Here is a 144179-nt window from a genome sequence, read left to right on the forward strand (position 1 = left end):
CAGTGGTTCTCAACCTTCCTAGTGCTGTAGCCCTTTAATAGAGTTCCTCATGTTGTGGTGACACCCAACCATGAAATTATTCCATTGCTACTTCATAACTGAAAGTTACTGTTATGAATCATAGTATCTGCAAATATCTGTGTCTTCTGATCATCTTAAGCAAAGGGGTCACTACCCACAGATTGAGAACCTCTGATCTAGTGTGTCTATGTCTAGAACATTGATGAGAAAGTCCCTTTGCTTTTTCGCATAGTTTTCCCATACTTTTACCTAATTATTAGTCCATCTATGTTAACATGAATCTCTTATGTTGCAAAATTATAGTGTATCTGAGCCTTCGCTTTACTTCCAGTAATATGATGCACCTTCAAGCTGGACCAATATTACGAAGACCAGTGGTGTAGATATCCTAACTCTTTTGAATTCTGTAACTTGCCTAGTGACACACAGTGAACCAGGGGCAGAGATTTATTTCCCTCATTCATAGGAGTTTTTGCTCCCTTTGTTCTATTAATGTCCTGGAAACGTTTCTCTGTGTTGGCTGCAGGGGTCACACATGGGCTACATCTCATCTTCTACATTCCCAGCATTATTTTAGCTTAGACATTTGACTTCGGGTAGTTAAGCTTCAATTTCCTCTCCTCTCCTGCAAAATTGGGGTATCAGCAGCACCTGACTTGTAGAATAAACCCAAGGATTAAATGGTGAGTGCTCATGCATGTGCTTGCACACACACACATACACATGCGCACACACATGCATAGGTTTTTTTGCAAATGACATAGTCATCTATGAAGAATAGTATAACACACTAACAAAACAAAAAATCCTTATGGAACTGACAGGACAAATTATTAATATACAGCAATCAATTACTTTGTTTTATACTAGCAATGGCTAATTACAATGCAAAATGAGCAAATGAGGTTTTAGAGAGATGGCTCGGTGGTTAAGAGTGTTGGCTGCTCTTGCAGAGGACCTACTGCAGTTCCCAGAACCCATATAATGTGGCTAACAACTCCCTGTTACTCAAGTTCTAGGGGATCTGACATCCTCTTCTGGCCTCTACTGGCACCTGCTCCCACTTGCGGCCCTCATAAGTAAAATAAACTATTTTTAAATTAAAATGAATATCTTTTCTATCAGAGGCACAGTTAAAAGGCTTAGCTACAAATCTAACAAAATGTGAGGGATATTTATGCAGAAAACTAAAATTCTGATGAAAAATTAAGAGATGATCCATATGCATGGAGAGATGACTGGGTTCATGGACTGAAAGACACAGGATTGTTGAGAGCTTGCTTCTCGCCATCTTCCCTGGTAGCCTCAGTGCAGTTCCTACTGGAATCCCAACTACTCTGTGTATTGACTGACTGATTCTCAAATTAACATAGAAAGGCAAAGGCCTGAAATGGCAATGTCCTGAAGAAGCACAAAACTGGAACACTTAGACTGTGCCTGTGACTTCAAGACTTGCTATAAAGTGACGGAAAGCAGGATATTGTGAAATTGGTACAAGACTAGACAAACTGCCCATTGTGGTGGCACACATAGGTAGGATTTGCTGAAGGAGGAGGATGCAGGAAGATCTTGAGTTTGAAGCCAGCCTTGGCTACACACTAAAACAAAAGAGCAGACAAACCAGTAGAGCAGAAAATTCTCAGAAATGAACATAAACAAATTTAGGCAGCTAGTCTTTGGCAAAGAGCAAAGCCAATTTAATGGAGAAAGAATATTTTTTTTAACAATGGTGCGGAAACTATTGGATCTCTACAAGAAAATGAACCTGAACTTGGTTGGCATGGTGACTCTTGCTTGTGATGTCAGCACTTGGGAGGTGAAGGAAGGCAAAACAATTGAGAAGTCATGTTTGGCCACTCTGGGCTATGAGTTCATCTCAGAAAACTAAATACACAAAAAGCTGCAACAACAAAAATCTGGACAAAACCTCTTTATCTTTCATGCAATGTCTAGTTTCTGAGAGGAGGGAGAGTCAGGGCATGAGCCATGTGTGGTACTGTAGGAGAGGTGGAGGGGGTGCTGGGCAGCTCAGTGGATGAGCATCCTTTGAGAATTGTCTGCTCTCAGACAGATATGGCCTTGATGGTAAAAAGATTCTAGGTATGACTGTACGCCTGCTTTCTCATTACAGAGTATGAAAAGCTAATAATAAACCATCGCTGTCCTTTCAGGAATGAATTTTTCAAAGGAAGCAGTGAAGGTTTCTTCAAGATGAGAAAAAAATTCCTCAGCCCCCTCTGCTGGCCATACTGGAGAATAACAGGTAAGGAAATGACGAGAATGTACTCTTTGTGAGAAATATTTTTTAAAATTTCTTTTTTATTACTTTATAAATAATACCAATCCAAATTCCCACTTCCTCCCCTCCTCCCACTTCCCTCCCGCTCCTCCACAACCCAACCCAACCCTCCCTCCCACCCCTCCAGTCCTAAGAGACAGCAAGGCACCCTGCCCTGTGGGAAGTCCAAGGCCCTCCCCCGTACATCCAGGCTTAGGAAGGTATGCATCCAAAGAGAATAGGATCCCAAAAAGCCAGTACATGCAGTAGAGACAAATCCCAGTGCCATTATCTGCCTCTCAGTCTGCCCCAATTGTCAGCCACATTCAGAGGGTCCAGTTTGATCCCATGCTCGTTCAGTCCCAGTCCAATTGGCTTTGGTGATCTCCCATTAGATCAGGCACACTGTCTCAGTGCATGGACAAACATCTTGTGGTCCTGACTTCCTTGCTCATATTCTCCTTCTTTCCACTCTTCAACTGGACCTTGGGAGCTCAGTCCAGTGCTCCGATGTGGGTCTCTGTCTCTATCTCCATCTGTCGTCGGACAAAGGTTCTATGGTGATATTCAAGATAGTCATCAGTCTGACTATGGGACAAGGTCAATTCAGGCACCCTCTCCTCCACTGTCCAGGGTCCTAGCTGGGGTCATCCCCGTGAACTCCTGGGAACCCCTCCACAGCCAAGCCTCTTGCCAACCCCAAAATGGCTCCCTCAATTAAGATTTCTTCCTTGCTCCCACATCCGTCTTTCCTCCATCTCAACCATCCCATTCCCCCAAACTCTCCCCTCTCTCTCCCCCTCTCCCCTTCCCCCCACCCCCATGCTCTCATCCATTGCTGATGGGAATGCAAACTTACGCAACCACTTTGGAAATCAGTGTGGCGGTTTCTCAGAAAATTGGGAGTCAACCTACCTCAGGATCCAGCAATACCACTCTTGGGAATATACCCAAGAGATGGCTTTGGTGATCTCCCACCAAAGCCAATCATACTACAAAAGCATTTGTTCAACTATGTTCATAGCAGCATTATTTGTAATAGCCAGAACCTGGAAACAACCTAGATGCCCCTCAATGAAAGAATGGATAAAAAAAATGTGGCAGTCTACACATTAGAGTACTACTCAGCAGTAAAAAACAAGGACTTCTTGAATTTTGCATGCAAATGGATGGAAGTAGAAAACACTATCCTGAGTGAGATAACTCAGACCCAAAAATATGAATATGGTATGTACTCACTCATTAGTGGATTCTAGCTATAAACAAAGGACAATGAGCCTGTAGTTTGTGATCCTAGAGAAGCTAAGTAATAAGGTGAACCCGAGAAAAACATATATAGATCCTCCTGGAAATTGGAAGCAGACGAGAATGTACTCTTGAAAATATGCATATGCTCCTAGGGGCAATGAGCTCAGATAGCCACATGTCTTCACATGCTATTGCACATAGAACATACACTAAGACATGCACAGGCACACGTTAACCATAAATTATGTCTACATTAGCACAAGGTAGTTGAGAGTGCCTGCCCAGGCCTTACACAGACCAGTTATGTGTATTGCATTTAGTGTTTTATAATCCTATGCAGATTAATTTTTGTTTTTAAATATTATTTCATTTTTTTCTCATTTTAATTTTTTTGAGACAGGGTCTCACTGTGCAGCCCTGGCTGTCCTGGAACTGACTATATAAACCAAGCTGGCCTTTCTGAACCTCAAAGAGATTCTCCTGCCTCTGTCTTTTCTTAAAGCCATGTACCACCTGGAATGTTTACTATTTTATATAATTTGAATGTTACTATTTTAAAATGTATGCTTATAAGGACATAGACATATGTGTATATGGATGTCTATATTATCATAATGTATGAAAAGAGCCTAATTAATACATATTAGGCACACAGCAAATGGAAGCCATTATACTCCTATTATCATTGTTGCTCTACCAAATTCAGAGTTCTAGCTTAGTTACATATGATTGGGGAGTATTAGCAAATGTTACTTGCTGTTTACACTATTCTAGCAACTATTCTTTAGGCTTCCTACATATTTCCTGTTCTAATCCTCAGACCTCTATGAAGTAGGACCTATTATTTTGCAGGTGAGTAAAATAAGTCTCTGAAGGGAGGGGTATGGTACTTATCCATGGTCATACAACTAGGAATTGGAGGAACTTGGAAACACAGTCTGGTTATAGGGTGATTTTAAACGGTGCACTACTTCTGCCATATGGATTGGATTAAATGACATGTTTTTTGCAAAATATTTAGTATAATAGTATTCATACCATAAACACACAACAAGAACCTACTCAAATTTCCACCATGTCACTTGCTACATACATGCATGTATTACATACCTATCTATGGGTACATATATGAAGAGCTAGTTTGATACCAGATATACATACCTACATCCTCATATATAGATTATCCTACCAATTCCATTCAGTACCATTTATTGAGTGCATATCATATTATGTTACTGGGGTTTTTCTAGGCAGTATGGAGTTGAAATTTTCTAGTTTTGTGGATCTCACTTTATAGTAAGTGAGAAGATAATATGTTTAAAAACACACATGTAATTGGTTTGATACGAATATGTTCATGACAAGGTACAGACAGGAAATTTAAGGATGAAATTCTAGATAAATAGTTGACATTTTGAGTAAGAGTGACCAAGGAAGTTCCAATTAAGTGGATCTTTTAAAATATTATTATTAAAGGGGTAGAAATGTGAGGCATACAGTTGCTTATGTCAAGATATTCCTGGGCTGAGAAGACAATGAGGTCAGTTGCCCTAGGGCAGAACGATGCTTTGCATATTGAAGCAACAGTAAGGAAGCCAGCGTGTCTGGAAGGCAGCTATCTGAACAGAGAGAGTGGTGATGGCCAGCAATGTATAGGTCTTTTTAGTTACTATTAAAGACTTGCACTTTTGCTCCAAGGCAAAGAATCATGGTAGGATAATGAGCAGAAGAATGGCCTAATTTATGTTATAAAAGTATTGCATTAGAGCTGGGGAGCTAGCTCAGTTGGTAAAGTGCATGTCAAGTAAGCATAAGGACTTGAGTTCAACACTGGAATACATTTAACAAGCTGGACATGGGGGTGTAAGCACTGGGGAGGCAGAAACAGGTAGATCCCTGTGGCTCACTGGCAGTAAACCCAAAACAGTTGGTAAGTTCCAGATTAGTGAGAGCTCTCATCTCAGGAAAAAAAAACATGTGCATGGCACCCTAAGAAATTGCCTAGGTTTGTCCTATGGCTTCCACATGCACCATCCCCCATATATGCATTCATAAGCACATATACCCTCTCACATATGTACCTACATATATACGTGCTGATATGCACATGAACACACACACACACACACACACACACACACACACGGTTATTCTGCAAGAATTTTGTAATATGAAGAGGCCTGCTTGTTTGTGTTTTCTGTCTTCCCACCAGGTCCCCCAGCTGTTTAGCCCCAAAGAAAATCACACATAGGTCTCCATGAATTATAAGCTGATTGGCTCATTAGCTCTAGCCTCTCACTGGCTAACTCTCACATTTTGATTAACCCATTTTTCTGATCTATGTTAGCCATGTGGATCAGTACCTTTTTTCAGTGGGGCAGATCACATCCTGCTGCTTAGGTGGTCTAGGCAGGAGTGGGAGGAATCAACTTCCTCCTTCCCAGAATTCTCCTGTTCTCATTACATCATTTCTACTTCCTGTCTGGTTTTCCTGCCTATATTTCCTGCCTGGTCAGTTAGCGCTTATTTATAACATGATTGACAGAATACAGACAATTCTCCCACACCGATTTTGAAGACAAGGACAAATTAAAGGTAAAGAAAGGGAGATTCTGGATATAGTTTGATAGTAGAGCTAATAGGATTTGCTGGACTAGAATTTTGAGTAAAGAGAAGAGCTCTAGTAATTCTAGGAGAGTCAGATTAAGCAATGGTAAGTATGGTATTTCTTTATCAGATGTATTGTTTCTTGAGACAAGATCTCTCATTATAGAGGAGTTGGTTTGTGATTGGAGATACTAGGGGATTGGGTTTTGAATATGTTAAGTATAAGATGCCAAATAGATGTCCACATGGAGACACAAATATATAGGTGCACCTGCATGCCTGTAGTTTACAGAAGAGATCTTACCTGAAGATAAAAAAATCATTGCAAATTATTGGAAACTAAAAGATGTTTAGAGGCATAAAACGTGGTAAGATTACCGAGGAAGTATAAATAAGAAGAACAGCTTCAAGGGCTAAGCCTTGTGACACAGTAAGTTATCAAAAGATGAGAAGCAACAGACAAGAAAGATGAAAAGGAATGGTCGGCCACTTAGGAAATCAGGATGGTGAGGTAGAAACCAATGTCATTATGATGCTCACCTTCCTAGACCTGGATGGAGTGGGGAGGACCTTGGACTTTCCACAGGGCCGGGAACCCTGACCGCTCTTCGGACTGCAGAGAGAGGGGAAGAGGAGTGGGGGGAGGGGGAGGGAAATGGGAGGCTGGGAGGAGGCGGAATTTTTTTTTTCAATAAAAAAAAAAGAATGACCAGCTATGCCACATGTCCCTGATAGTCCACGTGATATCTGAGAATGACTATATCCAAAACTGTGAGAAGAACAATTTATAATAGAATTGTGAACCAGAAAGCTTGATTAAAATGGGTTTATGAAGGAGTTAGAAACAGCAAAAATAGATGTGCTGGTACATGCCTATAATCTTAGCATTTGGGGAAGCTGAGGCAAAAGAATCACCACAAATTCAAGGCCAATCTGGGCTACATAGTGAGTTACAGGCAAGTCTTAGCTACAGAATCAGACTTTGTTTCAAAAATCAAAGAAAAATGAAGTAATAACAACAAAAATACATAGAAAAACTTAAAACCTCCTGGGTTTTGCTGTGAAGGAGGGCATCAAATAGAGCAAAAGGTGAAGGGCAAGGAGAGAGAGAGAGAGAGAGAGAGAGAGAGAGAGAGAGAGAGAGAGAGAGAGAGAGAGAGAAAGAGGAGAATTCTAGTAGGCACTGGCCTATGCCCTCACTTGTGATGATTTGCTTTTAAAGATTTATTTATTTATTATGTATACAGTGTTCTACCTACCTACATGCATGCAGGCCTGAAGAGAGCACCAGATCTTACTACAGATGCTTGTGAGCCACCATATGGTTGCTGAGAATTGAACTCAAGACCCTTGGAAGAGCAGCCAGTGCTCTTAATCACTGAGCCCTCTCTCCTGCCTGATAATTTACTTTTAAAATGGAGATAAATCCTGGTGTACTTGATGGTTGAAATGGTCTTCTGGATCCCCTAGACCAGAGCTGACTGATAGTGCTGAAGACAGATGTAAGAACTTCTCATAGCTATCTTGGGATAGGTGGAAGGAGTGTGATTTTACACACAGGAAAAGATTGATCTCAGCTTTCCATCTATAATCCAAGAAAAGAGCATCAACGGGAAAAAAGCTAAAACGTTCTTAAAGAGACAAAGTCATATGCCGAGTATAGGAGTAGTTGCTGGAGATTGGAAGGAGAAGAAAGTGTGAAATGTTCTTCAAGGAGTGTCAGAATAAATGGGCTCTGAGACTATAGTGCAATTCTAGGGTAAGATTAATAGCCCTGGGGTGGGAATTGGTACCTAAAGATGCAAAGTTGAAAACAGTGTGTATTCCTTCAGATCATTCATGCACACAAGTGCAGATGCAGATGAGACAGAGAGCTGCATTTACCAGGAAAAAATTGCTTAGATGCCTTAAGAGATTCGAATGAGTGGCAAAAGTAGTTGAAGATGGATAAGGAGAGGTAGGTAAACAGGGAAAATGTGTTAAGAGCAATAGAATGATGGTCCAGTGGTTTGAAGGGCTGACTACTTGATTTATAAAGTAAATTAGTACATTATCACGTTAGGGTGGGATGGTTTGAATAATTAGGAATTTGAGATATGAAAAAAGGACAGATATTGTTCACGACAAAGCCTGGGTGTAGCTGATCAGAAAGGATCATATGATCTCTGCAACACAAAAGCATTCTCAAGTGTCATGGTGCTATCATTGGCCATTCTGTGAACATGGTTATGTGGGCTGTAGAGCACACAGCCCTTTCCCTCTCAGAACTTGTGCTGTCCCTGTGACTAATTTTGACCAAAAGAAAGAGGCCAATGCAACTGTTGTGTAAAATTTTGAATATTGATCTGGAGGCCTGGTATTTTCTGGTTTGCTTTTCATGATATTCTGTCATTTATGTCACATTAGAGGCAAACCAGAAACAAAACCAAACAACCCCTATTGAGAGCGAAATGGAATCACAGTCCCAGCTTGTCCACCACAAGAGGCATGGCTATACTGGGGGTATGCAAGCAGAGGAGCTGCTGAGCTGGTCAGGGATGCAGGAATAACACATTGCTTCCTTGTTTGAAGCTGTTGAGTTTCGGGGTAGTTTGTTATGTAGAAACATTCACCAGTGACTGAGACCATAGGAGGGTATGATAAAGTGCAGGATTGAAATCTTCAAAACGTGAATGGGAGTACCAGTATGGTCTAACAAAGTGAGATTCTAACCAAGAGATTGTAATGTAGCTGGGTATTGTTGTTTTAATTTATGTGTATGTGTGTGTTTATGTGAGTGTATATAACATTTATGTGTGGGTGTCAGTTAAGACCAGAAAAGGGTATTGGATCCCCTGAGCTGAAGTTATAGAAAGTTGTGAGTCACTCAGCCTAAACTGAGATCTTCTGTAGGATCAGCAAGTGTTCTTGACCACCAAGATACCTCTTTCATTCCTAGTTGGGTATTTTTAAGTTATAATTATGCACAGAAAACTTAACAATGTACATTTAACCCAGTTTAGTGGTGAGTTCTTTGGCCTTTTCCAGCTTGGCAGTGCGAGTCACACATTAGGACCCAGGATATTGCTGCCCCAGTGGCAGAGGACTTCATCATATCTGTCAGCCATTGTAGTTGGTCCTAATAACTTCCACCGGCTCATCCAGAGCACCCTTGTCTTCCGAGTTAACCTGTGTGAAAACAGCAGTGGTGCACGTCTTCCTGTGGACCAGCCGCCCCTTGATGATGCAGTAGGGGCCACCCATCTTTCGACACAGGGCAGGCAGGAAGACCACCAGCTTAGTGTGGGTCTACATCATGGGCAGTCACCACCAGCTGAGCCTTCTAGTTCTCCACCAATGTGGTGGCTGTATTGACCCCTGTTCAAAGGACCATTGGTCTCTTAGTTGGGATGTCCCCTTTGCAGCACAACAGCTTTCTTCTTAGCACAGGCCAACAGCTTTGCTTCTTCTGATTTGTCTCTGGCCTGCAGTGGTGGGCAAGCTTCAGCATCTGAGTAGCTGTTTCTGGTTCAGGGCCTTGGTGAAGTGATTAATCCCAGGAGGTAATTTGAGCTACTTTGCCCTTTACCGCTGCAGCCTAATGTAGCAGGGCCATTTGACAAAGCATTTGATTTATTTTGGATGGGATGTCCCATCCAATGCAAAGTTCTTAGGCCTTTTCTTAAAAAGAGGATTCACCACCGTTTGGCCTCCTGTTTCTTCATGACAATGGAGGCTGGGGCCACCTTCTTTCTCTTGGTCTTCTTTCCTTTGGGCATGTTTTTTGGCTGCAGGAGAGAACAGGTTTTTTGGTTTGGTTTGGTTTTGGTTTTGGTTTTTTTGAGACAGGGTTTTGCTGTAGCTTTGGAGCCTGTCCTGGGACTAGCTCTTGTAGATCAGGCTGGTCTCGAACTCACAGAGATCCACCTGCCTCTGCCTCCCGAGTGCTGGGATTAAAGGCATGTGCCACCAATGCCCAGCTAGAGAGCAGGTATCTATTTATAAGCATATACAAAAATGTATAAACTCCATATAAATTTGATTCCTCCAAACAGATATGTATATTGTTATTACACATAGATATGTACTATAGTTCTACACAGATATGAAGCAAGCAGAGTCACATAAAATGTGTAAAAATACACTTTAATATACATACTTGCACAGTACTATATAAGTACTATTGAACTCAAATTACAAATATATCAACATTCACATACGCATATGTGACACAGAAATGTTCAAAAGCACATGCATACATGTATGTAAATGCACAAACACATAACCACATAGATGAATACTGACTACACAGGTATACAGCTTCACATAGAGACATAGAGATAATATATTTACATACACTCCGACCCACACTGATGTTCAGAGACTTGGACTAATTAAAATATGCACATGTACCTCAACACACAGTACACTTAGCTTCACCTGTACATGATAATAGAATGTTTTACATATGTTCCTAAACACAGAATACGTTACAGTTTTTTTCCACACATTCAGCAGAACAGGAAAACATGTGTACATAAATATGGGCACCAAAACATTTCTGGTCACGTATAAATACATTTGAGCATGGACACATGGACCTTCACACATTTGAAAGGAAACACGTATATCTAATCCCAAGTATATATAAGTCTTGTAGTACTAAGGCAATTGAGATGCCTTTGGCATATGTATTTTCCTTCCTTTTCCAGTCCTTTCCTTTCTTTTCCTTTCCTTTCCTTGTCTTTTTTTCTTTTCCTCCTGTGTGGTGGAGTGACACTATTAGGAGGTGTGGCCTTGTTGAAGTGGGTGTGGCCTTGTGGAAGAAGTGTGTCACTGTGGAGTCAGGCTTTGAGGTCTCATATATGCTCAAGCCACACCCAGTGTCTCAGACCATTTTGTGTTGCCTGAGCAAGATGCAGCACTCTTAACTTCCTCTCTAGCACCTTGTCTGGCTGCACATTATTCTGTTGCACCAAGATGATAATGGGTTAAACCTCTGAAAACGTAACCTACCCCAATTAAATGTTTTTCCTTTTGCCATGATCAGGCTGGAGAGATGACTCAGAGATTAAGGGCACTGGTTGCTCTTCCAGAGGTCCTGAGTTCAATTCCCAGCAACCACATGGTGGCTCACAACCATCTATAATGACCTCTTCTGGCATGTAGGCATACATGCAGGCAGAACACTGAATACATAATTAATAGCTCACAGCAATAGAAATCATAGCTGCACTGCGGATGGAATCTAGCTAGGATCTTATAGCTTCAAGAGACACAGTCTACCACTGAGCCATATTCCTGTGCTTTGGTTATATTTTAAAGTTAGTTTAGATTTGTGTTCTGCTTGTGTTTATCAGCCTGGTGGGATTGGAGACTTCCATAGCAGCCACTGGGCTCCTGCTTCACAGAGGGTGGAACAAGCTAGAGTTGCAATGCAAACAGGTGACTAAATTTATAAAATTATAGTGAGAAATGGGGATAGACAAGCACTGTTTTCTGTGCTTGTTGTAGCATACCTACCGGGTTTTAGGATGTCTGATACAATCTACTTCAAATCCCAGTTCTGCTTTTTACCTGTGTCACCTTATGTAAATCACTTCATCTCTCTGAGTCTCAGTTTCCTCATTTGGAATACTGATAGTCATAGCAAATACATCAAAGGGTTAGTTTAAGTATTGGTGGAATGAATACTCATGAAACACAATGGTATATGTCATATAATGAGCTATTGATATGAGATGTTGTTGCCAATGTTTTAGTTGGTATATGACATATAATGAGCTATCAATATTAGATGTTGTCTCTGGTAATGTTTTAGTTAAAGACTCCCTCAGCCAGAAAGCCCTGGATTTCCACCATTAGCTCAACCTGTTACAGTCTCAGTTGAAGAGATGGCAATGTGATATAAGTCAGGGAGACTTTAGATTTAGGGGATTAAGAGACAGTATATAGAGCAGGGCTCAGAACATTCAAGATGAGGGGAGTGCTTTTAGGAAAAGGCACATATATATGTGTGATGTGTCATCAGGAAACAGAAGCCCTTAAACAAAAAATCCCCTACCAAAGCCCTGTCCCAAAGGCTAGCTAGTTAGCTTGCAATGGATTCTCTTCGTAAGAATGTTATGCAAGGTAAACCTGGAAGGGGACCATTGTCACTGTCTTAGTGTTCTTGCCCAGAGTTCTGAGGGATTCTATTTAAAGAAACATTGAAAAATGAAGAAAATATGTCATAAGGGGACAGTTCAGTTTATTTACACAAAATGATGCATCTGCATAATTAGCATTTATATAAAAAACAAAATGAAAGAGGGAGAGGCAATTTTCTTTAAGTGTATGGTGTCTTGTGGGTTGACCACACGTTAGTGGATGGCAGCACAAATTGGACTAAGTGGGTGATAAAAATAAAGAGTAAATGAATTTCTAAGCAGATGGGGAGTGGAGGGTGGATCTGGAGGAATTGGGGAGAGGACTGGGATGTAAACATGCTCAAAATGCATGCATGTATGAAGTAATCAAAGAATTAACAAAAATCTTATATTGAAATATATGAAATGATCAGTGCCAAATAATTTTCCCAGTTGCTTCCTTGAGTTAGTATCCTAAAGGTATCATCTGGTTTCTAACAGGATAGATTGGGTTTACTAACTGGTAAACACCAGTGGAAAAATAAAGCATATTTTCTATGCCTGGCTTTTTTTACTCCAAGATGTGAGGACCTTCTTTTTGGCTGCATATGCCAATAGCTTGTTATTTTGATTGTTGTACAGTACTCTGGTTGTGTGAATTTTTCATACTTTATCCATTTGAGTAAGTGCCAGTTTGGGGCCACTAGGAATATATCCTATGTGTGTTCTAGCACATTGCTGTGTTATAAGGAAGTAGGGTCACTTGAAAATGATGTGCTCATTTGAAAATAATCTTGTTATTTAAAATCTAGTTATAATCTAGTTTTGATCTTCAATGTTCGCCTAAAGCTTACATTTTAAAAGGTTTGACCCCTATCAAATATTGTTATAGGGACTGATACAAATGTTAAGAAATGGGACCTAGTTGGAGGAAGTAGGGCACTGGAGATATGATGCCTGTCCCTAGTCTGTCTGTCTCTCTTCTCTTCATCTACTCTTTTTTTCTAAGTTTCTATGGAGTGAGAAGGTCTCCCACAACAGACACCCTTCTGGTATGATATCCAATATTATCTTAGGACCAAAACAATGGAGCCATGTAATCATGGACTGAAATCTTTAAAATTATGGGTCAAAATAAATAACATAGCCTCATATAAAAAAAAAAACCTTAACTGGAGAGATGGCTTATCAGTTAAAAGTATGCATTAATCTTCCAAAAGGACATGAGTTCAATTTCTAGCACCCACACTAGGCAGCTCACAACTGCCTGTCACTCCAGTTCCAGGAGACTGACCCCTCTGGTCTTTGTAGGTTCCCATGCACATGTCACTACGTATGATTAAAAGTAAAATGAATTTTTTAAAAAGAGGTAACATTATGAAACCCATTGTTAAATATAATTAATATAAATTGACAAAAATCATTGAAGTAGAAAAATAAGCAAATAAATAAAAGAGGAACTACCTTGCCTCTTTATGTATTGCAAGGAAAACAAAAGAAGCCAGCTGTAGTGCTACAAAAATAAAAGCCACAAATAATTTGATTAGAAAGTGAATGCATTATTTTCTTTCCTTGTTGCTTGATAAAATACCTTTTAAGAACAATTTAAGGGAGAAAAGTTTTATTTCTGCACACAGTTCAAGGTACACTCCATTATTCTTGGAAAATGAAGGCTTCGGTGCCTTGAAGCAGGTGGTCAAATCACACCCATAACCAGAACAGAGAATAATGAATGCATCCCCCCTGCCTCTCAGCCCCCTTTCTTCACTTATACAGTCCAGGATCCTAGTCAGGGAACAATGCCACCCACAGTGGAAGGGTCGTCATACATCAATTAAAGTAATCAAGATAATCCCCCATAGGCATTCTCAAAGGCTTGTTATCCCAAGTGATTCTAGATTCTGTGAAGTTGATAATTAACACTAACCATCACAGTAGGGAAAAGACCTGAACAGGTAATTTTCCATCGCTATAAAAGTTGCCAACAGGCAAATGAAAAGATGCTCAATGTTACTAATTATCAGGGAAATGCATGTGAAAACCACATTGAGTTATTACTTCACACCTGTTTGTATAGCTATTATCAAAAAGTAAAAAGATATAAAGTGTTGATGAATGTGGAGAAAAGAGAAAACTTGCACCACTGATGGTGGAATTATAAACTAGTGTTGTTATTATGGAAATGAGTTTGGAGAGTTGTAATGTGGTGATTTTCTCATTGCTGTGACAACATACCTGCCAAGAAGTGACTTAAAGGAAGAGTGGTGTATTTGATCTTATGGTTTAGAAGATCTGATATATCATGGTGAGGCAGCATGGCAGAAGGCACCCTTCAAGGCACTGGGAACTTGTGGTTTGGCTTATTTATATCCAGGTGTATCAGAAGACACAGATAAAAGGGCCAAGCTACACAACCTTCAAATTTTGTCCTCCCAACAACTCACAATAATTCACTTTTTCCAGTTAGGTCAAAACTCCCAAAGGTTCCACAGCCTCCCAGAACACTGCCACTGGCCAGGATCAAGCATTCAAACACATGAGCCTTTGGGAGACATTCCATATACAGCTATAATACTCAAAAATTTGAAAATGAACTGGCAATGCTATCACTGGATATATGTCCAAAGGGGGTGAAATACCAAAGAAATGTCATGTCTATTATAGCTCTATTCACAAGAACGGATGAGGCTTGCCAAATGGCTTATTTTTCAGAGTCCCTATCTCCACTGAGGTCTTGATTCCTTAAGGTTTAAGTTAAACAACTATTGAGTTGTTCTAGTTTCTTTCTCCTTAACGAGTAGTGAGGAATTTTTGTCCAAATGTATCCAAAATGATGGAACAAATGGCAGTTGCCATTCCCACAGTCAAATCTTTAGTAGAGTTCCTTGTTGATGCCTTTGCATGTTATTTGTGTTTATATTAAAATAAATTTATTATCTGTTCATACTATACAAGGATGTTATGGACACCCATATTTCTGCTATGTTCAAGACTGTGTGAAGACAGTGTCCTGATAGTACCACAGAGTAAGGAGACTGATGTGGACTGGGCTTCTACCTTCATCACTTCCCACCTGTGAAACCTTGATTCTCTGTGAACCTCATTTATCTCATATGTGAAAATTCTCTTGCTTTCCTGTGTGGGTCAAGATGCTTCATACTTATGAGCTACTTTGTGAGTCATTCTCTTCTCCTGCATTTTGGAATAACTCCTACAAGTTCAAAGCCCTACATAGTGATATAATTGAGTACTCTATAACATTTCTTCTGACCTTTGCTTCAGGTGAGTCCATCTTACACCACAGTGCCAGAATTCTGTACCAATCTCTATTTAACATTTATCCATTTTGTTGTCACAGGTCTGTCTTTCCCACTAGACTCTGAACTCTGAGCAAAAGCCTGATATTTTTAATATTTGTATTATCAATGCCTGGCTCAGAGATGACTCAGACCTCAATAGAAGTGTGCTAAGCATCATTATCGATCATGTTGATAATCACTTTCTCTCCTTGTTGACATTTGTGATATTCATAGTCCAAACCACACATTGTATCACAATTTTGGCACTAAGCCATATTCCTCCTGGTGCTGATGACTCTCAAATTGTTTCATACTTGTAACTATGGGATACCCCAAATGATTAGGTTACATAAAAGCAGGACATTCCTGGATCTATTTCTTATTCTGTGGGATGCTTGGACCTATAATAAGTTTTCAACCACCAGAGTTTGATTGTGAAATGGCACTGTGCTATTGGGATGCCATCATTTCAATGCCTTTGTCTTGACATCAATTTGTCAGGAAAAAATAGGAAACCAAGCTGTGGTGGAAATGATCTCTGCTAGGCTAGGGGATTCTCTCTTCTCCTCAGCTGCTTGCAATGGATTCATGAACACCAGCAAAATTGGACTTGCTGGATATTTGGACTTTTGCCCAATGTTGATTCTACTTTGTGGGCATTAACATCTTGATTATACAAGCAATTATTCCCAACATTGTGGGGTTCAATATGACCAGGAAGATATTAGAATATGTAGTAACCGTTTTTGGCGCGTAGCATCGCCCAGCGCAGCCTATCTGGGCGCTGGGTCCGAGTACCCGGGGCTCCCGGGCGGGCAGCAGTTCCTTTGTTTCTGTGGCCTGCCTGCACCAAGCGGGGTAGGCGCTTTGTCTGCGGGCTGCCCAACCAGCACGGAGGCCTGATCTTTCGGCGCCAGGAGACCCAGCATTGGGGTGAGTTTCTGGCCCACGGCGCCAGCCTGGGACGGGGAGCTCGGGGGTTTCTTGGCCCCCTGTCCTGCTTGGGCTCTCTGCTGCCTCTTTCTTCCTGGCCCACCCAGCTTCCGTCCAGACCCCTCCCCACTTCGCCCCCACTGCCCTCGTTTGGCGCGTAGCATCGCCCAGCGCAGCCTATCTGGGCGCTGGGTCCGAGTACCCGGGGCTCCCGGGCGGGCAGCAGTTCCTTTGTTTCTGTGGCCTGCCTGCACCAAGCGGGGTAGGCGCTTTGTCTGCGGGCTGCCCAACCAGCACGGAGGCCTGATCTTTCGGCGCCAGGAGACCCAGCATTGGGGTGAGTTTCTGGCCCACGGCGCCAGCCTGGGACGGGGAGCTCGGGGGTTTCTTGGCCCCCTGTCCTGCTTGGGCTCTCTGCTGCCTCTTTCTTCCTGGCCCACCCAGCTTCCGTCCAGACCCCTCCCCACTTCGCCCCCACTGCCCTCGTTTGGCGCGTAGCATCGCCCAGCGCAGCCTATCTGGGCGCTGGGTCCGAGTACCCGGGGCTCCCGGGCGGGCAGCAGTTCCTTTGTTTCTGTGGCCTGCCTGCACCAAGCGGGGTAGGCGCTTTGTCTGCGGGCTGCCCAACCAGCACGGAGGCCTGATCTTTCGGCGCCAGGAGACCCAGCATTGGGGTGAGTTTCTGGCCCACGGCGCCAGCCTGGGACGGGGAGCTCGGGGGTTTCTTGGCCCCCTGTCCTGCTTGGGCTCTCTGCTGCCTCTTTCTTCCTGGCCCACCCAGCTTCCGTCCAGACCCCTCCCCACTTCGCCCCCACTGCCCTCTTTTGGCGCGTAGCATCGCCCAGCGCAGCCTATCTGGGCGCTGGGTCCCAGTACCCGGGGCTCCCGGGCGGGCAGCAGTTCCTTTGTTTCTGTGGCCTGCCTGCACCAAGCGGGGTAGGCGCTTTGTCTGCGGGCTGCCCAACCAGCACGGAGGCCTGATCTTTCGGCGCCAGGAGACCCAGCATTGGGGTGAGTTTCTGGCCCACGGCGCCAGCCTGGGACGGGGAGCTCGGGGGTTTCTTAGCCCCCTGTCCTGCTTGGGCTCTCTGCAGGGCCTCTACTCCCCGGGTGCTGCCTCTTTCTTCCTGGCCCACCCAGCTTCCGTCCAGAGCCCTCCCCACTTCGCCCCCACTGCCCTCTTTTGGCGCGTGGCATCGCCCAGCCCAGCCTATCTGGGCGCTGAGTCCGAGTAGCCGGGGCTCCCGGGGGGCAGCAGTTCCTTTGTTTCTGTGGCCTGCCTGCACCAAGCGGGGTAGGCGCTTTGTCTGCGAGCTGCCCAACCAGCACGGAGGCCTGATCTTTCGGCGCCAGGAGACCCAGCATTGGGGAGTCCCAGCATTGGGAGAGCCAACATTGGGGAGAGACAGCGTTTGGTAGGCAAGGAGACCTAATCCGGTAAAAGAAGATCCATAGGGAGCATTTGGAAGAAGAGATGGGCCGACGTCAAGGCAAGAATTCGCCCAACAAGCTGAAAAGCAACATGAAGCTACCAGAAACAAGCGACCTCACAACGGGAGGACAAGAACCCCTTAATCAAGAGGAAGGAGAAAAGATTGACTTCATGAAAGTGATTGACACCCTTAAACAGCATGTAAAAAACGCCCTTATAGAAATGGATGAGAAATATAACAGAAAGTTTGAAGAATTGAATAAATCAGTGAATGATACCCTAGAAAACCAAGGAAAAACAATCAAACAGATAATGGAAACAGTTCAAGACCTGAAAACTGAAATGGAGGCAAAGAAGAAAACACAAACAGAGGGCCGTCTGGACATGGAAAATCTAGGTAAACGAATAGAGACTACAGAAACAAGCATAACCAGCAGAATACAAGAGATAGAAGAAAGACTCTCGGATTCTGAAGATACCATAGAGAAAATAAACACACTGATCAAAGAAAACAGCAAGTCCAACAAACTCTCATCACAAAACATTCAGGAAATATGGGACACAATAAAAAGACCAAACCTAAGAATAATAGGAGTAGAAGAAGGAGAAGAAGGGCAGCTCAATGGTCCAGAAAATCTATTTAATAAAATTATAGAAGAAAACTTTCCCAACCTAAGGAAAGATTTTCCTATGAAGGTGCAAGAAGCATACAGAACACCGAATAGGCTGGATCAAAAAAAAACATCCCCTCGCCATATAATTATCAAAACACAAAGCATACAAAATAAGGAAAGAATATTAAGAGCTGCAAAGGAAAAAGGCCAAATTACTTATAAAGGTAAACCTATCAGACTTACACCTGACTTCTCCATGGAAACCATGAAAGCCAGAAGGTCCTGGTTAGATGTACTGCAGAAACTGAGAGACCATGGGTGCAAGCCCAGATTACTATACCCAGCCAAGCTTTCATTCACTATAAATGGAGAAAATAAAATTTTCCAGGATAAAAACAAATTTAAACAATACGCAGCCACAAATCCAGCCTTACAGAAAGTAATTGAAGGAAAATCACTAACCAAGGAGTCCAACAATGACCACAATACCTCAGACATCTAGAGACCCTTCACCAACACAAAACAAAGAAGGGAAACTCACAAACTCTACGACTAAAAAAAAAATGACCGGCGTTAACAACCACTGGTCATTAATATCACTTAATGTCAATGGACTCAACTCACCTATAAAAAGGCACAGGCTAAGAGATTGGATACGAAAACAGGATCCAACATTCTGCTGTTTACAAGAAACACACCTCAACCACAAAGACAGGCACCTACTCAGAGTAAAGGGCTGGGAAAAGGCCTATCAAGCAAATGGTCCTAAGAAACAGGCAGGTGTGGCCATACTAATCTCTAACAAAGTTGACTTTAAACTTAAATCAATCAGAAGAGATGGAGAGGGGCATTTTATACTCATAACAGGAACAGTTCATCAGGATGAAGTCTCAATCCTGAACATCTATGCCCCTAATATAAAAGCACCCACGTACATAAAAGAAACATTGCTAAAATTCAAGGCAGCCATCAAACCGCACACACTAATAGTAGGAGACTTCAACACTCCTCTCTCACCAATGGACAGGTCAATCAGACAGGAACCTAACAGAGAAATAAGAGAATTAGTGGAGGTAATGAATCAAATGGACTTAACAGACATCTATAGAACATTCCATCCAAATAGGAAAGAATATACCTTCTTCTCTGCAGCTCATGGAACCTTCTCGAAAATCGACCACATAGTCGGTAACAAAGCAAACATCCACAGTTACAAAAAAATATTAGTAACCACCTGTGTCTTATCAGATCACCATGGATTAAAGTTAGAATTCAACAATAATGCTACCCCCAGAAAGCATACAAAGTCATGGAAACTGAACAGTCAACTATTGAACCATAGCTGGATTAAGGAAGAAATAAAGAAAGAAATTAAAGTCTTCCTGGAATTCAATGAAAATAAAGAAACAACATACTCAAACTTATGGGACACTATGAAAGCAGTCCTAAGAGGAAAGTTCATAGCACTAAGTGCCCACTTAAAGAAAACAGAGAAAGCTCACATTGGAGACTTAACAGCCCACCTGAAAGCTTTAGAAAAAAAAGAAGCAGACTCACCTAGGAGGAGTAGAAGACTGGAAATAATCAAAATGAGGGCTGAAATCAACAAAATAGAAACACAGAAAACAATACAAAAAATCAATGAAACAAAAAGCTGGTTCCTGGAGAAAATCAACAAGATTGACAAACCACTATCCAAGCTAATCAAACGGCAGAGAGAGAATTTGCAAATTAATAAGATCAGAAATGAAAAGGGGGACATAACCACAGACACAGAGGAAATTCAGAGAATCATTAGATCTTACTACAAAAGCCTATATGCCACAAAATTGGAAAATGTAAAGGAAATGGATACTTTTTTAGATAAATATCATATACCAAAGTTAAATCAGGACCTGGTGAACAATCTAAATAGACCTGTTAGTCGCGAAGAATTAGAAGAGGTTATCAAAAACCTCCCTACCAAAAAAAGCCCAGGACCAGATGGTTTCAATGCGGAATTCTACCAGATCTTCCAAGAAGATCTAATACCTATACTCCTTAATGTATTCCACAAGATAGAAACAGAAGGGTCATTACCAAACTCCTTTTATGAAGCCACAATTACTCTGATACCAAAACCACTCAAAGACTCAACCAGGAAAGAGAACTACAGGCCAATCTCACTCATGAATATCGATGCAAAAATCCTCAACAAAATACTGGCAAATCGAATCCAAGAACACATCCGAAAAATTATCCATTATGATCAAGTAGGCTTCATTCCTGAGATGCAGGGCTGGTTCAACATACGAAAATCTATCAATGTAATCCAGCATATAAATAAACTGAAAGAAAAAAACCATATGATCATTTCATTAGATGCTGAAAAAGCATTTGACAAAATTCAACATCCATTTATGTTAAAAGTCTTGGAGAGATTAGGGATACAAGGGTCATACCTAAATATAATAAAAGCTATATACAGCAAGCCGACAGCTAACATCAAATTAAACGGAGAGAAACTCAAAGCCATCCCACTTAACTCAGGAACACGACAAGGCTGTCCACTCTCCCCATACCTCTTCAATATAGTGCTTGAAGTTCTAGCAATAGCAATAAGACAACATAATGGAATCAAGGGGATTCGAATTGGAAAGGAAGAAGTTAAACTTTCGTTATTTGCAGATGATATGATAGTGTACATAAGCGACCCCAAAAACTCCACCAAAGAACTCCTACAGCTGATAAACAGCTTTAGTAATGTGGCAGGATACAAGATCAACTCCAAAAAATCAGTCGCCCTCTTATACACAAAGGATATGGAAGCAGAGAGGGAAATCAGAGAAGCTTCACCATTCACAATAGCCAAAAACAGCATAAAATATCTTGGGGTACATCTAACCAAGGAAGTGAAAGATCTATTTGACAAGAACTTTAAGGCATTGAAGAAAGAAATTGAAGAGGATACCAAAAAATGGATGGACCTCCCTTGCTCTTGGATTGGGAGGATCAACATAGTAAAAATGGCAATTCTACCAAAGGCTATTTATAGATTCAATGCAATCCCCATCAAGATCCCATCAAAATTCTTCACAGATCTGGAGAGGACAATAATCAACTTTATATGGAAAAACAAAAAACCCAGGATAGCCAAAACAATCCTATACAATAAAGGATCTTCTGGAGGCATTACCATCCCTGACTTCAAACTCTATTACAGAGCTACAGTAATGAAAACAGTGTGGTACTGGCATAAAAACAGAGAAGTCGACCAATGGAATCGTATAGAAGACCCGAATTTTATCCCACAAACCTATGAACACCTGATTTTCGATAAAGGAGCTAAAAGTATAAAATGGAAGAAAGAAAGCATCTTCAACAAATGGTGCTGGCACAACTGGATGTCATCTTGTAGAAGAATGAAAATAGACCCTTATCTATCACCGTGCACAAAACTCAAGTCCAAATGGATTAAAGACCTCAATATCAGCCCGAACACACTGAACCTGATAGAAGAGAAAGTGGGAAGTACCCTACAGGAGCTGGGCACAGGAGATCGCTTCCTATGTATAACCCCAGAAGCACAGACATTAAGGGCAACACTGAATAAATGGGACCTACTTAAACTGAGAAGCTTCTGTAAAGCAAAGGACATAGTCAATAAGACACAAAGGCAACCTACTGATTGGGAGAAGATCTTCACCAACCCCACAACAGACAAAGGTCTGATCTCCAAAATATATAGAGAACTCAAGAAACTAGACTTTAAAATGCTAATTAACCCAATTAAAAAATGGGGCACTGAACTGAACAGAGAATTCTCAGCAGAGGAAGTTCAAATGGCCAAAAGACACTTAAAGTCGTGCTCAACTTCCTTAGCAATCAGGGAAATGCAAATCAAAACAACTTTGAGATATCATCTTACACCTGTCAGAATGGCTAAAGTCAAAAACACCAAGGATAACCTTTGCTGGAGAGGCTGTGGAGGAACGGGTACCCTCATCCATTGCTGGTGGGAATGCCATCTTGTGCAACCACTGTGGAAGTCAGTGTTTCGGTTTCTCAGGAAATTCGGGATCAACTTACCCCTGGACCCAGCAATACCACTCCTGGGGATATACCCAAGAGATGCTCTATCATATGACAAAAGCATTTGTTCAACTATGTTCATAGCAGTATTATTTGTAATAGCCAGAACCTGGAAACAACCTAGATGCCCTTCAATGGAAGAATGGATGAAGAAAGTATGGAATATATACACGCTAGAGTACTACGCTGCGGTAAAAAACAATGACTTCTCGAATTTTGCAGGCAAATGGATGGAAATAGAAAACACTATCCTGAGTGAGGTGTCCCAGACCCAAAAAGATGAACATGGGATGTACTCGCTCATAATTGGTTTCTAGCCATAAATTAGGGCCACGGAGTCTACAATAGGTGAACCTAAAGAAGCTAAGTAAGAAGGTGAACCCAAGGAAAAACATATAGTTATCCTCTTGGCTAAGGGAAGTAGACCCAATTGCCGGGGAGAAAATTGGGATTTTGGGGGTGGGGTGGGATGGGGGTAAGGGGAGATGGGGAGAGAAAAGGTAGAAGGGAAGGAGGGGGGACTTGGGGAATCAGGAGAATTGGGATAAAGGAAAGGTGGATAGGGGAGCACGGAACCACAATTCTTAGTTAAGGGAACCACTTTAGGGTGAGCAAGAGATTTGACCCTAGAGGGGCTCCCAAGTGCCCAACATGAGGTTCCCAGTTAGTTCCTTGGGTAGCTGAGGATTGGGAACCTGAAATGACCCTGTCCGAGAGCAATACTGACGAATATCTTGCATATCATCATAGAACCTTCATCTGGTGATGGATGGAGACAGAGACAGAGACCCACACTGGAGCACCGGACTGAGCTCCCAAGGTCCCAATGAGGAGCAGAAGGAGGGAGAACATGAGCAAAGAAGTCGGGACCACGAGGCGTGCACCCACCCACTGAGACAGTGGAGCTGATCTACTGGGAGCTCACCAAGGCCAGCTGGACTGTGACTGAAAAAGCATGGGATAAAGCCAGACTCTCTGAACATGGCGAACAATGAGGGCTGATGAGACGCCAAGGACAATGGCACGGGGTTTTGATCCTGCTTAATGTGCTGGCTTTGTGGAAGCCTAGCCAGTTTGGATGTTCACCTTCCTAGATATGGACGGAGGGGGGAGGACCTAGGACTTGCCACAGGGCAGGGAACCTGGACTGCTCGGTGGACTGGAGAGGGAGGGGGAGAGGAGTGGGGGGAGGGGTAGAAGGGTGGGAGGAGGGGGAGAGGGGTGGGAGGAGGGGGAGGGAGATGGGAGGCTGGGAGGAGGTGGAAACTTGTTTTTTGTTTATGTTTTTTTTTCTTCTTTTCTTAATAAAAAAATTATTAAAAAAAAAAAAAAAGCAAAAAAAAAAAAAAAGAATATGTAGTAACCCATCAAGAGGCCAGTCCATAGAGCTGTTGGGAGATTTAAGCATGTAGTGAGTGAGAAGTTTTATAAATTATTGAAACCGAGAATCAAAAAGTATTCTGAATATTTATGCATTTGTAAATATTTATAGATCTTTAAAAGATAGAGTCTGTCATTATCAGTTTCTGTGCTGTTTATTTTCACTATCCATTGTGACCCTACAGGAGCCTGTGCTCACAGAAGTAATGCTGTGGTATGTTCAGCTGGATCTCCATAGACGGGAGCTAGAATGTCTTGTGTGGCAATGCTCTGAGCTCCCAAGAGCAAAGAATGAAGGGCAGCCTAGTTTGATAACAAATTAACACACTACCAACATCTGTTGAAGCCAAAGACAATGCTATCTTGAGGAATTAACCTTCTGAACTACTGAATCATTTCCCCTCGGTGGAGTGCAAGGTGGAAAACAAGAGCCATTTTGTCGGAGGTTCCTCAGGGAGACATGGTAAGCTGTAGTTTACAGCAAAAAAAAAAAAAAAAAAAAAAAACTGCATGAAAATCCTGGCTCAGATTTATACATTTTTAAATATAGAATATGTCTGTGTGAGAAATAGGCAGACAGTAAATTCAAATACACTTTTGCTGATACTTCGCAGCTTTCAGCATGTATTCCCCTCCAGAATAAACAATACATGGATGTGGCATTTTCCACATTCATGCCTAAATAAATGTTTTCCCCTTCTTTTAAAAAGACAGACGGGATAAGGAAAAGTAGCAACAGTATTAAGATGCAGGTCACATCTACACTAATAGAATAAAACCAACGTTTGGTTGCAAGTCCTATAAATCATGATAAATGAATTAATATCTAATTGGATGAACTGTGTGAAGCTGTATCAGATGAAGAGAGAGGGAGTGAGAATGAGAATGGAAAAATCTAATGAAATTTCTGCTACATTGTGACCCTACAATCTCATGAAAAGACTTTGCAAGCCCAGTTATATTTCTTATAATAAAGACCGGCAGAAACTTATGTTATTACGTACCTTAAGCTTTATGTTAAATTACATTATTTGAAATCCAGCTTTACCCTTTTACATTTTAGTGCATTCTTTTTGCAATAAGATTTCATTGCACAAGCTAGCCTAGAACTCACTACTTCACCCAGGCTGACCTTCGAATACATGATCTTCATGCCTCAGCCTCCAAAATGGCAGGATTACAAGTATTCTCTGGTACATTTTCTCTATGTATTATATGTATGTGTGCACATATGTGTATATGTGTGTGCAAGTCAAAGGTTGATTTCAGCTGTCTTAATCTTTCTCTACTCAGTTCCTAATGCTTAATTGGCAACTACATCACCAACTGAGTCATCTCTTTAGGCCCTGGCACATTCTTTGTTCGCTTTTAGTGGCATTTATTTTTTTTTCTTTTTTTTTTATTTTATTGAGAAAAGGAAAAAAAATGTTTCAGCCTCCTCCCAGCCTCCCATTTCCCTCCCCCTCCTCCCACCCTTCTTCTCCTCCCCCCACTCCTCTCCCCCTCCCTCTCCAGTCCAAAGAGCAGTCAAGGTTCCCTGCCTTGTGGAAAGTCCAAGGTCCTCCCCCCTCCATCCATGTCTAGGAAGGTGAACATCCAAACTGGATAGGCTCCCATAAAGCCAGAACATGAAGTAGGATCAAAACCCCATGCCATTGGCCTTGGCTTCTCATCAGCCCTCATTGTTCGCCATGTTCAGAGAGTCCAGTTTTATCCCATGCTTTTTCAGTCATAGTCCAGCTGGCATTGGTGAGCTCCGAATAGATCAGCCCCAATGTCTCAGTAGGTGGGTGCACCCCTCGTGGTCCTGACTTCCTTGCTCATCTTCTCCCTCCTTCTGCTCCTCATTGGGACCTTGGGAGCTCAGTCCAGTGCTCCAGTGTGGGCCTCTGTCTCTATCTCCATCCATCACCAGATGAAGGTTCTATGGTGACATGCAAGAAATTCGTCAGTATGACTATAGGATAGGGTCATTTCAGGTTCCCTATCCTCAGCTGCCCAAGGAACTAACTGGGGACATCGCCTAGGTTCCAGTCTCTTGCCAACACTAAGGTGGCTCCCTTAACTAAGAATTGTGCTTCCGTGCTCCCCTATCCAACCTTCCTTTATCCCAATCATCCTGTTTCCCCAAGTTCCCCCCATCCTCCCCTTCTCACTTTTCTCTCCCCATCTCCCCTTACCTCCATCGCACCCCACCCCCAAGATCCCAATTTTCTCCCCGGCAATTTTGTCTACTCCCCATATCCAAGAGGATAACTATATGTTTTTCCTTGGGTTCACCTTCTTATTTAGCTTCTTTAGGTTCACCAATTGTAGACTCCGTGACCCTTATTTATTGCTAGAAACCAAATATGACTGAGTACATCCCCTGTTCATCTTTTTAGGTCTGGGTTACCACACTCAGGATAGTGCTTTCTATTTCCATCCATTTGCATGCAAAATTCGAGAAGTCATTGTTTTTTACCGCAGCGTAGTACTCTAATGTGTAGATATTCCACACTTTCTTCATCCATTCTTCCATTGAAGGACATCTAGGTTGTTTCCAGGTCCTGGCTATTACAAATAATACTGCTATGAACATATTTGAACAAATGCGTTTGTCATATGATAGGGCATCTCTTGGGTATATTCCCAAGAGTGGTATTGCTGGGTCTAGGGATAGGTTGATCCCGAATTTCCTGAGAAACCGAAACACTGATTTCCAAAATGGTTGCACAAGATTGCATTCCCACCAGCAATGGATGAGAGTTCCCCTTCCTCCACGGCCTCTCCAGCAAAGGCTATCATTGAAGATTTTATTTTAGCCATTCTGACAGGTATAAGATGATATCTCAAAGTTGTTTTGATTTGCATTTCCCTGATTGCTAAGAGGTTGAGCATGACATTAAGTGTCTTTTGGCCATTTGAACTTCTTCTGTTGAGAATTCTCTGTTCAGTTCAGTGCCCCAATTTTTAACTGGGTTAATTAGCATTTTAAAGTCTAGTTTCTTGAGTTCTCTATATATTTTGGAGATCAGACCTTTGTCAGTTGCGGGGTTGGTGAAGATCTTCTCCCAGTCAGTAGGTTGCCTTTTTGTCTTAGTGACAGTGTCCTTTGCTTTACAGAAGCTTCTCAGTTTTAGTAGGTCCCATTTATTCAATGTTGCCCTTAATGTCTGTGCTGTTGGGGTTATACCTAGGAAGCGATCTCCTGTGCTCATCTGTTGTAGGGTATTTCCCACTTTCTCTTCTATCAGGTTCAATGGGTTCGGACTGATATTGAGGTCTTTAATCCATTTGAACTTGAGTTTTGTACATGGTGATAGATATGGGTCTATTTTCATTCTTCTACAGGTTGACATCCAGTTGTGCCAGCACCATTTGTTGAAGATGCTTTCTTTCTTCCATTGTATACTTTTAGCTCCTTTATCGAAAATGAGGTGTTCATAGGTTTGTGGGTTAAAATCCGGGTCTTCTATACGATTCCATTGGTCGACTTCTCTGTTTTTATGCCAGTACCACACTGTTTTCATTACTGTAGCTCTGTAATAGAGTTTGAAGTCAGGGATGGTAATGCTTGCAGAAGATCCTTTATTGTATAGGATTGTTTTGGCTATCCTGGGTTTTTTTTGTTTTTCCATATAAAGTTGATTATTGTCTTTTCAAGATCTGTGAAGAATTTTGATGGGACCTTGATGGGGATTGAATTGAATCTATAAATTGCCTTTGGTAAAATTGCTATTTTTACTATGTTGATCCTCCCAATCCAAGAGCAGGGGAGGCCCTTCCATTTTCTGGTATCCTCTTCAATTTCTTTTTTCAATACCTTAAAGTTCTTGTCAAATAGATACTTCACTTCCTTGGTTAGAGTTACCCCAAGATATTTTATGCTGTTTGTGGCTATCGTGAAAGGTGAAGCTTCTCTGATTTCCCTCTCTGCTTCTATATCCTTTGTGTATAAGAGGGCGACTGATTTCTTGGAGTTGATCTTGTATCCTGCCACATTGCTAAAGCTATTTATCAGCTGTAAAAGTTCTTTGGTGGAGTTTTGGGGGTCGCTTATGTACACTATCATATCATCTGCAAATAACGAAAGTTTCACTTCTTCCTTTCCAATTCGAATCCCCTTGATCCCATTATGTTGTCTTATTGCTATTGCTAGAACTTCAAGCACTATATTGAAGAGGTATGGCGAGAGTGGACAGCCTTGTCGTGTTCCTGAGTTTAGTGGGATAGCTTTGAGTTTCTCTCCATTTAATTTGATGTCAGCTGTCGACTTGCTGTATATAGCTTTTATTATATTTAGGTATGACCCTTGTATCCCTAATCTCTCCAAGACTTTTATCATAAAGGGATGTTGAATTTTGTCAAATGCTTTTTCAGCATCTAATGAAATGATCATATGGGTTTTTTTCTTTCAGTTTATTTATATGATGGATTACATTGATAGATTTTCGTATGTTGAACCAGCCCTGCATTTCTGGGATGAAGCCTACTTGATCATAATGGATAATTTTTCTAATGTGTTCTTTGATACGGTTTGCCAGTATTTTGTTGAGGATTTTTGCATCGATATTCATGAGTGAGATTGGCCTGTAATTCTTTCTTGGTTAAGTCTTTATGCGGTTTTGGTATCAGAGTGACTGTAGCTTCATAAAAGGAATTTGGCAATGACTCTTCTCTTTCTATATTGTGAAATACATTAAGGAGTATAGGTATTAGGTCTTCTTGGAAGTTCTGGTAGAATCCGCATTGAAACCATCTGGTCCTGGGCTTTTTTTGGTAGGGAGGTTTCAGCTTCTAATTCTTCACGACTAACAGGTCAATTTAGATTGTTCACCTGGTCCTGGTTTAACTTTGGTATATGGTATTTATCTAAAAAAGTGTCCATTTCTTTTACATTTTCCAGTTTTGTGGCATACAGGCTTTTGTAGTAAGATCTAACGATTCTCTGAATTTCCTCTGTGTCTGTGGTTATGTCCCCCTTTTCATTTCTGATCCTATTGATTTGCATATTCTCTCTCTGCCGTTTGATTAGTTTGGATAGGGGTTTGTCAATCTTGTTGATTTTCTCCAGGAACCAGCTTTTTCTTTTATTGATTCTTTGGATTGTTTTCTGTGTTTCTATTTTGTTGATTTCAGCCCTCAGTTTGATTATTTCCAGTCTTCTACTCCTCCTAGGTAAGTCTGCTTCTTTTTTTTCTAGAGCTTTCAGGTGGGCTGTTAAGTCTCCAATGTGTGCTTTTTCAGTTTTCTTTAAGTGGGCACTTAGTGCGATGAACTTTCCTCTTAGGACTGCTTTCATAGTGTCCCATAAGTTTGAGTAGGTTGTTTCTTTATTTTCATTGAATTCAAGGAAGACTTTAATTTCTTTCTTTATTTCTTCCTTGATCCAGGTGTGGTTCAGTAGTTGACTGTTCAGTTTCCATGAGTTTGTAGGCTTTCTGGGGGTAGCATTGTTGTTGAATACTAACTTTAATCCATGGTGATCTGATAAGACACAGGAGGTTACACATATTTTTTTGTAACTGTGGAAGTTTGCTTTGTTACCAAGTATGTGGTCAATTTTCGAGAAGGTTCCATGAGCTGCAGAGAAGAAGGTATATCTTTCCTATTTGGGTGGAATTTTCTATAGATGTCTGTTAAGTCCATTTGATTCATTACCTCCATTAAATCTCTTATTTCTCTGTTAGGTTTCCGTCTGATTGACCTATCCATTGGTTAGAGAGGAGTATTGAAGTCTCCTACTATTAGTGTGTGAGGTTTGATGGCAGCCTTGAGTTTTAGTAATGTTTCTTTTACGTACGTGGGTGCTTTTATATTAGGGGCATAGATATTCAGGATTGAGACTTCATCCTGATGAATTGTTCCTGTTATGAGTATAAAATGTGCCTCTCCATCTCTTCTGATTGATTTAAGTTTGAAGTCAACTTTGTTAGAAATTAGTATGGCCATACCTGCTTGTTTCTTAGGTCCATTTGCTTGATAAACCTGTTCCCAGCCCTTTACTCTGAGTAGGTGCCTGTCTTTGTGGTTGAGGTGTGTTTCTTGTAAACAGCAGAATGTTGGATCCTGTTTTCGTATCCAATCTCTTAGCCTGTGACTTTTTATAGGTGAGTTGAGTCCATTGACATTAAGTGATATTAATGACCAGTGGTTGTTAACTCTGGTCACTTTTTTAGTAGTAGAGTTTGTATGTTTCCCTTCTTTGGTTTGTGCTGGTGAAGGGTCTCTAGATGTTTGAGTTGTTGTGGTCATTGTTGGACTCCTTGGCTTGTGATTTTCCTTCTATTACTTTCTGTGAGGCTGGATTTGTGGCTACGTATTGTTTAAATTTGTTTTTATCCTGGAAAATTTTGTTTTCTCCATTTATAGTGAACGAAAGCTTGGCTGGGTATAGTAGTCTGGACTTGCATCCATGGTCTCTTAGTTTCTGCAGTACATCTATCCAGGACCTTCTGGCTTTCATTGTTTCCATAGAGAAATCAGGTGTAAGTCTGATAGGTTTACCTTTATAAGTAACTTGGCCTTTTTCCTTTGCAGCTCTTAATACTCTTTCTTTATTCTGTATGTTTTGTGTTTTGATTATTATAAGGCGAGGATATGTTTTTTTTTTTGGTCCAGTCTATTCGGTGTTCTGTATGCTTCTTGAACCTTCAAAGGAATATCTTTCTTTAGGTTGGGAAAGTTCTCTTCTATAATTTTATTAAATATATTTTCTGGACCGTTGAGCTTTACTTCTTCTCCTTCTTCTATCCCAATTATTCTTAGGTTTGATCTTTTTATTGTGTCCCAGATTTCCTGAATGTTTTGTGATGAGAATTTGTTGGTTTTGCTGTTTTCTTTGATCAGTGTGTTTATTTTCTCTATGGTATCTTCAGTGTCTGAAATTCTTTCTTCTATCTCTTGTAATCTGTTGGTAGTACTTGTCTCTGTAGTTCCTGTTCGTTTACCCAGATTTTCCATCTCCATCCTTCCTTCGGTTTGTGTTTTCTTCATTACTTCCATTTCATTCTTCAAGTCTTGAACCGCTTCCCTTACCTGTTTGATTGCTTTTTCTTGTTTCTCTTGGTTTTCTTGGGTATCTTTGAGCGCTTTATTCATTTCCTCTACTTTTTTGTTTGTGATCTCTAATTGTTTATGGCAGTTTTTCACCTCCTATTTAAGGTCTTCTATTATTTTCATATAATTCACTTTTGAGTCGATTTCTTCTAATTCTTCTAGAGTAGGGTGTACAATTCTTCTTGTTTCGGGATCCCTGGAATCTGGTGATGTTATGTTGCCTTTCAGGTTGTTGGAGGTATTCTTGCATTGGTGCCTTCCCATCTCTTCCTTCAAATGGAGCCAGGAGAGGCCTGGTGTCTTGGTCCAGTCTTTGCTGTGACTGACTCTCTGGGTGTATCTCTTCAGCGTAGAAGCAGGAACCTTCCTGTCCAGATGGAACTTCTCAGCACTTAAACATAGACGCCTGGTAGTCCAATGACCCACATACAAAAGGGAGAGCTTGGGGGCAGGGCGGGGTCGGGACACCCTGCTGCAAAAGCTGAAGGTGCCCAGGCTCCCTTATAGGGTTCCTTGCTGCCTGCCCGGTAGGCAGGCACTCACCGCTCTGGGCGGGTAGCCTTAGTGTAGGAGCTTAAAACTGTTTTTGAGCACTGGTCCTAGCATACAGCAGGGCAGGGTTGGGGGGGGGGGGGTGCTGGAGGGCTGGGTTGTGCAGAAGAAAGACAGCCCTGCAGAAGGAGCTGGGGGAGAGGGGTTTGTTTTCTCTTCCAGGACAGTCCGGTCCTGGATAGCACACACTCACCCGTCCAGATGGAAGTCCTCAGCACCTAAACATGGACGCCTGGTAGTCCAATGACCCACGGACAAAAGGGAGAACTTGGGGGGCAGGGCGGGGACGAGTAGAACACAGGACACCCTGCTGCCAAAGCTGGAGGTGCGTGTGCTCCCTTTCGGGGGTCCCTGAGGCTTGCCCGGTAAGCAGGCACTCACCGCTCTGGGTGGGCAGCCCCAGTGTAGGAGCAGAAAACTGTTCCCAAGCAAAGGACCCAGCAGAAAACGCAGGCTTGGGGGGGGGGGGGGGTCGTGTGCAAGAAAGACAGCCCTGCAGAAGAAGCTGGGGGAGGGGGGACTGTGCTCTCTTCCGGGACAATCCGCCCCTGGATAGCTCACACTCACCCGTCCAGATGGAACTCCACAGCACCTAAGCAGGGCCGCCGGGTAGCCCAATGATCGGCGACAAAAGGAAAAATGGGGCAGGCAGGGGGAGATCCAGGAGAGCACAGGCACCCCTGGAGCACAAGCTGAAGGTGCCCAGGCTCCCTTATAGGGGTCCTTGAGGCCTGCCCGGTAGGCAGGCACTCACCGCTCTGGGTGGGTAGCCTTAGTGTAGGAGCTTAAAACTGTTTTTGAGCACTGGTCCTAGCATACAGCAGGACAGGGTTGGGGGGGGGGGGGGTGCTGGAGGGCTGGGTTGTGCAGAAGAAAGACAGCCCTGCAGAAGGAGCTGGGGGAGGGGGGTTTGTGCTCTCTTCCGGGACAGTCAGCCCCTGGATAGCACACACTCACCCGTCCAGATGGAAGTCCTCAGCACCTAAACATGGACGCCTGGTATTCCAATGACCCGCGGACAAAAGGCAGTGGCATTTATTTTTATTTTATGTGTATGAATGATTACCTGCATATGTGTGTATGTACTGTGTGTGTGCCCGGTGTCTGTGGAGCCCAGAAGAGGGTGCCAGATCCCCTAATACTGGAGTTGTAAGCTGCCATGTGGATGCTGGTCTCCTGCAAGAGCAGCAAGTGCCCTGAACAGCTGAGCCACCTCTCTAGTCTTCCTACTGTATTTTGAATTAAAGGAACTCATCCTTAATATACATGAGAATTTTATTCCATATTGGCCTTATATGATTTAGGCTAAAATGATCTTTGTTGTTAGATCAGTATCTTGATCATGGACATTTTAATTTACAACACTTATGTAGTACTCACTATGTGGTATTTTAAAAGAAAAATGCATACTATATAGTGACTGACACCTGAAATCACAATACAAATTTTCCTCTTTTTGATGGTTCAGGGCATATGAACTATATAACATGGCATATATAAAGTATGTGTAACTATGCACATACGTAAATTATTTATACAGTAATAAAATGTCTCTAGATTAACTAACGGAAGTGAGGCTAAGTTGAACATCAGTGTTGTGACTTAGTCTCTTCCCTAGAATTGCTTACGTGTGTAATAATGTGGGCAGCTCAAGGAATGGGCACCTCTATGAGCTGGCTTTCTAATGCTTATATAGTATATCTAGGTAAATGGTATGGTACTTTTGAGTCAGTGCTATTTGTAGTCTGAATGAAGCAGAGCACACTGTGAAATCCCACCCTTTGTATCCCTTAAATGCACCACTTTACTGATTTGGACAAAGAGTTCCAATTCTGATCCCTCAAACATATCGGGGTAGGAGATTATAATGGTGGAAAATCTCGAGGGGTCTCAAACATAACAGGAATTTAATGAGTAGGTGAATGAGATAAAACTGGGGTAAAGCAGGATGCTTCTGCTCAGTAGTTTTGCTTGTATGGTACATAAAACATGGGGGTCCCAAAAATCTTCCAGAGAGGTTGCATTTTACAGGAACAGTACTATGATATTTCCCTTTTCACCGTGCTGATATCTCCGCTGAAGGTACAAAAGCAATCGTGGACAGTGCTGCTGCCTTGTCAGCATAAAACAGACAGTAGCGCCAATCTGATCTAGCAGTCATCATGTTCTTTCCTGCCAGCGCTCACAGACAAAAGGGGGTGGTTCTTATAAGAATGTCTTTGATTAGGTAGTAAAAATATTAATTTTATTGAATCTCAACCCTTAAGTACTTGCGCATAAATCACCTCCGCACACTGAAGTGTGAGGGTTGCCTTGAGAAAAAGTAATTTTGCCATTATTTGAATTGTATGCTGAACTAGCCACTTCTTTTCATGGAAAAGCTCTCCCCCCACTCCCATCCCCTCTTACTAACTAAAAGGACAACTGACAGACTATGGTAATTTAGATGTGGGCACTTGACAAACGTTTTCTCCAGTTTGAGTAAACGTTGAGCCTGTCACTTCAAGGAAAACAGCTGACAAGTATTTGGTGCCCATTATGGAATTTGAATTTTTGAGGTAAATTGGGGGTTTAGAAAATGTGGGTCTACCCATGTGACAGTCTCCTAACACTTGCGGATTTTCCTGATGCATCCAGACACAAATACCGTTAACAAATATGATACATAAAAACTATAGCTAAAAGGGTAAATCTTTGGAAGGATTTTACAACCCAGAATGAATATATTTTTAAAATTACCTTATTGAGCTGTCCATAGCATACACCACATTGATTTGAAGTATGAATCTTAAATTTTAAAGTATATTCATATATACATGCAGTAATAATCAGAGTAAAAAAGAAATCCTGGTGCGCCTTCCCTTGCCTTTGCATCCTGCTCTCCCAGTCCATAGCCCTTATTAACTGTAGTCTGGCTATGTATCTATAGATCACCCTTTCACAGAATTTATGTGAATGAAAGGGCTTCTGCCACATGTGCTATTCCTAACAGATTTCAAGCTCTATCGGTTTCTTAAAGGCCATCCATGCTATATAGCATGTACCAATACTTCATTGCTTTCATAGCGAAATTGTATTTCATTATATTAGTATTCCTGATTTTGTATTATCTTTCCAACCAGTGACAGATTATGGCTGGTACTTTGTATACCAAGGTTTTTCATCTAACTAACCTGACATTGTACATGTGTTATTAGGCCTGTGATGATTTATTATATGGACTATGTACATGTTTTTCTTACAATTATTCCATAAATAATACAGTATAAGTATTCATATATCGTTTACTTTGTAGGAGGTATTAGAAAAAATATACAAACAATGTAAAGAATGTAGTAGGATATGCCAATAGCTTTCCATTAAAAAAGACACTTTACAAAAAAGACACTATATATATATATCTATATATTCTCATTTTATTTTTATTTTTTAATAAGACAGTATTTTCCTCTATATTCCAGGTTTGCCTTGAACTTGCAAGTATCCTGTTTCAGCCTTCTGAGTGTAAGAATTATAGGAATGTATAGCACATCAGGCTTGTTTTCTTAACTTTCTTAAAAGGAAAATTACTGATTTTCAGAAAAAAATATGACACGTGAACATTCAATAGGGTTAATATTTGGGGAAAATTCAATATATTTCAAATTTCCTGGCTTTAACTTTTATATAGTACACAGAAGTGTATCCTATACGAAAATAATCAATAATCATGAGTGTTAATAAATCCAGAGACTTAAATTTTAAGGATTGATACCTGAGTCCAGTGTTTCCCAGAGGGTTACCTAGACCACTGTCACTGTCACCACCACCAGCACTACCTAGAACAAGTTAACAACATCAATTTTCAGGCTCTACTCCAAAGCTCTTGAATAATTGTGTGCCTGGGCCTTAGCATGCTCTGTTTTGAAAAGCTTATTTATTTCAATTTTTAAAAATATAATTATACAATTTTTCGCTTCAACACCTTCTGTGTTCCTCCTCTTGTTCCCTCTCAAATTAATGGTTTCTTTTCCATTAATCATTACTGTTGCATATACATACACATAAGTACACCTTGCTGAGTCTGTTTAGTGTTGTTCGTATGTGTTTGATTTCAGAGCCCATCACTTGGTACTGGATAACCAATTAGGGAGTTCATATCTGGGGAAGTTTACTTCTCCCGTTCTCAGCATTCCTTTGTTGCCCATAGTTCTTTGTTTCAGGGTAGGTTCACACGAGACCTATTGGTGGTGTTCTTGTTCAGCTTTTGCTTCAACAGCCATATTTTTGATACGTCATGGAAGAAGAGTCTTTGTCAATTCTAGGAGACACATCTCACAGAAGATTTTCTGGTTCCCTGACTAATAAAATCTTTTGGTCCCCTTTTCTATGATGTTCCCTGAGTCTTAAGTGCAGGAGTTGTAGTGTAGATGTATCTGTTGTGGCTGAGAGCATCCCACAGTCTCTGCATTTTGATTGATTGTGGTTTCCTGCTATTGTTGCCTAAAGTATAAAACTGTTTCTCTCAGTTTATTTTATTTTTTTTCTGAACCAGGATCTAATGTAACAAAAGCTGTTCTCAAACTCATTGTGTAGCCAGGATGACCTTTGACTCTTGACCTAATTGCCTATACCTCTGTAAGTACTGGCATTATAGGCATATACAACCATACCATCATACCATTTGCTGAGTAAAACTATTAAATATGTAAGATGCTTAGCATTGTATGGCCTATTCATTTCATTCTGGGTTCTACACGTTGTTCTAGAAAGTATAGTGCCAATCCAGAGGTGCATTAGTTCAGCCTTTAGTTGTCTTTCTTGTTCTTTGGTGGCTTTTTTCTCTTTACTGATTTCTCTCTCCATCCCCCTTCTCTCCTTCTCTCTCTCTCCTCTCTCCTCTCTCCTCTCCTCTTCTCTCTCTCTCTCTCTCTCTCTCTCTCTCTCTCTCTCTCTCTCTCTGTCTCTCTCTGTCTCTCTCTCTGTCTCTGTCTCTCTCTCTCTCTCTCTCTCTCTCTCTCTGTGTGTGTGTGTGTGTGCTTTATATCTCATTGTCCATCTATGCAAGCAAGGACTCTTTGCTGATCTATCAAATCACATTGTTCTCTTAACTAGAACTCTTCAGTGCTTTCCCAGTGCTTACGGAACAAAGCCCTGCCCGTTTGCATGGTTTGTTTTGAGGTGAAAGCATTTTCTTCCCTGGTACTTCTTCATTTAGCCTAGATGCCCTGGTTGAACTGAGTGGTTTTAGAATATCTTTCACATTGTGTTCCCATAGTGGTTTTCCTGTCCCTGTTAAAGTACCTACTATGTTCACTATACTATTCTTCTTTAAATGTTTATTTTTATTTTTTATTTATATAGTGTGTGTGAGAGAAAGAAATGTGTCTCTATGTGTGGTGTGTGTGTGTGTGTGTGTGTGTGTGTGTGTGTGTGTGGTATGTGTGTGTGTGTGTAGGTGGAGTTTTCCTTCACACTCACCAGTCCCCAAATAACTGACACACAGACGTAATATTAATTATAAATGCTCAGTTGATAGCTTAGACTTGTTACTAGCTAACTCTTACAACTTAAATTAACTCATATTTCTTATCTACCCTCTGCCACATGACCGTACCTTCTTTCAACACAGGACATTCATCTTGCTTCTTTCTGCATCTCTCATGTCTCCCCTGACTCTGTCTTTCTTCTCAGCATTCTCTCTGCTCCCCAAATCTTGCCTAGCTATTGGCCAATCAGCTTTTTATTAGCAATGAAAGCAATACATATTTATAGTGTACAAAGATTGTTTCACAGGGTGTGTGTGTGTATGTGTGTGTGTATGTGTGTGTGTGTGTGCTCATGAGGCTAGAGGAGGGCACTGTGGCCATTGGAGCTCTGATACCCTGATGCTAGAGGTATAAGCAGTTGTGAGCAGTCATAGTACAACAATGCATTAATCTCTTTGCACACCTGGCTGTCCAAATAGATTAGATTTTTTTTTTTGATTTTTCGAGACAGGGTTTCTCCGTAGCTTTTGGTTCCTGTCCTGGAACTAGCTCTTGTAGACCAGGCTGGCCTCGAACTCACAGAGATCCGCCTGCCTCTGCCTCCCGAGTGCTGGGATTAAAGGCGTGCGCCACCACCGCCCGGCTAGATTAGATTTTTTTTAAAAAATGAAACAAACCCTCCCTAGGTTCCCTGACTAGTCTAAACTTGGTGTATCAGGCCAGGCTCTCCTTGGACTCCTACCTCCTACCACAGCCTTCCAACTGAAGGATTCCAGGTATGTTTCAGATTGTAAGATTTTTAAGGACAGTTACTATACTAGTCACATCTATATTTCTGGCATCATATGTGGTTAAATTCATTTTGTTTTTGTTTTGTTTGGGATAACGTCTCAGATTTGTAAACCCAGACTGGCCTCAAACTTATTATGTAGCCCAGGCTTGCCTTAAATTCATTGTATAGACCAGCTAACTTCAAATTCAAAACAAAACAACAAAAAGAATTTAAATCAAAAGGAACCTGAAGGAGCTGCTAGTTATTTACTAATTATTACAGTCCACAAACATTCTAGATTATTCTCTCGCTCTCGCTCTCTCTCTTTTTTACTTCCATACAGAGCTCCAGTGGGTCCAGGGCCCTGTTATGTCTGTCTTACACACACACACACACACACACACAGAGAGAGAGAGAGAGAGAGAGAGAGAGAGAGAGAGAGAGAGAGAGAGAGAGAAAGAGAGAGAACAAAGAAAAAAAAACAAATGTGGAGTCTGTGTTGGCCAGCTATTCCTGAGTATGTGACCTGCCTTATGTGTTTGCTATATCCCATGACTGATGTGGGAGTCCCCTCTGTGTGAAGTGATAACAATTAATGAATAAAGAAACTCCTTTGGGCCTGTTGATAGGACAGAACCTAGGTAGGCAGGGGAAAACTAAATAGAATATTGGGAGAAAGAAGGGCACAGTCAGGAGAAGGGCAGAGTCATGAAATGCCATGGATCCACCACCAGAGGTAGACGTGCTGAAATTTTGCTGATAGGCCTCATCTCATGATGATATACAGATTAATAGAAATGGGTTAAATTAAGATGTAAGAGTTAGCTAAGAAGAAGCTAGAGCTAATGGGCTAAGCAGTGATTTAATGAATACAGTTTCTGTTTGATTATTTTGGTTCTGGGCAGCCAGGACAAACAAGTGGCCTCCTCCTCCTCCACATGACACTTCATTGAAGAAAACTGATGTTTCCTCTTCCAGAAGCTATTAATTACAAAAAGGTACTTGGTTAGGGGGTGGGACTTTGGGTCTACCCCTTCTCTGTGCTAGAATTTTGGCTGGTTAGAATCTGCAGATCTTGTGCCTATTGTCACAGTCTTTGTGACTTCATAATGTGCATCAGCCTGGATATGACTGGAGAATTCTGTTTCCTTGAACTCATCTACCACCTCATTCTACCTCTTCTACCACATAGATCTCTGTGCCTTGAGGGGAAGCATGTGATAAAATCTTTCCATTTAAGGCTAAGTACTCAAAAGTCTCTCATGATCTGCACATTGTACAGTTGTGTGTCTCTTTGTTAATTACCATCTACTACAAGAAAGTTTCTCTGATGAGAATTTAGTGATGTACTCATCTATGGGTTTATCAATATGTCACCAGGAGTTACTCTATTACTATTCTCATTTAACAGAATAATTGTAGTAGATTTTCTCTTAGGGTCTATGACCTATCTAGTCTCAGGTTCTGGGCTTTATTCATTCACAGAGTCATGTATAGTTTCAGTCTCATGGAGTAGGCCTTAAATTCAATAAAAAATATGGTTGCTTATATTCACAACATTTGTGTCACTATTGCACCAGTGGTTATTTCTTGCATGAAGGACACTATTATAGTTCACGAGGTTTGTTTTTGGGTGAGGTTAATGATTGCTTTTCTCCTCTGGTAGCATGTGTAGTACTTCCAGCACTATGAATAATAGTATGAATGAAACTTCTAATTGAGCACCAACTTAATTTCTTCATCTTCAATGATGTAAGCATGTAGTGTCTTCAGCAATAAGATCTCGTCATCAGATTGTGGTGGGTAACTAATATCATGTCTCTGGGATCCCTTTGGCTAATGACTCAAAAAGGTGAAACCCATTCCTGGTGCTGAGAGTTTTATTTGGTAGCCTATAAGGTTGGGCTGGTTTTCTCTCCATACATGATAACTCCATTTAAATCCTATTTATATATTATGTAATTTAGGCAGTTTTGTAGACTCCCATATGGCTTTTCAAAGGATATTTACTGTTAGTTATTGAAAAGTTTCTGCACCCTAATAAGCCTCTCTACCAACACAATAATCCAAATCAGACCAAATCAAACCTAATTAGAAAAAGTCCAGGTTTGATGGATACCAACGCTCCCAGATGGTTTTCCAGCTCCCCAGAGAGAAGCCTGGGAAGGAAGACTGGAAAACCATGTGTTTGTTCTCGGGGGGGGCAGTTTAAACTCCCCATGGGAGTGGTATTGAGCCTCTCTTGGAAGGAATCATCATTTGATGGGCTTTCTCGAGAGCAGAATCTGAATTGAGGCAACTGCCAGGGGAGGGCGCTTGGGATGGAACTTCCACCCAAACAGTTATTCCTCCCTGTATTCTACTCTGCTCTTTCATCTCCAGTCCCATCCAATCCTCCTATTCTTATTTCCCCTATATTCTATGTCACCTTCCATAGACATTCCCCCCTCCCCTAGTGCCTTTCCTGCTACGTATCTGTAGACAGAAGTTCCTGTCCTACCCAGTCCTGCAGCCATTCAGTCCCAAAGAAACACACAGAGGATTGTATTAATTATAAATTGTTTGACCTATTGCTCAGGCTTATTACTAACTAGCTCTTATGACTTAAATTCACCCTTAATTCTTGTCTATGTTTAGCGACATGGCTTGGTACATTTTCTTCGTGAGGCATTTTCATCTTGCTTCCTCTGTGTCTGGCTGGTGACTGCATCTCTTCCTTTCTTCTTCCCAGATTTCTTTTAGTATATTTGTCCTGCCTATCATTCCTGCCTGGCTACTGGCAAATCAGCATTTTGTTAAACCAGCAGAGTGACAAATCTTTACAGTGTTCAAAAATATTATCCTAGAGCACCTACCCTCTGTGCATATTCTGAATAAAACACAGACATATGTAGAGTTTAAAAGCTAACATTCACATATAAGAGAAACATACAAAAATATTTGTCTTTTGTGGGGTCAGGAATACCTCACTTAGGATTATTTTTTTTCTAGTTCGGTCCATTTATCTATCTGTAAATTTTATAATTTCTTAACATGTAAATAATATTCCATTATATGAATATGCCACATTTTCATTATGAAGTCATCAGTTGATGGACATCTAGGCCATTTCTAGTTCTGGCTATTATGAATACAGCATCAGGGAGCATGGATGAACAGGTATGGAGATTGGCTTTATGTAGTTTTGAGTTTGACTTCAAATGGGCTTTATAGTCCAATTCTGCTGTGGCTTTGGCTTATGAGGCTGTGATCAGTAATTTTGACACAGCATGTGACATGCCAGATTCTGAGTGGCCCACTTTTCTTTGTAGGTCTTCCAATAGTATATATTTGGTAAGCCAGGCAGGTGCATTGCAAAGAGAATATATGAGGTGCCCTCTGTGGTTAGTCCACTGATCTTATCAGCAATGTACATCTTGAAAGAGTTTAGCATCTCATCATCTTTGGTCATTAGTTTTGTTTTATGTTTGTTTGTTTGTTTGGTTGGTTCTTGTCAACTTGACCCAAGCTATGGCCACCTGCAAAGAGGGAACCTAAAATAAGAAAATGCGTCCTTCTGATTGCATATAGGCAAGTCCATGGGGACACTGTCTTGATTAATGATTGATGTGGGTGACCCATATGACTGGGGACAGTGCCACCCCCTGGAAAGGTGCTCCGGAGTTGTATAAAAAAGCAAGCAAAGAAAGCTATGGGGAGCAAGCAAGTAAGTACTATTTTTCAATGGACTCTACATCAGGTCCTGCCTCCAGGTTTCTGCTCTGAGTTCCTGCCTTGACTTCCCCGAGTGATGGACTATAACTTGTAAGCCAGATATACTATTTAGTCCCCAAGTTACTTTTGGTTATAGTCTGTCACAACAATAGAAACCTAACTAGGACATGAGTAACGTGCATGCTGAAAGCAACCTGCGCTGAGATTGCTGGTAGGGGCTGTGCCTGCAATAGTTATGTTATTTCTACATATTATTGATAATAAACTATCTAAGAGTGGACTTTAGGCTTGTCCTACCTATGTTGGCCATCAGCTGGCTTTATGGTGGGTTGTTGTTTCCTCTATTCTTTAGGTTGAATTATCTCCCATGATTTGCATGGAAGTAGGTCACATCTAAAGTAAGGTGCGATTTCTCTCCCTTAGGCTGGGAGTGTAGCTCAGCAGCAAGACACGCACCCTACATCCTCAAAATACCTCCTGGTGAGGAAAAGCAAACCATAGTAACAGCGTGACCACAGAAAGAAAACAAGAAAAAGAAATACAGCATCATTCAATTGAAAATAACTAGAACACCAGTAATAACAGCAAAGAAAGGGGCTAATACAATGTGGAATAAACTTAAAAAAATGAGTAAAGGTAAAAATTATTAGTAATAAACATGGAAGGCAACAAAGAAAAGGGGAAACCATGAGTAACAAAAGAGATTAAAATGTTTCAAGAACGAAAAATAATTAAAGTTAGAAAAAGAAAGAAAAATATGTCACCCGAGTCAGTTTATTTGGGTCAGAGAAACATCTGCTTGGTTTCTCTTTTATTGGACTCTGTCACATATGAGGGCCTCAGAAGGTTGCAGGTGAGGCTTGTTGCAATTCTCAGCTAGCTTCCCACCATGTCTATGAAGGGTAGTGTGTGTGCTAGGCACACTTGCTCCAATGGTCCTCACACTGTAAACACAGGTATACACCTGAATTGAAACTGTGGTTAGGCACAGGATATCCAGGGGCATGTGGGCTAGGCAGGTGTTTATTTACTGCAGAGGCTCTCTATCTGCGCACCAAAGAGCAGACGCCCAAGCTACATGTACCCCTAAATGACTCTCAGAGAACAAAGGAAGAAAATAGGGTATGGCGATCTGGCAAATTGTTAGCCTTGGGTCTTAGTGCTCTCAGACTCTGCATGGCGATAAAGCACACTTAATGACTGCTTCCACACCTTAATCATTGAGTCACTGCTCCTGACCATTGTGCCTGTCCCTACTCATTCTCTCCTCTGCCTAAACTTCTCAGTGTGTCCTTGTCCAGCCTCCTCTCCCTCTTTATGTCTCGTGACTTTTACCCACTCAGTTGTTTCATCATGGTACCCCCAAGATCTCTGATTTGTGATTCGGTTCCTTGTTTCTAGGGCCTCAAAAATAGTTTCATCTGAAATGATAGGCCCTTTCTCAAGATGGCTAGTCCCTATTGGAATAAATGGATTTCTTCTCCAGTGCTGGCCTGCCAAGCAGGAGGAGTCAGTGTCATACCAAATCCATCCACTGGATTTCAGGTTTGTGGGAACAGTGGGTTTCTGCTGTAGCTGGAGCTGCTGGTCTGCCGTTTTTATCCAGGTTGCCTTAATGTTCCCGTTTACCAGGTGTTTGGGGGATTGGGCTTGGCTGTTCTTGTTGTTTTAAGACAAGGTATCATTTGACCCAGGTGACTGAGGAAGTGGGTCAGGCCAAGGATATCCTTGAACTCCTGAGCCTCTTGCTTTCTACTTCTGGAATGCTGAGATTTCAGTCCTGTGTGTTACCACCTAGGTTTATAAAATTCTAGGAATTGAACCCAGAGCCGCTGACATACTAAGATGTAACAATTGACTGAGCTGTATCCTCAGCCCCAGGTTTGGTTTTAACAGCTTAGAGGACCCTTTCTATAGGCCCCTGGAAAGGCGGTTTTACCCGGTGGATTTAATACTGAGCAAGAGGCCTGGAGTCCCTCCTGCCTTTGTCACTAACGAGGCTTATGATGAAGGCAAGTCACTTCATCGCCTTGGTTCTGCCTTTCTTCAGTCATAAAATGGACATAATTAGGCCTGTGCTGCTTAATTGGCAAGGTTCCTATTTAGATAACGTATTTGTTCTCTTCAAACCGAGCACAGTGCCTTCCCTGTAGTACAAGCACCAATCATTCTTAGGGAATGAATAAATGGAAGTGTTTTGGACATGAGAAAGTATTCTATGAATGTAAGCTATGAATAATAATAAATTCAAAAGCCTGCTCCTCCTGTCGCTTGTCCTTAATAGTAACTTGATTCATACTGGTTCCTTACAGAAAGGACCAAACCACCTTGATAGACCTTTGTTTTCAAATGTAAGAAAAAGGACAACTTTCAGTGACCAGTCATGTCTACAAGATATCAAAAGCGGCAGCTAATTTGGTCGATTCATTGAAAAAGCAAAGGCAACAATATCAGGCATTGTGCATCAAAGGAAGCTAAGTGGCTCAGAGCCTTTTTACATTGCAGCTCACTGGCTTGGTGCTATGTACACACAGCTATCCTTTCACTTTTAACAAAATGGCTTCTTTTCAGTTTTGAAATGGCAGCCACGTGGGAGCCCCTGGTTGCTGTAGAAAAGACAGGGAGAAGCCCAGCTGGTTGATAGCCACTGGGCTCCTTGAGCCCTCCTCTTTGCCTTAGCTGCTGTTGGGAGGCAGGAGTCTTAGGGTTTTTTAGTTCTTCTTTCGAATTAGTGCCCACAGACTCTACAGCTATGAACATGCAATTAGTCTTTGTTTGTGCACAAAAGGGAGCTTGACCCTTGCCCGTCTTTGATTGGCATGTACAACTCTTATAGCTACTTACCTAAGGCCCTCTCTGAGGAGTGCAGCGTCTTGTTCCTGCACCTGCCTTCAGCTTTTCTCTTTTGTGACTTGCTCCACATAATATTCGGACCAACTCGCAGCAAGATTGCAGGGAGGAAGGCGTCATGCAGGCACAGTAAGATTTCCTGTTTTTTTTTTCAGGGAGGTGGGGGGGGGATGAGTGGGAAGGAGGGAGGGAAGGAGGTTTAAATCTATAATCTGAGTTTGGGGTAATTGCTGAGCCCCAAAACACTTAGCAGGAGCCCAAAGAACTATTTTTTTCTTAATAAACTAACACTTTGCTTGCTTTCAAAAGCAGACCTCCCCTGTCATGGAAAACAAGCTGAAAGCACAAAGCTTTACGGCTCTTTCCCACCTCACCTGCTTTCTCACCAGCACAGAAACTTGCTAGTTTTTTGAAAGACAATAGTCTTGAAAGACATGCAATTATTATAGTCAGAATTTTTTTTTCTCTTAACGATGCTTTCTGAGAAGAGCATTTGCTAACAGCCTGAATGAGTTAAATACTATGGTGGTAGACTGGGTTTTTGAAGAAATGTTTTTGAGGAGCTCATTTTGTTTTTGAAGCACCCTCTTTTTCAGTTAGTTATACCTAAAATGCATTATGTTATATACTGAAATAGCATCCCTCACAAATACCCAGATCTGCAAAGAACAAGTAATTATTCAAAATAACAACCGCTTCCCTTTTAGAAATACCCATTTAGGTTTAAGCATGTTACTGGTTACTTTATACATTTTGTTTCCTCTTTGTCTAAATGTAGTCTTTCACGTTGTGGTTTGTTACCTGTTTAATTCATGGGAAAAACAGGTGTTCAGAGACTCAAAGGACTTAGCCCTGTCTGTTCAGTTGCTGACAGGTAGAAGAAGTAAATAAAAACTGGTCTTTCTGTTTGCTCTCTCATGGTACTGAGACTTTAATTTTTGAATATGCACATTGCAATTTATATAGTCAAGAGTTTTTGTCCTTCAATGAAATAATCTCGGGAGCAATGATGTGCCTTTCAGAGGTGGCTGTCATTGTCTCTGGGATGCTACTTCTGACCTGAGTCCTAGATTACATGGCAACATCCGTGTCACTCCATATATTGTTGACCATCTTCGACTTGCCTACCTCAGTCAAATACCCTTTCATATGACCTGACTCGGAGATTGTAAAAAACAAATAAATCATCAAGCTCCGAAGAAACAGTGTCCTATGAAAAGAACTCTTTTTTCCCTAAAACAAATGTGGCAGCATGATTGGCATGGGTGCACACATTTTCAAGCCGAACATCTTACGGGCGCCTTCCCTTCAGTGGACTGCTAAGTTCTGCAGTATGGATCACGGCAGGGAATGTTAGCAACTTGGTACCACACATCCTGTACCTAAATCCTGGCTCTACTATTTTATGAACAGTTTGCCTTTGAGAAATTTATTTACCTCTCTAATTTTTGTTTTCTTTCCATAAAATGAGGTTAATACCATCTACCCTCAAAGGGTTGCTACATGAATTAAATAGTAATATATATGTTCAGCACCCTAGATCTGAAACTACTGCTCAGTAAATGTTAATTTCCTTTGCTTACCCCTCCTATTTGATATTTGGTAAATTAAAACTTTTATTTTTGTAGTCACAAGTTATCTCTTCTGTAATTCATAGGTTTGCATTGAAAGGGCACTTTAAAATAATTTTATTCAGTGGCTATCAAACTTCTTAACAGAACTTATAGTTTAACAGAAAACATAGAAAACCTCTCGAACTTCAATCACTCAGGTGGAGAGGTATTGTAGTTAGTTGTGGATGAAAGGTGGGTATGAAGCTCCAGCATTTTAGGACTTCCTTTACCCCAGGCTGAATTGTATTACTATCACTGAATCTCTTTACTTTTCTAGCACTACTAGCAAAGGGTGTCCTAGCCAAACTTTAGTTAACCCTTAAATAAATGTTAAGATGCCCACAATGTGAGACAGAAAGAGTCAACCTATAGTCATCTCTGCTTTTCCAATTCTCTACTGGCAATGTATTTGTCCACTATAGCTTTAAGCAAATTTTCCTTCACTTTAGAGTTATGTATTCCATGTGTTAACAAGGTCAGTATTGGACACTTTGATTCATCCTCTGAAAGCTCCTAGTTACTACTTATGGGATTGTTAAATGAATCTAAATTACAGTAAGCTTGGTGAACTAAGGAAAAGATTTTTAATTGCATGTATTCTTTGTGTTTTCAAACTGCTCTCCTTGAAAAGAAACTTGAAAGCCAGGGGTAGTGGCAAATGCCTTTAATCCCAGAACTTGGGAGCAGGTCTTTGTGTTCAAGGCCAGCATGTAGACAGAAGTTTCTGTCCCATCTGGTTCCACAGCTGTTCAGTCCCAAAGAAACACAAGAGGAGACTTATATTAATTATAAACTGCTTGACCTGTTGCTTAAGCTTATTACTACCTATTACAACTTAAATTAACCCATAATTTTTATCTGTGTTTAGCCATGTGGCTTGGTTCCTTTTCTCAGTAAGGTATTCTCATCTTCCCTCCTCTGCAACTGGCTGGTGACTTGCATCAATGCTTTTTCTCTTCCCTGAATTCTTCTAGTCTGGTTGCCCCGCCTATACTTCCTGCCTGGATACTGACCAATCAGCATTTTATTAAACTAATATGAGTGACAAATCTTTTTTTTTAAGTTTATCATTTCACTTTTATTTATGTATTTTTGTTTGTTTTGGAGCACAAGGTTTCACTATATAGCCCTGGTTGTCCAGGAACTAATAGACCAGGTTGGCCTTGAACTCACAGAGATCTGCCTGACTCTGCCTCCCAAGTGCTGGGATTAAAGGCATGCGCCACCTTGCCAGGCTTATTGTCCTTTTCTTTCTTTCTTTCTTTCTTTCTTTCTTTCTTTCTTTCTTTCTTTCTTTCTTTCTTTCTTTCTTTCTTTCTTTCTTTCTTTCTTTCTTTCTTTCCTTAAGATTTCTGACTCCTTCCCGCCACCGCCTCCCATTTCCCTCCCCCTCCCCCAATCAAGTCCCCCTCCCTCATCAGCTTGAAGAGTAATCAGGGTTACCTGCCCTGTGGGAAGTCCAAGGACCACCCACCTCCATCCAGGTCTAGTAAGGTGAGCATCCAAACTGCCTAGGCTCCCACAAAGCCAGTATGTGCAGTAGGATCAAAAACCCACTGCCATTGTTCTTGAGTTCTCAGTAGTCCTCATTGTCCGCTATGTTCAGAGAGTCCGGTTTTATCCCAGGCTTTTTCAGACCCAGGTCAGCTGGCCTTGGTGAGTTCCCAATAGAACATCCCCATTGTCTCAGTGTGTGGGTGCACCCCTCGCGGTCCTGAGTTCCTTGCTCGTGCTCTCTCTCCTTCTGCTCCTGATTTGGACCTTGAGATTTCTGTCCTGTGCTCCAATGTGGGTCTCTGTCTCTGTCTCCTTTCATCGCCTGATGAAGGTTAATATTCAGGAGGATGCCTATATGTTTGTCTTTGGATTCACCTTCTTATTTAGCTTCTCTAGGATCGCGAATTATAAGCTCAATGTCCTTTATATATGGCTAGAAACCATGTGGATCTGGGTAAACTAAGGCTTGTGCACACTTCACCTTGACCAAGCAAGGCTTTGAGGCCTTTCAGCCCTGTGAAAGAACAAGTCTCAAGGATTCACAGAATGAGACGGTCTGAGTGAACGAGGCTTGACTCTTTCATTTGAAGAGAGGGACTTGTTTGTAACAGTTCCACACAGAGCAGAGCTTCTAATGCTGATGTTACAGAGGCAGAAAACTATTTTGAAGACAGCAATGAGAATCATAGCACATATATTAATGATTATTTCTGGAATATTTGTGATGGTTAAGTGGGGGAAGGTGGCACAACATTTAACTTGGATAAAACTTGTAAAATATTAACCGATCATTTTCCACAAGATCGTCTCAAGGATTCCTAGGTGAATTTCCCCATGGAGGTCTATGTTTCAGGAGTATTCCATCCCCTCTAGATTTATGGCAACAAATGTGAAAAGAAATTATAAAGCTGGATAAGAAGGGGCTGTGTTATATTTCTTTTTAATGAAATACAGTTTTATTGGGTTGGGTTCCATGTGAACCAATGATCTACTAGACCTTTATCTTACATCTATCAGTTACTTTCCTCCTTGTGACAAAAGCGACTGCAGAAAGGGCTTATTTTGGCACATAAGTATGAGGGTACAGTTCATCACGGTGGCAAGAGTAAGGAGTAGCTGGTTATACAGCACCCACAGTTGGGAAGCAGAGAGATAGGAATGCTAATGTGTAGTTTTATTGTCTCTTTTTATTCAGTCTGACCCCCAGCTCATCGGGTCTAGTGCTGCTCACATTCAGGATGGGTGAATGGTTATTACATAATCTTTTTTTTTTTGAGACAGTGTCTCACTATGTAGTACTAGGTGTCTAGAACTGAGTATATTGACTAGAGTGGCCTTAAACTCACAGAGATCCACCTCCCTCTACCTCCTCAAGAGCTATTACATCAAAGGCTCACCATGCCCAGCTTCCTGCCCATTTAAACCTCTCTGGAAACTTCCTCATTGAAATACCAGAGATGTGTGTCCACTTTGATTCTAAATCCCATCAGGTTGACAATCAAGATCAATCGTAATTTTATATATATAATGTATATATTAAAAATAATTTCTTTAGACTAAGATAACATTTATGATTTATGGCTAGTTTTATAACAAATTTGCCATTCTGGTTCTTTTCTAGAAATATGGCCTCCTTGGAGCACCAAGGTTCTCATTGGCAGTGGCTTCACTTTGCTGTATTGCATTAGTTTGGAGTTTGGTTGTAAGTAATTTGTTACCACTACTAGGGATCAGAAATTTGTTAATGATTACCTGTTTTAGTAAATTATCCCTGATTCAAGTTCATTTTAGGACAATGTTGCTCTCATCCACTTGTATCCCAAAACCCTTGTCTGTTTGGGAGAGAATGAGAGGCACACTTGTGCAACTTTTGAGAGCTGGTCCATTATGTGAGCATCATCTGTCATATGCATTAGCTAATGCTAGAGGATGATCATGTCTTCCATTGTTTCCATGAGAACTTCAAATGCGAGTAAGAACCCACTTCCAGGATGGGAAATTTTTTTCTCTTAGAGTGCTGAATTGCTATAGCTATTCAGTTGTTCAGTTATTTAGGGAACACTTATTGGGTCCATTTTAGACATTTGAAAGCACTACTTCCCATTAAAGAGTACTTGTACATACTACATTTTGAAGTTGTGTCTTTGGTTCAGTGGAGGTCACCGCATGAGCAAAGATAGGTGCAAAAACAAGTTTTTTTTTTTTATTGAGAAAAGGAGAAAAAAAACAACAAATTTCCACCTCCTCCCAGCCTCCCATTTCCCTCCCCCTCCTCCCACCCTTCTCCCCCTCCCCCCACACCTTTCCCCCTCCCTCTCCAGTCCAAAGAGCAGTCAGGGTTTTCTGCCCTGTGGGAAGTCCTAGGTCCTCCCCCCTCTGTCCATATCTAGGAAGGTGAACATCCAAACTGGCTATGCTCCCACAAAGCCAGCAAATTAAGCAGGATCAAAACCCCGTGCCATTGTCCTTTGCTTCTCATCAGCCCTCATTGTTCGCCATGTTCAGAGAGTCCAGTTTTATCCCATGCTTTTTCAGTCACAGTCCAGCTGGCCTTGGTGAGCTCCCAATAGATCAGCTCCACTGTCTCAGTGGGTGGGTGCATCCCTCGTGGTCCCGACTTCTCTGCTCATGTTCTCCCTCCTTCTGCTCCTCATTGGGACCTTGGTAGCTCAGTAGAAGAAAAAAAATCCAGTGTCTGAGAGCCAGAGGATTTTAAATAGGTCTTGGTATATGCAGTTATAGTTACAATAATTATAACTCAGAAATACCTTTATTGTTATTGTTGGGGGATATATGTGGGGAGGTCTTAGAACAACTTTATGGAGTTAGTTGTCTCCTTTCAATTTTAAGTAAGTGAATTCTGGGAATTGGACTTAGGTCATTAGACTTTTGAGGCAGTACTTTAACTGCTGAGCCATCTAGCTGGCCTTAGAAGTACTTATTTTTGTTTCTGCTTTTAATCAGCATTAATTTATCATAGTATGTACTCAAAAAATTCAACTGAAAGCATCTGAATATGAATTTCTATAGTATGGAAAAGCATGCAACGGTCTCTTTATAATTTTTTTTTTACCACAGACTTTCATCTCTCACATCAAAAAATACTTGAGATCTAATTCCTACTCAAAACTTACTCATGTAAATTACAAGATTTAGCATTGGCAAGACAGCTCAGCAGGAAAGGATGTTTCTGCCATCCTTAAAAATCTGAGTTAGATCCCTAGAACACACATGATGAAAGAAAGAACCCACTCCCCATGGTTGCCCTCTGGTATCTACATGTGCACTGAGACACCTGTATGCATGAACATACACACACATTAAGTAGATAAAAAGATAAATGTAAAAATAATTGAAGTGTAAGAACCTAGTGATTTTAGTTGACTACTCAAGTTGGGTATATTTCACCATATCCATTTCTGTCAGTCCACAAAATGGCCTCTACTCATTGGTGGCATGCTTCATTTCTCCTTTCCTAACTTTCTACAGATATATCTGTTCTGAATATTGCATGTAAAGGGCATCATGTGATAAGGAGCTTTTGTGTACAACTTCTTTCTCTTAGCAAAGTGTTCTCAAGGTGCAAAGCATTGCTGCATATAACAATACTACTTTCTGTTGCTCAATTTTAACCCATTGTGTACAAATTAGTTTCATTCATCAGTTCATGAACACTGAAATTGCTTCTATATTTTGGTCATCATAAAAATCATGCTGTTATGGGCAACCATGTATAATTTTTGCATAGATGTATATTTTAATTCTCTTGAATGTATACTGGAAGATATATATTCATGTGATAACTCCATGTTTAATCTTTTGAATCTTTCAAATTGTTTCCAAATGGGTAGCAGCATCGTATAATCCTACTAGAAATATAAAACAGTTCTATTTCGTCACATCTTCACAGCACGTTATCTTTTTAAAATAATAGCCTTCCTATTAAGTGTAAAGTGGTACTTTATTGTTTTTTATGTTTGTTCATTATCTTGCATATTGAACCCGGGGCCTTGTACATGCTAAACAAGTGTTATACCACTGAGCTATATTACTGACCCTCTGCCCATTTTGAACCAGACTAGGCTCTCTAAGTAGCCCAAGCTGACCTTGAACTCAAAATCTTCTTGCTTCTACATTCTTAGTTCTAGGATTGTAGGAGTACACCACCAAGTTTTGGCTCGTCTCATAGTGCTTTTGGCTAACATTTTCCTAATAATTAATACTGTTAAACTTTTTTGTGTGTTTGTTGGCTTCTTATATATCTTTTTTTAAATGTTGTCTACCTTAAGGTTTCTATTGGTACAATGAAACGTCATAACCAAAAGCAATATGGAGAGGAAAGGTTTTAGCTCAGTTTAGAACCCTCAGGTCCCACTTCTTTTCTAAGGGAAGTCAGGGCAGGGGCTCAAGGGAGGAGCATGGAGGCAGTTACTGGGACAGAGGCCACAGAACACTGGTTACTGTTTTGTTCTTCATGGCTTTCTCAGTTTGCTTCCTTATAGCTCCCAGAACCAACAACCCAGAGGTGGCACTACTCACAGCAATCTGTGCCCTCCCACATCAATCACCAATCAAGAAAATTCCCTATAACCTTGCCGATAAACCAATCCTATCGATACAATTTTTTCAGTTAATATACCTTCTTCTAAGATGAAGCTGACATAAAAACAAGTCAGCACAAATGTCTAATCAGATTTTTTGCCTACTTTTTATTTGCATCCTTTGTCTTTATGGTTGAATTAAGTTATAAAACTTCTTTATAGTTTCTTTATAGGAACTCCTTATCAGATACATGATTTATCAGTAGTTTCTGATTCTATATGTTGTCCTTCCACTTTCTCTATGGTGTCCTTTGAATCATTAAAGTGTTTAATTATAACAAGGTGTGTAGTATTTTGGGAGGTGTGGGTTACGTCCTGCCGCCTGACTGGCTTACACCCAGGCCGGCGGGCTGCTTGTCATCCCAGTCATCCAGCTAGCTTATGCCCAAAATAATCACATGGAAATCTGTATTAATTAAATCACTGCCTGGCCCATTAGCTCTAGCCTCTTATTGGCTAACTCTCACATCTTGATTCAACCCATTTATAATAATCTATATGTCACCATGAGGCTGTGGCTTACCAGGAAAGATTCAGCATATCTGACGTGGCAGCTTCATAGCAGGCAGCTCCCTGCCTGCCTTCTTCCTCCCAGAATTCTGTTCTGTCTACTCCACCCACCTAAGGGCTGCCCTATCAAAAGGCCAAGGCAGCTTCTTTATTCAACCAATGAAATCAACACAATTGCAAAAGGACCTCCTACACCATTTCCCCTTTTTCTGTTTAAACAAAAAAAAGGCTTTCATTTTAACATAGTAAAATTACATATAACAAAGCAGTTATCAAGCAAGAATTACAATTACAATATTTAAAGGTTGAATTTAGCTACTTTTCCTTGATTCCATGTGGTAACAGTGCCATTTCAAATGAAAGAATAACTCATGGAAATAGCCACTGGCCTTTGGGGTCTGATAGACATTAATAGCTGGAAAGACTAAATTATTTTTAATCCAATTGCTGGATTTAGATAATGTTTTAGAATAAGATAATCATTATCTAGTTGCCCACAGTTCTGCTGTTTACATAGTATGGGTAGCGGCCTAGGTCTTAATGCTTTAAGATTACAGGACTATAGCAGAAACCTGATGGCTGAAGAAGGGCAAGGACATTTTGTTGTATGTAAAATCAGCTCTGAACTGGAAGGCTGATTTCTAACTCACTGTTTGAACCTTTGACCTTGATTTGAATCAAATTATCTCTTTGAAAATAAAACAGACTTCTGTTATCAATAGTCTAGCCAACATCTGGAAATTGCTGGAGTGGTTTAAATTGGAACACTATTTAAGCCCCGAGAGAAAGGGGTTGGTAACACTTCCCTGAGACCAGTATGCCTATAAAATAATGAAATTTCTAGACCTCCTCTGGAGGCTCTCTGTACATCTGAGTACTTTGCTCACAGAGTATTCCACTCTCAGAATTCAAAGGAATCTTCGAAGTCATATAATCTAAGCTTCCACTCCTTTTTCAAATCTACTCTCCAGTAATGAATCTTTGTGGCAAAGAAATTGCTAAAAAGAACCACGAGAGATAGATGGCATAAGGATGTTTAAGCCTGTTTAAGGAAGGACAGACACTAATGGAAGTATGTTGGGGCTTAAGGGAGAGCATAATAAATAGGGTTTGCAATGCCTAAAGAAAAGACTTGCTTTTGATATTTCCTTGTACAAAAAAGACATTTATATTACTAGATCTCTTCCAGTTATATTTAACCATTTCCTTCTCTGGGGTCCTGTTTCATTTTATAGTGTTCTGTTCTGTCACTAATAACTGTCTTACCAAGTGGTTATTTGTGGATATAACCCTGTGTCCCTCTATAAAAGTAGCTCCTATAGAAAAAAATGACTTCCTTTATTTGTGTAGTATTTTCTGGTATCTAAGATTTGGTTCACTTAGGTAGTGATACTGTGACATACCCATTAATATGGGCTATAAGGTTATTAATAAGGTTGAATCTTGGCTTCAGAACCCAAGACTGGAAATTTCAGTGACCTTGGGAAAGCATGGTGCTTACTATTTCTTGTCAACATACTAGACTCTAGGATCACTTAGGTAACAATTCTACAGGCCTTCCTGAGATGAGACCCTCCTGTGAATGAGGGCATTGCCATTCTATGAGCTAGGTACCTGAACTGAATAAGGAGAATGTGAACTGGGAATTCATATCTTTTTGCTTCCTGATTAGGTGCAATGTGACCAAGTACCTCACACTATTATGGCCAGGTCTTCCCTGCAATGACAGACTATACTCTTAAATTGTGAGCACAAATAAAATCGTCCTTCCCTAAGTTGCTTTACTTGGACTCTTTGTCACAGAAATGAAAAAAAGTAACAGAAAGTTTCTTAACATGAGCCTAAGTGACTTCCTGTGAGAGACAGGTAGAGCTAGTAGCCCTTCACCCAATTGGAAGTATGAGAGAATAGTACAATGTTTGGTGCTTGGCAAATCACAGCAGCTAAGATTTAGATGAGCAGGCCTAGGAAATGCTTATTGGGATTAGTCCCATTGGCAGGAAGAAGAGTCTTGAAGCCACAGGAGACACTACTCTGGCTCGCTGTTGCTGGCAGTGCTTCAGTTGTATTTCAGTTCAAAGCCTCTCAGTCATTCTTTTACAACTCTAGTGGAAGACAGTCTACAGAAAACATGACAGTATATTTCTCTGTGATAATATGGACATATTTGATTGCATTCATGTGGCCTACAATACAAGGTAACAGATCCAGTTTCACCAGTGTGATACTTCATCTGCTGTGTGATGATGGACATGTAGAGATCATACTCAAGATGCAGAAGCAAACTTGCACTCCCTGTTCCCTTCCAGAGCCTAACCTAGGAAAACTTTGCCTAGAGAGATCTTTGGGTAGGCCTCTGCAGACAAAAAGACAGCTTTCTTTGCTATATTAGTTATCACGGTTATAATCACGAATGCTCTCATGGATCATTTCTTCACTCTATTCTTTGCTAAGTATTAGTGGTAAGTGATTGAAAGAAAGAAAGTCTTGCTTTGGAAGAATATATAATGACTCATAGGAGACTAGAGAATACACGACAGTGTTTTAAGTGTAATTACATAGGAAGTACATAGGTCATGATTGACAGAGGTTGCATGCAATTCTCTTTGTTGAGAGTTTTCTAAAAGCTTCCTGGAATAAATGCTCCCTGGCCTAAATTTTGAAAGAAACAACAGGAGGGAAGCACAATGAGATGAAGTTAACAATAGCAGGTAATAAAAACATAACACTTACCATGGGCTGGGCACTCATAGCTGATAACGTAGGACAAAGAAAGTCGTTTTGCTGGCTAAAATTTAATAGAATAAATTTTATACAGTAGATTGTATGATTTTGCATAATATCTATTATTGTCTGGTTTCAAACCTAGCAAGTGAAGTTCTGAAAGATTTATGTAATTGGTCCTAGGAGATAAAGTTAGAGGTAGACTCTGAACCTAGAAACTGTTTCTTTCTTTAATCAGAAGGCAGCAGTTTCATTTCAGTGCCTCTTGGGCAGACTACATCATGGTAAAAAACGATCTCCTATTAGGCAAAATAAGCTAGATTCTAATTCAGTCCTAGAAGTTAGTTGGAATGTGTTGGGTTGTAACAAATGGATGCATGCCAAAAAGACCATGAAGTTGGCAAAGAGGCAGAAACTGGCTCTAACTGTGCAAGAAAAAAAAACTTTTAGAAAAGGTTGTGAGGTAGAAGCTCTGTATTCATTGTAACTCCATTTTAACTCTCCTCTCTCTCTCTCTCTCTCTCTCTCTCTCTCTCTCTCTCTCTCTCTCTCTCTCTCTCTCTCTCTCTCTATCTCTATCTCTCTCTGCCTCTCTCTGTATGTCTGTGTGTGTGTGTGTTTTAGGAAGTTTCTACAATGAATACATAATTCCTTTCTTGCCAAAGTACACAGGGAACCACAAATCAGATTCTAATACTAGTATAGTAGGGCATCTCTTCATCAGCTCATTCTTCCTTCTCACCCATCAAGAGCCAAATTCATCCCTGATATACCTTGCTCCACTTAATGAGTACACATAGTTGTACTCCACTAGAATTTGGGAGGACAGTTCCCCTGACTCTGGTTGTATCCCAGGTTTTCAACGTCACTTACACATGCATCTGGGGTCTAGCTCCAACTCTGACACTGATTTGTTGTATGGCTTTTAGGCAAGCCCCTTAACCTCTAAAAAACTTACTTTGGTCATCTATCATGTAGAGTTATCAGTGCTCACCTTGCCTATCTCAATGGATAGAAACAACAAAATATGGCAATATGAAGGATAGGGATTTGGGAAAGAAAAAATGAAGTAAATATAAAAGGTAATTATTATTCTCTGTCCTTTTGCTTTATTGCCTACAGTGACATTTCTAAACCCATTCATAGAACGAATAAAGTCTATTCCTTACCTTTTGGGAACTTAAGAATATGAATCTTTGGCTCCAATGAGCTTTTTGCAGAAAGGGAGAAGAGCCATCTTTGTGTTTCTGGCAGCTTCTTTATTAGTTCTTAGCAGCTGCTTATTTCTTTCATATTATTATAATTTCATTTTGTCTACTTTCTGGAGAGTCTTTGCCCCCTTTCCTTTGAGGACAGTAGCTCTTGGTTGTTGTCAGAGCTGTGACACACAGTGAGAAGCAAAGGCCTCATGCAGGCGTGAGCCGATTCCTTTCACTCATGTGGGCAAAGGCACTAAGGACAGTAATTGACAATTGACGGGCTGGGAAAAGCCTTTGTAAATTGAGGACAAGTGAACAATTCACAGTGCACAGGCTGACCTCCTCACCTGGGCAGCTTCTGAGGACACCTGCCTTGGATCATTAAGGCTTCTTGCCCAATTGCCATAGTGTGACTGCCTCCACTCGTGAGGATGAACAAAGCCAAGCATTGAGTGACTGGAGTGCAGAGATGAATACAATTTGCCTCTTCGTCCAGGCCAGGCCCAGACAGCTGCTCATGCAAAGGGGTTTCAAATGAACGTGTTTCTATTTAGAACGTGTATGTTTTGATTGAATTTGAAGAAAAGCATGAGGTAGCTCCCCCTTTGGAAAACAAATTAATTATGTACTCCTGTGTTGTCTGATGGTTGGAAGCCAGACATGTCCACAACAGCACTTCATGGAAAGAATTTTCTTCCCTGATGAGCGTGGGACTCTTCTGTAGGACAACAGCTGGTGTTTTTGCAAAGTCACATGGCTGCTAGCCCAAAAGGATCTTTTAGGGAAACTTAGAACAATATAAATAATTTTTTTTATATTTCATGTAGCTACCCCATGATTTTTTGTTATTGTTATGTTCTTCATTTTGGATGGTGTATTCAGAGTTTTCTCTAGAGTACTTTGGAGCTTAGATACAGGCTCTAGGAAGGTGATTTGCTGTTGAGTGTTCAGTTAAATAGGTTTCAGGGAGGCAAGAGCTGGTAGACCAAGGGACAACCCCAGTTATTAGACTGGACCATTTGCATTTCCATTCAGGTCATGCTGTCTCGGCCAAGCTGTTGACTTAGCGCTGTTGTGACTTGGGTGGCTTTGACTCTTCCATTCAGGCTTTAGAAACATCATTGAGTTAACAGGCCACACACTAATTCACCCTTCTCCCTCCCTACTCTTCAGTTCCTTTGTGTTAGATAAGGAGGCCTTTCCCTGGTACAAAAAGGTAGCAAGCCTAAGGTTCCATGAGCAATGTGCCCCTTATACCACCCCCAATTTGGTCTTTGTGTGAGGCAGCTTTTGTTTCCCTCTAAGAATTAAAAGTTAATTGATACCTTAAATGGATGTTGGTTACAATACATTTCACCATCCAATGCAGTCCTGCATCCCATTAGATTAACCCTCTTCTGCAGTTCATTGTAAATAAACATCCCACAACAAAAAATGCTTACCTACCTGAAGCATTGTATTCACTTGGATTCTGCAGTGAAGCTAAAATTCTATGACTAAGTCACTGGGTAAATTAATTTAGATTAATGACTCTTGGAGCCCTGTTTTCTTTTGCCTTTTCTATTTGTTGCAGAATACTGAACAAGTATTTCCAAATGTCTCAATGTATCAACTAATCCATCTCAACCCTAGAACTTTAACTGTGATGCTACAAATTCTTCCAGATGAGTCTAGTGCTACAGCCCACTGTGGTAATCCAGTATCAATGAAATGAACATTCATGTGATCCTTATGATGAGAATTTATTTTCAGGGAAGAGAAATATAACTTTTTTCTAACCATGGAAGAAAAAAAAGTCAATGAGCTCAACTGAAAGCTCAATTCAATTAAGTTGAGAAATAAAGGATGCACTCAAGTTCCTGTCATTCAGAGGTACAGAGGAGATGTTTGAATGGTCTGATATGTTTTGGCAGAATTTGGATTGCAATAGTGTGGCCTTGAATTCTGAAGCTTAGAAGCATATAAACTGTTCTTCATGCTAACCTTTTTGGTTAGATAGTTTCTATTGCATTTCAGGAAAGGCCACGCAACAAGAATAGTATTTGTTCCTTTAGAAGAATCTTTTCTTTCTCTTTGTAGGTCAAGATAATTAGTTCAGCAATATGATGTCATGCTCCATACTTATTGCAATATCATAATAAAATAATGACTTCTCCAAAGAAGATTTATGAATAAAATTGACGTTACTAGTCATGTGAAAAGTGTATGCCAAAGTCACAATGAGAGATTACTGTTTACCTACTAGGATAACCTTTTTTTAAAAAATCTGGTTAGGAATGGAGAACCTTTCTACCATGTGTAAGATCCAAGGTTCAAGTCCTAGCACCACAAAAAACTAGAAATAGGGAGTCGTGGCCATGATGTAGAAACATGGTCAACACGGAAACAGGCTCACATTTCCGGGCCTTCACACTAGTTTTATGTAAGTTGGGTTTTATTTAGTGATTCTATTTCTACTTTCATGTCTTGAACTGATTTCATTCATCTGTGTTTTCATAGGTTTCATTAGAGGATTTATCCATATCTTCTTTCAAGATCTTGAATATCTTCCTAATTGTTATGTTGACGTCCTTATCTTGTTTTTCAGCTATATTGTATTTCTCTGGGCCTACTATAGTAAGGTTACTGTTTTTTGGTGGATGCATATTGTCCTGGATGTTAAAGTTTGTGGATTTGAACTGGTATCTAGGCATCTGGGTTTGGGATGATTGAAGTGATTCTAGGTCTTGATATTTGGTCTTGTTTTTGTTGGGTTGGTGTTCCATTCCTTGGTGTCTGTTGCCCTCTAAAGATATGAAGATCTTAGAAAAGTGTGGTGGCTGTAGGTTGCCTGATAGGAAATACTTTTAGAGGTCAGTGAGTGGCAGAGAGGAGTTCAGTTAGGAGAAAAGGCTGAGAGGAACTTCAGGAGAGATCTAAGAGGATCCTGTCCAAACCAAGAGGTGGTATGTAGACAGAGGTCTGCTTGTTTGCTTCTTGGCTACCCAGACATGAAATAAATACATAGAAATTATATTAATTGCAATACAGTTTGGCCAATAGCTTAAGCATATTTCTAGCTAGCTCTTATATCTTAAATTAACCCATTTCTATTATTTTATATTTTACTATAAGGCTTGTGGTTTACCAGTAAGGTTCCAGGGCAGGCAGTGTTCTCCTTCAATGGCTACATGGCATCTCTCTGACTCACCTTCTTTTTTCCTCTATCCCTGCTTAGAATTCCCACCTTGCCCTATTCTGTGCTGCCATAGGTCCAAATCAGGTTCTTTATTAACCAATGGTAGTAAAACATATTCACAGCATGCATAGGGGAATCCTACATCACTTCCCCCTTTCTGTCTAAATAAAAAGGAAGGTTTTAACTTTAACATAGTAAAATTACATATAACAAAACAGTTATCAAACAAGAATTATAGTTACAATATTTATATCTACTTTATCATTTATTATAACTAAGGAAAACTATAATTGTAACTATATACTCTTCAACTCCATCAAAGAAACCAGAGGATATAATATTATCTAAGTAAATAGGAAGTGCATTGTAAGCAACTTCTAAAACTCTAGAATTGACAGAGACATCTTGCTGCCTGGACAGTCAACCAAAGTTCTTCTGTACCATTGCAGCATCCATCTTCAGCCTCCAGGCCCATAGTATCCAGCAGACTTTTCCATGAAGCAGAAAATTTGAAGAGTTCTTATGTCTTGTACTGGCAAAGTTCATTAGTTGCTTTCTTTTGTGTCTTGAAAATATGTCTAGCAGTTCTCTCATGAAGCAGAAACCATGAAGGATTGTATCACCTGATGTGGGATTCCCCTCTGTATGCTGTGATTACCGTTAATGAATAAAGAAACTGCTTTGGATCTATAGCAGAGCAGAATTTAGCTAGGTGGGGAAAACTAAATTGAATGCTGGGAGAAAGGAGGCAGAGTCAAAGAGAAGCCATGAGCCACCATCGGAGACAGACATGCCAGAACCTTGCCAGTAGGCCATGAGCCTTATGGTAAAATATAAAATGATGGAGACGGGCTAATTCTAGATGTAAGAGCACTTAAACAATTGGACAATCAGTGATTTAATTATATGTAGTAGGAGCGGTGGGCTGCGTTCCTGCTGCTCCAGCTCCTGGTCGCCTGGCTAGCTTATGCCCCGAAATAATTACACACAAATTGTATTCTTTTAAACACTGCTTGGCCCATTAGCTCTACCCTCTTACTGGCTAACTCTCACATCATGATTAACCCATATTTAGTAATCTGTGTAGCACCACGAGGTGGATTACCAAGAAAGATCTTAACCTGTGTCTGTCCCGAGTGGGAGAATCATGGCGACTGACTTCACTGCTTTCTTCCTCCCAGCAATTATACAGTTTCTATATGGTTATTTCGGGAATCTGGGAAGCCAGGAAGTGAACAAGCAGCATCTTACAACACTCACCTTCTTTAGGCAACTTTAGCAGTCATTTTTCTGTGGGTTCTGCATGTCTAGTTCATATAGCATACCATCAAGCAGTCCAGGCAAGAGCAGTTTCTTGTCTAAATGGCTTACCACTCCATAAGCCTCTTCAATGCCTATCATCGTCTTGAAGTAGATTCGTGCTGCCAGGAGCAGATGTGTCTCATTATCATGGAAAGTCCAAAGTTCTTAAACATTTTAAATGCCATATTCCATAGGTCTTTGAAAGGTTTGAAGAATAACTATCCATCTGAAAATATATCTCTGTACATTTAGAAAAACTAACTAACATGACTACAAGCTTGACTATTATAGATGACTACTATTATAGATGACTATCTCTTAAAATGTATTTCTTAATTATACATTAAATTTTTTCAGTCTTTTTTTATTTTATTTTTTTATTGAGAAAAGGAAAAAAAAGTTTCCCCCTCCTCCCAGCCTCCCATTTCCCTCCCCCTCCTCCCACCCTTCTCCCCCTCCCCCCACTCCTCTCCCCCTCCCTCTCCAGTCCAAAGAGCAGTCAGGGTTCCCTGCCCTGTGGAAAGTCCAAGGTCCTCCCCCCTCTGTCCATGTCTAGGAAGGTGAACATCCAAACTGGCTAGGCTCCCACAAAGCCTGAACATGAAGTAGGATCAAAACCCTGTGCCATTGTCCTTGGCTTCTCATCAGCCCTCATTGTTCGCCATGTTCAGAGAGTCCGGTTTTATCCCATGCTTTTTCAGTCATAGTCCAGCTGGCCTTGGTGAGCTCCCAATAGATCAGGCCCACTGTCTCAGTGGGTGGGTGTACCCCTCGTGGTCCTGACTTCTTTGCTCATGTTCTCCCTCCTTCTGCTCCTCATTGGGACCTTGGGAGCTCAGTCCAGTGCTCCAGTGTGGGTCTCTGTCTCTATCTCCATCCATCATCAGATGAAGGTTCTATGGTGATATTCAAGATATTTGTCAGTATTGCTATAGGATAGGGTCGTTTCAGGTCGAAGAACTTTAAGGCATTGAAGAAAGAAATTGAAGAGGATACCAGAAAATGGAAGGACCTCCCTTGCTCTTGGATTGGGAGGATCAACATAGTAAAAATAGCAATTCTACCAAAGGCAATTTATAGATTCAATTCAATCCCCATCAAGGTCCCATCAAAATTCTTCACAGATCTTGAAAAGACAATAATCAACTTTATATGGAAAAACAAAAAACCCAGGATAGCCAAAACAATCCTATACAATAAAGGATCTTCTGGAGGCATTACCATCCCTGACTTCAAACTCTATTATAGAGCTACAGTAATGAAAACAGTGTGGTACTGGCATAAAAACAGAGAAGTCGACCAATGGAATCGTATAGAAGACCCGGATTTTAACCCATAAACCTATGAACACCTCATTTTTGATAAAGGAGCTAAAAGTATACAATGGAAGAAAGAAAGCATCTTCAACAAATGGTGCTGGCACAACTGGATGTCAACCTGTAGAAGAATGAAAATAGACCCATATCTATCACCATGCACAAAACTCAAGTCCAAATGGATTAAAGACCTCAATATCAGTCCGAACACTCTGAACCTGACAGAAGAGAAAGTGGGAAGTACCCTACAACAGATGGGCACAGGAGATCGCTTCCTATGTATAACCCCAGCAGCACAGACATTAAGGGCCGCATTGAATAAATGGGACCTACTAAAACTGAGAAGCTTCTGTAAAGCAAAGGACACTGTCACTAAGACAAAAAGGCAACCTACCGACTTGGAGAAGATCTTCACCAACCCCGCAACAGACAAAGGTCTGATCTCCAAAATATATAGAGAACTCAAGAAACTAGACTTTAAAATGCTAATTAACCCAATTAAAAAATGGGGCACTGAACTGAACAGAGAATTCTCAACAGAAGAAGTTCAAATGGCCAAAAGACACTTAAGGTCATGCTCAACCTCTTAGCAATCAGGGAAATGCAAATCAAAACAACTTTGAGATATCATCTTATACCTGTCAGAATGGCTAAAATCAAAAACACCAATGATAGCCTTTGCTGGAGAGGCTGTGGAGGAAGGGGTACACTCATCCATTGTTGGTGGGAATGCAATCTTGTGCAACCACTTTGGAAATCAGTGTTTCTGTTTCTCAGGAAATTCGGGATCAACCTACCCTTTGACCCAACAATACCACTCTTGGGATTATACCCAAGAGATGCCCGATCATATGACAAAAGCATTTGTTCAACTATGTTCATAGCAGTATTATTTGTAATAACCAGAACCGGGAAACAACCTAGATGTCCTTCAATGGAAGAATGGATGAAGAAAGTATGGAATATATACACATTAGAGTACTACGCTGCGGCAAAAAACAATGACTTCTCGAATTTTGCATGCAAATGGATGGAAATAGAAAACACTATCCTGAGTGAGGTAACCCAGACCCAAAAAGATGAACATGGGATGTACTCACTCATAATTGGTTTCTAGCCATAAATAAGGGTCATGGAGTGTGGGAGTGATTTCTTATTAATAAAGAAACTGCCTAGACTCATTTGATAGGCCAACCCTTAGGTAGGCGGAGTAAACAGAACGGAATGCTGGGAGAAAGAAGCTGAGTCAGAGAGTCGCCATGATTCTCCCACTCCAGACAGACGCAGGTTAAGATCATTCCTGGTAAGCCAGCTCGTGGGCTACACAGATTAATAGAAATGGGTTAGATCAATATGTAAAAGCTAGCCAATAAGAAACTAAAACTAATGGGTCAGGCAGTGTTTAAAAGAATACAGTTTCCGTGTAATTATTTTGGGTAAAGCTAGCCGGGTGGCGGGACACAGCCCGCCGCTCCGTATTTCAACAATGGAGTCTACAATTTGTGAACCTAAAGAAGCTAAATAAGAAGATGATCCCAAGGAAAAACATATAGTTATCCTTTTGCCTATGGGAAGTAGACAAAATTGCTGGGGAGAAAAGTGGGATCTTGGGGGTGGGGTGGGTTGGGGGTAAGGGGAGATGGGGAGAGAAAAGTGAGATGGGGAGGATGGGGGAACTTGGGGAAACAGGATAATTGGGATAAAGAAAGGCCAGATATGGGAGCAGGGAAGCACAATTCTTAGTTAATGGAGCCACCTTAGGGCTAGTAAGAGACTTGAACCTTGAATGGCTCCCAGGAGCCCAAGGCAATGTCCCCAGTTAGTTCCTTGGGCAGATGAGGATAGGGAACCTGAAACGACCCTATACATTAAATTTTTAAATAAGTTTCACAAACTCAATACCTTAATCAAGAGCAGAAACATGCATATAACAAAATTGACCTTAAATTTGTATAAATAAGCCAAGATCCATATCAATGCAAAGTATATTCATCTTTATATCATACCCCCTTTAAATGGAAACAAACATTTATAAACAATATTTGGGAATTTGTGCATAATTCTCTCCAAACTGCTTCCTGATTTTATTTGGGCAAAGTATTTTGGAGGAGGGGGGTTCACAGAGACCTTTCAGAATGTCTTGGTCCATCAAACCACATTAATCTAGAAGGTTTTCATCTCAGTGCAAAAAAAAAAAAAGCAGAATCTCTTTTCCAAAGCAACATATCCTTAGACCCAAAGTTTGAAGTCAAGATACCGCTAAATTATATATGTTGCTTTAGTTTAGCAGCCTGTACAATGAAATGTCTCTCTGTACTTAGCTCATTCACAGTCAAAAAGTTCAAAGAAAACACAATGATACACATAATCCAGACTCTCTGTGTATAGTCTATCTTTATGTAGCTTATTTTTCTTTATTACTTTTTATACAAGTTTGATAATTATTTTATTTTCTCTACTCCTTTAATCTATGACTGGCTTTACTCTTTTATATTATAAGTGTCTATACTCTTTTTCTCTCTCTTCCACACCTATGTACATTTATTCAACACTGTGACCTACTTAGAAGTCTTTTCTATCTGAATTTGTCTTCATTGCATGTGTATCAGTAAGTATTTTTTTGACCAGGAGTGCTTTTTCTAAAATGGTAAGCAGACATGATTAGGAACAACTCTGCCCAGCCCAACATGGCAGAGGCATGTTCACTGCCTCTGAGAGCCATGCACATTGCCCCAGCTCCAGGGTCACAGGTATGTGTCACAATTAAGCAATTTGTAACATGCTGCTCACAGACTCCATTTAAATACTCAGCCTCCTGAAAGAGTCAGAGCTGTTTGTACAACTAGCATGAACCAGGAATCCCTCCCCTAAAGAAGGTACACAGCCTTTGCTGCCATTGTTGAGTCAAGAAAACCTCTCTTAAAGGAGCCATGGAGCCCCTGCCCATCGCCAGCAAACAAAGCCCATCTGAAAAAAAATATAGCTACCAAAAAGCTGCGCTAAATTCTTTTTGTGTGTGTGTCTATGTGTCTAGAATTTCTTTCCAAGCCCTCTCAGGTTTTATATGGATATAGTCAACCCACGGTGGAGTGCCAATCTGTAGATGGAGACCTGCTTGTTCCTGCCCAGACCCGAAATAATCACACAGAAATTGTATTAATTGCAATATTGTTTGGCCAATAGCTTAAACATATTTCTAACTAGCTCTTACTTCTAAAATTAACCCATTTCTATTATTGTACACCTTATCACAAGGCTCGTGGTTTACTGATAAGTTTCCAGGGTAGGCATCTTACTCCTTCAATGGCTACATGCTTCTCCCTGACTCTGCCTTCTTTTCTCCTCTAGCCCTGCTTGGAATTCCCACCTTGCTCTATTCTGCACTGCCATAGGCCCAAAGCAGATTCTTTTTTAACCAATGGTCATAAAACATATTCACAGCATACAGAGAGGAATCCCATATCAGTGGTGAGCAGCCTCTATCCAGATAGTGTCTTTAAAAGATATGGAGTGTGAGAAATACAACTAGCTCCTGCAGCACTCAAGCAGACCTGAATCTCTAGTATACTAAACAGCACACAATTGAGTCCTGGCATACCAGAGACCCACAGAATGGCGCCAAATCCAGGGTGTTGTCTGCTTCCTGCCCATTGTCCATGGACACACTGCCAAAACATGTGTCCCTTGTACTCCCTCACATAATGCAGGTTTTGCACTATTTGGATTTGTTGGATATGCATAATGTATCCTTAGGTGATTGGATGATATAATGTATATATGCCAGTGAACTTTCATATTAAACTAGATCTGCACCCAGTGCTGCCCCCCAAAGTCTGCTTCCTGGATAATTTGTCATGACTTTGCTGGCTTCACCCCCCAAGCCACCAGAGCAATGCCCCACAGGGTGGGGGCCCTTAGGGGGTTGGAAGTGTAGTGGTAGGAGGGGTTTCTGCATGTAGGCTGCAGTAAGGCAAATAATAATCTGGAGAGACGAGGATGGAAGGGGTAGACGATTCTGTGTCTGAACCAAGAGTTAAGAGTCTCAAGTGAATGGGATTGTGGTGACAAGAAGCATACCTACAATCAGGCTGTTAAGGGCTGAGGGTAATAATAGAGTTATCATTATGGAGCATAGGAAGGACCGTATACATTTCCTACTTGAGTCCCTGCCAGGTGTGGCCACTCAGGGTTCTGGGCAAGAGGTGTTTCTAGATTTCAGGAGATGACACAAAGGAATAGAGATGAACTGGAAGATGGTGCTGAGAGTGTACACAGGAAGGAGGAAAAATGAGTCTATACCAAAGTTTGGTAGAGTCCCCCAAGAATGGGGGTAAGGAGGATGGTATGAGAGGCCCTAGTAAACAATCCACTTACTATAGGGCTTGAATGAGACTGGAGAGATTGTAATGCAAGACAGGAAGGAGAGGGAAAATATTGAACATTTTAAAAATGTTTCTCAGCCATTTGTATTTCATCTTTTGATTATTTTCTTTATTTCTATGCCCATTTTTATTTAAATAAATTTTAATTGGAACATAATTATATAATTTACTCATTTCTTCCCTCTAGTCCTTTCTATGCTCCCCTCACTCTAAAACTGATAGCTTTTCTTTAATTATTATTGTTATATATGTGTGTTGTATGTATGCATGTACATATACATACAATGTATATATGCACAAATATATATCAATACAACCTGTGAATTCCATTCTTGTTGTTGTTTGTTTAAAGGCTGACGACTTTGTGTTGGTCAGCCAGTGAGGGGGTTCATCCCTGGAAAGGTTAATTCTTCCTCTCAGCAGTCATTAGTTGCCTATAGTTCTTTGTCTCGGGGTGGGACCTTGTAAGACTTACTCATTCCTCATTTGCATGTCTATTACTATTGTTATTGTTTGCATCTTATTTATGCAACCATTTATATGAGAGACAGTTTCACAACAAACTTCCTGGGATTTTGTCTCTTGAAATATTTCTGCCCCCTCTTTCATGATGTTCGTTGGTACAGGAACTGTGCTGCAAATGTATCCATTAGGATTGGGTTTCTCCTGAACCATTGATCTGTGTGCACTGTGTCCAGTTGTAATATTTTAATATATATATTGAATATAATAAATATATACATATATTCCACAATATAATTTGTTGATTCAATGCAACATTACTTGTAGTTTGGCATGTTTGTTGGTACTCTCCTTATTCATTGGGACTGTCTAGTCCATTTTTAAAATGTTCCATTTGTTTCCTTTACTCTTCTTGCTTTTTGGGTTATTTATATATTGTGAATCTTATTCCTCTGTCTAATGTATAGCTGGAAAAGATCCTCTCCCATTCTGTAGATTCTCCTTTACTCAGATCTACAGAACCTTTTTAATTTTGGTCTTGCATGTCATTTGTTAGTCTTAATTCCTAAGGACATGAGGTTCTATTTAGAAAATTCTTTCTGGCACTTGTATTTTGCAGGGTATAGCATATATTTTCTTTAATAGTTTTAGCACTTCAGGTCTCAAATTGAGGGCTACTTGAACTAATTTTTGTTAGGGTAATAGATGTTATTCTAATTTCATTCTTCATGTGGTCATGCTCCACTTTTAATTAGGGTGTTTATTTTCTGAATGTTAAGTTTTTTGTGTGTTCTTCATGTATTTAGATACTAAAACTCTGTCAGATATATGGCTGTGTAAATTTTTCTTTTAGAAGGCTGCCTCTTCACTAGAATGATGATTTTTTTTTACTTTCATTAGATCCTATTTATTAATTGTTCTTAATGCCTGATGTTCTTCATCTGCTTGGAGTTGAGTTTGTGCAGGGTGAATGATAAGGATCTATTTGCATTATTCTACATACAGCTATCCAATTTGACCAGCATCATTTTTTGAAGATGCTGTCTTTTTTATGTGTATCGTTCACCTCTTAGTCAAAAGTCAAGATAATGTAGAATTGTGGGCTTATATGTAGGTCATCAACTCAATTTTCCTCATCAATGCATCAATTTTTGTACTGTTTTTTATTAGTATAACTTTGTAGTTTTACTTGAAATCTGCAATAGTTCAGGACTGTTTTGGTGTCCTGGTTCTTCTGTGTTTTATATGAAACTTAAGATTAATTTTTAAAATTTTTGTGAAGAATTGACATTTTGATGGGGATTATATTGAATCCATAATTGCTTTTTGTAGGTTGCTCATTTCTACAGTGTTAATCCTACCAGTCCATGAGCTTTGGGTGTCTTTTAACCTTCTGGTTATCTTCTTTAGTACCATTTTCACTGTAATGAAGTTTCATTGTCTTTCACTCTCTTGATTGTATTTATTGCATGAAATTTTATTCTTTTTTTGAGTCTGGTGTGAATGGAATCTTCTCCCTGATTTCTTTTTCAGTGTGCTTGTCTTTTGTGTATAGGAAGACTATCAATTTTTATGTATTAATTTTCCATTATCCTCTCTTGTTTTCTCCTGCTAGACCCACAGAATCTACTTTTTACTTTACCCACAGAATCTACTATACTTTAATATCACATACACGCATATGTGCCAAATATATACACATTAAATCTAGAACCCACAATGAAAGACAGATGCAACCTTTATATTTCAAATCAAGCTTCTTGTGTTTAACTCCTTCTCCAATTCCATTCATTATACTGAGAAATGACACAATTTCCTCCTTTACAGCTGAATAAAACTCCATTGTGTATATATTCTCTGTTTTATCTGTCTATTGATGGGCATAGAGGCTAGTTCCATTTCCTGGCTTTTGTGAACAGTGCTGTAGTAAAGATGGATGTGCAATTATCTCCATAGTGTACTGATTGAGATGCCTTTGGTTATATGCCTAGGAATGGCCATACAATTGGTCCTTTGTCAGATTTATTTTGAAATGCCATGATTTTTTCTTAATAGCAGTAGTTCTTTTTTTCTAAAAAAAAAAAAATTACTTAAAAGTTTTTTTAATTTTCCATTCCAACCACATTTCCCCCACTTTCCCCCTACCAAACCCCCCATCCACTCCTCAGAAGGGGTAAGGCCTCCCATGGGGAGTCAACAAAATCTGGCATATCAAGTTGAAACAGGACCAAGCTCTTCCTCCTGTATCATATCTGAACAAAGTGTCCCTCCATAGAGAATGGGCTCCAAAAAGCCAGTTTATGCACTACAGATAAATCCTGGTCCCACTGCCTATGGCCCAGAGACTGCACTAGCCACACAACTCTCACCCATATTCAGAGGGCCTAGTTCGGTCCTATGCAGGATCCCCAGCTATTAGTCCAGAGTGGTAAGCTCTCACTAGCTTGGGTCAGTTGTCTCTGCAGCTTTCTCCATCTTGATCTTGACCTTCCTTACTCATATGAGCCCTCCTCCCTCCCTTCACCTGGATCCCTGGAGCTCAGCCCAGTGTTTGTTTTTGGATCTCTGCATCTGCTTCTATCAGTTACTGGATGAAGGCTTTATGATGACAATTAGGGTAGTCACCAATCTGATTACAGGGGAAGGTCAGTTCAGATACCCTCTCCACTATTGCTAGGAGTCTTACCTGGGGTCATACTTGTGGATTCCTGGGAGTCTTCTTAGCACCAAATTTCTCCCTAATCCTATAGTGGCTCCCTCTATCAAGATCTTTTTCCTTGTTTTCCCTCTGTCCCTCCCCCAGCTCAACCATGCCATTCCTTCAAGTTCTTCTCCCCCCTTGCCTTCATCTTTTCTCCCCCATAGCAATAGTTCTGAACAGGGAATGGTTTTGCCCTCCAACACATATATAGAAATGTCTCACTGTATTTTTGGTGATCACAGTTGAGGTGGGGAATGCTACTGTTATCTTGTTTTAAGAGATGAGAGAAGTAGATAAACAGGGTAGTAAGAGAATCAATAAGAGCTTGCTGCGTCATTTCAGACACTAAGGAAAAGAGGAATAGCCACAATATCAGCCCTGTCTCTATTTTTAATTATAGTATTTTGTTTCTCATGGATTTGGGGTCATTAATTATGATTTTTTAGAATACATTGAAATATTATCTAATGTTGTTTACTATGCCTTATGGTATTTCCAAACATTCTATACCCAAAGCAAGTGCCTTTCTCAACTCACCTGAAACCAAGATTTATGCACTCCAATGTGTAAGTAGTGCTGAGGATATGAAGCATTGCTCTGAAGTACTAGATGGTGTACATTCATGGGAGGGAGTAGAGAGGTAAGAGTAAGCACAATCATCCACATCATAAGAGCAGTCTCTCTTCACTGAATTACTATGGCTGCACAGTTTCTATGTTACATGCCTGTTGATCTATCCTTTGCTAAAGCCATCTTGGAAGCCACCAGACTGTGTACTATACTCCACCATCAGACTCATTCCCAACCATGAATTAATTCTAGTTTTATGTATGCTGCGATAAAATAGTGTGACCAAAACCAACAATTCCAGGTGACAATGCATCACTGAAGGCCGTCAAGGCAGGAGCTTAACACAGGAACTTGAAAGCAGGCCTGCTTGCTCAACCAAGGAACTCAGTTCCCAGCCAAAGATGTACAGCAGGACTCATGGAGAATGCTGCTTCCCAAGTGGTACACAGGCCATCTAATACTCAACTAACTTTCTCATACAGTTCAGTACCACCTGCCTATGAATGATGCTTTCGACAGTGAGCCAAGCCCTCCTACATAAATCAACAATCAAGACACTCCTACCCCAGCCAAATCCACTGGCCAATGTGATTTAGGTAGTTCCTCAATTGAGACCTTCATCTCAGGCGATTCTTGCTTGTGGCACATTGACATTTAAAACTAATCACAGCTACTGGTCTGTACTTGTGTAGGGTCACAGGAATGGTACACCATATTCCTCCAACTACAAGTGTCAAATGAGTTTTAGCATCTCAGGCTACCTTTGAACTCTCTATGTAGTGGAGAACAATCTTGAACTTCTGATCTTCCTGCCTCTACTTTTCCAAGTGCTGGCATTACAGACTTGTTCTACTATTCCAAGTATATGTGATGTCAGGGATGCAATCCAGGGCTTTGTGCATGCTAGTAGAATGTTCTACCAAGCAAGCGACTTATATCCTAAGCTTAAAATTTGATTTTACTTGGAAACAATAAAAATTTCATCATGTTTAGCTGAAAGTAATAATATTAGTGATATTAGGCATACACACTTGAAACTTAGAAAATGCTTTGCTTCACTATGAGACTCCAATAGACCATTTTCCCATCTATACCTCCTTATTTTAAAGGTAGAAAGCTATGAATTTGTTTCTCCAGTTTTTTTTTTCTTACATGAGTCTTCACCCTGGTTCCTAAAGCCAGCTGGGCTGCTTTAGCTGTCAGAAAAAAAGAGCTAATAAAACCAAAGTCAGAGCTGCCTCCCCATGGGGGAATAGTTACTTTTATTTCTTCTTTGGGCCTCCCCTGCTTTTCTAACTTTACCAGCTGGCTTTCTCTGGGCTTTCCCCTACAAGGGGTGTGAGAAACAGGGAGTGTGACTGTGGACTTGCCCTAACACCAACACAGTTGAAGTCTGAATCTGTACTAGAAGGCAAACATGCACATACCAATCCCCATTTTACTGGGCTTTCAAAACAGATGATCAGCACTGATGGTCATATAAAGGCCGTGCTCACAGAATAGATTATCATCATTTTCACTTTTCTGCATCCTACTGGTTTCTGCATGGTCCCATCAGAGAGGGTCAGCCATTTCGTGATGATCTATCATGTTCCTTGGGTATTTAAGACCATATAAACTAAACTCTGCCGTTGTCAGCAGTGTCAGAAGCAGCACAAAGCTTCTGTACAACTTGTAGTCAAGGCTAAATGTTGACTGGTAGCATCCCCTTATTGTTGTTATGATACATCTGGTACATTGACTGCAAGGTATGAACAACAAAATCCTCTGCTATAGAAGGTAGAGTCAGCTTTTCAGAGAGCTATTGATTTAGTTTCCATTGTGCATACACCTCTCTTCCAGGGCGGTATAAATTTTACTGTTTGGTTATGAACAGAATAGCATCAGCAGAAGTCTTCAAGACAGAGGCAGTTTTTCTTAGGACTTCTTACCTATTTCATTTATTAGTATCAAAACAAGAATGACACTAAGCTAATTATTTCTTTTTTGTTGTTTTGCTTTGTTTTTCTTTTTTTTTTCTTAGTTATGTAATTTAATAGAAGTTTATAAATCCAACTAAAATTAATGGAGATGGGAGCTTTTTTTTTCATTTTTAAATTTATTTATTTATTAAGGATTTCTGCCTCGTCCCCACAACCGCTTCCCATTTCCCTCCCCCTCCCCCCGATCAAGTCCCCCTCCCTCATCTGCTCGAATGTGGGAGCCTAGGCAGTTTGAATGCTCACCTTACGAGACCTGGATAGAGGTGGGCAGTCCTTGGGCTTCCCACAGGTCAGGGAACCCTGATTGCTCTTCGAGCAGATGAGGGAGGGGGACTTGCTTTGTTTTTCAAGACAGGGTTTTTCTGTAGCTTTGGTACCTGTCCTGGAACTAGCTCTTGTAGACCAGGCTGGCTTCTCCCTCCATAGTGCTGGGATTAAAGACGTGCACCACCACCACCTGGCTTGAACTAGTTATTTCTAAACATACTGCCTAAATTGCTCTCAACTATCAGAACAACGTCTACTGATGGTTTTGGAGTCAGTTGAAGCTCTCAAGGCAGGCATTCCTTCTGAGAACCAGAGGCTCGGAAAAGCCATTACACTTGTGCTTTGACTTCCTGCCTGAATGCTTAGCTGATTTGAACCAGGTCCTCTTGACTACTTAATCAGATCCAAATGATGAGATTTTGCTTGTGTGCGTGTGTGCATGTGTGCGTGTGTGCGTGTGCGTGTGTGCGTGTGCATGTGTGCGTGTGCGTGTGTGCGTGTGTGTAGGATGGGATGGTGAGGAGATGGGAGTAACAGGGAGTCATCTGTATGGGTATATAAGGAGTAGGGTGTCTTCCTGATCATTTATTCCACTAGAAAATCAAATACACTGTGAAAGCAAGCTTTTGTTGTCCTAGTAAGTCTTGTTGCTATGTAAAAGGCAGGCTGATACTTTTGGAGATGTGTTTTTCTCAATTTTAAACAATGGGAGATAATTTTGTTTGCTTCCCAGCTGTTAGGGTTTGAATGTCAAATGTACCTTATGGGTTTGTTTGTTTGTTTGTGTGTGTTTGGGGTAGGTTGTAGAATCTTTGTGAGTGTAGTCTAGTTATGAGAAATGCAACTATAGAGGAAAGCCTTAAAGATGCTATCTGCTTCTGGTTCCAGCAGAACTCTATGTATTGATCTGCCAAGACATAAGCAGGCCATTCTTCAACCTCCTGCTCTCATAGACTCAGCCCCTTCAGCTACTCTCTGAAATTGTCAACCAAAATTAAACCTTTCCCAAGAAAAGGAAAAAAACCCTTTTAACCCTTTTAAGGTATCTCTTGAAGTAGCAGATATAAAGAATATGTTTAGTGTGCTTAATGAAATCATACAGCTCAAGCTAAAACTTGAAGATATTTAGGCATAGATTTTTATTATGAAGAATTTGTGACACAGTAAAATGTAGATTAATATAATATAAACTGCAGTCAGTTTCATGACGGTTTCTCTTTCATCTCTACCTCAACTCTTCTCAACTATTTTGAAGCAAACCCACCCTATCTCATTTCCTTCATAATTAACACAATAGATTGCTATAGCATAAAGACATCAAGACAATTCTATTGTTTTTAAACATTTATTTATTGTGTGTGTGTGTGTGTGTGAAAACATGTGTGTTCACATACATATGCATTATCACAGCACAACACAAACTCGGGCCATTTGTCAGGCTTTTTACAGTAGAGAGGCCAAAAATTTGTAGGGCAATCAATCAGTTTGACAGCAATGTAAATTTTTAGGTACGATTCAATCTTGCCTTTCAGCCAACTTCAAAAGAAGTGGGCTAACAGTATATACGATTTAGAAAATAGGTAGTCATAAACTCACAGGCACTGAGTTTCCCCTAAGTCTTAATTAAAACTCAAGACAAGTTTTTTTGAAACATATGCCCCTTTTTATTCATTCAACACTGTCCATATATAGGTTAGATACCAGTATATTCCAGGATCTTTTCTATCTGTGAAGACCCTTTAGTGCACACTTTTTGTTTTAGGGTAAGATTGAGTCTTTTAAAAACAAATGCTGTTAAAGCCTGATTCTGCAATGATTTAGACTGTTTTGATTATAAATAACAGAGGTGTAGCGTAGTTGGCTTAAGATAATCAAAACTTTCCTCTATAGAGGCTTGGATTCTCAATGAACCCAGAGGTGAGAATGTAGCCAGATTTTAGGAATACGCTGGGACCAGATACTCAGTAGATGAGTAGATGATTGAGACTTTCCACTTGTAACACTTCTGCCTTATCTAATTATCAGCTTGATTCATTCTCTTTCTTCCTCCCTCTTTCTCCCTCTCTCCCTCCCTCCCCCCTCTCTTTCTCTCTCTCTCCCCCACCTCTCTCTCTGACACAGGCTGAACGATATCAGATGGCTACTCCTAGAACCTACAATTAGATGATAGCACCAAGCTGCTCAATTCTAAATTCACAGACAGCTGACCACCCCTGAATCAGTCAGCTGTGGCCAAAGAGGGTGTTGTGTTGTACAAACATAGATACAAGTAGCCATTCTTATAAGGATGAAGATTTAGGAGTGGGGGGACAGTGCCCAGAAAGGGAAGGGGAAGGGAGGCCAGGAAGACAATCTGAAAGGCATTCACTGACTTAACTACTAACAAATACTACAGAAGAGTGTTAAATTACAGGCATACAAGCTTCTCCTTAACTTCTGTTGGAAAAGAGGCCAAATCAAATAGTGCTCAAAGATCTGCCATTTGCGCATAGATATGACTATGGCAATAATTTCAAATGCATTATCTTCAGTTACTATCAATTGGATTATAAAATCTAAAACAATAAAAAAGAAACCTCACTGTGTACTTTCATGAACCTAACCTTCTTTCCCCTGTATTTCAAGTGTCTGCAAGTCTCTGAATACAAGAGTCAACAACTTAAATTTTATTCTGGTTTGTGCTACTATTCACAATAATTAAGACAGAGAATCAGTGTAGATGCCCATTTGCAGACTAATAGAAAAAAAAAGGTGAGGTGCATATATGCAATACAGTTTTACTCAACTGAAGAAAAATAATAATCAGGTCATTTTTAGAAAAATAAAATTATGTAGGAAAATGTATGGAACAGGCTAAATTACCTAGATTTTGCCAAACTGGCCAGATTGGCCAAATCTATTAACCAATAAAGCAAATTAACGAGTCCAGAAAGACCAGTATCATATAGTTTCTCTGATAAGTGAAAACAAAACACTACCACCTTTGAGCTGAAAATAATGTAAAATATTAGGAAAGGGGAAGGAGTCCAGGAAAAGGAGCTTAGGACGGCAATTACAATTAAAGTCTGGCCTGTGGCGTACATGTAAATATTAAAACAAAACTCGCTGATTTGTATAATTAGTAGGACTGAATAACTGTAACTTTTAAAATCTTATTTTTCATAAGGTTCTTGAGACTACAAAAGGTCTTATTAGCTGAGTCTTCAGTGTGTATTTCAGCAGCAGAGTACTGCCCCGTGTGTGTGAGGCTCTGGTTTCTACCCCCAGCACTGTAAAACAAAATGAAACAAAGCAAAACAGAACAAAAAAAGAAATCAACTTTTTGCTTTATACATTTAAGAGAATACAATGAATGATACATGCATTAATCCTATCAAAAAATAGCAAAATTTTGCCTTCAAATCATTTTCAAACACAATCCAAACACACTAAAATTTTGTGGTATATCTTTCCCATTTTGTATTCTCTCTCTCTCTCTCTCTCTCTCTCTCTATATATATATATATATATATATATATATATATATATATATATGCCTTATAACAGTATGTTGTTGGAATTGGCATAGGCCATTAATATACTCAAATGAGTGAGTTGGATCTTGATGTGGGAGTGTCATATGTCAATCTGTTGATTTCATTGGTTAAGCAATAAAGAAAGTGCTTGGCCCCATAGGTTAAAACATAGGTGGGAGGAGTAAACAGAACAGAATGCTGGGAGGAAGAGGAAGTGAGCTCAGAGAGGCCATGCTCTGCTCTCCCGGGCAGACGTGCACGATGAAGCAAACCGCCAGGTCAGACATGCTGAATCTTTCCTGGTAAGACCGGAGCTACACAGTTTATTAGAGATGGGTTAATCGGGATATCAGAATTAGCCAGTAAGGGCTAGAGCTAATGGGCCAAGCAGAATGGGCCAAGCGGTGTTTAAAAGAATACAGTGTCTGTGTAATTATTTCGGGGCATAAACTAGCCATGTGGGCGGCCAGGGTGCTGGGGACGCAGCCCCACCGCTCTTAATACAACAGGATCTGGTGGCAGTTAAGAAGATGCGGGCTACATAAATTGAACCATTTGTGTGTGTTTCCCAATCCCCTCTTGAGAAAGACATCTTTTGTGAGAAGAGGGGGAGGTTCAACTCTTCAGGAAGGAGTCGTGCAAAAAAGGAGCTGATTTTCTACTTAGACTCATGAAAAGTCATTGAGAGGATGCATGTAAATAAGGGTTGCAAGGTCAGTCCTTTAGGCTTTAAGCCAGAATGATTCTTAACATTCCAGACCACGACCTTCTGCAAAGCACCAGGACCCTCTTCAAAGGCCACCTTTGCCCTGTTCCCAACCTGCTGGTACAAGGTGGGAATTCCATTTTGAGACCTATAGTAAGAGTGATCAATACTGGTTTTTAATTATTTATATCTTTACTTTATGTGCATTGATGTTTTGCTTGCACATGTCTGTGTGAGGAGGTTAGATTCCCTAGAACTGGAGTTACAGACAGTTGGAAACTTCCAGGTGGGTTCTGGGAATTGAACCTGGATCCTCTGGAAGGGCAGCCAGTTCTCTGTGCTCTTAACTGCTGAGCCATCCCTCTAGCTCTTCAATACTATTTTTATAATGCTTTTCTATTTACAAATCACTTACATATACATTTTCTTATTGGATCCAATCAATTCATTTTACAGATAAGGCCATTGGTCTAAGGTAGAGCAGCAACTGCCATGGTTACACAGCCAGTAACTCACAAATCCAGAATTCAAAGCTAAGATTTTGGCTCCAAATCCTGTCACATCCTGAGCATACCACATAGCTACTCCACAGGGCTACACTGTTGGAAACTCTCCAAGCCAAAGGATAGCATGGCTTCCTGCTTTGAGTGACAGAAGATTTAAAGATAGTGCTGCAAGGCAGGGATATGGTGTCACAGCCTTGAGTTTTGTTTGCGGAATGAGTGACCACAGTGGGTGATGTTCAGATGCTTTATAATCACACACACACACACACACACACACACACACACACACACACACACACACACACACGCTTTGGAATTTGAAGACCTGCTATACCGAGCCCACCAAATGTGATGTTCAAAGACCTTTCTTAGTATTTGTTTCCCGTGCATATACCTGTCCTCCCTGTCTCACTGTGAACTGGGAAATACACCAGATGTTAAAAACTTTCTAAAATGCAGCTGTATCTCCACAACAGATCTAGGCCGTAGGTTGGAGGAGCTCCTCAGCACCACCTTTAAAGACTAAGCTCCATTCCATGATCCAATTAACAGCAAGTTGGCAGTGTCTCTAGGAGCTCAGTGCCAGTGGGAAAGGGGACAAGCGTGCAGCTGCAGTGTGGGGTTCTCTTACAAGTTTGTGTTTTACTTCCGTAGCTCTCCTCTGCCTCGTCAATGCTGCAGTAAAGATGTTGCTTGTCTGATTTTTACTGCTGTTCAGAGTATACCAGAGGCTCCCTCCTACTTAGATCCTTTCCTTTCAGATTCGGAAGTAGATACTTCACAGAGGACACAGCCAGGACGTGCCGCTGATGCTCCCTAATTTCATCTTTATTAATTAAATGACAACCTCGTGGCATCCCTCTACCTCTGGACAAGGAAAGTGGCGGCACTGTGCAGTCAGAGTTTTCTTCACATGAATCTGAATGAAAGATGGCTAAGATTTTAATGGGCGATAGTCGGAGCATTACGCTTACTTAGTGGTCTTTTGAATGTGTGGCAGGGAGAACAGTTTGCTTGATACATTCCTACCCGAACCAAACACTGTTATCTTCTTATGTCTTGCACCCCTTCCCACTCACCTGGAACCGAACACTTCCCTTTGTTGTATCTTATCTGGGAACGAGGAAATGCCACTAACTACAGGTAAATATGACCTCTGTGAACTAGTAGAAGCCTTTCTCAATGGGATGGCTTGAAGCTCTAGTTTGCAACATGAGATTTATTTCAAAGTAACCTAATGTAAGTGTATACCTAACCTTAATCTGTTGGTAATTTCTGGTGATTTGTTATTGCGTTTATGTCTCAAACTAAGACATCCATATCATATAGATTTGCAAAATCATGGTCAAATTTTATTAAGATAAAGACTGAAATCCCATAACATTTAAAAAAAATATTTGTGGTAGAAAATACTAGTACTATTTGCTTAATTTATATTCTTTCTGTCATCAAATTCATATACTTAGAATGGTATATGGGAAGATGAATATAGTTGTTGTACACAAACAAGGTTTCCAGGTAAAATACAGGATGTTATCTTGAATTTGAATTTTAGATAACAAGTAATTTTTAGCCTAAATTTATTCCAAGCAGTGTTTGTGATCCACTTATATATTTTTTTTTTTAAAAAAAAGCCTTTGTAGTTCATCTGTGATTCTGATTAAACTGGCATCCTGGACTTTTGCTTGCTAAATCTGGCAAGACTAGTAAAAAGCACTGCCATTTCCCCATGACACGAAGCCATCAGTTCCAATAGCATTCATTCTTACCACACGGCCTAATTGAAATAAGCCTGTTAATGATGAGCAACCGACTGGAAAGGAGTGCATTTTGGTGGGATCTCTATTAGACGGTCTATTTTCCAAATAATGTCAGAACTGTGTATAAAGCTGTATATGCTGCTATGCATCATCTGAGTTGGAGGATTCCATATTGTGATTAACGGGAGAGCGGCAGAAGGAATCTTGGAACAGTGTGTCCTCCAGCTGTGACAGAAAGCCAGGCTGCAATTAGGAAGAATCTCAAGAGCTTATCAGGCATATGTTTGGATTTCTTTTGCTGCTATTAGGAAAGACCATGGATCTGTAAAGGTGATTAGTCCACAATACTCCACAGCTTCAGCCAGGATCAGAAACATTTATAGTGTTCCTTGAACTGCTTTTAATGTAAAGAGGATTGGGGGGATTATTCGATGAAAGGAGTAATTAATAACGAGAGCAGCAGCAGCACTCAGTATTTGTTGAAGGTCCAACATGGGCCAAGCCTGGTGCTTGGCTCTTGGCTTCCTATTGGACTCTGGTTAATCCCAGTCTCTCACTCAAGCCTGCATTCTTAGCCAGTCTGCCGACATCCTTCCATGAATGAGGAACTTCATAGAAAAATGTCTCGTCTCAAAATGCAGCCCACATCTTCACAAACTCATTACACACTAGTAGTATAGATTCTCGGGGGAAAGAGATTAGTTTTGTTTGCAGAACTCACTAACCAAGCAGTATCGGTTTAGAGGCATTGCACTTTAAGAGGCAAGAAATAGAAGGAAATTTGTCACAAAGATTTCACCACTTTTTTTCTTTACTAAATTAAGACAACCCTTTAGCTTTTGTACCGCTTTATATTAATTTGGGGTTTTAAATATTTTGTTGACACAATGTTGTTCAGACATTTGATTAGAAAACTCTTAGATAATTTCTGTTTTTGACCCCAATATATATCACCTGGCTAAGGAAAAAGACAGGAGAAACACAATTATCACAAAATCATTATCCCTGAAACTTTAAAATAATCCAGAGATTCATTGTACACAGCACAACCTGAAACACACACACACACACACACAGATGCCATTCCCACCCACCCTTATTTAAAAATGATGGAAATGAGGAAGAGTTTGATCTTTTACAAAATGAGGACAAGGGTCTCTTGTTTTCCCCTTTACTGCTGAGCTTGGAGTGTTAGTACCCTCTGGGCTTTCTTCCCTTCAAAGAGCTGGCTGCAGTTTCTCAACTGTTCCCTTTATCACCTGATCTAGGATAAAAAGGAATTGGGAACTTCTGGTGCTGAGTCTAAGTCTGGCAAAAGGGAACCTGAAGGCCTGCCCTCAGGTGAGAAAATAATCTTTAGGTGGCCAGCTGATTTCAGTTAGAGGTGTGGTTTCTGCCTACAGTATTTCCAAGGTGTGTTTCCCATGCTTTCTTCCTGGGACTTCAGGCTAGTGTCCTGCTCAACCTTCTAGATTGACTGAGGCTCTGAGAGGGAAGGGAGTCACTGTTTAGTTTCAGAGGCAAAATTAGATGCTTTGCCTTCTGATTCCTGGCTTAACACTGACTTCATTTTCTGCAGCCTTTTCTCTGCTGAGACAGTGTTGCTTTGTTGCCCAGGCTGGTCTTGAACTCTTGGACTCCAGCAATCCTTTTGCCTGCATAATTGTGACTGCAGATGTGTGCCATCATGCTTCACACTACTGAACAGCTTCATAAATGTCCTCAGGCTTGATCTGGGCACTCAGTCCCCCTTTTTAATGTCTTCGGTAACACTGTGACCATCATGTACCAAAGAGGGCCTGCAATCGATGCTATAACCTTCTGGGTTAGTGAGTTTATATCAAAGAGCACACATTTGAAGATTAGATTAGAACAACAATCCTCTTCTACCAAAACAAAGCAGTTGAGTATCCCTTATTATTCATAAAGAAATTTTGGGAGTATTCTGCAAGAAGAAGCTAGAAAGCTGAGGAAAGGTGTTATAGTAATATCCAGGAGGAGGAACAGGGTTTCCAAGGGGAAGACCACTACTGGAAACCATCCTCCAGTCATTCAGTTGCTTGAGAAGAGGAAATTGCATTTTTTAAAAGGCAACTTCATTTTAAAAAATAAACTTTGAGACAAGGTATGACTGCATACTGGCCTCAAATTTGGACCAATCCACCTCCCTTGGTTTTTCAAATGTGCATTCTTTAACTAATGTTCTGAGTGATAACAACTGATCCCTGAGTTTGGTTTTGTTTTTCTTTAAAAAAAAATCTGAAACTTTTAAGTAAATCACTTGAAAATAGCTGGGGGTGGAGAGGCAGAAGACAAGCAGCATAGTTATTTGGTAATGCATACAGCAAACTGAATTTGTGTGACATTCTGTAGACCCTTTGGTCAGGCAAGCAGGGATCAATAATTAACATTTCCCAAATGCTTTAAAAGTATTCATTGACCACAATAGCACATCTGTAAAGACATTTCCATATGAGAAGCATAAGGCTCTGATCTATTTAGATCAGACCACCTGGTCCCCAATTGACAGCCCCCAATTTACAAATGAATCATGTCATGTTGCAGACATTAGTATGTAAGTCAGTTGGAAATCTGGAGCGCGTTTTCCCATAGTAGTGACATTTTTCATGATGGGTGGTTTCTTAGGATAACTGCCAAACACATATGCTTGCCTTTTAACTATACCACGAGTTGTCTTACAAGTGTATTTAAATCATATTGTAAGTGAGGGACAGTAATTCTGCTAGCTAGCATAATAGGCAACGTAGAGGACGAGACACGTATTTTTCACAAGATACTAGTAGTAATAATACAGGTGCTCTGATTTAGACTGGAGAGCTCAAGTCTACCTAGTAACAGATCTCTCAAATTCACTTTGCCCCAGGCATTCCTCACTTTGGGAAGGGCTGCCTTACAAGACCTGGATGAGGTGCTGATAACTGGACAGCTGCTGTAAACCAGTTCTCTTGAAGAGTTATGGCTAGTCTTTGGTTAAGGCACTGTTTGTCGTGACTCTGAATATGGGAAATTGACCTCCTCTGCTTTTGTAGCACCCAGAAAAGTGGGTAAGAGCCATGAAAAGAAGATTGGGATTCTGGTTTCTTTGGGTACTAGCCCCATGGCATTTACCTATATAACAGGCTAAAGAAATGGAAGAGGACTCGTGAAATAATAAGGAATCATACCCTTGTTTTAATGATATGTGGTGTATGCATACACACATAAGTCACTCAGTATCCATGAGGTTTGGTTTCATAACCACACATACACAGATACCATTATCCTTAGATGCTCCAATCTTTTGTTTAAGATGATATGGAAAGGCTGGGAGGTCCTGAGTTTGAGCCCCGGCATCCATGTTAAAACAGTGACCATGCTGGTGTGTGCCTGTGGTCCCAGCACTGAAGATGCAGAAACAGGTAGATCCTAGGACTTGTTGGCCTGTCAGCTAGTGAAGAGACACTATATTAAAGAAAAGAAAAAGAAAAAAGGAAAAGGGTAGACAGTACTTGAGGAGTAATACCCAATGTTATTCTCTGACCTCCACAGAACATCTGCACACACATATGCATATCCACACTCCTCCATAGACATGAACTTGTGCACATGCACAAAAATACACACAAATATAAGGCAAAAATATGGGACATTATTTGCTAAAATATGTGTGCATCTTCCTGCATGCCTTAAACTATGTTATTTACAATACCTAATGCAAAATAAATGCTACACAAATAGCAGTCATACTGAACTGTTTAGACAGTAATTACAAAATAAGTCTGTACATGTTTAGTATATAATGCTGCTATTTTCTAAAATGTTTTATTGTTTTTTGTTTTGTTTGAAGGAGGGTCTCACTTTGTATCTCTGGATAGTCTGAAATGTACTATTTAGACCAGGCTGGCCTTGAACTCACAGAGATCTGCCTCTGTTTTCCTAGCGCTAGGATTAAGACCATGAATCACTAACCATAGCTTCTAAAGCAGCTGATTTGGAGTCACTGGTACAGAGCCTATGGATACAGAAGGCTAGCTGCATATGCATAGAGATACATGCACATGAATGTAGACTATGAGACAACTATAAAGAATGTGGTCTAGAAATATTAAGAAGGGAAAAAGTAAAATTTGCATATAATTCTGCTATTTACTAATAACTAATATTTTGGCACATATGACTACTTTAGTTCTATGTTTGTATGTTTACACACAACTTTAAAAACATAGAATGAAGTTTGAAGCCAGCCTGGTCTACAGAGCGAGTTCTAGGACAGGCTTCAAAAAGCTACACGGAAAAACCCTGTCTTGAAAACCAAACGAACAACAACAACAAAAAAAAAACCCCATAGAATGAAAATGGGGTTGGGGTGTATCACAGTGGTGGGTAGAATGCTTGCACAACGCCCTGGGATTTACCTCCAACACAGCATAGGCCAGGTGTGGTGGCTCATGCCTGTAATCCCAGCATTTGGAAGGTAGAAGCAAGAGGATAGGAAGTTCAGAGCTAGTCTGGGCTATGCGAGACATGATACTTTAAAAAATATTGATTGGCAATTGAGGGGTGCACCCACACACTGAGACAATGGGGATGTTCTATCGGGAACTCACCAAGGCCAGCTGGCCTGGGTCTGGAAAAGCTGGGATAAAACCGGACTCTCTGAACATAGCAGACAATGAGGACTACTGAGAACTCAAGAACAATGGCACTGGGTTTCTGATCCTACTGCACGTACTGGCTTTGTGGGAGCCTAGGCAGTTTGGATGCTCACCTTACTAGACCTGGATGGAGGTGGGTGGTCCTTGGACTTCCCACAGGGCAGGGAACCCTGATAGCTCTATGGGCTGACAAGGGAGGGGGACTTGATTGGGGGAGGGGGAGGGAAATGGGACGTGGTGGCGGGAAAGAGACAGAAATCTTTAATAAATAAATAAACGGAAAAAATGCAAAAAAAATATTGGTTGGTGACTTTAAGAAAGTTATAATAGTATACTGAAGGTAATTTCAGGATTAGTGAATGTTTGTTTATATTTTTTAAAAAGCATATACAAGTAAAAAGATTCATGTCTGCGTTTGTAGCAAATGCTTAGTACCCTGTCATATGACTAGACTGGTATTTAGTTAACCACTAATCAATTTAATGCACTGTATGGACAGTTAACGTGGCTTGTATAGGTTCTGGAGAATTGCTGTATATATCACTTCCATTCAGTGAGAAGGACACATGGGTATCTTAGGGTCAGCCATAATGGCTGTATTTACACTGCGGAAATCAACAGATGCTGTTTCTCCCTCCTTTCTTCCCTCCCTCCCTTCTTTCCTTGCTATCCCAGAAAACTGATACATTGCATATTATGTCGACTACCGCCTTTTAGCTTCACTCACTGACTTGATCTTGACTAGCTCAACTGGTTTGGTGCAGGTGGGGACAGGAGTGGGCGAAAATAATCTGACCACAAATAATCACAATACTCAGATCTTGATAACATTAAAACCATCCATGGATAATGCTCCTGTGGCTGAGTACAGACATTGTAACTTAACAATCATGTGTCTATAAGTAATAATGTGGTTTTGGAAGCCAAGTGTTTTAGTAAATAAATTAAATCAGTGTTATCTGTTAACCTAGCAACAAGTTTAAGATTGAACAGATTGCAAATGGGTGATAAAGCCAGCAGTAAGGAAAGTCTAAAAGAACACAAGCTGTGGCTTAGCTTTCTGTTGTTCCTGTCACAGAAGGAATGCTGACCAGGAGAATGGTCCCTGTGATCTCCAAATGTTTGCTGTATTTACTGCTGGACTTTAATCTGTGGAGCGACACCATGGATTAGAGATGAAGTTTCTGTTTGTTTGTTTATGCTAAGAGTTTCCTTTCCCTATAAAGTTCAGAAACCATAGCAAACAGTGCCAAGGGAGTCTGGTACCTACTTTGGGGGAGGCTTGCACGGGCCACTTTAGCACCTTGCTTTTTGCTTCGACAAGGTTGTCATGAAAGGGCTGAAGGATACCTTGCTGGAGCCTGGGAGATAGCACACTGTGTGTGCATTTTATAGACATGCTACCCAAAGGGCTGATTGTCCACTCACAGCCTTCTGAGTCGGTAAATTGCTGGCCTTACAAGCATGAGGACCTGAGCTCAACACCCAAAACACACATGAAACAGTTCGAGTGTAGTAGCATTCACTATAATTCCAGCACTGGGGAGGCAGAGACAGGTGAATACTCGTAGCTTACTGACCAGCCAGCCTAGCCTCTTTGCGGGGAGCTCCAGGGCAATGACAGAACTTGTCTCATCAAAAGCCTCTCTTCTCCCCAGCAGCATGATACATGACTAAATATAAAGATTATAGTGTACTTTTGTTCATGGTTCCTTGACCCTATATTGACTACTTTGGAAAATGTGTTTGTTCTCCAGCATTCCATGTTTGTTTGCATGACACTTTTAGCCATATAATGTGCTGGTGGAGAACCTGAGAGATCTGGGTTCAAATCCCAGCTGGGTCACTTATAAGCTATATGACCCCAGCCATACTGCTGACTGTCCACTGGCCTTGGATTTTTACCCATAAATGAGGATGATAGTGGTGTTTGTTGTGAAATTCCAGCAAAGTGGCAGGCATAAGAGGGTTAGTGCAGTGTTTTGCACTTAGTGGGAGTTCACACCATCATGATTTTTATCATGGTGGAGTACTGTGTGTGCATTTTATAGACATGCTACCCAAAGGGCTGATTGTCCACTCACAGCCTTCTGAGAATCATCTTTATAATGGCAAGCCCCTGTTCTCATTATATTTGTCTCTTCCTGACATGATTCACAATTTCTATCCCACTTCAGCTTTGTCTCTTGAAACAAAGAGCTCTTAAATTTGCTCTTCGAACTCGCAGTCCTTCTAACCCTATCTTGGCTGGGGAGCCTTCCTTGGCTGCTCCAGCCTTCAAAGCTCCCATAGTAGATACCCTTGTGTAGCTTTCTTTCTTCTCCCATTACACTCTTAGCCTTGAGCAGTTCCCGGCTTTTGGACAGGTCCAGAGCTGCAGCAGCAGAATTCTCATGCAGCTCCCGTGTCATTGGATCACCGAGTGAGATCCCTAAGGTGGGTCATCACAGCTCTGCATTGGAAATCAGAGTTTACAAATGAACAGTAAGACTTCTACATGTGTTCCTTAGTTTTAAATTTTATTGTTAATTATAAAATAACTCCTATATGGATTTATGAAGTACAGCATGATGTTGTAATCTATATAGCATTATAAAAGAAAAGAATCAAGCTAATGGACATTCATACACACTCAAATACTTAACCTTTTCTTTATAGTGAGAACATATAACATAGTTTTAGTTATTTGTGAGCAATAATGAAATTTATAGTGTGACTAAATGCCAAACGTCATATGGGCCATACTCATACTGCATTTTGTTGTTATTTATTGGAATTCCAATTGAGATTCATGCCTTGCATTTTGTATGGCACTCCAATTTGGGAATCAAGCACAGAGACTCTAATGAGGCAAAAGACCTGTCATAAATCCTGGGCAGGCAGGTACCTGATTAACAAGCACCTCCTATGTACTTTAGTTCCTGGGGTCTCTGTCCAACAGGGCCAACATGTAGAGTTACATAGAAGGTACTAAACAACATTTTGCATCTGGGCAGGGTACATAATTTTAGCATTGAGATTTGCTTATTTGAAACCATTGTATGGCAAATGGTAGCCACGCCTTACTATATAACCAAGTCAGCACCCTAGCAGACTTTTTTGACAGCGACAATTAAGCATCACAAGAAAGGAACAATTTTTTTTCTACTTCATCCCACTGTAATGCATAGTAGGAACCCCATATTCATTGCAGATGAATGTCAGAATATTTTCCAGAACAGAGGTTGTGACCTACCGATGGGACAGAAAATCATTTAATCATGGCCAGCATTAGTAGAGATGACAACAGGGAAAATGTATGACAATGGCATGGCGTCTAGGACAAAACATCAGAGTCTGTTCCAGATAATAGACATGCTGCTGTTAACCGCGTTAGTAACATTTAGTTACTGGATTGTGATTATGAAAAGAAAACATTTCTGATTCTGTCTGCGGTCAAAAAGGTTTGAAAGACATTACTGTAGTGGTAAAAGGACTTAAAATATTGAGACTGTCAGATCAGGGGCCAAATCCTAATTATAGTCCATGGTTGCTGTGTAACCTCAGGCAAATTACTTGACCCTCCTGAGCCTTGGTTACCCTATCTGTAATTTGGGGATAATAATTGTACCTGCTTTAAGAGTTGTTCTGCAGATTTAATTAATTAATCCATGCAAATCACTTAGCACAGGGTCTGGCATGTTGCAAGGGATCAATGCAGTTTTTGCTGTTATTATCAGTGATTAGCTGAGAGTTGAGAGGGTTGGGAGAGGCAAGCTCATTAACTGTGGGTAAGCAGTGACAGCTGACAGCCAGATGTGGAAAGAAAGAGAATTCCGAATAATGCGAAAGCAGATGAGGTACAATAAAGGAGATTCATATTGATGACCCGGAGCCATCAGGAAAAGGTTAAATTATGCCCAGAATGTTCTATTGAATAAGACAAATTTGTAACACATTTAGCAGGCTTATCAGTAAAAATAACCCTAATAAACAGAGTTTGGACACTTGACAAAAAATATGATTTGATTGGATAATGAATTTAGATAGAAGTTCTGATTCTGTTGCAAGTCCAGTTAAATCACATACTGTATGACTGATTTTTTTTCTACAAGCATATCTTGATTCTGAACTGTGTTGTACCCTCTGGGGATTCAGACTGGATGTTCCATTCCTTTGTGGGGCCAAACACATAGCTGTTGCTCTAGAGTCCCATTTGTTAGGTTAAAATGTGGGGACAGCAACATCAGCAGCATACAGCAGGTCTTCTCCTCAAAATGGATCTGCTGGTAGGCCAGTATTCAGCCAGGGTCAGGTAACAGCCATTGGAGTGATTACTTGGGCTTGCCCCTGGCTGTCCTTGGAAAATGAGAGTTGAGGACAGGGACAGTGTGTTTGCAATCCTGTCCCATAGCATGTTACTACTTACTGACAATTGTCTGGTGCCCTGTGAGTGTGTGCATGCATGTGTGAAATAGAGAGGTAGAAGAAGAGAGTGATGGAGATAGACACAGAGGCAGGGAGAGAATGAATGGTGGCTTTCACACTTTACTAGGTAAGCAGTTCAATTTTTCTGCTGTGAATCTTCTTTTTAAAACAAAAAGCTTTGGGGACAGGCAAGGTGGGTGCCTCAAACTGGTAAAACTCCTGCCTCACAAACCTGAAGACTTGAGTTCAATTCCAAGAATCTATGGATACAGTCCAGAAATTAACCTGCCCTCCACATCTGTGCTGTAAAACACACACACACACACACACACACACACACACACACACACACACACACACGCACAGAGAGAGAGAGAGAGAGAGAGAGAGAGAGAGAGCTACTACACTACTATTTCTATTACTACTGCTGCTGAATTAATTTTTAAAATCTTTTTTTTCCTTAAACTGAGCAAATATATAGCTAATTTTGAGATTTTTTTGATAAAGGAATTTTTCCAAAACACATCAACAAGACAGAGATGGGTGGATCTCTGAGTTCTGAATTTGAGGCCAGACTGGTCTACAGAACAAGTGCCAGGACAGCCAGGGCTACATAGCGAAACCCTGTCTTGATAAACAACAGACAAACAAAAGTCACATCAAAAATCCCTTTCTAATTCATTTGGGGACAATGGCATAACAATCCAATAGCCACTTAGAAAGCCCACAGTTTCTGTCCAAGTACAAACATGAATGGAGACCTCGTTTTTCTGTTTTGTTAGTTTTGGCGTTCATGAGTTACCTCTTCCTATCTCACACTGGCAAGTGCAACATGAATAGCAGTTGTGCTATTAGAATACAATCACTGTGAAAACCATAAAGAAGTAAAAACAACTCTAAATCACCAATACTTGAAATGAGCTAATCATAGCCGCATAAATCTACACTAAAAATATAGCAAAGTATGAAAGCTTGCTTTCTCCAACGTTTCAGCATTTGCTTCTGTATAAAACAAATTGAAGATAGCTCTTCCTGCCACTTTAATCATCTATTTGTTGACTCAAATTCTGAAATATTTTGATCACCAAAAACACTTGAATAAATTCACATTCAAAGCCACAGTCCTGATTAGTTGTTTTTATCTATCTTGGTGGCTCTCAACCTGCCTAGTGCAGTGACCCTTTAATATAGTTTCACGTTGTGCTTACCCTAATCACACACAATTATTTTCATTGGTACTTCATAACTGTATTATGAAGGTACTTTTATGAATCGTAATGTAGATATCCTATACACAGAATATCTGGTATGCGTCCCCTGTTGGGGTCATGACCCACAGGTTGAGAACCACTGATCTATCTATCTCTCTGACCTTCAAAAGAGTTTGGTTTAATAATCAGTATGAAAGCTAGCACACACTGAGAGTTTCTGCAGCATTTGCTCAGCATTGTCTTATTTCAACCCTAACAGCTGTGAAGAGATAGTCTTCTTGCATTTTACAAATGAATATGGTGCAGCTGAGAAACTTTCCAAACACCACACCCAGGAAATGGTAACAGAACTTTGGCTGACCTGTATGTACCTGGGCCTCTGGCGGTTTAGGCTACACTTGACTTTTTCAAAAGTCTTAATCCCTATTCCTACATAGCAGTACTAGGAATGCTTTATAATTTGTTGTTTCAACAGAGATTAAGTGAGTTTAGAATTTCATCTTTACGTGGCTTTAAGATAAGGGGATCGCCATGACAACTAGACAGTAGGTAGCAACAGCATCTCTTTGACCCATGATTCCCAATGGGTGGTACTGCTTCTCTGCCTATTTACATACTTGATCTTCAGAAAGCCCTGGGTAACAAGACCCATACTTTTTATGGTAGCAAGAGCCACACTTTCTACTGCCTAGGCCAGTTTCTCAGGCATCTGTGTGACAGGGTTTGTAGCACTAATGAACAGGTTCGGTATGACCTGCACGTCAGAACATAACATGGGCAAACTGACCTGCATCTTCAGTTACTGTGTTACTGACATAGAACATCTGCTGTGTTTTAGAGAAGAGAACATAAATGCCACGAGTAATGGGCTTTGCTACTCTAGATAGAGTCTACCAGAACTACCTGAGTGAAAACATTATTCTCATGGCAAAATGTAGTGTGGAGGTACAAAAAACACTGGTATTTGCCGTCCTAGAGGAGGCCAATACCCATAACAAGCGGTCCTCTTAAAAGAGTGACGCAAGTGAGCATTAGTCCTTCACAGGGATGAGTCTTCTGATTGGTTACCTAGTGCCAAGTGTTCAGTCCTGAAATCATATACATACAGGCAACACTAAATGGAGTCAGCAGGTTGTATTTATATATTTAGTCATATGTATAATATGCGGTTTTAGGTGTGTGCCACCATGCCCAGCCTTTTTACTTTTGGTTTCTATTATTTTAGTGTGTGTGTGTGTATGTGTGAGTGTATGCCGTGTGTGTAGGTGTGTGTAGGATCTATGTGTCAGTCTAAATAGAAATTCTTTTTTTTTATTTATTTTTTACTTTCTGTGATCCAGAAAGGAGGGTTTGAACAAATCTTGGGATAATTGTTATTTGAAATTCAGCTGTTCTGGGTTCTAAAAACGGGAGACAACCTGGAGACGAGGAGCTTGAGTGTAATCTACTACAGCCTTATTGTGAGGGACAGCCCTATGAGGCAGTTGTAAAAAGTTGGGCAGGAGGGAGGTGTTGACAAGTTGAAATATACAAGCTCTGATCAGAGTACACAGGTAAAGGTAAAGCCTACCCCCAGTGGTTGGAAGCAACTCTCATTAACTAGGACTAACTGGCTTTCAATAGCATTGAGCCTCAGGTGGTTACACCTCTGGAGCCATCTACCTGCCACTCAACTGCTGTATAACTTGCAAGAACTGAGGGCGTCTTAAGCATTCCACCTGTTAAGCACACCCTAGAGTAAGGTGACTAATACTGAGCATGTCTTGAAATTACCTACTGTACAGATTCCACTACTGTAGTTGCCCCCCACACTCCTAAAACACATTGGGGATACCTCTAACTAAAATTCGTGTATTTCCCATGTCTTCTTTTCATTATGCTTCTAGCATTTCCCCTTCATTGTATTTTAGAAATAGGTTTTATTTTTATTTCCCTTTATTTTTTTATTTTATTTTATTTTATTTTTTTTGGTTTTTCGAGACAGGGTTTCTCTGTGGCTTTGGAGCCTGTCCTGGAACTAGCTCTTGTAGACCAGGCTGGTCTCGAACTCACAGAGATCCGCCTGCCTCTGCCTCCCGAGTGCTGGGATTAAAGGCGTACGCCACCACCGCCCGGCTTATTTCCCTTTATAAATTCTTCCAATTTTACCTACTTATTTTTTTTTAATTAGAGGGCATTCTTTCATTCCCTTTTCTTTCCTTTATTAATTTTTCTTGGCTTTGTTTCCCTTTTCTTTCACTTTTTTGTTTTTGTTTGTTAGTTTGTTTGTTGAGACAGGACTTCTCTGTACATTTGGAGCTTGTCCTGGAACTAGCTCTTGTGGACCAGGCTGGTATCAAACTCACAAGGATCTGCCTGCCTCTGCCCCCAAGTGCTGGGATTAAAGGCATGAACCACGACCACCCAACCCCCTTTTTCCACTCTGACTTTTAAAGTTGTTTTGTATGAGGTTTTGTCTTATTTCTTTGTTTTTAAAATAACTCACTTTAAATTTTGATTCTGCTTCTTGTATTTAAAAACTTTCAAGTTTTCTCATTAGTAAATCTTTTTCATCTTTTATTCATTTTTAAAATCTTTATTGATCAACTTGTAAAGGCACTTGCCTTTTATGCTGATGACCTAAGTTTGATTCCCCAAATCCATATCTTTCATTTCCTGAAATAAACAGTTTTAGGCATTCTTGTTTTACTTTTCTTATTTTAAGACATTATATAGGGATGGTTGTCAAGACGTATATTTATAAGAATAAGATTAAAAATCAATGGAGGAGAATAGAGAACCCGTACAAGCATAGGAAAACTAATTTTCAAATAATAATGAAGTATTACCATTAATGATATTTTTAGCTTTAATTGCACTTTTATTTTTTTAATTTATTTAAAAAAACAAACTATCTTTTATTTATTTTACATACCAATCCCAGTTCCCACTCCCTCCCCTCCTCCCATTCCCTTCACTTTCCCCTCCCCACACCTCATCCTCTCCTCAGAAAGGGTAAAGGACATTGCTTTGAGGAAGGACCGAGGCCCTCCCTACTATATCTAGGCTGAGCAAGGTATCCATCCAAAGACAATGGGTTCCCAAAACGTCAGTACAAGCAGTAGGGATAAATCCTGGTCCACTGCCAGTGGTCCTGTAGTCTGCCTTAGCCATACAACTGTCACCCACATTCAGAAGGACTTGTTTGGTCCTCTGCTGAGTCCTTCCATGTCACCGGAGGTGGTGAGCTCCCATCAGCTCAGGTAAGCTATTTCAGTAGGTATCCCCATCATGGTCTTGACCTCTTTGCTCATATTCTCACTTCTCCTACTCTTCAACTGGACTTCGGCTCCTTCAATCAAGATATATCTTTCCTTGTTCTCCCTCTCTGTCCTTCCCCCATCTCCAGTATCACTTTCCATCAAGTTCTCCTCTCCCTTACCATTCTCCCTTCCTCCTCACCTTCTCTCCATTCTCTGCCCACCTTATGGCTCCCAATTTTCTCAGAAGATCTTGACTATTTCCCCTTCTCAGGGAATCTATATATGTTTCTATTAGGATTCTCTAGTTGTTTAACTTCTCTAGGGTCATGGACTACAGGCTCGTTGTCTGTTGCTTTACAGCTAGTATCCACGTATGAGTGGGTACATACCATGCTCATCTTTCTGGGTCTGGGTTACCTTACTCAAGATGGTTTTCTTCTAGTTCCATCTATTTGCATGCAAATTTCAAGATGCCCTTGTTTTTTACTGCTGAGTTATATTCCATTGTGTAAATGGACCACATTTCCTTTATACATTCATTGGTTGAGGGGCATCTAGGTTGTTTCCAGGTTCTGGCTATTACAAATAATGCTGCTATGAACATAGTTTGAAAATGTTCTTGTAGTATGGTTGAGCATCCTTTGAGTATATGTCCAAAAATGGTATTGCTGGGTCTTGAGGTAGGTTGATTCACAATTTTCTGAGAAACTGCCATGCTGATTTCCAGTTGTTGTACAAGTTTGCATTCCCAACAGCAATGGAGGAGTATTCCCCTTAACCTGCATCCTCTCTAGCATAAGCTATCATTGGTGTTTAGATCTTAATCATTATGACAGATGTAAGACTGTATTGAGTCATTTTTAATTTGCATTTCCCTGATGGCTAAAAAAGCTGAACATTTCCTTGTCTTTTTATAATAATTTATTTAAATTTATCTTATGTGTACTTGTGTGAGGGTGTTGGATACCCTGGAACTGGAGTTACACGCAAGTGGAATCTGCAATGTGGGTCCTGGGAATTGAACCCAGGACCTCTGGAAGAACAATCGGTACTCTTAACTGCTGAGCCATCTCTCCAGCTCCTTAAGTGTCTTTCAGCCATTTGAAGTTCTTCTGTTGAGAATTCCCTGTTTAGTTCCATACCCCATTTTTTAACTGGATTATTTGGAATTTTGGTGTCTAGTTTCTTGAGTTCTTTATATAGTTTGGAGACCAGGCCTCTGTGGAGTTGGTGAAGATCTTTTCCCATTCAGTAAGTAGGCTGTCTTTTTATCTTATTGACTGTGTCCTTTGCTTTACAGAAGCTTCTCAGTTTCAGGAGGTCCCACTTACTTATTGTTGCCCTCAGTGTCTGTGCTACTGGGGTTATATTTAGGAAGTGGTCTTCTGTACCCATGCATTGAAGACTACTTTCCACTTTCTCTTCTATCAGCTTCAGTGTGGTCAGATTTATATTGAGGTCTTTAATCCATTTGGACTTGAGTTTTGTGCATGGGGATAGATGTGGATTTCTTTGCATTCTTGTACATGTCCACAGTCAATTTTGTCAGTACCATTTCTTGAATATGGTTTCTTTTTTCTATTATATAATTTTAGTTTCTTTGTCAAAAATCAGGTGTTCATAGGTGTGTGGATTAATATCTGTGTCTTCAATTCAATTCCAATGGTCAACCTCTCTGTTTTTATGCCAGTACCAAGCTGTTTTCATTACCATAGCTCTATAAAAGATGGTGATGCCTCTGGAAGTTCCTTTATTGTACAGGATTGTTTTGGCTATCCTGGTTTTTTTTCCATATGAAGTTGATGATTGTTCTTTCAAGGACTATGAAGAATTGTGTTGGGTTTGATGGGGATTGCATTGAATCTGTAGATTGCTTTTCGTAGAATTGCCATTTTTATTATGTTAATCTTACCTATCCAAGAGCATGGGAGATCTTTTCATTTTCTGGTATCTTCTTCAATTTCTTTCTTCAAAGACTTAAAGTTCTTGTCAAACAGGTCTTTCACTTCTTTGGTTAGTATCACCCCAAGATATATTATGTTATTTGTGGCTATTGTGAAGGGTTATGTTTTCCTGATTTCTTTCTCAGCTTCTTTATCATTTATATATAGGAGGGCTACTGATTTTTTTAGTTGATCCTACATCCTGCATCATTACTGAAGGTATTTATCAGCAGTAGAAGTTCTCTGGTAGAGTTTTTGGGGTCATTTATATATACTATCATATTATCTTCAAATAATGAGAGTATCATTTCTTTGCAATTTATAACCCCTTGATCTTCTTTTGTTGTCTTATTGTTCTTGCTAGAACTTCAAGAACTATATTGAATAGATACGGAGAGAGTGGACAGCCTTGCCTTGTTCCTGATTTTAGTGGGATCACTTTGAGTTTCTCTCCATTTAATTTTATGTTAGCTGTTTGCTTGTTGTATATTGTTTTTATTATGTTTAGACATGTTCCTTGTATCCGTGATCTCTCCAAGACCTTTATCATAAAGAGGTGTTGAATTTTGTCAAACACTTTTTCAGAATCTAATGAGATGGTTGTATGAGTATTTTTCTTTTTATTTCTATGGTTGATTGATTGCACTGATAGATTTTTGTATGTTGAACCATCCCTGCATCTCTGGGATGAAGCCAATTTGATCATGATGTGTTCATGGATTCAATTAGTGAGTATTTTATTGAGTATTTTTGCATCAAAGTTCTGCAATTCACTTTCTTGGTTGAGTCTTTGTGTAGTTTTGGTATCAGGGTAACTGTAACCTCAAGAAGAATTTGACAATGTTCCTTCTGTTTCTATTTTGTGGAACAATTTGAAAAATATAAATTCTAGCTCTTCTTTGAAGTTCTGGAAGAGTTCTGCACTGAAACCATCTGATCCTGGGTTTTTTGGTTAGGAGACTTTTGATGACTGCTTCTATTTTCTTGCAGGTTATAGGTCTATTTCAATTGTTCTCCTGGTCTTGATTTAATTTTGGTATGTGGTACCTATCCAGAAAATTGTCCATTTGTTTTACATTTTCAAATTTTGTGGAATACATCATTTTGTAGTATGACCTAATGATTCTCTAGATTTCCTCCTTTTCTGTTGTTATGTTTCCCTTTTCATTTCTGATTTTGTTAATTTGGATGTTCTCTCTCTGCCTTTTGATTAGTTTGGATAAACGTTTGTCCATCTTGTTGATTTTCTCAAAGAATCAATTTGTTTCATTGATTCTTTGTATTGTTTTCTTTGTTTCTGTTTTATTAATTTCAGCCCTCAATTTGATTATTTCCTGTCATCTACTCCTCTTGGGTGAGTCTGCTTCTTTTTGTTCTAGAGCTTTCAGGTATGCTGTTAAGTCACTCGTGTGAGATTTCTCCACTTTCTTTATGTAGGTGCTTAGTGCTATGAATGTTTCTCTTAGCACTGTTTTCAGTGTTATAGTGTCCCATAAGTATGGGTACATTGTGCCTTCATTTTCGTTGAATTATAAGAAGTCTTTAATTCCTTTCCTTATTTCTTCCATGACCCAGAGGTGATTCAATTGAACACTGTTTAATTTCCCTGGGTTTGAAGGTTTTCTGCCATTAGTGTTGTTGTTGAGTTCTAACTTTAAACCATGGTGATCTGATAAGGTACAGGGGGTTTATCCAATTTTTTTGTATCTGTTAAGGTTTACTTTGTTACGAAGTATGTGGTCAATTTTAGAGAAACTTCTCTGAAGTGTTGAGAAGACGGAATATTCTTTTGTGTTTGGGTGGAATATTCTATACACGTCTGTTAAGTCCATTTGAGTCATAACATTCATTATTTCTCTTATTTTTCTGTTGAGTTTCTGCCTGGTTGACCTGTCCATTGTGAAAAAATGAAGTGTTGCAGTCTCCTGCTATTAGTGTGTGGGGTTTGATGTGTAGTTTAAGCTTTAATAATGTTTCTTTTACATATGTGGGTGTTCTTGTATTTGGTGCATAGATATTCAGGATTGAGACTTCACCTTGATGGATTTTTTCCTGTGGTAAGTATAAAGTGTCCTTCTCCATCTCTTCTGATTGATTTTACTTTGAAGTCTATTTTGTTAGATATTAAGATAGCTATACCTGCTTGTTTCTTAGGTCCATTTGGTTGGAAAATCTTTTCCCAACCCTTACTCTGAGGTAATGTCTGTCTTTTAGGTTGAGGTTATTTTTTTGTATGTGGCAGAAGGATGGATCCTGCGTTTGTATCCATTTTCTTAGCCTGTGTCTTTTTATTGGTGAATTAAATCCATTGATATTAAGAAATATTAATGACCAGTGACTGTTAATTCCTGTTATTTTTTGGTGGTAGTATTTGTTGTTTGCCTTATTTGGGGTTTCCTGGTGTCAGGTTATCTGTTGCCTGTGTTTTGTGGATGCAGTTAGCTTCCTTGGGTTGGAGTTTTCCTTCCAATACTTTCTGTAGAGCTGAATAGGTGTTGCTTAAATCTGGTTTTGTCATGGAATATCTTGTTTTCTCTATCGATGGTAATTGAAAACTTTGCTGGGTATAGTAGTCTGGGCTTACATCTGTGGTCTCTAAGTGTCTGCAACACATCTGTCTAGGACCTTCTGGCTTTCATAGTTTCCATTGAGAAGTTGGGTATACTTTTGATAGGTCTACCTTTATATTTTACTTGACCGTTTTCCTTTACTTGGTCTCTTAATATTCTATCTTTATTCTGTATGTTTCACGTTTTGATTATTATATGGTGGAGGATTGGTTTTCTTGGTCCAGTTTGTTTGGTGTTCTGTAAGCTTCTTATACCTTCATTGGGATATCTGTCTTTAGGATGGGAAAGGATTATTTTTATATGTGATTTGTTGAATATATTTTCTGTGCCTTTGAGATGGAGATCATCTCCTTCTTCTATCCCTATTATTCTTAGGTTTGGTCTTTTCATAGTGTCCCAGATTTCCTGGATGTTTTGTGTTAAAAATTTGTTGGATTTTATGTTTTCTTTGACTGATGAATCTATTTTCTCTATAGTATCTTTAACTCCTGAGATTCTTTCTTCTATCTCCTGTATTCTGTTAGTTATCCTTGTGTCTATAATTCCTGTTTGTTTACCCAGATTTTCCATTTCCAGAATGCCCTTGGTTTATATTTTCTTTATTGTCTCTATTTCAGTTTTCAAGTCTTGAACTCTTTGGTTCATGTGTTTGATTCTTTTGTTGTTGTTGTTTTCTTGGATTTTTTTAAGAGATTTATTTTTTTCTTCTAATTTTTTGTCTTTTCTTCCATTTCTTTTTTTAATTTATTTATTTATTAAAGATTTCTGTCTCTTCCCCGCCACCGCCTCCCATTTCACTCCCCCTCCCCCAATTAAGTCCCCCCCCCCAGCCCGAAGTAAGGGAATTTTTCATTTTGTATTCTAAAGTCTTCATTATCCTCATATAGTTACCTTTAAAATTGTTTTCTTCTGCTTCTTCTGGGTTAGACTGATTAAGTCTTCCTGCTGTATGACCACTGGGCTTTGGTGTTACCATGTTGCTTTTTAGGTTGTTGAATGAATTCTTGCATTGGTGCCTACCCATCTCTTCCCCCAATTGGTGCTGGCCGAGGCTTTGCCTCTTGGTCCAATCCTTGCAGTGGCTGTCTGTGTCTTTGGGAGCTGTTCTTGGTCATCTCTGTACTGTCCCTGTCTGTGTCTCAGGAAGCTGCTGAGGTCTCTCTTGGCCTGCTCTCTGGGTCCACTCTGTAAGTCTCAGTCTGTTTGTCCTCTCTGTGCAGTTGCAGCCTGTGCTTCAGAGTTCCTCTGCAGCCAAGGGGGAAAGAAGGGTTTGGGGGCAGATGTATTAATGGTATCAATTTTTATTAATGAGTATTAAAATACTAATAAAATTAAATGTTTCAGTGTTTCAGCTGCACACCAAATTAAATGTTTTACTGAGTTCCCATATAATGAACAACCAGTTTTCCTTAATAATACCTTAGCTTAGCACAGTGCATTTGTGGGGTTTTTTTTTGTGTGTTTGTTTTTGGTTTTGGTTTTTTCTTTGTTGTTGTTGTTGTTGTTTTTTTTTTTTTTTTTTTTTTGGTTTTTCGAGACAGGGTTTTTCTGTAGCTTTTGGTGCTTGTCCCGGAACTAGCTCTTGTAGACCAGGCTGGCCTCGAACTCCCAGAGATCCGCCTGCCTCTGCCTTCCGAGTGCTGGGATTAAAGGCGTGTGCCACCACCGCCCAGCTGTGCATTTGTTATAATTAATGTCCCACAGCATTCTAATTCATTGAGGCTCATAGTTAATTCAGATTTCTCTCTAAATGTTCTCATCTAAAATCACAGGATCCATTTTATATTGTTACTATTTCTCCTTAGGCTCTTCTTGACAGTCAGAATTTTTCACATTGTTGTTTTTATTAGCCTTGGTTGGTTTGAGGAACACCGTCCAGTCCTTTCTCTCAGATCTGCAATAGCTGATATTTTTAATTAGGCTATAGCTACAGGTTTCTGGTAAGAACTTAAGCTACTCAAAGCATTTCTGCTAGAAGTGTAGAGAGTTCAGTCAGCTGCCTCCTAGATGGATTTAACACATTGTGCTATATTACTGTCAATCATTTCTTCCCCATCTCTCCTTTTCCACTTCCTCTCTCCCTTCTTTCTCACGCCACATCTCTCCTTATCTCTTCCCTTCCCCTTCCTCTCATTCCTCTCTCTAAAATCTTCTTCACTTCCTTCCTCATTCCACCATCCCCACCTCCTTTCTCCTTCCTTTCCCCTCCCTAAACTCTCCTCCCTTCATTACTCCTTCTCTTTCCCATCTCTTTGCACTCGTCCCCTTTTCCTCTATCCTCATTGCTTCTCTCTACTCCCCTCCTATCCTTTCTTTCTTCCCCCACCTCTTCCTAGTCCTACTTCCCTCTCTAACTTTCCCTCCTGCCTTCTGCCCTCCTTCACTCCTCCTCCCCCCTCCTTTTACTAGCCTTTCCCCCTTTTCCTCACTTCTTGCTTCTTCTTCCTTCCTTCTCTGCCATCCCCTTTCTTTTCTCCCTCTTTCAAAACCCTTTTCTCTTTCCTCCCTTCTTTTCTAGTTTTGTTCTTACCTTGAGGCATTATGAAATGTTCTATGCTGAATATTTCTGTCTTCAGTTCTAGAATGAAGTATTTCTTTAAGGAACATTGGCTTTTTTTATTGGGAAATGGTAATAAAATCTAAGGTCTGCATGAAAGCTTTCTTTACTACTAGGGTGTCATTGTGTCTCGGTCCTCTCTGCTGATTAAAGCAAGAAAATATATGCTTTGAGTTTTCAGTCTTGAAACATCAAATTTCTTGAATCTCACTCTTATAATTACCCTGTTGTAACCTCTTGGTCCTTGTTTATGCTGTGACCTGCTTTGCCTCCTCCACGAAGCTTTCCCTATCACCTGCACTCAGATGTGCTCTTCATCTGATTCCGTGGCATGTATATTCTTTTACCTCTGCACTGGTGTAATATTTGATGGATACTGTGTTATAAGCAGAGTATGGGTTCCTTGTAGAAAGGATCTGGATTTTTATAAGTACATGGCTCAAGTTTTGATTTTTCACCATCTTTTATAAAGATTAGGAACTAGGTCTTTATAGAATTGAATTTAATCCAGTCCTTAATGAACTTAAATAATTGACCTCAAGAGTTCTTTTAGCATTGCTTAACTAGTACTTAATTGGACAGTTCTGTCAATATGAACAGAGGCAAGAGTGAAATTAAATTAGTCTCTAAGAAAAGGAAAGAACTTGGAGATGAGAACCATGGCAGTATGCTGCTTCTTTGCTTGCTCAACTGCCTTTTTTATACAGCCCAGTTGGGTTTGCCTAGGATGGTGACACCCACAGTGGGAAAGACACTAGCACATCAAAATCGTGTCATTTATAGGAAAATGAATAGATCTGAAGATTATGTTAAGTGCTTCATGTGTTTTCTTACATGCAAAAGTTAGATTCAGAAATATACATGAAACAGGTAACATTTGGGAAGAAAAAGGAAATAAATAGATGTCGTTATTTTTTGTCTGCTGTATAGAATTCATTGTGTAAATATACCACATTTTGCTTATCCATTCTTTGGTCGAGGGGCATTTAGGATATTTCCAGGTTCTGGCTATGACAAACAATGCTGCTATGAACATAGCTGAGCACATGTCTTTGTGGCACGATTGAGTATCCTTTGGCTATATACCCAAAAGTGATATTGTTACTGGGTTTTGAGGAAGGTTGTTTCCTAATTTTCTGAGATATCACCACACTAACATCCAAAGGGTCGGTATCAGCTTGCATTCCCACCAGCAATGCAGGAATGTTCCCTTTACCCCACAACCTCTCCAGCATAAGTTGTCATCAGTGTTTTTTATATTGGCCATTCTTATTGTGTTGCTCTTTGTGGTGTTGCATGTGTTCTTATCATTTTACTCATCTTTTCCGCTAATAGGTGTGTTTGGGGCTGTCAGTAATTCTACTAATTAATATTCTAGGTTCCAGTGAGCCCAAGGCTCAGATGGTTGTTCCTCATGGTACAGTTAGTGCCACAGTTCTAGTTACCCCTTTGGTCACTCTGTGTTCCTGAAAGTCACTCAGTGCTCCCGGTCTTTGCTCCATTCCCTTGGAGTTTGTTATGCTCTAGCCTAGGTTGTCAGCTTTGACCTGTTTCTGTAAATCCTGATCTGGATCCACTCCTGTAAAGGTCCCCGGCTTGGACTTGGTTCTGCAAGGGTCTCTGGATCCATCCTACTCCCTCTGAGTTCCCAGGCTTGAATGCACACAGGCCCACAGAGGATCTGGCTCAGGCTTACTCCCTCTGAGGTCCCAGACTCATGCCTGGACCAGCAGAGATCTCTGGTTCCTGCCTACTCCCTCAGAGGTCCCAGATTCACAGGCAGACCCACAGAAGTCCTGGCTCAGGCCTAGTTCCTGGGAGGTCCTAGACTCATGCCCAGAACCACAGGGGTCCTGACTTAGGTCTACTCTGGACCCTCAGCAGTCTCTTTCTCTGGCTCACTTACTCAGCAGTTGCTCCCTGTACCTGTTCCTGTGGAGTTCCCTGTCTCAGGTCCGATCTGGCTGAGGTTACTGGCTTTCCTGGTCCGCCAATGTCCCTGAAGTGGATCCTCTTCTATTCCCATGGAACTTGCTTCCTCAAGCCCTCTCTGGCTTAGGTAGCTGGTTCAGTCCCATTCCTGTGGACTAGCCCCCTTTCTTATACTAAGACAAAGCATTGAAGCAATTCATCTTCATTTCTCCATCCTTTTTCAGACTTTATTTCCCTCCCAATGGCCAACTGTTGGTCTATAACCCCTCAATCAAAGGACCTATTTTCTTCCCTTTACATAGTATTTTCCCCCCCATAGAAATGCAAACATATCTCATTTTCACATCTTGGATGCTTTATTTCAGTTACCAACTGGAACAGTTCTTGTTGTCTTAGATGTGATCTTAAGTATCTTCTCTTTCTTCCACATTTACATCTAAAACCGCTGTCCCTCGTTTTAATTTTCTAACCCAGGTTTCACATTTTGGGGATCCACAAGATGTTACGTGGAATGGGTTGATATTCCAATGGCTTCTGCTCTGGATATGGTTGGTTTTATTTTTTGCAATATTTGTCTTATGGTAACATACGAATATTGTTTTTCTTATTGCTCTCTTATAGTTTCTTGCACGTGCAGGGGGCATTTGAGGAGATCTTCTTGACCTTCTAAAGTGGCTTTGAACTTTCAGAATGTTTTCCTGTAAGTATAAGAGCAATGGGGTGAGTAGGAAGGACACTAGTTTGGGAAAGAGAAAAGAGTTCTATAGGAAAGGGGTACTTCTGAATAAGTGTAGGTTTCATGCTATCAAAGGGTAGCCTAGGATCATGGGTAAGGACAACTGACCTTGCTGTTGTTCCTGATCTTTAGGTGACTGGAGGAGTACATTTCTCTCTTCTTTATGATACTTGCACCCGGTTGTTCAGTTGTTGTGGCTGACTGTTCTTTACTGCCGTTCTCTGGGGTACAGGATTCTTTCCATAGTTTTAACCCTGCCAGAGGGCTCTTCCAGTCACCTGCCCTCTGCAAATTGCCCCCCATGATTTATGTAGGATACCACCATTTAACTTTGCGTGGTTGACCAGAACCCCCCACAACCTGCATCTAGTGATATCACTAGAATGGGTTCTACATCACAAAGCTCCTCTATTCCTGACATCTCTGCAGAAGTTGAGGTGAGAGTGTTGAGGAGGCAAGGAATAAAGAGGGGTTGGACAAGGGTGTTGTTTCCTAAACACTCCATGTATATCCACTCCAAAACGATTTGCTTCTCCTTCATTTCCCTGTTGTTAATTCTCTTTGGGCAGATGGCAGCAAGAAAGTGATTCTTTTAAGACACTCTCACAACCCTTCCCCTTTCATTGGTCCAGTCTCCATCTTTTTTTATTACTGGGAAAAGAAGTCAAGATACTCTCATAGGATCACTTTCCTTTTTTTTCCCTTACTGGGAAAAGAGATTTATTTTTTCCTGTTTCCTGAAAATATATTCTTTTCTCATACAATATATCCTGATTATCGCTTCCTCTTCTCCTATTCCTCCCAGTTCTTCTCCACCTCTCCATTTCTGTTTCATTAGAAAAGGACAAGTTTTTAAGAAATAGCAGCCAAACATGAAACAATAAAATATAATGATATAAAGCAAAGGATATCACATCAAATTTGGAGAAGGCAACTGAAGATCAGGAAAGAAGTAGCAAGAGCAAGCACAAGAGGCAGAGACCAACTCGTTCTCATACTCAGGAATCCCATAAAATATTCAACTAAAAGCTATATGCTTTCATTTTATATATGCCTTCACATATAATATACACATATTATATATGACATGATGCAAACCCATGTAGGCCATGTGCTTGCTGCTTCAATCTCTGTGAGTTCATATTCACCTTGCTTATTTGATTCAAAGGGCCTTGTTCTCCTGGTTTTTTCCATCACCTCTGGTTCTTACATTCTTTCTGCATCCTATTCCATGAGATTTCCTGAGCTATGAGGGGAAGGATTTGATAGAGACCTCCCATTTAGACTCTCTTCTCCACGTAATGTCTGACTGTGGATCTCTACATCTGTTGTCCGAGGAAGCTTCTCTAATGGTGACTGAATAAGGCACTGACGATGACTATTACAGAATGTCATTAGGAGTTATTTTATTAATACTATTTTTTCTAGACCAGTAGATTACCCTGATTTACTCTATTGGATATACCAAAAACTCTCCTAAAATAATGTAACTTTACCTATCTCACTACTAGTCATAAATAATTCATAGAAAATATTAATCTATCATTTCTCTGCAAAAAGAATCCTATTTTATGCTTATTTATGAGCATATTTCATAAACTAAGAAAGCACTATTTCTTTGTGTTTTGCATTTTTACAAGATTAAAAAAAACTAGGACAATATTTCATGAGGTAAAAGTTATGGGAAATTGAAATTTCAACATTAAATTCAATTCTCTTAGAGGTTAGAGTTTAAGTTTTTAAAGATTTATTTTTAATTATATGAGGGTTTGAGGGCGTATGTACTCATGAGTGCAGCTATCTGAATAGCCCAGAGGCATTGGATCCCTCTGCAGCTACAGGCACAAATAATTGTAAGCTATCTAACTGGGGAACTAAAATCAGATCCCCTGCAAGAACAGTGTGTGCTCTTAACCAACGAGTCATCTACATAGCCGTTTTGAAACTTAATCTTTTTGTCTACCATTATATCAATATCCCACTCTCTTATAGCACATAAAATAAAGCAGTACATGTCATCCAACTGTACTTTTACAAGAACGTTTTAATATTTTAGGCCCTTTACACATCCCTTCAAAATTTAAAAGAATTCTGTTATTGTTAAAGCCTACTATAATTTAATTGTAATAGTGTTTAATTTATGAATCAATATATGAAGAATTAAATCCTAACAATATTGATATTTTCAATCTATGAATATATTATATCTCTCTATTTTCTTAAGTCTTATTTGTCTCTGAGTGAGTTGTAATTTTGTTAAGGACTGGAATTATTTTTCCATTATTATTCCTCAGTAAATCCATGCCATCCTGGAACTGTCTATGTAAAAGTTTCACTGTTTAAATTAATTTTGGTATTTATAGTATTCAAAAATTTAAGTGTTATGATAACCTACTACTTTTTCAGTTTAACTTAAAACTTAGATTTGCTTTGTGGTCTGAGAATGTAAATGTTATAGTGTTTTTCAGCTACTTTTCTGTCATTATTATATGTTAAAACTCCATCACCCAAAGGTACTTACAAAAGGAAAAGTTTATTTTAGCTTATGGTCCAGAGGGAGAGTTCATAATGACTGTGGAAGTGCTGGCAAGGGCAGGAAGCTGAGAGATCAGATTTTTATCTAAAAACACCAAGCAGACAGAATGAACTGAAGTGGAATGAGTTGAGTTTATCAACTTTCAAAGCCTGTACCCAGTAAAGCATTTTCTCTCCAGCAAGGTTCTACTTCCTAGAGATCCCATAAATTCTCCAAACAGTGTCACCAGCTGGGGACCAGGTGTTGTGATGTCTAACACTATGGTGAACATCACATTCAGACCACCACATGCTATTCCTTGGCTCCTATTTGTGACCATATCATGCAATAAAATTCATTTATAGTTCAAAAATCAAAAGCCCTCTAGTCTTTAACAGTTGCAATACCATTAAAAGGCCAAAGTCTCTTTTAAGACTCAGGTCATCAATTAACTGTGACCCCTACTTCCCTGTAAAATAAGAAAGTACAATTTTATACTTCTAAAGTAATGATACAGATTATATATTCTCATCACAAAAGCGAGGAATCAGAGAATAGTGAGGAAATACTGGATTAAAGCAAGACTGAAACGCAGCAGAACAAACACAAAATTTTGTAACTGTATGTCCAATGTCTGGGACTTTAGTTTCAAAGGGTTCTGTCCTCAATGGTTGCTGCCTGCAATGGACCTCTACTTCTTAGGCTGCTTCTACTCCCTGTATGTAGCTCTTCTTAGCCTCTCCAATATCTTAGTCTCAGGGTCTCCATACAATCTAGGCTTCAGTTTCACGGCTTAACACAATGGCTGCCCATCATATTCTTTTACATCATTCATTCCTCCAAAGCCATTACCACATGGCTAATACTTCCAAGTCTGGCTACCAGTTTGGGATGGATCTTTGTTCCCTTGAATCACATTTGTAAAAGCTGTTGCATGTTCTTGTTTTCTAGGGCCAGAAAATTCCTTAGGCCTTTTCCTTTTACAAATAGGAAACTTAGCAGGGTGTGGACTTTCCTTGAGGTCTTCCTATTGTTTCATTGCAGAGAAAGAAGCCTCTACTTAATGATGCTTATCTCCTTAGTAATTATAGCCTTTTTGCTAGCAGAAGCACTGCTGCAATATTAAGCTTCCTAGTGTTCTTTTCTCTCCCATCTGTACATTTTAGATTTCTTGTTGCTACATTTGTTCTTTTTTGCCTGTAGACCTCCATAAGAATTATCAGTAATAACCGTACCACAGACTCAACATTAAGCGATCTTGAAATTTGCTGCACAAAAGAAATTAGTCTATTACTTTTGAATTTTGTTTCAGGAACGTTTTTAGGACACAGGCAGAAGGCCCACAGCTCATTTGTCAAAATCCCACAGGAATGACCTCTAGCTAAGTTGCTCATATTTCTTCTCTCTGAAACCCAATGATCTGGGTCTCCGCCATCAACATTGCTCTCTGCATTGCTGTCTACCAATCTTCTCCTTGAATGCCTTATAAAGCTCAGTTTACAGCATTCATCTACTTTTCTTGTTCAAAGTTATGAAATATTCTGTATCCCTCCCCAAACAACATACGGTCAGGTTCTGCAGAGCAACAATGTACAGTCTGGTACCAACTTCTGCATTAGTTTTTTGTTACTGTGATATAACATGACCCAAAGCAACTTGTAGTCAAAAGCACTTAATTTTGCTAAAGTTCTCAAAAGATGTTTTAGGGTTTTATTTCTGTGAAGAGACACCATGACCACAGCAACTCTTGATAAGGAAAACATTTAATTAGGACTGGCTTATTGTTTCAGAGGTTCAGTCCATTATCATCATGGTGGAAAGCATGGAAGCATGCAGACAGACAGACGTGCTGGGGAGGTAGCTGAGAATTCTACATCTGGATCAGCAGACAGGAGAAAAAGAGACAGACACTGGACCTGGCTTGAATATTTGAAACCTCAAAGCATACCCCCAGTGACACACTTCCTCCAACAAAGCCACACCTACTCCAACAAGGTCAAATCTCCTAAAAGTGCCAATCCCTATAAACGTGTGGGGCCCGTTTTTTTTCTTTATCCATTTGTTGGTTTTAGGACATTTAGGTTGTTTTCATTTCCTAGCTATTGTGAATAGAGCAGCATTAAACATGGACGGGTAAGCCAATATCTGTAAAGTAGGATGTCAAGTCCTTTGGGCATATGCCAAGGAGTGGTATAGCTGGGTCATGTGGGAGATTTATTTTTAGTTTTATGAGAATTCTTTATACTGATTTCAACAGTGGCTGTACCAATTTGTAATCCCACCAACAGTGATTGGGGGTTCTTCTTTCCCACACACTCTGTAGAATTTAGTGTTGTGTGTTCCATTGATCTTTGCCATTCTGACTGGAATGTGATGAATTCTCAAAGTTATTTTGATTTTTGTTGCCCTAATTTCTAAGAAACATATTTGGAGATATTGTTCAGCTATTCTTTTATCTTCTTTTGAGAATTCTCTATTCAGGCCCTTTTTTAAATTTGTCATTTGGTTTTTGAGTCTATTTTTTGTTTTGTTTTGTTTTTTGAGACAGGTTTTTTTCTGTGTAACTGTCCTGGCTGTCCTGAAACACTATTTGTAGAGCAGGCTGCCCTTGAAGTCATAGAGATCCATCTGCCTTTGCCTTTTGAGTGCTGGAATTAAAGGCATGTGCCATCACTGCCAGGCTGTTTTTCTGTTTGTTTGTTGTTTTGTTTTACTTTTTGTATTTTCTGGATTTTAAACCTTTGTCAGATGTATAGCTAGCAAGCATTCTCTCATTTTCTGTGGGCTTCTTATAACCTGATTGACTCCTTCTTTTAGTGTGCAGAAAATTTAGTTTCACGAGGTCCCACTTGTCAATTGTTGGCCTTAATTCTTGGGCAAATGGAATCCTACTCAGAAAGTCCTTTCCCACACCTTTATCATGTAGGGCACTGCGTATGTGTTTTTCTCGTAGTATCAGATTTCATGTTTAGGTCTTTGATCCATATGGATTTAGTTTTTGTGCAAAGCGATAGTTATAATATCTAACTAACCATTCCATGTGGACATCCAGCTTTACAGCGCCATTTGTTGAAGATGCTTTCTTTTTTCTAGTATATGCTTTCTGCATCTTTGTCAAATAGTATATGACTGGAGTTACATGTGCCCATTTTTGGGTCTTCAATTTTGTTCCATTAGTCTGTGTGAATACTTTTTTGCAGATACCATATTGTTTTTATTACTATGATCCTGCAATATATTTTAAGATAATGGTAATCCCTCTGTCATCATCATCATCATCATCATTATCATTATTATTTTGGCTCAGGATTGTTTTAGCTATATGGGATCTTTTGTGGTCCCACATGAATTTTAAGATAGTTTTTTTTTTCTTTCTGTGAAGAATGAAGTGAGGATTCTGATTGGTATTGAGTTGAATCTATACAGAGCTTTTGATAGAATGGTTCTCTTCACAATATTAATTCTATTGATCCATGAACATTGAATGTCTTTCCCTTTTCTAGTGTTTTTCTCTATCTCTTTCTTCAGAGGTTTAAAGTTTTTATTGTAGAAGCTCTTCACTTCCTTGGTTTGGTTTATTCCTACATATTTTATTTTATTTGAGGCTATTGTGAATGGTTGTGTATCCATGGTCTCCTTGTATATTTTCTGTTGGTGTATAAAAAGTTATTGCTTTGTGTTAGATTATTCAGTATATTGTTGCATTGCTGAATTTTCTCATCTTTTCTAGAAGTTTTCTGGTAGAATTTTGGGGATCTCTAATGTATAGGATCATGTTATTCCTAAATAGGGTGAGTTTCACTTCTTTCCCTATTTCTATCACTCTAATTTCCTTCTCTTGCCTTATTGTTCTATTTAGTATTTGGAATACAATATTGAAAATTAATAGCTATAGTGTACATCTCTGTCTCATTTCTTATTTTAGTTGGATTGCTTCAAACTTTTCTTCACTTAAAATGATGTTGGCTGTAGGTTTCTTGTATGTAGCTAATATTATGTTGAGGTGTGATTCCCTCTGGTTCTTCATTATCTGGGACTTTTATTATGAAGGCCTGTTGAATTTTGTCAAAGGCTTTTCTAGCCTCTATTAAGATAATAATGTGATTTTTGTCTTTAACTCCATTTATGTGATTTATTACATTTACTGACTTGTGTATCTTGAACCATCCTTGAATTTTAGGGACGAAACCACCTTGATCATGGTATATAACATTTTTAAGGTATTTCTATATTCTGCTTACAAATCTTGAATTGAGTATTTTTGAGTCTATATTCATCATGGATTTTTGCCTATTGTTTTCTTTTTGTTGTTGTTTCTTTGCCTGGTTTGGTATTATAGTGATAATATTTTCGTAGAAACAGTTTGAGTGTGTTTCTTCTGTTTCTTTCTTTTTTTTTTTTTTTAAGATAGTTTAAGGTTTAACTATAGATCTTCTTTGAATGCCCAGTAGAATTCTTCTGTGAATCCATCTGGCCTTGAACTCGTTTTGTTTTAACCTGAATTTTTTTTAATTGAAAGCTAGGGTATGTTTCTTGTAGACAACAAATAAAGGGATTTTGCTTCTCAATCCATTCTGTCTACCTGTATCTTTTGATTTGAGAATGGAGACCGTTGATATTTAAAATTATTATTGAAATGTGTGTGTTAATTATTGTCATCATGTTATTGATTTTTGGTGGTTTTATTTGTGTTCTCAATGGTATTTTGTGTTTTAGAAATTAAAGCTTCATATTTCTTTCCATAGTCACTCTGCTGTGCTCATTCCTTTCTTCAGCCCCCAAACAATGCTTCAAATGAAGACTAAACAAGACTGATTTACTTGTGGGAGCACAGGCTAAATCTGGTGTCTTATGGAATGGGCACGGATGAAGATGTCGGGGTACTCAGACTCCTAGATACTAGTGGGGGACGTGGGAATTCTAGGTATGGAGTGGAGTGGTGGAGGCTGCACACATAGTCTTTGGGTAAATACATGTAGTGTAGGTCCTGGCAGAAGATATTGGTTGTGGCACAGGAGGAGGTGGTGAGACTAGACCAGGGCAAAAGATTTGGGACCCTACAGAAGCCTAGAGGTCCAGTACTGCAAGGTATAGTTGACCAGACTAGGCAGCATTGCTGGCTGAGGAATCCAGGCTAAATCCAGCATGATGCAGGAAAACAAGTTTGAGTGTGTGGGGGGGTGAGGGGAGGGCTGGGCAACACTCACCAGGTTAGACTGTTGAGGAGGGCATCAGAAGTCTATGTATGAATCAGGGTAGTGTCTTGATAGTGTCTTCCTGAATGAAATTTATAATTTTGATTAAGTCTGATTTCGGTTGCTTAGATAAAGTTATTTCCTTGTTGCTCATATTTTTGATGTCTTGTGAGAAAAAAAGTGAATTGCAAATCCTGTGTGTCTTCTTGAAAGATTTTTAAGGTTTTAGTCCTTATTATATTAGTATTTAGGTTACTAATCCACTTTAGATTGGTTTTCGCATATGACACAATGTGGGCTTTTAGCATTTAATTATTTTTTCAAACTGAATCTGAGAGGCTGGAAAGATAGCTCAGTGGTTAAGAGCACTGACTGTTCTTCCAAAGGACCCTGGTTCAGTTCTGAAAGCTTACATGGTGACTCACAGTCAGCTGTAACTCTAGTCCCAGGGAATTCAGAGCTTTCTTCTGGGCTCCTCACGTGTCAGGCATACATGTGGCAAACCAACATAAGTGTAGGCAAACCACTCATACACATAAAGACAAAGAAAATTATATATATATATATGCATGTTATATATATTATATGTATTATATATGTTATATATATGTTATATATTATATATGTAATGTGTATAAAGAAAAATCTTTTGAGAATTGTTCTGCACTTTGTCTCCTATTCAGTCACTACTCTGCCTTGTACCATCTTGAGGACATAACTTAGGTCTGAGTACATGCAAGGCAAGTGCAAGAGCAATGAGCTATACTCCTAACCCTTAATCACTACTCAAGCATCACCAATAACCCCTGAACCCTTAGCTTTGCATTTGATACCCTCAGCCATCTGATATCAAACCTCTTTATTCAGATACATCTTCTATACATTATCTAGCTTTCCAGGCCAGAGAAAAAAACTTTCTCAGTGTTCATCCCCACCTCTAGGCTCAGATGCCAATCAATTCTGCTTTGTAATTATAAGCTGTTCTCTTTTACCGCTTTACCTCCAACATCTAGTACAATCCCTGGTGCATCTTATACATGGGTTGGGCCCTAATGTCAGGAAATAAACTATAAATCATTTATCAAAATTATTTTGAGTAATGCTTTAGGATGGTACTGTAGTGGAGAATTGGGTTCTTTTCTCAGACAATTTAGTATTGCTGGCATTTTCTCTAGTATTCTTTTTGTTTGATCCCCAGATTTATTGGCTTGCACTTATAGTTTGTCACCCTATATGAAAAATTCCCCCGTCTCCCTCTCTCCCTCTCTTTAAACAAAAGAACGGCACAGCAAAGTGAGATGTTCACACCAGGAGACAGAAAAAATTCACGCCTCTCATCTCACACTCAATCACGTACATCTTAACTGAGCATAATGGTGGGGGGATTTGCCCATACTATTTAAACAATTTTCTCCTAGTGTGTATAGCTGAATTCATGTAAGTGAACTATGCCTATGAATGCCAATGTCATAGAAAATCAAAAAGTTTCTTTGCATGAATGACTTAATTAATTAATGGTGTTCTCTCTACTTGAGCATCTTCCTTTTGTCTATGTCTATCAAAACGCTATACATTTTTCACAGCTGAGCTGATGACCCACTTATCCCCCAGCAGGCTAATTATTTCATTTATTATGTGTCTACTCTGCAGCAGACAATGCAAAACACCTTCTCTACATTTCTCTTGTCAATCCTCACAGCAATCCTATGACATAGGAAATAATGCATGTTTCTTTAGTTTTAAGGATGAAAGCATGAAATTTAGAGAGGTTAAGTATATTTTCCCATGTAGGTACTGTTTCCCTATTTCAACAAATAGTATCTGGCATATAATACATTCTTAACACATAACTGTTGACTAACTAGAATGGCTTTCTGCTTCCAAGACTATGTGCCTAGTTCATATTTCAGGACTTAACCTGTTTCAAATTATGACCCCAACTATGTTTTTCTCACTCTGTCATTTGCATATTTGTACCAGACAATAATATATTTTAGCTATTTGTTTGGTGTAAATTACATTATAAAAACTTATGCTTCTTCAAAGGCTATGTGCTTCTGAAGAGTTTGATCTGCTTCTTCATTCATGTTTCTTTTCTCTTCCTTCATATCACCTATAAGATGTGGAGTCCATAAAAAGAACACTTGTATGTCAGGTCATATGTATTACATACATATGGTGTGGGAAGTCCTTCTGTATATGTATTTTAATTGCTTTTATTGGTTAATGAATAAAGAAGCTGCTTTGGCCTGAGACAGGGTAGAATAGAGCTAGGCAGAAGAAACTAAACTGAATGCTAGGAGAAAGAAGGCAGAGTCAGAGAGACTCCATGGAGCCACCACTGGAAACTTGCCGTTAGGCTATAACCTCGTGGTGATGTACAGATTAATAGAGCTGGGTTCATTTAAGATGTAAGAGTTAGCTAGAAATATACATAAGCTAACAGGCCAAGCAGTACTGTAATTAATATAGTTTCTGAGTGATTATTTGGGATCTGGGCAGCTGGGAAATGAACAAGCAGCCTCTGCCTGTGTACATATCTTCCTTTCCTGGTGTCATGGGATTTATTTGTTTATAAATGCATGATTTATTTTAAATTGAACAAAATTGTGCATAACTATTTTGTGCACCTATTGTTTTAAAATTCATACACATAGTGGACTGGCTAAATCAAGCCGATTAATATATACATTACCTCAGATATATCTTGTGATGAGAATGTTTAAGTCCTGCCCTCTTAACAATTTTTAAGATTGCAGCGTCCAACTGTTTTGGTGGTATTTATCTCTAATCCAAGCATTTGGCATATAAAGCAAGAAGGATCAGGAATTCAAGGTCATTTTAAGCTCCATAGGGAGTTCAAGGCCAGCCTAGGTGACATAAGAACGTGTCTGAATTTTTTCTTTTTAAAAAGAGCACAATACATTGTTAATGGCTGAAACTATTATAGTCATTCATGTTATACAATAGATGTCTTGCTGTTATTCCTCCTGTCTAACTGAAATTCAGGTTTTGGACCTTAGACTTGCCAGGGTAAATAATGAGGGTTAATTGTGCTGTATGCTTTTTGTACATAGCATTTATTAGATTGAATAAATTATCTTTTAATCCTCAAATGTTGAATACTTTTTATTATGAAGTGGTATTAAAAGAGGATTGGGGAAACTTTGGCTCATCTAGAAAACTGCCTTTAAGAGGGGGGCTGCCTCTTGCTCCTGGGGTTTCTCCTCCTGTATTACAAACTGCTAAAATGAGTAAGGGGTAGCATGGTAGCCTATGCAAGAAAGGACAGACCAATCAAGTCTAATCACAGAGGAGAGGAAGTCCAGAGGGGAGAGGGCCCCAGGAACATATGAAAAGTCTGATACAAAGCCCCATCGTGGACTTTCACCTTTAGGGCTCCTCCCGCCTACTTGATGGGAGCTATTTGTCCTAAAAAAAATTGTCATTTTTGTTATCTTCCTCTCTGTGTGGCTGGTGCTTTTCTGTTTGGGCCCCTGTGACCTATAACTGTTACTTTCACTCTCTGGTGGTAGCCCTTCCATGTTCTTTGTATCTGGGGGTCTGAAATATCCAACTGTCACTCTGTCAGTGGGTCCTCTCTCTTCAGCTGTCACTCCATTTTCCTGTTGTTTTCACTTCTTTCCATGGGTCTTCCTTCAGTAAATACATTTTTTTTTGTCTGGCAGGATGGATTTAATAGTGTCCCTAGACATTTACTCCTCACTCAAGACACCTGTAATGGTATTATATTTTAGAAAATTTTCTATGTCCATTGATATGATCATGTTAGCTTTTTTTCACTTGTTCTATTAATAGGACATATTCCGCTGATTAATTTTCATGTTAATCTTGTGTTCTTCAGATAGATTGCACTTGGTATGCTGTATAATTATTTTTATAAATAGCTAAAGTTAATTTGCTAGTGTCTTGGTGATAGTGGCATATATACTTGTAATATTGTTTGTTTTTTCATCATATCTTTGCCGATTCTCTTTCTTTCCTTTATTTTATTGTTCTTCTATGTAACGAGTACTGGATTAACAGATTAACTGGTGAACTATTTATTCTCTTTGGTGGGCAGCCCCATAGCCCTCTTGCCTTTTTCTTCATGGAAACTATACACTGCCAGTGAGCTAGAATGATGGAAGATCAGAACCTGGTATTCTTAGCATTCTGTGTCTGGGACAGAGCTTCTGGCCAACTATAGGCTGGGTACAAGGGATAAAGCTTCTGGCCAAGTATAGGCTGAGAGGGCCCTAAGACCCTCAGTCATACTTTCCTATTATTGTGCTTATGATACATGTTTAAGTCTTATGCCTCCTAGGGAAAAAAAAACCCTAGACTTGAGAGACTTTAAATTATTACTCTTATAGCTTCTGCTAATAAATAGTTGTTTGTTAGGGAATGAGTCCTCTGCTGTCTTCAACAACTCTAGAGATCCGGGGTGATATTGCAAACTCATCTTGTTAGCAGATTTCTCCCTTTGCTGATTTTGATGAATCAAAGAAGCTATATTGTCACTTGTCCTGTAGAGGTGGCCTGTGGATCAAATAATTGAGGGTATTTCTGAGTTATAGAGGCAGAGGGACAGAAATGGACATTATCATTCTAACAGGTAGTCATGAACTGAATTCTGCCCAAACCATGGAAATGAATCTTCCTTTTCAGTCTTAAAATGAAATTACAAAATCAGCCGATAGTCTTTTGTGATCCTGTAGTAGAGGATGAAGGAAAGCTGTACCTAGTCATCTGATCCACACATTTTATGAGATGCAAATCTGTATTTTTTCAAAGCACTAAATTTATGCTATTTTTCTATATGGCATAAATAATTAATATATAAGTGCACAAAATAAAATACACATGATAATAAATCATATTTAAATATAGTTATCATTGTTACAGGAAGCCCACTAGGGAAGACCATTTGGGCACAGTCTATAGCCAAGTGAAAGTTTATTTCAGCTGACTAGGATTATAGTCAGGTATTCAGGACCAAAGGAGCCCAGAGCATTTAAAAAAGGAGGGGGGCTTTTAAAGGCAAAAACTACATCATGTTTTCTTTGCTTGGCATTTGTAGGGGGAAGTTTTGTGCTAGCAGGCAGTTTAACAGAAGCTAAGACAAGTAGTTAGCTGGAAGTGGAGGTTTGCACAAATAGGTAGTTTAACAGAAGCCAAGATAAGCTCACTGGAGCATCTTGAACTTAGGTTTCTAGAATAGACTTGGATAATTTTCCACAGGATTGTCCATCAAGGAGGTTAGATTCTAGTCAAACCTAAAATGGCCTCGACAAAAAGAGATGGAGGATCCTCTCTGTATTGTCTTGCACTGTCACAATTATAACATTGAACAAGCAAGTTTGTGATATAGTAATATGTACTTTTAAATTAATGTATTTGATAGCATCAAAGAATGTATATGCTCTTTACTATTATTTAAGTATCATAAATACAAACATATTTAAATATATTAACACATAGACATATTTTAAGGCATTTGTAGTAATAGTAATCTGAAATGAAAATATTTGTAACTGCTTTTGTTGACGAGGTTGCAATACCTGATAATAAAACCCTCCTTCTTCTAACTCCTCTCATGCCTCTCCACTCCTGAAATACATAGACTCATATTCCTTAATTATTATTGTTAATATATTCATAAAATTTATAAATACAACCTGATGAAGTAGTTTGGTGTTGTTCATGTGTATATATATTTAGGGCTATCTGGATGGGAATGGATCTTCTATTAGGGGTTCATCTCTGGAATAGAGTGATTCTCCCTTTCTCACCAGTGTCTGTAGTTCTTTACCTTGGGGTGGGGTCCTATGAGATTTCTTCCATCCTCATTGGCATATCAACTGGTGTTGTCATTGCTCAGATCTTACTGACCATATTGATGGGTACAGCTCCCCTGTCATATATAGAAGACACTATTTCACAGTAGACATCCTGGTCTTCTGGTGCTTACAGTCTTTCAGCTCCTCCTTCCGTGATGTTCCCTGAGCCTTAGGTATAGATGAATCTGATGGAGGAGGGTCATCTGTCTATGTGTTACTTTTATTGGTTAATAAATAAACTGCTTTGGCCCTTTGATAGGACAGAAAATTAGGTAGGCAGAGTAAACAGAATAGGATGCTGGGTAGAAGGCAGTGAGGCAGACGCCATGGAGCCTGCCGCCAGGTCAGACATGCTGAATCTTTCCTGGTAAGACTCCACCTCGTGGTGCTACACAGATTATTAGAAATGGGTTAATCAAGATGTGAGAATTAGTAAGAGGCTAGAGCTAATGGGCTAAGCAGTGTTTAAATGAATACAGTTTTGTGTGTTGTTATTTCCGGGGCTAAGCTAGCCATGCAGAATCTGGGCGGGACAAAAAGCAGGCCTGCTCACCTCATCACTACATGAATCAGTTACTCTGGTTATCCCATCATCAGTTGTTCTTTGCTTTTTGACCAGTGTCTTTCTGGTCAAAAAATATAATTGGGTATAAGAATAAGCAATTTAAATATGATTAGAAATCGCACTGATTTAGGGAAGTGACAGTAGAAGCTTGTCCTTTATGGTCCCTAACCTTACCAACCATGGATAATGGTCTAGGATTACTGTATCAGGCATGTATTTCCTCCTATTGAGCAGACCTTAATTCCAATTAGGTAGGTATTGGTTATCACCAAGATCTAAGTACCACTAATACATCTTTTAGATTATCTGGCTGTTTTGGTCATTGCTATTGTCTGGGGGTGTTACTGAGAAGGAATGCTGATTGTTTTTCTCCTAGCCACATACATAGTTTCTTCTGAAAATATTAGAGCTAGTTCTCAGTAAGGAAGCTTCCACGGTCAGATCCAGATCAATTTTCCAAATTGTGTATCTGAAGTGTTTGGTGTCTTCATCAATAGGGTCTTATCTTCAATTTCTGGTAAACAACCAAAGGGTATAACTTTATTTAGTGAGTGTGTGTATGTTTGTAAGTAAACATAAGATGTTATTCTCTATGACTTTTTCAAACATCCTTAAGTTTTTCTCCCCTCTCTCTCCCTTTCTCTTTATGTTCCTTTCCTCTCTCCTTACCAGGTAAGTCTCTACCCAACCCCTATATTTTTTTTGCCATTTCTCCCTTTAAAGTACATGTGTCCTGTTATTCTTTCTAGAGCTCCTTCTTGCTCCTCTCATTGTCCCTTTATACTTTCCTTGTTTCTGCCATTATGCAGGTTATATACATATGTCTAAAAGTTTAGAGCTAGAATTTGCAAGTAAGAGAACATGTAGCAATCTTCTTTCCAGGGGTCTGACTTACATCACCTCAATATAATATTTTAGAGTGACATCCATTTACCTGGCATTCACTTGAACTACAGTTTGGGACCTTGGTCTGTGAGTGGGCAAATGTTGAATGAAGGTCATGGGTCAGAGATTCAAGACACAAAGAGAGCTAGGGAAGTCACTGCTGTGGTTTGTTGGCAGCATTCCTATGTTAAAGAAATGTCAATTCTTTTAGATATTACTGGAAATTCAAATTTAGTTTTTCCCTGTATTAAATCATGCAGGATCCTGCATTCTGTCCACAAAACTCACATAGTTGGAACTGGGTGGACATGTTGCTCAGTAGTAGATGCTCATATACAGAACTTTAAATTCCATTTTTTATGCATACACACAGAGACACACACAGAGAAAGAGAGGGAGGAAGGGAGAGAGAGAGAGAGGTAAAGCCTGAAATACAGCTTTTCCTAATGTGCTAGCTAGAAATTACCTCTATTTACCTAGGGTTTTTTTTGATAAGGGTGGCCCATATCGTAATTAATTGAAAGTAACTAAGATAATTAATGTCTTAAATTTTAAAATGTACCTATATATTCCTTGGTTTAGAACTTATATTCTTAAGAAATCATATTGCATGTGTACAAAGATATATGCAGAAAGATAGTGATCACAGAGTTGTTAGTGCTAACAAAGGAGTATATAATCAATGATCTCGAGATCTCATTGCATAAATCACAATACCATGCACCTATAAAAACATCAAAGATATGTATTGCTATTACGAAATGATATGCAGAATATATTAAACTGAAATAGTGATGCTCAAAACAGCCTGCATGATGTTCTTGAATTTAATTATGCAAAGAAAATTTCTGAAATTGCATAAGAAATACTGTGTACTGTAGGGAATGGGAATAAAGATAGGTCTAATGGATCTATATGTATAAGCATAATTTTTACCATATACCTGTGATTCTCAAATTAGGACCCAAAGTATTATGGGGCTATGTAGAAAATTGAAAACTTTAAGACAAAACAGTGATACTAGAAATGTTTTGTGTACTGAAAGCTACAGAATCAAGGTTATCCTTTAAGACTGTGACAAAGCCAGGACTTCAGTGTCAGGTTATATGGTCCAAAAGCAGTACCCTGTCTACTCCATGTCATGACTTCCAGTGGCAATGAGGCAAGATAGATAGATAACTGTAGTCTTAGGAAGCCAAGCAGACCCAATATTAAAGGTTTAATCTTGACACTATAACCCTCTATAACCCTCAGTTTTCTTACTCATCTGATAGAAATAATAGTATTTACTCCCGTCTCCGGGGGTTTTGTACAGGCAAAGGGAACTGATGTGATAAAGCACATAGCATATCATTTGTCTTGGTGTAATCTTTTTTCAACACCAGAGATGTGAACCAAAGGTCTTGCACATTCGAATAATTGTTCTACCACCTAGCTAGATTTGCAGACCTTTGTATAAATTTCAGTAAATATGAGCCTTTACTTTTGTCTACGAACTCAGTATCTAGAGTAGGCCGGGCAAAGTTCCAAGTTCCAATGCTCTCTAGATGAGTAACTTTGACATGGTTAACTATTTCCTTGGAGCCCCAGATTCCTTATCTGGCTGCCAGAGCAGTTACGAAAATGCAGTGAGATAAGCCAGGTAAAGCACAGTGTTTCACTCCATGTGGAATAAGCAGTGGACTTTTGGTAGTATGACATTATTGTCAATGCTGGCGATACTAAGAAAGTCAATGTTAGTTCCTTCCCCTAGCCTAAATGAACCTATTTGTAAAATGATGGAGTTTATCGTCAAAATCTGTGTGTTGTATTGTGTTCTATTTCTCCTCCCTTTCAGCCCTCTCCCATTTGTGGAATTCCGTTAACAGACTCTTCCTTTATACTCAAACATATGTAACTCATAGTGTAAAATACTCAGATCACCGAGATTTGCCTTTTCCAAGGCATCAAAACCTAAAGTAGAAATAAACAGACAAAAATCCAGAATGGTGCAAATTCCAGCCCTGAGGTAGGGCACGGTTTCTCTCTAAAACCTCTTGATATTTTAGGGTGGAGTCATTTTGGGACACTTTCTTGTCTTGGTAGAATGGATAGCAATATCTCTACTCTCACTCGATGCCGGTAGTGTAGCAATTACCTCTCCAGTTAAGAATGTCCCCAAGCATTACCAAATATCCCCTGGAGAGAAAAAAAAAAAAAAAAACCTGCCCCCAGTTAAGAACCAGTATTTGGAGAATTCTGCAGAGGAAGTAGGACCTTCCAGAGTATCTTCCCTTCACTGCAGCTGTTGAAAGTGGAAATGTCTTTAGGAGGCAGGAAGCCCAGTGTAATGTAGAAAGGAATCATGAGACTTGAGGCAAATGGAGGTGAGGAATACACGCTGTAAAAATAGCCAAAATCGGCATTGGAGAGAGGTTCTTTGATTCAGACAAACCAAATCCAAGGGTGGAAACGGGCTGCCACTTTGTGTTTTTTTTTTGTTTTGTTTTGTTTTGTTTTGTTTGTTTGTTTGTTTGTTTTTTTCGAGACAGGGTTTCTCTGTGGTTTTGGAGCCTGTCCTGGAACTAGCTCTTGTAGACCAGGTTGGTCTCGAACTCACCAGCTCCAGTCGGAGCCTGTTGCTCAGGATGATTGCATCCAGGGATCTGCTGCCTGGCTTTGGGACTGTGATTGGCCCACCGGATTGCTGCTCTTTTCACTCCCTCCCACTCTGCTTTCAGAATCAACATGTCTCTAAATAGTCAAGACTTTCATGTTACCGGTAATAAACATAAAGTTAATTTTAAATTCCCCCTAAATTTTTCAAAGATATACCTTTTATTCAAAGGAACAGACGTCAAAGACTACGCGGCAATTTTAAATGCCCTAAATGTCAACAGAGAACCAAGGGTTCTAACTTCTATTAACAGTGAGGGTTTTAAGTAAATCAGCAAAACCAAGAGAAACTCAAACCTTCCCAAGGGATGGTAGGTTCTGGGCTCCATTGTTTCCCTCTCAATTTTACCTTTCCTGGATTTCAAAACAAATATTAATGCTTTGCTGGACTCGAGTACTCACTTGAGATGCGAGTGCTAAAGCATCCGGGCTTACCTAGGTGGGGAAGATGACATAAAATCAAACAAATGCCAGACATCCTAGTGGCTGGGCTAGCCCTCCCAGTTGCTGCACGGCTGGAGGTTTTGCGTCTGATGAATAACAAGAGAACCCGGAGTTCTCCCGCAAGCAGTTATTAACACTAATAATAACTGGAGCACTAATCTGTGCCCACCATGGTCCGGTCCGTTCTCCAGTGGCTTCTGCTGCTCTTTAATGAGGCACTTTGGCCTTTTCCCATGTATTCCACATTATATTCATGCTGGACCTCTCTACCTTCCCTGGATTTATGCATGTCTCCAGCAGATGGTTGGGCCAGTCCACCTCCGGTGCTTGTTTAGCATAACAGAGAGCTCAGCAACTGGGGCCTGCTCAATCACTAACTTCAGCTTGATTTTCTGGATCCTGTGGGTAAACACTCAGGGTGACAGCCTACACTTGCTGTCTCTGACTTACCTTTCTTAGCAGCTAAGGATAGGTTTCCCTATTTGCTTTGGGCGAGTTGTTTTTCCAGTTTCCTCCTTATTTTACCTTCCCCCACTCTTTTGCTTCCCTAGGTTCCAGTGAAACTTCCCGTGGTGGTGATCAGGATAAAGAATATTCCAGAAAAAAAAGAAATTGTAAAAAAGTGGTATTTAGAATCTAGGATTAGCTGGGTAGCCAGGCATGGTTGTATGCACCTTTGATCCCAGCATTTGGGAGGCAGGCACTAGGGGATCTTTGTGAGTTCAAGTCCAGCCTAGGCTACAGAGCAAGTTCCAGGATAATCGGGGCTGTAGCACAGAGGAACCTTGCCTCTAAAAAGCAAACAAGCAAAAAGACCTTAGTTCGATCTGGGATTAACTGTCTCTGTTTGAGGCGAGCCATCTCCATGAGAAGCGGAACAGTTTTCATTCAGACATCCATCCCGTTGTTCACTCTGGAGAAAGATGTGTCACACGGAGCAGCCAGGCTCCTGTGTTCGGTAGGCGTTTTGAGCAGTGAAGATACAAGCAATTAAAGAAATTGGAATTGACCTCAAATAGCACACTTGCAATCTCCTGAAGCCTGCAGAGTAGTTCAAGTCGCCTCCTGGGTGCCTAGCCTTCCGGCTGCCTCAATTCACAAGGCCACTTCTCGCTATGCTCTTAGCACGCAGATTTAGCTCCTGCCGTTCTAAGGGGGTACTTACAGATACTTATGATGGCAAAACAAGCTACATTTGCCCCATTTGATCTGGGTCCATGGATCTTCTAGGCTTTTATGAGAAAGTCATCAGAGGAGGGAAAGGCTTGCTATTGTTCTAGGGTGCCAGGAGCTTTGCCTTAACGACTTAAGATGCACACAGCTTGAGGTGAGAGAGCTATAAAGTGCCAGCCTGAAGTTTACTGTAATATGTTATTTCCATGTGGATGGAAAAAATTGATTTCTAATTCATAAAATATATCCCCCCCATGCCAGTCATTACATACTTTTCCAGTTTCTGCCTGAAAGTACTTTCTGCGATGTATTCACAGAAGACAGAAGGGGGGGGGGCTGCTTTCTTCCCACTCCAGGTGAAGAAGGGAAAAATGGAACTTTGTGGAGAGGAAGCCAAGAAAACAGTTGGAGTGGTGTGATTGGTGGGGGAGGAGCCTAGATAAATGGTGGTCTCCATATATTTTCAGGACGGCTCTTTTCTCTCCAGCGCTGGAGGAAAATCAATATCTTGTTTTCAGATGGGTAAATGGAATCGTCTCTTTAAAGTGCCCCGGTCAGTTCACCACACGTCGGGCAGCTGCTGCTTTCCAGGCTGCCCCGGGATTCCCAGGCTAGAAGGATTGACAAGGCGATGATAAACTAACGTGCCCCCTCAGCTCTGGGTGTGCGCCATTGTTCCTGCAGCTGAGACCCTCTGCTGCTATTTGCTTTCTCCCACATACATTATTCAACAGCCCAGGAAAAGGCCAAGAACCTCTTTCATTCAGGAATTCTGTATTAAAATAATCAATTTCAAACTGAAGCCGGGAAGGCCAGCTTGCTACAGGGAGAGCCTATTAATAAGCCACCAGTCTTTTCCATTTGCATTGAACTCATGCTGTATTGTGGTAATATGGGATTATTTTTTTTTCAGTTTCCTCCAAGAAACTAAACTAAACTCTGCCCTTTCATAAATAGCATGTAGAAGAGCTTCTTCGTTTGATCCTACCATTAACCGAACACTAGAGGCCATATTTGTGCCTGTTACTCGGCACTGACCAATTGAGATTTTGAAAGTACTTTAAAAAAGCCATTAACTCTCCATGAAATGTAGCAGGAAGAAAAGTTTTCAAGTATTTTGTTTCCTATTCATTGGCATTACATTTCTCTCCTTGCCTCTCCTGCCCCCTGCTTCTCACCATTCCCCCACATGCACACAGACAGATAGACACCCCGCATATGCATACATACTCAGAGGCAGTGATATTTAAGTTTTGAACGAAATATTTTAGAAACTGTCCATGTATAAATAAGGTTAAATCTCAGGTGGCTTTCAGCAGTACCCTGAGGTGCTCTGCAGACTAAATATACTTTTCCTGTTTGCTTCATAACAGGTTCATCAGAGACTCCTTTTTGGTGGCTGTCTTATTGTCAAAATTCTTTCTAAGCCTACTTTAGTCCATGTTCATACCTTTAGACAATCAGTGTCTAAAAGATAATTATTGATAATCATTCTTTGGTAATCAATTCAGCAAACATTTATTGAATACCAAGTGTGTACATAGGAAATCTCCAGGGTTTTAGCTTGGGACAACCCAATGAATCAGTAATGATCCTCCAAGTAGCCAATGCATATATAAATATACATATATATATATATATATTTACCAAATTTAGCAAAGGAAAATATATAGCACTTACATAAATTTAGACTTCCGAGAAATAAGTAACTATTTGGTATAATTTTCCCTTACAATATTTAGGACACACTTTAAAATTTTTCATTGTTCATATGAAAATCAAAGATAACAGGGAGTTCTGTATTACATCTGGAATGAATCTCCCTTTTTTAAAGGCAATTATTGGTGTGATCTTAAAGATTTTGATATTGTTGTCTATTACTTCTCTACTATTGCCAAAGAACAGAAAAAATTGGATTCATTGAAGCATTAGTAGAAATTTTAATTTCCTAAATTAGCAGAAGCCTTTCATAACTAATTTATAGAGAGGCTATCTTTCTTCATTTTTTGCATATGGCATGAAATAATTTTTAAATGTTTGTGATAAATCATGAAATGTAATAAGCTATTTAAAAATAATTCTTAACATAACCCATATAAAAACATTCCTGGCCCACTAGTTGATTGATTGATTGATTGATTGATTTAAAATGGAGAGGAAAGTCCCACAATTATTCACTCTACTTTCTCTATGAATTGCTTGGCAATTGCTAGGCAATCAGGAGATAAAGCTAAGCCCAGTGTGCCCATGAAAGTGCCCCATAGAAGGCTACCTTATGAATAACAGTGACTGCCGACTCTGAGTACATTCTTGCAGTGTTCAGACACACAAGAGCTGCCCTCTGTAACCAGTGGCAGAGCCCAGTGCAAGGGTGGAGTACTCAATCAACATAGATCCTATGTAATTTGTAAATAGAACTATCTAGAAGGGTCAGTGGGATTGGACCTTTATTGAGACTACCTGGGAGCTAAAGATACATACTTACAGTAATTGTCCCCTCAGTAGCTCACAGTGGGATTACAAACAGCCACAGTACTTGCAAGAAAGAAGGGAGTCAATAGAACCCATATAATAATCTCTACCTTTATTATGGACTTATTATGTGCCAGGCACTAGGCTAAGTACCATCCTTCCCCTTATCCTCACAGTATCCCTTTGAAGATACCCATTTCTCAGATGAAGAAAATGAGTTTAAGAAAGGTCATTTGACTTTTCCCACAAGACTAAGTGGTAGGGCCCTGGGTACTAAGCTACCATGTTCTTTTTAGAGGGATTAAAGGTAGAAGAAGATAAACAGCTCCAGAGATTTTGTCTTTCCACAAAGTATATAAATCTAAGTGTAGCTCTGTACCCAACTCATTTGTTTAGTTCAATACATGTAGTATATTGATTTGATTTGATTACATTGTCTTTATAATGTATTTGAATTATCTTGCATTATAAATTTGTATTTTAATTTATTGAGGAAAAAAAGGTGATTTAATCAATGAATCCATTTGACAGGGAAATTACTCTTCATCAACACTGTCTTTTCAAATAAAATAAACTCTGAGGAAGACTCATATAAACAAAATAAAAACCTTACCAGGAAATCTTTAAGTATACATAAGACTGAACAGGACCAGATACTCAAAAGCTACTGGGGGAGGTGTGTGTGGAATTATTAGACATTATATGAGTTTGTGTGTGTGTGTGTGTGTGTGTGTGTGTGTGTAAAAAGAAATAATAAACTAAATCTACAGACAAATAATAGATTTTCAAAATGTTTGTAAAGATAGAAGGTATATCTGTACTATACCAAAAGGCTCTTTTAAATTAGCTAGAAAGGAACAATTAAAAAGGACAAACAAGAAAAGATGTAAAGGGGCTAAGGAATGTAGCTCAGTTGGTAGAATGATGGCCTTGCATTCACCAAACCCTGGGTTCAGCACTACATAAAAAAGTTGAGTATGACGGTATACTTGTAATCACAGCTTCTGGGGGTGGAAGCAGGACAATGAACAGTTCAAGACCATCCTTGGTAATGACCCCAGCTAAGACCCTAAGCAATAATGGAAAGGGTATCTGAACTGGCCTTCCCCTGTAATCAGATAAATCACTGCCTTAATTGTCATCATACACAAAACCTTCATCCAACAACTGATGGAAGAAGATGCAGAAATACATAGCACAAACATTGGGCTGAGCACTCAGAGTGCAGTCAAAGAGAGGGAGGAGCAATAATACTAGCAAAGGGGCCAAGACCAGAAACATCTGACCTGAGCTAGTAGGAGCTCACTGACTTTGGACTGATAGTGGGGGGAACCTGCATAGGACCAAACTAGGCCCTCTGAATGTGGGTGACAGTTGTGTGGCTGGAGCAGTCTGTGGGGCCCCTGGCAGTGGATCTAGAATTTGTCTCTAGGGCTTGAACTGGGTCTTTGAAGCCCATTCTCTTTGGAGGGATACCTTGCTCAGCCTAGATATAGGGGGGAAGGTCTTGGTCCTGCCTCAAAGTGATGTGCCAGACTTTGTTGACTCCCCATGAGGAGCCTTATCCTCTCTGAGGAGTGGGTGGGAGTTGGGTGGGGGGTGGCGGGGGAGGGGCAGGAGTGGGAGAAAAGGAGGGAGTGGGAACTAGAATTGGTATGTAAAATGAGAAAAGATTGTTTACAAAAAAGATCATCCTTGGCTACACAGAGAATTGAAAGCCAGCCTGGACTACATGAAACCCTGACTCAAAAACAAAACAAAAAGGACAAGGATGTGAAGGGACCTATCCATGGAAAAATAGTCCGATATGCCAAGCAAACTTACAAATAAGATGCTAAAATCCACTAATGACCAATGGGATACAAATTAATAATGTGACAACAAAATGACACAAATTTTCTTCTTTTTTTGTGGCCCTGAAGATTGAAACTAAGGCAAAAACTCTACCACTGAGCTATATAACCGCAGTTCAAGCAAAATAATTTTTTAAAGTTACTGCCTCTTCTTGAAGAGATACTGAGAATATGCCTTACCTCTGCAATTCTGCTTCTAAAAACATAACCCTTGAAAAGAAAAGCAATAGTTCACAAGATTCCATGTACAAATACGATTGTTACAGCATTATCTGTAGTTTCACACATACAAATAAAAACAAAGAATGTTTTTGAATAAGGGTTGTTGGATCCCCTGCAACTGGAGACAGGGATGATGTGAGCCATCATGTGGGAAACAAACCTGGATCCTATGTAAGAAAGAACAACAAGGGATCTTAACTACCAAACCATCTTTTTAGTCCGTAATATGTGTGTTTTAAATTATGTGTGTAAGCTAAACAAATTGAAATTTATTTGTAGTCTCATCAGTAGGACATAATATTTAGGGGTACTGTCACCTATGAAAGTGCATTTTATCTATGTATATATTTACTTTTATTCTAAATAAAATGGATCATTGTGTGTACATAATTATTTGGAGAGAGATAAAATGTGAAATAACTTATACTGACTTGTTTATGTATGCTGGAATGAAAGACTGAAGAGGGATATGAGGAGTAGGGAGAGAGGAATATGTTGTGAGAGGAAGACACAAGGATTTCATTAAAGAAAAGAACCATGCTGTGTAGATTTTAGGAAGGTTGAGAATGTAGCACAATTGGTAGGGCATATGCCTACCATGCTCAATGTCCTGAAGTCAATCGCCAGCATTAAAACTAAGGATCTTGGTATATACCTGAAATCCCAGCACTGGAGTAGTTTAGCCAGGGGGACTCAAAGTTCAAGGTGACAGTGGTTAGTTCTGTCAATTTGACGCAACCTAGGATCACTTGGGAAGAATCTCAATGAGGAATTTTCTAGATTAAGTTGGCCGGTGGCTTTATCTATGGGGCACTGTCTTGGTTGCCTTAATTGATGTGGGACGGTTCAGTCAGAAGTGAGTGGTAGCCTTTTCCTGGTTTGAGAAGCTAGAGTTGATAAGAGTTGAAAAAGCTAGCCAAGTATTAGGCATGCATGCATTCACTTCTCTGTTTGTGATCATGGATATGATGTGACCAACTGTCTCAACTTCCTGCCTTGACTTCCTTGAAATGATAGACTATATCCCAGGATTGTAAGCTAACACCTTTCTGTGAATTACTTTTTATCAAGGCATTTTATCACAGTAACAGAAACAAACAACAACAAACAAATGCAGTGGGACAATGGTCTTGTACCCTGTAAAGATTTTTTACTTGTATTGATTTAATAAAATGCTGATTGGCTAGTAACAAGGCAGGAAATAGAGGTGGGCAATGAGAACAGGAGAATACTGGGAAGAGGAAAGGCTCTCAGTCTGAAGTTGTCACTCAGACGCAGAGGACACAAGATGAGAATGCCTCACTGGTAAAAGGTACCAAGCTTTGTGGCTAACACAGATAAGAATGATGGGTTAATGTAAGTTGTAAGAATTAATTAATAATAAGCCTGAGCTAGTAGGCCAACAAGTTTATAATTAATATAAACCTCTGTGTATTTCTTTGGGACTGAACGGATGCAGGACCAGGTGGGACAGAAACCTCTGTTAACAAACAAAACAAAACTAGGATAAAAACACTAGCCATTTTAAGACCAGCCTGGAATGCATAAGACCCTGTCTGAAGCAACTAAAACAACCATAGAACTTTTTCTTGAAACTTGTGGGATTTTTGTTTGTTTGTTGTTTAATTGTTTTTTTTTGTTTTTTTATGTGTGTGTATTTAGCCAAAAAGAAGTCATCATTGTTACATATGTTACTGTTGACTGTAACATCTTGTACATTTGCAAGGCAAGTTCATATTACTGAGGCAAAACTTCCATTTGCTGTAAAGTAGAATTTTCATTGAAATATAAAGACCATGGGTTTACCCATGGCAATGATGATGATTCAGCAGTGCATTATTTTAAGTAATGCTCCTTGTAGCTTAATTTCTAGTTAACAAGGAATACTAACCAAATAGAAAGCTCCTTAATGGCACAAATTATGGTAAAAATTCATCTTTGATTCATATCTGTGATTGTGAGATCACTTTGACAGTTGACCTCTTGTTTGTCTCTGGCATCTAAAATTCCAGTTCCTCAGGCCTATTCTTTGTCAAGGTTTTGAAGCCTTGTGAGTACTTTAAAGAAAACTAAAGGGGTACTGTTTATAGAAATAGACCGTCAGGAAAAAGCAGATTTAGTGAGGTGAGAGACTGTCCCTAAGAAGAGTTTCATATACATGCCAGGCATCAGAGTTAGAAAGACTGAGTAGAAACTTGAAGATGTAAGCCTTGAATTGAGAAGAGTAAGATAAGTTCTGTGAGAGGTGAAAATGGCAAACTGAAGTACTGGAAAAGTAGAGAGAGCAAAAAAGCAAGGAAGGAACCAGTATCTATCAGCAAAGCCCCTGAGAGAATTTGATAAGCCCTAGTGAGTGCTTTCTGGAAGGTAGGGCTCTTAGACTAGACAGAAGTGCTAATATATCAGCAAACAGATTTCAAAATCAGATTATATAACTTTAAGTCATATAAAACAATGAAGTGAATACTCTCCTTAAAAGATGTTCTTGGTAAACCGGGGCAGTGGTGGCGCACGCCTTTAATCCCAGTACTCAGGAGGCAGAGACAGGAGGATTTCTGTGAGTTCAAGGCCAACCTGGTCTACAGGAGCTAGTTCCAGGATAGGAACCAAAAAGCTACGGAGAAACCCTGTCTCGAAAAAATCCAAAAAAAAGAGAGATGTTCTTGGTGAAAATTGGAGCCAGTAAGAATGACATCCAGGTTCACTGAGATGTATAGGATCAGTATGCCCATGCCCATGTGACAAGGTATAGAAAACCAATTCTGGGCATGTTGACACCTGCCTGCACTTGGGAGGGAGAGGCAGATCTCTGTGAGTTTGAGGCTATGGTCTACACAGCACGTTCCAAGCCAACCAGAGAGACACACCTTGTCTCAAAAAGAAAAGAAAAATATTCGTCTGAAAGACAAAGCTCTTTTGCTTTGTAATAGTATGGCAGGTGCTTGACCACTGAGTCATCTCCCAACTTCTTCAATGGTATCTATTTATAGCCTTTACTACTTATTTCATCCAACTGTAGATTTTACTGCTTTTGTTGATATCTTTATTTAATGCTTATGAGATGAGGCTCATTTTTTCTTTCCAGTTTTTCCTATTTTATCTTTACAAATTTCTTCTGTAGGGCTCAGATATACTAAGTATTATTTTATTTTATTAATATATCTGCAAATGGCCTCATTTTTCTAGTAACTCTGTAAATAAGCTAATATCTATTTTAATATGAAGAAAAAGTGATCCTACTTTATTGAACTATTGTTTTCAAATTTACCAAACATTATTTGTCCAATACATTTTGTTTTCTCTGAGAAACATTAAAAGATATGACAGCTATTCATGTACAATTGATTCTCTCCTTCTGCCATATGGGTTCTAGTTAGAAAAATCCTTCTAGAATTTACTAAGAGGCAACACACAGTATTGGTAAAGTGCTCAGCTTGGGAGCAGACTGTTTTGGCTTCAAATTCTTGATTTGCATGAACATGTTGGCAAACATTTGTAATCTCCATGCTCAGAAGACAAAGACAGGAGAATCAGGTGTTCAAGAGCACTCTTGGCTATGTGTTATGGTCTTGTCTCAAAAAATAATAATCTTGTTTCACCATTTCCTAATTGTGTGACCTTTGGAAAATACTTAATCTTTCTGTCCCTCAGTTTCTCCATCTATAAAATGGGGACATTGATAGGAACTACTTCATACAATTTGATATAAATAGGTAATGAACTCATAAAATGATACACTTAGGCCAGAATGAGGCACATAGGGAGCACTCAGTATAGCGTGTCTCTCTATTTCTCTAAGGGTGTCGAAGCCCTTAGGTTACGTGAGGCAATCTTTTCCTAGAGTAGTACCAATGTTAACAATTGTCTTCTATTACAGATTAATTAAATAGCACTAGCTTCCCTATGATAGAGCTTGAGTTTTAGTGGCCATGACCATAAATATAGTAACTATAATTGTATAAGTTACAAACTTGGGCACTATCTCTTCAGTACAAAAATTAGCATGTAAATAGCATACATGCATCATAACTAGTGACTCATGGCATCAGTGAGTCACTGGTTTTATTTCAGGTAATTCAGTCTCATCAAGACCAGTTTCTGGACAAAGCTGTCACTCAATGATAACCCCTCTTGTCATTTTATGAAAACGAATAGATGAAAGTGTGACTTCAGTCTGGATCCTATAAGCAATGAAGTTGAAGCTAAGATAGATGAGTGCGTGTCAAAGAAACAGAAAGGGATAGAAGTGAGAGTAGAATCAAACAGAAATGAGACAGCAGGAGAAATAGGAAACTGTGGGGAAAGGTGGTAAACAGCTATTCAAGAAACTCTGGAAATACAAAATGAGGAACCTCAGTGGGTGTGGATATGTAAAATTATTGATCTAATATGGCAAAAATCATCTTGTTTCTTGTCACTGAAAACATAAAAGCTAAAATTTAGAAGTAAATTCACAACTTGAGAGTGGTATGAGAATCTGTCAAGGCAAAGAAAATATGCTCACATGTATGAAACACAAGCAAAAAGTCAGCACTTTTCACGTTGTGTTTGCCCTGTTCTCTTATTGCTTTTACAAAGGAATGAAACAGTTTAATCTTCAAATTATAGTGTATGAAAAAAGTAATAATTTTGCTACTTTGAACATCCCATTTTTTAATATTGAAATAAACACTGAGAGATGAGTGTTTTGCAATGATTTTTAAGGGTCACTAAACAACTTCAGATTGCATTGTCTTTTAATTACAGAAGTAATATCTTGCTTGCATTGTTTTCCACGTTTAGGCTATGCCATAACAGCTTTATTCTGCCTTCCTCTTCATTCCCAGTTCCTGTTCTTCTGCCTTCTCCTCTTCTTATGATAGGGTATCTTTATACAACAAAGGATGGCCTTGAGTTCCTGACAGTACTGAATCAGCCCCCAAGTGCTGAGATTATAGGTGCATGCCACCACTCCAAGCTCCATTACACATCTTTCTTTTTTTTCTTTCCCTTTTTTTCTCTTCTTTCTTCTTTTCTCCTCTCTTGTTTCCTTCCTTTCTTCCTTCTTTTCTACTCTAGTGACTGAACTTTGGCCCTCACATAAAAGTTCTACCACTGAGCTGAAGCCTAGATTTTTTTCACTTAAAATTTTATTATTTGAGAATTTCATATATGAATATAATATACCTTAATAATATCCCACCCTCTATTACCTCCCCCTAAACTCATTATCCCCAAACACCCTTTTCTCCCAGTTTCATGTATTCTTTTTAAAAATCCATTGAGTTTACTTAGCGCCGCCAGTGTATTCACAAGTGTAGGGCCCTCCACTGAAATGCAGGTAGCATCGGGAGCTGCATACAAAGAAAACTGACTTTTCCTCATTTTCCCAGCAGCCACCATTGTCCATAGCACCTCAGCTAAGAGTGGGGTTTGATAGACCCCTCTGAAATTCATGCTTGAGATTTTATCTAACTTAAACATGCATATGTCTTGAGCATATAGTCAGAGCCTCTGAGTTCATGTGTCCAGTAAATAGAGTTTTGCTACAGGTGTCCACTGCCTCTGGCTCTGACAGTCTTTCAGCCCTTTCACAATGATCCCTTAGTCTTGGTGGGGAAGGTGAATGATATAGTGTAGCCAGAAACTGTGGCTTCATTTCCCAGCAGCCCAGATCTGAATAATCACACAGAAACTATATTAATTACAACACTGTTTGGCCAATAGTTCAGGTGTTTGCTTAGCTAGCTCTTATATCTTAAATTAACCCATTTCTATTAATCTGTGTATTGCCACGAGGCTGTAGCTAACTGGAAAGATTTCTGGGCCTTCTCCTTTGCCAACTACATGGCATCTCCCCACCTATTCTCTCTCTGTATTTTTTTCAGTCTGGCTATATTCTGCCCTGCCATAGGCCAAAACAGATTTATTCATTAACCAATAAGAGCAATACATGTACAGAAGGACCTCCCACATCAATATAGATGTCCCCTTTAAAGCTTTATGCTCTATAATCTCTTTTATTTTTTCACTTTCATTTTTATTTTAAAATAGTCTCACTAAGTTACTCAGGCTGACCTTGAATTTGCTACTGTTCTATTTCATCCTCCTGCATGTAACAGGCCCGTGCTGTGTTACCTGACCAAAGTTCCATAAAATTTCCTAAGTTGCTTTGTTCTTAGAGTTTCACATCTATTGTGTTGATAGGAATGGTATTTCTAACAGGATACCATTAATATGAAAGAACCTTTTTGCTTTTGATGTATTTACTTAGCTTCTTAGGCTGTTATTTCTAATAGGCCCCTTTTAAATTTGATCTCTGTCCACTGGGATATTTTACATAGAAGTCAGGTGGCACATACTTTGAATCCCAAATTTGTGAGATATAGGTAGGTGGATCTCTGAGTTTGAGGCCAGCCTGGTCTATAAAGCTAGTTCCAAACAGCCAGGGCTGTTAACACAGAGAAATCCTGTTTCAAAAAACAAAAAGTGAAAATAAATAAATTTTACAAAGAATACTTGTGTGAAGAAAAATCCAACTGCCTCAAAGAGAGGCTTCCTTGCTTACTTTCTTTTGCTTAGGAGTAGACTCTTGTCTTTGACGAGTGTGCTTGTTTCAAAATCAGTCTTGGTGGTGCAACAAATTGTCCTCAGCTAAAATCTCCAATTAGTGTTGTGTTAGCTGTGCGACATAATCTTTTGTGAATGTAACTATCCTAAGCCTTCTTTTTCATTGGGGAATGGAAATACCAACAGCTCCTACACGGGGCTATTACAAAGATTAAATGAGATGTACAATACCTCCCCTAGAGCACAAAAAACAGCACAGAAAAATAAGGGAGGCTCATTAACTGAAACTTACAAGGGTCAGGAAGTAAGCCAAGTCTCAAGAAGTTCCCGGAATTTACCAGGTTCTTAAGGCCCCTCCTGAGATTACACTGCTAGGGAGAAGGGCGTCTCCTACCATCCAGAGCAACAAGTCATGCAGGGAGCCCCAGAAAAACACACCATGCTCAGGTCAGCTTCCTTAGCAGTGCAGCTGTCCTCAAGTCACCCCTGTGCTGTAAATGACTCTTCACCAATATTCTCGTGCATGGCCTGGATAAGCACTGACTCACTCAGCCAGACTGGAGGATTTAAATGCATAAATGCAGTTGTTTGTGGGTTTTTTGTTTTGTTTTGTTTTTGGTTTTTGTTTTGTTTTGTTTTTGGTTTGTTGTTGTTAACCTATCAGAAGTGATTTTTTTTTCTGTATTTGTCCCCCCAAAGCCACACAACACTTATGTAGTTGCTTTTCTGTGTTTTCCTCCACGGAGTTCACTAGCATGCTAAATCTGTTACCTGTTTATCAAGAACAAGAACTGTATCTTAAGCATGTTCATGTCATCTCATGGAAAATATTTACCTACATTTGGTCTCCTAACTGCCCTGCTAGCACTGGAATAGAAGAAGTACCTCTTTTGTACCTGCTCTGTCCCAAACTCCTGGCATAGAGCCTGACATGTAGTAGACCAAATAGAAGCCTGTAGATTCAGTAAATCCTCCTAACTCCTTGGTTCCTTTGAGTCACTGGTTTGGACCTCCTGCTTACTTTAGTGACCACTTGCCATCACTTTGCAATTGCTGACTTCACACCACTGATTTTGAACTCTGAAATGCTCCAGTAACCAAACTTACCATTTTCGGTGACTTGTTCAACTCCATTGCTGTGACTGATGGTCTCCTGACATCTCTCCATTCTTCCATCAGTGCCCCTCTGACTCCTCTCATCTCCCTTCCCAGCCCAACACTCTGTTCTGTTCTTTTCAGAACCTTGGCTAGGCTGGGGTCACTGGGACACAGAAATTTAGAGGGCACCACATTTTTCTCCCACCACTTCTTTGGGCTCAGTTGGAAGTCTCACCCTGGCCCCAGGCCAGCCTCTTTGGCAGACACAGAGATGGATGAAGCTAGAGGCCTGAGGTCAAGGGCTGGGAGTACACCAGCCAGGGGACCTTTTGTACATAGGGCCACCCCTCCCCCCACCAAAAGAGGCTTCCATTTAGGAGAAGGCAAGTTTCTAGCTGTAACACTGGGTGCCAAAAATGTAGACCAATGCAATAGAAAAGTGGACCCAGAAATAAAGCACACAACTAACCAACTCATTTTGACAAATGTATCTAAAGCATACATTGAGAAAAAGACCACCTCTTCAATAATTGGTGCTGGGAAAACTAGATTTTAGCATGTTTGAAGCTGGATCCGTATCTCCCATACTGTACAAAAAAAAAAAAAAACCCAAAATGAATCAAAGACCTAAATATAAGACTTAAAATTTTGAAAATTCTGAAGGAAAATACTAGAATATATAGATGAAGGCAATGACTTTCTGAAAGGGAATTGAATAACAAAGGACATGATCTCAAGAACTGAGAAATGGTACTGCAGGAAATTAAAAGGCTGCATGGTAAATGAAGGAATCACCAGAGTGAAGTGACAACCTACAGAACAGAGAAGGTCATTGCCAACTATACATTTGAATATTCAGAATATACATATAACTTCAACAACCAAAGCCCAAATCATATGAGCAATAAATAAGGTAATTAATTGACTAGACAGTTCTGACAAAAAGAAATGCAAATTGTCAATAAATATAGTTTTAAAATATTCAATAACCTTAGCCATTAATGCAATGCAATTTGGAAACTGCTCTCAGTTGAGAATGGTTACCATCAAGAAAGTATATCATAGCAAATGCTAGTAAAGCTGTAGGAAAAGGAGAACTTTATCCACTGCTACTGGGAATGTAAACTTGTAAAGCCACCGTAGAAATCAGTATAAAGGTTCCTCAGAACGTTAAAAGTAGAACTACCATGTGACCCAACTATATGAGTATATGCCCAGGGAAAACTAAGTCAGTGACCCAGAGATAAACATTTATGTTGATTACTACACTTTTCACATTTTCTAGGAAACGAAACTATCTCAATGTCCATCAACAGATGAATGAATTGAAGAAAAATGATTATGGGCTGGTGACATGGCTCAACATGAGCCTGATCATAAGAGTTCCATCCCTAGAACCCACACTGGAAGGAGAGAACAAGCTCTTTTCATTTGTTTGTTTGTTTGTTTGTTTGAGACAGGCTCTCACTATGTAGCTATGAATGTTCTGGAACTCACTATGTAGATCAGGCTGGACTTGAACGCAAAGATTCTATCTGCCTCTGTTTTCTGAGTATTGGTATTAAAGGTGTACACCACTACACACATTCTGAGAAACAACTCTTGAAAGTTGTCTATTCATTTCTACACATGTACTACCCACACATTGTACTCCAATACACACATCATACATACATGCTATAATAATTATTAATAATAATAAGACACTTTTATTGAAAATAGTTTTTATACACTATATTCTGATTACAGTTTCTCCTCCCTCTAATCCTTCCAGTCCCTCCCAACCTCCTCTCCCATCCAGATCCACCCCTTTCTGTCTCTTGTGAGAAAACAAATAAGTATCTAAGGGATAATAATAATAAAATATAATAAGATAGAACAAAAACAAACAAATTGGAATAGGACAAAACAAGCAGAGAGAAAAGAGCCCAAGAAAAGGCACAGGAAAGATGGAGACACAGAGACCCACTCATTGGCACAGTCAGGAATCTTAGAAAAGCACAAAACCAAAAGTCATAATATATACATAAAATGGGTAGGATAAAAATAGTGAGTATGTAAGTAAATAAATGTTGAAAATATAAAGTCCTGATGCAACATTATGAGACAAAGTCCTCCAAAGATACCTTTGAGTTCATTTTCTGTTGGCCATCTATTGCTGGGCATGCAGCCTACCCATAAGAATAGTTTGTTTCTTCGGTGAAACTCCCTGGAAGAAAACTAAATTTTCTTCACAAATGGTTATCAGTTGGTGACGGCTTCCTGTTTTCACCTCTTTCAGCTCTAGGGCCCCATCTGGTGCATAACTGCTCAGACCTGTGCATGAGGCTCCAGTCTCTGTACAAACGTATGTTGGTCCTGCTTTCTTTAGAAGGCCCTGTTTCCTTGGTGCCTTCCTTTCCTGCTCTTTTACACTCCTTCTGCCTCCTCTTCCGCAGGGTTTCCTGAGCCCTAAGAGCATGGATTTGATGATTACATCCTATGTAGAGCTGAGTGTTCCGAGTTCTCTCATGCTCTGCATATTGTCTGGCTATGGGTCACTGTATGTGATCCCATCTGCTGTAGGAAAAAGCTTCTCTGATGATGACTGAGCAATGCACTGGTCTATGAGTATAGGAGAGTGATTTTATTGCTACAATTCATAGGAGTCATTTTGTTCTTACAGTTTTTCAGAACAGTAGATTTTTGTTTTACCCTTGGTCCCCGGGCTATCTAGTCTCAGGTTCTTGGTCCCCCAAGTAGTATCAGATATGGTTCTCATGGAGTGGGCCTTACCTCAAATCAGATATTGATCGGTTACATCCACAAGCTTTGTGCTACCATTGCACTAGCATATCTAGCAGTCAGGACACCATTGTAAATGAAAGCGTTTGTAGCTAGGTTGGTGTTTAAGTGCACCTTCCTGTACCAAATATGCTAGCATGTAGGAGTAAAGGCTCTATGTATGCACCAGCTCAGCTTACACTTGTTAATGAATTGTGTAGGTATTATCTTCAGCAATAGGGCCATTCCATCAGTTCGTGGAGAGAAACCTATAGTCTTGGCAACAGCCTGAGTTGTTCAGGACACCCCTTTGTTCAACAACTCAATTAAATGCCATTCCTGGTACTGAAGTTTCTTTTGGTGATGAGAAGTGTCCAGTTGGGGCTCTATCTTCTCCCATTATGTCGTTATTTCTCCAGACTGCCTTCATATATTTATTTATTATAGGAAATTGCTACTGTATTAGGTTGCTAAGAATTCCCCAAATGGCTCTTAGTTTTAGCCATCCCTTCTTTTATTCCCTCCCTCACCTTCCCCTTCCTCTCCATCACCAGTTTTTGTTTTGTTTGTTTATTTGTTTGGCTTTCATTTTTGAGACAGGTTTCTCTGTGTAACAGCTCTGTCTGTCCTCGAACTAGCTTTGAAGACTAGGTTGGCCTCAAAGAATTCAGAGATCTGTCTGCCTTTTTCTCCTGAGTTCTAGTATGTGCCACCACTGTGGGACCCCTTCACCATTTGATCCTCCTGTTCCACTCTTGCCCTTCTGATCCATGCATAACTATCCTATTTCCCCTTCCTAGGGAGATCTATCCATCTCCCATAGTCCCTTACTCTCTATCTAACCTCTGTGGTTATATGAATTATAGCCTGCTTATCAAAGACTTAATAACTAGCATCCACATATAAGCAAATACATACCGTATTTACCTTTCTGTGTCTGGGTTACCGCACTCAGGATGATTTTTTTTAAGTTCCATCCATTTGCCTGTGAATTTCATAATTTCATTTTTTAGCAGCTGAATAATACTCTGTTGTGTACCTATACCACATTTTTTTACCTCATCTATGGACAGATATCTAGGCTGTCATTTCCCATTCCTGGCTTTTATAAATAGAGCAGCAACAAACATGGTTGAACAAGTGTCTCTGTAGTAGGGTGCAGGATATGTATATATCCCTTGGACATATACATACAATGGAGTTTTATTAACTTCATTTGAAATCACAACTTTGCAAAAAAGGATACATCAGGAGATTAGCATTAAGTGAAATAAGTCAGAGTCAGACAAATATTGTGTGTTCTCTATATGGAAGCTAGATTAAAAAGTGTGTGTGTGTGTGTGTGTGTGTGTGTGTGTGTGTGTGTGTGTGTAGTATGTAGTTCACAAAGCTAGAAAGGGGGTGTTGCTGGGTCCTAATGTCTTCCTCAGGGGAAGGGATGGAAAGGCGTGACATCAAAGACCACAGATGCCAGGAGTCAGGGGGAAGGCTTACAGCAGACTCGTTTATTTAACTACGGGGAAAAGCACATATAAAACTCATATACTCTGCAGGCAGGTTTCCACGCTCCACAGGGGCTTTGCTAGTTTTATCTCTTTGAGGTGGTCATGCCCCATGCCACCACCGAATAGAGAAAGACAAAACAACTTTATTAGAATCAAATATTTCCCCCAATGGATAGTTAAAAAAATGTTTGAGGCTTTCAATTTCATTGAACTACAAGAAATGAAACATGTTCCCTAACTGACAGCTGTGGTTTCTTTCTAGTGTTAGATGAACACTAGAGAAGAATTTTATGAACATGCAGAAAAGTCAGAGCCTGTGGAAGAGAAGAAGAAGAAATACTTGCTTTAAAATGAATCTCACCAAAAATTGATAATTTCCATGACAGATCTTCTCCTGTCATCTTCAAAGACTCTTGGGGAAGTTTTATTTTCATCATTTTTTAAGCAGGAAAAAAAGTAAAAGAAAAAAAAAGAAAGAAAAAAGGTCCTTAATCATTATCAAAAGAATTTAAATTTGAGATACCCATCTGTTGCAATGTTTAGAGGCTCCAAACACCCCTCACAGAGAAGAACCTTGGTTTTGAACTTCAGTGATTAAACAAAGGTCTCCATTGCACAATCTGCTTCTACTGCTGTGAGGTAGCAAGCAGCTTAATGCCAACCTTCAGTCAAGAGCCTCTTGTCCTACAAGATACTCATTATTCGAGAGAAAAACAATCTACATTTTAAAAATGAAAGAATCTGTGCTCATACAAGTGTTTTATGGTGTATTTTTTTTTAATCTCCAATTCAGGGTCTTTGAAATCGCCAGAATTGCAATCTTTTTTCTTTTCTGAAATAATAAAGAGATCATTTAATTATCAAAAAAAAAAAAAAACCTCATATACTCTTCCAGCACCCAGGCATTTTGATCTGTTGACAGGTGACATCTCATGCTCATTTCTCATTGGCTAGGCATGATCAGGACCTCTGACAGCGCCTGTTGCTAGGCACCCAGAAAACACCACTTGGTCGCTCCTTATTGGCTAGGCACAGACAGGACCTTTGACAGTTCCAGGCAGACTCCAGATTGGCTCCTTTTGGCCTGGTAGGCCTTGACTTCCTACAGGGGAGGAAGAGATCTTAATGAAAGACAGCAACACAGAGGGTATTGGAATACCTTCAATAGGAAAGCAGAAGGGAGGACTAACTGGAGGAAGAGAGGAATGCAGCCAGAGGGGAGAAGAGAGCATGGGGAAGGGCAGCAAATGAAAACAATGCATGTTTATAAATGCCATCATGAGTCTGGGGACATAGTTCAGTTGGCACAGTACTTGCTTTGTATGCCTAAAACCCTGGGTTAGTACCACACAAACTGAGCATGGTGACACATGCCTCTCATCCCAGCAGGAGTGAAGGAGAGACAGGAGAATCAGAGTTCATGGCTATCCTCGGCTACATAGTGAGCTTGGGACCAACCTGGGTCACCTATCAAGAAAAAAAAAATAAGGAAATGCTGTAATGAAATCTATTACTTTGTATGCTGACCTAAATAAATGTTGGGAAATAGTGGGGCTTCAGTCAGTTCCTGTTTGCTTCAATCTGTACACATCATGCCTGCTTCAGAGCTTCAACTGATTCTGCAGCAAGGTTTCCTGGGACTCCCATCATCCTATGTTTCGATTGTGGGATATTTGTGTTGTATGCCACAAAGATAAGGAGAATGAGGGAGAGTTCTGGGTTAAGCTGCATAGGGATGACAGAGGAGGTGATGAGCTGTAGTGATATTGTGTTTGTGTTTTAACAAATAAAGCCTGCCTGAAGATCAGAGGGCAGAGCTAAACCACTACAGATGAGGCAGTAGTGGGACACACCTTTAATCCCAGGGATATATGTATCTCTTTTAGTTCAAGGCCACCCTGGGCTACGTGAAATTAATCCAGTCTAAATAAAACGGAACTCACACAAAGATGATCCCAGCACTTGGAATCGCATGCCTTTAATCCCAGCACTAGGGAGGTAGAAACAGGAGTGATTTGGCTGGGTGGAGAGATGAATATAAGCAGGAAAAGATAGGAGCTCATTGCAGTCTGAGGTTTGGTGGAGACAGATGCAGTCTGGAGATGCATCTTCAGTCTGAGCATTGGTAAAGGTAAGAACTCTAGTGGCTGGCCGCTCTACCTCTCTGATCCTTCAGCTTTCAACCCCTGATAGCTGACTCTGAGTGTTTATTATTAAGACCAATTAGAATTCATGTTATAATTAGCCCCTATTTCTTCCTGAGCCTTGTTTGCTCCATATGTAAAATGGGAATGATGGTGGTGTTAACATTAAAACATTGTTCTTAGAATCTAAGCACATAGTAGAGTGCCTAATAAGTACAATTACATTCGCTAAATATGAATTCCCTGAGTTTTTTTAATTATTTTCTTAAGGTAACTTTTTCTAAGATCATAGAGAGTAAAGGAAATTGGTCAAGAGTAACATTTATTAAACCTACTATAGCCAGTATAATGGCCAGTTTTCCTCAGCTCTCCATGAGTCAAGCAGCGGCTTCTCCACGCTCTTGCAACTCAACCCCATCAATGGACCGAAAGGCACCAGGAGACCTTTTCATTCGGCACCTAGAGACTCCAAACTTTTTTTTTTCTTCCCATTTTTTTATTGAGAAAAGGAGAAAAAAAAAACAAGTTTCCACCTCCTCCCAGCCTCCCATTTCCCTCCCCCTCCTCCCATCCTTCTCCCCCTCCCCCCACTCCTCTCCCCCTCCCTCTCCAGTCCAAAGAGCAGTCAGGGTTCCCTGCCCTGTGGTAAGTCCTAGGTCCTCCCCCCTCCGTCCATTTCTAGGAAGGTGAACATCCAAACTGGCTAGGCTCCCACAAAGCCAGCACATTACGTAGGTTCAAAACCCCGTGCCATTGTCCTTGGCTTCTCATCAGCCCTCATTGTTCGCCATGCTCAGAGAGTCCAGTTTTATATCCTATAGCAATACTGACGAATATCTTGCATATCATCATAGAACCTTCATCTGGTGATGGATGGAGATAGAGACAGAGACCCACACTGGAGCACTGGACTGAGCTCCCAAGGTCCCAATGAGGAGCAGAAGGAGGGAGAACATGAGCAAAGAAGTCGGGACCACGAGGGGTGCACCCACCCACTGAGACAGTGGAGCTGATCTATTGGGAGCTCACCAAGGCCAGCTGGACTGTGACTGACTCCAAACTTTTTTGAGTTGGTACCAAGGAAGCTCATTGCAGTAAACTCCAGTCTGTCATAAAGAGGCAGGCCAGCCTTGGGTTTCAAATTCTGTGACTGAAAGTTGGTCCCCTCTTTTCAGTGCAGTTGGAGTTTAAGCTTAAATCAGCGCTAGGTCTTTCTGTGGAACAATGGGGAGTTAAGAGTCCAGGGGCATTCTTACCCGTGGTTTTGAAATTTCAAACAATTCTAAAGTAAGAATTGCAAAAAATAAGGCTCCTGCAAACTTCTTCCCTTACTTGTGCCCAATGTATTTCTTTTCCCAAAGCCCAGCATTCTGTATGCACATTCATTATATGTTGTTTCCAGCTGACTTACCCTTTAGAAAGTTGTAGCCACAGGAAATGCATGCCCTGGAAGTGACTCAGGCTTTACAATAGCACATATCCTGCATACATAGCCAGGCCGCCAAGGAAAGTTGACCAGTGGACTAGCCATTCCACCTAAACTAATTGTACTAAATCAGAAACATCTGATCTCAGTAACATCTTTTTTTTTTAAAAAAAAAAAAAAGAACAACATTTTAACATATCTAATAACATTTTCCAAGCAAAACAATTGACAGGTTCTTACTTAAGTGACTCTTTTCTTCTTTTATAGTTTCTGCTTTCATTGTCAAATGTAAAATCCATTGTAGTCCTAAAGATTTTATCATAATTTTTTCTAAAAGGCTTACATTTTATGTTTAAGTCCATGATTCATTTTGAGTTTTTGTTAAAGATGTAAGATTTAGGCTAAGATTCATTCTTTTGACACTGTTCAACTACTCAAGCATCGCTTCTTAAAAGTCAATATTTCCTCCATTGAATTACTTTCCCACTTTCATCAAATACCAGTTGAGTACAGCAGCATGGATCTGTTCCTGGGTGGCCAATGCTGTTTCATTGATCTGTTATTGATTTTCAAGTTTTATTTTTCTCTGCAACTACCACACTGTGTTGATCAGCTTATCTATATAGAGATTATTTATATAAAATAGACTGTTTCTTTAAGATTGTTTTCTTCATTTTTTTTAAAAGATGGTGTCTGTCTTACTACATAACCTTGGCTGGCATGAAATTCACTGTGTAGACCAGGCTGGCTTTAGTTCACATGAATCTGCCTGCCTCTGCCCACCAAATGCTAGAATTAAAGATGTAAACCACTTAAGATTATTTCTTTTTTATTCCCCAAGACAGGGTTTCTCTGTGTAACCCTGGCTGTTCCGGAAATCACTTTGTAGACCAGACTGACCCTGAATTCACAGAGATCTGCCTGTCTCTGCCCGCAAAGAGCTAGATAATAGGCATGGACCACCACACCCAGTTTAGATTATTTCTTTATGCTTCTTTTCCAAGATTTTTCAGTTTTTCAAAACTTGTATCTTTCCATATAAATTTTAGAATAAGCACATTGATGTACAACAAAATTGTAACTAGTATAAATAAAATTAAGTCCATGTGTCAATTTGAGAAGAATTGACATCTCTTTTCTCAATTGATGGAAACACATGACTCCATTTATTTAGATACTCTTTTGTCAGCATTTTGTACATCTCTTCAAAAATATTTATTCTACTAATTTGTGTGTGGGCCTATGTGCCGTGGTGCACATGTGCAGGTCAGTAGACAACTTGTGGAAACTGGTTTGACCTTCCTACCATGTGGATCGCAGAAAGTGAACTCAGCTTTACCCAGCTTAGCAGCAACTTCATTTACCAGCTGAGCTATCTTACCATCCCAGGATTTATACCTGTAAGCATGTAAGTTCTGCTCATATTTTATATTTAGACCTACATTTGGCCCTCTTTATCCATGACTTACATACTAGAAAGAACATTTAACTGCACACTTAAACTTAGCCACAAAATTATATCTAAACTGATACGATTATGGGTGTTGTACACCCATAATCTCAGCAACTAGAAGGTGGAGACAGAGTAATCAGAATTTCAAGACAAGGATCAGATACATAGCAAGTTCAAAGCCAGTCTAGACTACATGAGACTGTCTCAAAAAAATCAAACAATAACAACAAAAATTGCATTATTATACTTGTACAGACTTGCTTCTTATTATTCTCTAAGCAATGTAGTATGACTAGTATGTCTATATTGTCTTAGTTACTACAGATAATGTTGAAATTACTTAAAGTAAATATGAAGACATACATGCATATATGCAAGTATAGCATGCTATCTAATGGACTTTAGCATCTGTGGATTGGAGTATTTGTAGAGGATTGTGCTACCAATTTTTCCAGTAATGACTGGTCTCTCTCTCTCTCTCTCTCTCTCTCTCTCTCTCTCTCTCTCTCTCTCTCTCTCTCTCTCTCTCTCAGTTTGTATATTTGTAAGTAGCACTTTGGTTTTCATTTTGGTTTCTATGTATTATTGTTAACATAAGGAATGCACTTGCTGCTTACATGTTGGCCTTTTGTTTTTTACTGTTATTAGTTCATTTTTAATTTCTAGGATTTGTCTTATTTTCTATGAATATAGTTATCTCCATATTAGGATAGTTTCATTCCGTCATCAATGTGTATGTCTTTTTCTGCCTTACTGAAGGAATGGAACTTACAGTACTTATAGTGAAATCTAACATTATTGAACATTAAGGGAACAAACATTGAACCTTTTATCATTATTTATGATCTTATCTATAGGCTTCTTAGTTCTTAGTCCTCTGCTCTACCAGCTGAACTATTAAAGGCTTCCTAATCTTATTTTAAAGCATTTGCTTATTTATTTACTATCTACAAGTCAAGTGTTGATTACAGATATAAGATGACAACTT

This window comes from Microtus oregoni, unplaced genomic scaffold (assembly GCF_018167655.1).
Source record: "Microtus oregoni isolate MIOR12 unplaced genomic scaffold, Mior012 000052F_000, whole genome shotgun sequence".
NCBI classification, from domain to species: domain Eukaryota; kingdom Metazoa; phylum Chordata; class Mammalia; order Rodentia; family Cricetidae; genus Microtus; species Microtus oregoni.